This window comes from Numenius arquata, chromosome 12, assembly GCF_964106895.1.
Source record: "Numenius arquata chromosome 12, bNumArq3.hap1.1, whole genome shotgun sequence".
NCBI lineage: Eukaryota > Metazoa > Chordata > Aves > Charadriiformes > Scolopacidae > Numenius > Numenius arquata.
The window spans coordinates 5,705,779-5,835,535 of NC_133587.1; the positions used below are offsets into that span (position 1 = coordinate 5,705,779).

At 61.9% G+C, this 129,757-nt stretch overlaps 16 protein-coding genes across 23 annotated transcripts in view; 10 read left to right on the forward strand and 6 right to left on the reverse strand.

Annotated features, from left to right (window-relative positions):
* Nucleotides 1–17,716: 17,716 nt before the first annotated feature.
* DNTTIP1 (deoxynucleotidyltransferase terminal interacting protein 1) lies at nt 17,717–22,561 on the forward strand. 6 transcript variants are annotated; one of them, XM_074156819.1, is made up of 13 exons: nt 17,731–17,854; nt 17,930–18,000; nt 18,227–18,323; nt 18,499–18,597; nt 19,092–19,160; nt 19,514–19,570; nt 19,819–19,880; nt 20,343–20,388; nt 20,861–20,919; nt 21,106–21,166; nt 21,553–21,624; nt 21,960–22,015; nt 22,375–22,561. In XM_074156819.1, the coding sequence occupies exons 1-13, from the start codon at nt 17,768–17,770 to the stop codon at nt 22,511–22,513; spliced, it is 975 nt and encodes a 324-aa protein (XP_074012920.1). In that variant the 5' UTR covers nt 17,731–17,767; the 3' UTR covers nt 22,514–22,561. The 6 variants fall into 6 exon arrangements, with proteins under 6 accessions (XP_074012923.1, XP_074012920.1, XP_074012924.1 ...); XM_074156817.1 differs by having other exon boundaries at nt 17,735–17,854; nt 17,930–18,048; XM_074156818.1 differs by having other exon boundaries at nt 17,735–17,845; nt 17,930–18,048.
* Nucleotides 22,562–22,813: 252 nt separating this feature from the next.
* UBE2C (ubiquitin conjugating enzyme E2 C) lies at nt 22,814–24,499 on the forward strand. The gene is made up of 6 exons (XM_074156914.1): nt 22,814–23,286; nt 23,369–23,396; nt 23,506–23,592; nt 23,773–23,977; nt 24,097–24,156; nt 24,291–24,499. The coding sequence occupies exons 1-6, from the start codon at nt 23,186–23,188 to the stop codon at nt 24,347–24,349; spliced, it is 540 nt and encodes a 179-aa protein (XP_074013015.1). The 5' UTR covers nt 22,814–23,185; the 3' UTR covers nt 24,350–24,499.
* LOC141470715 (regulator of G-protein signaling 9-binding protein-like) lies at nt 24,468–25,729 on the reverse strand. The gene is made up of 2 exons (XM_074156913.1): nt 25,376–25,729; nt 24,468–25,254 (listed from the first exon to the last, which is right to left on the reverse strand). The coding sequence occupies exons 1-2, from the start codon at nt 25,566–25,568 to the stop codon at nt 24,821–24,823; spliced, it is 627 nt and encodes a 208-aa protein (XP_074013014.1). The 5' UTR covers nt 25,569–25,729; the 3' UTR covers nt 24,468–24,820.
* Nucleotides 25,730–26,321: 592 nt separating this feature from the next.
* Nucleotides 26,322–28,375, reverse strand: TNNC2 (troponin C2, fast skeletal type). The gene is made up of 6 exons (XM_074157067.1): nt 28,234–28,375; nt 27,369–27,420; nt 27,107–27,250; nt 26,912–27,026; nt 26,699–26,835; nt 26,322–26,596 (listed from the first exon to the last, which is right to left on the reverse strand). Exons 1-6 carry the CDS (start codon nt 28,243–28,245, stop codon nt 26,565–26,567), a joined length of 492 nt encoding a protein of 163 aa, XP_074013168.1. The 5' UTR covers nt 28,246–28,375; the 3' UTR covers nt 26,322–26,564.
* A 1,630-nt stretch (nt 28,376–30,005) lies between these two features.
* On the forward strand, nt 30,006–33,959 carry SNX21 (sorting nexin family member 21). Of its 2 annotated transcripts, XM_074157159.1 has the most exons (5): nt 30,006–30,092; nt 30,389–30,679; nt 30,831–30,985; nt 31,314–31,981; nt 33,108–33,959. In XM_074157159.1, exons 2-5 carry the CDS (start codon nt 30,403–30,405, stop codon nt 33,109–33,111), a joined length of 1,104 nt encoding a protein of 367 aa, XP_074013260.1. In that variant the 5' UTR covers nt 30,006–30,092; nt 30,389–30,402; the 3' UTR covers nt 33,112–33,959. The 2 variants fall into 2 exon arrangements, with proteins under 2 accessions (XP_074013260.1, XP_074013261.1); XM_074157160.1 differs by lacking the exon at nt 33,108–33,959 and having other exon boundaries at nt 30,022–30,092; nt 31,314–32,398.
* ACOT8 (acyl-CoA thioesterase 8) lies at nt 32,797–35,250 on the reverse strand. The gene is made up of 6 exons (XM_074157161.1): nt 35,094–35,250; nt 34,874–35,010; nt 34,265–34,490; nt 33,848–34,005; nt 33,267–33,458; nt 32,797–33,168 (listed from the first exon to the last, which is right to left on the reverse strand). The coding sequence occupies exons 1-6, from the start codon at nt 35,234–35,236 to the stop codon at nt 33,050–33,052; spliced, it is 975 nt and encodes a 324-aa protein (XP_074013262.1). The 5' UTR covers nt 35,237–35,250; the 3' UTR covers nt 32,797–33,049.
* Nucleotides 35,251–35,540: 290 nt separating this feature from the next.
* ZSWIM3 (zinc finger SWIM-type containing 3) lies at nt 35,541–39,424 on the forward strand. Its single transcript, XM_074157662.1, has 2 exons — nt 35,541–35,695; nt 37,567–39,424. The coding sequence occupies exons 1-2, from the start codon at nt 35,541–35,543 to the stop codon at nt 39,422–39,424; spliced, it is 2,013 nt and encodes a 670-aa protein (XP_074013763.1).
* A 311-nt stretch (nt 39,425–39,735) lies between these two features.
* Nucleotides 39,736–41,888, forward strand: ZSWIM1 (zinc finger SWIM-type containing 1). The gene is made up of 2 exons (XM_074157563.1): nt 39,736–41,309; nt 41,741–41,888. The coding sequence occupies exons 1-2, from the start codon at nt 39,736–39,738 to the stop codon at nt 41,886–41,888; spliced, it is 1,722 nt and encodes a 573-aa protein (XP_074013664.1).
* Nucleotides 41,889–43,739: 1,851 nt separating this feature from the next.
* NEURL2 (neuralized E3 ubiquitin protein ligase 2) lies at nt 43,740–46,996 on the reverse strand. Its single transcript, XM_074156965.1, has 2 exons — nt 46,315–46,996; nt 43,740–44,154 (listed from the first exon to the last, which is right to left on the reverse strand). The coding sequence occupies exons 1-2, from the start codon at nt 46,994–46,996 to the stop codon at nt 44,039–44,041; spliced, it is 798 nt and encodes a 265-aa protein (XP_074013066.1). The 3' UTR covers nt 43,740–44,038.
* Nucleotides 46,997–47,620: 624 nt separating this feature from the next.
* Nucleotides 47,621–52,262, forward strand: CTSA (cathepsin A). Its single transcript, XM_074156964.1, has 15 exons — nt 47,621–47,674; nt 47,911–48,074; nt 48,173–48,284; nt 48,397–48,447; nt 48,736–48,822; nt 48,927–49,082; nt 49,461–49,552; nt 49,879–49,963; nt 50,098–50,189; nt 50,396–50,474; nt 50,624–50,772; nt 50,846–50,921; nt 51,031–51,120; nt 51,264–51,365; nt 51,555–52,262. Exons 1-15 carry the CDS (start codon nt 47,621–47,623, stop codon nt 51,636–51,638), a joined length of 1,473 nt encoding a protein of 490 aa, XP_074013065.1. The 3' UTR covers nt 51,639–52,262.
* A 388-nt stretch (nt 52,263–52,650) lies between these two features.
* Nucleotides 52,651–56,324, reverse strand: PLTP (phospholipid transfer protein). The gene is made up of 15 exons (XM_074156962.1): nt 56,216–56,324; nt 55,893–55,992; nt 55,684–55,812; nt 55,386–55,541; nt 55,129–55,192; nt 54,938–55,001; nt 54,728–54,819; nt 54,413–54,589; nt 54,173–54,232; nt 53,910–54,071; nt 53,667–53,734; nt 53,542–53,584; nt 53,281–53,344; nt 53,117–53,193; nt 52,651–52,997 (listed from the first exon to the last, which is right to left on the reverse strand). Exons 1-15 carry the CDS (start codon nt 56,322–56,324, stop codon nt 52,857–52,859), a joined length of 1,506 nt encoding a protein of 501 aa, XP_074013063.1. The 3' UTR covers nt 52,651–52,856.
* A 6,417-nt stretch (nt 56,325–62,741) lies between these two features.
* PCIF1 (phosphorylated CTD interacting factor 1) lies at nt 62,742–72,135 on the forward strand. Its single transcript, XM_074157233.1, has 15 exons — nt 62,742–62,865; nt 63,054–63,178; nt 63,631–63,768; nt 64,174–64,304; nt 64,543–64,697; nt 64,889–65,036; nt 65,245–65,328; nt 66,082–66,181; nt 66,394–66,556; nt 67,766–67,938; nt 68,435–68,521; nt 69,027–69,211; nt 69,703–69,796; nt 70,014–70,189; nt 71,036–72,135. The coding sequence occupies exons 1-15, from the start codon at nt 62,742–62,744 to the stop codon at nt 71,286–71,288; spliced, it is 2,136 nt and encodes a 711-aa protein (XP_074013334.1). The 3' UTR covers nt 71,289–72,135.
* A 3,717-nt stretch (nt 72,136–75,852) lies between these two features.
* Nucleotides 75,853–76,578, forward strand: LOC141471251 (E3 ubiquitin-protein ligase RNF182-like). Its single transcript, XM_074157676.1, has one exon. The coding sequence runs from the start codon at nt 75,853–75,855 to the stop codon at nt 76,576–76,578; it is 726 nt and encodes a 241-aa protein (XP_074013777.1).
* A 5,494-nt stretch (nt 76,579–82,072) lies between these two features.
* On the reverse strand, nt 82,073–91,843 carry ZNF335 (zinc finger protein 335). The gene is made up of 27 exons (XM_074157601.1): nt 91,643–91,843; nt 91,043–91,316; nt 90,535–90,612; nt 89,960–90,289; nt 89,686–89,820; nt 89,447–89,605; nt 89,071–89,329; nt 88,787–88,964; nt 88,598–88,710; nt 88,373–88,391; nt 88,049–88,165; nt 87,884–87,960; nt 87,619–87,779; nt 87,252–87,481; nt 87,063–87,171; nt 86,887–86,981; nt 86,454–86,737; nt 86,210–86,348; nt 85,749–86,138; nt 85,517–85,659; nt 85,018–85,157; nt 84,392–84,495; nt 84,181–84,258; nt 83,912–83,995; nt 83,706–83,771; nt 83,432–83,513; nt 82,073–82,858 (listed from the first exon to the last, which is right to left on the reverse strand). Exons 1-27 carry the CDS (start codon nt 91,841–91,843, stop codon nt 82,740–82,742), a joined length of 4,164 nt encoding a protein of 1,387 aa, XP_074013702.1. The 3' UTR covers nt 82,073–82,739.
* Nucleotides 91,844–103,486: 11,643 nt separating this feature from the next.
* MMP9 (matrix metallopeptidase 9) lies at nt 103,487–108,004 on the forward strand. Its single transcript, XM_074157121.1, has 13 exons — nt 103,487–103,682; nt 103,904–104,142; nt 104,518–104,666; nt 104,927–105,055; nt 105,138–105,311; nt 105,391–105,564; nt 105,723–105,896; nt 106,020–106,175; nt 106,265–106,493; nt 106,599–106,738; nt 106,852–107,002; nt 107,108–107,211; nt 107,427–108,004. The coding sequence occupies exons 1-13, from the start codon at nt 103,536–103,538 to the stop codon at nt 107,534–107,536; spliced, it is 2,076 nt and encodes a 691-aa protein (XP_074013222.1). The 5' UTR covers nt 103,487–103,535; the 3' UTR covers nt 107,537–108,004.
* Nucleotides 108,005–108,925: 921 nt separating this feature from the next.
* Nucleotides 108,926–129,757, forward strand: part of SLC12A5 (solute carrier family 12 member 5) — a 27,282-nt gene continuing 6,450 nt past the window's right edge. The window contains exons 1-12 of one of the 2 annotated variants that reach the window (XM_074157713.1): nt 108,926–109,034; nt 122,474–122,568; nt 122,823–122,954; nt 123,123–123,269; nt 123,645–123,699; nt 124,742–124,872; nt 125,049–125,290; nt 125,367–125,578; nt 127,544–127,711; nt 128,614–128,712; nt 128,878–128,935; nt 129,732–129,757. The exon at nt 129,732–129,757 is cut by the window's right edge and continues 149 nt beyond it. In XM_074157713.1, coding sequence (XP_074013814.1) covers nt 108,926–109,034; nt 122,474–122,568; nt 122,823–122,954; nt 123,123–123,269; nt 123,645–123,699; nt 124,742–124,872; nt 125,049–125,290; nt 125,367–125,578; nt 127,544–127,711; nt 128,614–128,712; nt 128,878–128,935; nt 129,732–129,757 — 1,474 coding nt within the window. Of the gene's footprint in view, nt 109,035–115,632; nt 115,694–122,473; nt 122,569–122,822; nt 122,955–123,122; nt 123,270–123,644; nt 123,700–124,741; nt 124,873–125,048; nt 125,291–125,366; nt 125,579–127,543; nt 127,712–128,613; nt 128,713–128,877; nt 128,936–129,731 lie in introns of those variants that run through there. The other variant, XM_074157714.1, reaches the window with a different exon arrangement.

The following is a 129,757-nucleotide window of genomic DNA, read 5'->3' on the forward strand; positions in this document are numbered from 1 at the left end:
TGTGACCACCGGTCCCTCACCCCCACAGCCTCAGGGCTCCCTAAAAGCATGTCCTCTTTTTCAGACGCTGTGTGATGGGAGAGCAGCTTCTCCATGGCAGGAAAACACCCTCGTTAGGGGATATGGGGTGGTCATGAGCCCCAGCTGGCCTGTCCCTACCCCACCACCTCCAGCAATAAAGCCCGTGTGTGGCCACCTCCAGCTGCCCCCCAAGTCTTGGCAGTGCCAGGCTGGCCCCACCAAGCCCTGGGGCAGCCCCTCGTGCTCTGGCAGCAGCCCCAGCATCGCCCATGGCTTGTTGGGGAAGGGGTGGTCCTGCCAGGGCTGGGGTCAGTGCCACAGGGCCAGCAAAGAGGTGCAGACACAGACCCGTGGGGCCAGAGGCAGGCTGTGGGATGGACACCACCCCTGGCATCCATCAAGGTGGGGGCCATTCTTCCTTTAGCTCCCAAGCAGATCACGTTGGCAGCTTGAGGGCAGAGCAGGGGCTGGGAGCTCATCCAGAGGCAGTGGGAGCTGTAGGGCAGTGGCCAGGGCACCCATCGCCCCGTCCCAGCAAGGGGGAACCATCCCCGAGGGACGGGCACTGCCTGCTCCTGCCCGCACAGGCAGGAAGGACAAGACCCAGACGTGCTCATCCAAGGACCTGTCCTTGTATTGAAGTGTCACAGTCCCAGGGGACTGTTGGGCTCCTCTGGCTGGGCACCACAGCGCAGGAGGGCGCAGCCATGTCGCTGCAGGCGCACGTCCCTGCCCTCGGGCTGGCAAGCATCCCCAGGCGAGCCACAGCCCCCGGCACGGCCATTCCAGCAGCAGCACTTGTTGCCGCCAGCCCCATGAGGAACATCTCCCTGTGGGGACAGGGATGTGGCCACCGGGAGCAGCTTCCCCGGGCAGGGGCCATGCAGAGGCTGCCGCACTCCCCAGGTCGGTGCTACCGGGCACCTGGAACTGAGAGATGGGGGGTCAGGAGCAGGGTCGGGCTGAGCATCGCCGGAGGCGGCACATGGCACACGGCACATGGCTAGTTACCGACGTGGGAGCAGGCCTGGAAGCACTCGCCCTTGGTCTCGAAGTTGTTCCTGTTGCCGCCGCAGCCGCCGTAGATGAACTCCTCGCACTGCTGGCTGGAGGCGTTGAAGAAGAAGCGGCGGAAGAGTGCTTTGCAGCTGCCGCAGACGGAGGGCAGGTAGCAGAAATCTGTGTGGTCCAAGAGGAACTGGCTGAGCCAGGGACAGGATGGGGACATCGCCGGGCTCAGCACTCCCGGGGCCCTTGGAAAAGTCTGCACAACTCCGGTCCCCTCTCACCATTGAACCTGTCCCGCTGGCAGCTAGTTCTGTGCCCGCCTGCCCCACAGCCCCACGCTCCAGCAACCCAGGTGCTGCCCCGCTGCACCCAGGGTCTGCAGAACCTGGCAGAAGCTCAGGGGCACCCCAGGGAACCCCCTTCCTTTGGCTCACTCCTCCTCTCGCCCGCCCCTGCGCTCACCATGCCACCACCCCAGAGCCCTACCGCCGCAGCACCGAGCCCTTACCCAGCACTGGCTCCTGGCACGTGTAGCCGCATTTGCTGGGGCAGCACTTGGTGGCACCGGGGCAACTGGCATCACCGGTGCAGCGGGAGCAGGACATGTCCCTGCGGCAGGCGATGCAGTCGTTGTCCAGCGGGTTCTCCACCTCGGCGATGTGGTAGCAGTACCCGGGCTTCACTGCGGGAGACAGTGGCCAGGACGCTGGGGAGGGCTGTGGAGCAGGGGGCTGAGCAGCCCTGCAACTCCCCAGGGCTGGATCTCGATCACCCGCATCCCCATTCCCTCGTGGATGCCCGGCACCATTCAGAGCAGTGGGGAGCACGGGCCGGCACCGGGACCCAGAGCATCCCTGTTCCCGGGATGTGCCATGGGCACACTTACCCCTCCCCGGCTCGTCTCTTCCAGCTGTGTGTGGGGCCAGGCCAGACCGTGCGGCGAGGGGGAGCAGGGCTGCCAGGAGGAGGAGGAGGCGGCCGGGCAGCAGCTCCATGGTGCCCTGGGCAGCCGGGTCTGCACCCCGGGTGCGGCGGGCTGGGATTTAAGGTGCGCCGGTGGGGCGGAGGGAGCGGGGCTGGCGCCTGAGCCCAGATAATTCCTGCCATGCGGGTAACGAGCCACACCCAGGCAGGGCCTGGCCTCCCCAGCGGCATCCTGGCCAAAGCCCTCGAGCCGGGGGGACCGGTAGGACAGGACGGCTGTCCCAGTGCAACCCTTGATGAGCCCTGTCGGGTGGCAGCGGCATGCCCAGGCTGGGCTGGAGGCACCATCGGTGCCCACCTGCAGCCCCTTGGGGACAAATCAGTGATGGGGATGGGCAAGGGGAGGTCTGTGTTGGCCTCTCCGCTGACAGTGAACATGGCAGTGCCATGCCAGGCCATGGAAAGCCACCAGCTCTGGCACAGCCATCAGCCAGGGAAGGGTCTGGGGCACCACACAACATGGCACTGCTCTCCCTGTGGTGCAGGTCCTCCAGGAAAGGCTGCTCAAGGGTCATGCATGGGATGTGCCTCCTCTTCCCTTTCTCCCACACTCCCTCCCAGTTGATGGAGATCATCCCAGGCAGGATGGTCCCACACATGGGGCTGAGCCTGTGGGTACCACCTTGCCTGCTGAGGAAGGAAGGACCCGCAGGATGGTGATGCTCCTGTCCGTTCCCACCCTGCAGGCACCATTGACCCTTTGCCACCCACTTCATCACTCTCTCCCAGCTTGGGGCCATCCCTGTCACCCGCTCCCCTCCCGGGGGACTGCCTGCACAGAGCCATACCCTGTCCCCCCTGGCAGCCCCTTGCTCCTGGTAGCAGATTGGGGTCCGGTGGCTGCATTGTGCCGGTGCGTGGGGCATCCCCCAGGGACAGGACATGGCTCACAGCCTGCCCCGCTCACAGCCGGGGGTCGGACCCACAGCAGCGCAGGGCTCCCGGCACCGAGCCAGGCAGAAGGCAGGCTCCCGGCATCCCGCCGGCAGCCGTGGGCGGGCGTGGGGTGAAACCTGCCAAAAGGAGGGAGAAACAGATTAAGCTGTTCCAATTCAGCAGGAATAATTGTCTTCCTAATTACTGCTGTAATTACTGTCCCAAGGGGGAAGTGGAGGGCAAGGAAAGCTCTGCGGGGAGAGGCCAGGAAAGTTGGACCCGGGGTGGGGTTTGGAGGGAGATGCCATGACCCACCTGCGCCCCACTGTAGCTTCGCTGAAGCCCCAGGACGGAGACCCTGGCAGTGTCCCTGGCACGGGACATGGTGATGTGGCAAAGCCTGAGTGGGGCAGGAGCAGAGCCGGAGGGACGTGCTGGTGGCAATCGGGGGGCGCAAGGTCATGGTGGGCGCTGGGAAGAGGACCCCTCCATGGGCACTGTGGTGGTCCCGGAGCCATGCCCTCGGTGCATCTCCCACAACCTTGAGCTGTCTGGGACATTCTGGGTGTCCCAGAAACTCCCAGCCCTGCAGGAGGGAAGGGCCACGGCACCAAAATCCACCAGGGCTACATTTTTCCCCGTTATCTCTCCGCAGTATCTCAGCCACCCGGGTGATAACTGTAATGACTGACATCGTCTTCCAGAGCAGCCCCTGCTGTCCCTACACCGGCGGTAATGCCATGGGGAAGCCAGGAGGACACTGCAGTGGACACAGGAGCCAGTCCCAGGGGTGCTGGTGTTTGGGGTATCACGGGGGACCGGGGGGGGCTGCTTCCAGGCAGATGGTGGGTTGCACACAGCAGAAATCACACCCCATGGGGGACCTGTATTGGTGACCCCTGCCCTGCCCTGTCACCGTGTCCAGCGTGGAGGAAATAGTGACTGGGGCAGCCCGGCCCAGGGAGCAGCCAGGAATGTGGCACCTCCCAGGGCGGGCACCCAGCGGGGACAGGGACAGAGACAGCACTGTGCCACCAGGATGGTGCTCCTGCCCGGACCAGGGGGCACGGCAGGAGAGGTGCTGGGGGGCTAAGGGGCAGAGCAGGTCCCCCCAGTCCCAGCTGGCCCCACATGGAGCCCGCTGGTCTGTCGAGAACGATGCTCCTCGGGGGTGACACAAGCCAGGCACTGTCCCTTCTGCCCACCCAGGGACAGGGACAGGGACAGCTACTACATGGAGCAGGGATGCCCTGGTACAGTGGAGCCAGCTCTTCCCACTGCTTCTCTTCTCGCAGCTCCACGTGTTCCCGGTATGAGTCATCGCACCCGTGTGTCACCTCCGTCCCTCACATGGGGACACATTGGTGGGAGGGGGTCCCCACACAGCCAGCTGCCGGCACACACGGGCACGCAGGGTTTAGATGGCACATGCAGCGTGGACTGTACACACACCCACTCGTGCACGTACACACGGAGCATGGGCTGCACACGCGCACACGTGTCCACACCTGGCCAGCTTGGTTTGCACGTGCACACGCAGAGGCAGACGCAGGCAGCCTGCCTGGCCGAGCGTGCCAGAGCCCTCCTGCCTCTCGCAGGGACAGGCGCTCCCGGAAGGGAAACGGCAGGGAAAGCCCCGGCGGCTCCAGCGCTTCCATCCTTGTGACACGCTGCAGCAGCAGCCCCACTGCAGCCCCACGCGGTGATGGCATGATGTAGCCACGGGAACAAGGCAGCAGGTCCCAGGACAGTCCCTGCCACCGCTGCAGTCTGTGGCATGTCTGCAGATACCTCCAAGCAGTGCAGCGTTAGGGGTGGCTTCAGGACCCCCGGGAGAACCAGGGTCCAAGCAATAGCCATGGGGCTCCAGGCACAGGGTCAGCCATGGGTGGGAAGTGCAGCCAGACCCAGACCTGTCCCTCCAAGTGATGGTGCTGGTGCAGATCCATGACCCTGACCGGAGTCCCCGGCAGTGGGCAGCCACAGGGGACAGGGTGGCTGGTCCTGCCAGCCCCATGGAAGGGACCAGGAGGCAAAGGCAGCTCTGTCACTGCGTGACAGGGACCCAGGCACCCATCCCAGCTCTGGCGAGGACACAGGACCCAATGCTACGGCTCCACAGCCCTGGGGCCTGAGCAGAGCCCCTTTGCCCCATGCAGCCTCCAGCTCTATCCCCAGCACAGGGCCCTGTGCCCCCCGGCCAGCCCTGGTCCCCGGCTGCCACCCCAAGGCATGGGGTTGGGTGGGCACGTAGTGGCCAGGAGGTGTGGGGCTGAGGGGCTGGTGGCAGTGCAGGGCTGTGGACCGTGTCTGGTCACAGTACGTCCCTCAGGAGCCAGCGATTGTTCCTGGAGGAAGAACAATGCCCGGAGAGCTGCCAGGGCACCACGGGCTGCTCCACAGCACCCGACCGGGGAGCCACCTCCACTGCCTCAGCAGGGCCAGCCTCACACCGGGGTCCCCCGTCCCCTCACTGCCTCCCATCTGTCTCCCGTAGAGGAGAGCTGCGCTGGCTGCTCTTGGCTTGTGGCACGGCATGGCACAGCGTGGCATGGCACGGCACAGTGCAGCACAGCTCTGTGGGGGACTTCATGGAACCCAACGCCGAGCAGCGGCACCTTCATGCCTCCCTGAGCAGCTTGTCCAGTGGCAGCAGCCCATGAGAGGGAGGAGACGGGGGGGGTTCATGCTCAGATGGAGCATGCCGGGCACTGGGGCACAGATAGGGTCACTGGGACCAACCCCCAACCCCGGGAGGATTTAAACCCCTGCCCAGGCAGGCAGCCCTTACACTGCCTGTCCCTGCCATGCGGCTGCTGTCACTGCTCCTGCTTCTGGGGCTCTGCTGCCTCTGGGCCCGGCTGGTGTCCACAGGTGAGCACGGGGTGGGCACGGGGACACGGTGGGATGGGGCTGAGGGAGGATGTGCGGCCGCATGTAAAGGGACAAGCGTGGCCATGGTTGAGGTTCAGCTTCCCGCAGAGCAGTGCCATCTCCCCACACAGCACGCTGCAGAAGTGACCAGGAAATCCCCCAACAGCTCCCCCAGGAGGGGTGACCAGGGTGTTGGGGCCCCCTCGCCCCCAGGGCCCTGCTGTGGGGCCAACAGATGTGCCCCAGCGTGCTCAGAGGTGAGGGCTTGGGACATGGATGCTCCTGTCTCTCCCCCAGGATTCACCTAGCCCCTGCCTGGACCAGGGCTGAGGAACCCACATGTGCAGCCATCCCGCAGCACCCTGCACTGAACAGACAGACAGACGGACACCTGGACAGCTGGCCATGGATGGATCCATCAGCTACAGGATGAGCACCCGTCTCCTCCGGCCCACCTCCACCACCTCACGCTCCGCTCGGTGATGACCACAGGGGTCTCTGTGTCTCCCTCAGTTCCCAGTAAATCCAGTCTGTGATGAGCACTGGCTGGCTCTCACTGTGTCAGTCTCCTGTCGAGCCCCCACCGGTCTCCATGGGAGCACCTCAGCCCCTGTGGGAGGGTTGGGGTCCTGGGCAGGGACTGTGTCACTGCAGCCGGCAGGCAGGTCCTGGGAGACTTGCACACAAGTCCTGCCCAAACTCCATAGGAGGGCCATTCCTGCCAGGATTGGGCTTGTTCCTATTCCTGGAGACCCTCCTGAGAGCAGGTGCCTGGTGGGACCCCATCGTGTCCCCAGAGAGGGTCTGGGCTCACCCCAGGGCCATGGTGACACAGCCAGCCCGACCTCGCCTTGATGCAGCTCTGCAGTGGGAGCATGTTGGGGCTGCCCTGAGCCCTCGGGGGTCAGCTGGGGGTGCCCCTCTCATCTGGAATGGGCAGCGGTCCCCCAGCTCCTGACCCTGCTGCCAGCATGGCACAGCACAGCACGGCAGGCACAGGCGAGGCTCCAAGGGGCACACAACTTCCCAGCACACCAGCAGACCGCCAGAGCAAAACCACCAGATCTGTGACCCATGGGTGTCCATGCCCATGTGGCTCCTGGCCAAGCCCTGCCACAGTGGCTGCTTTTGGAGGATGTCAAGTGGCCTCGGTCATGGAGCAGCTCACCCCAGGAGCTCCAGGGAGCTGGGGACAGGACAGACCCCACAGGGAGTCTTCTCTTGGCCCAGAGATGCTCCTGGGCATCCGCCTGATTGGGGCCATCACTGTGGCTCTCCCACAGGATTAAAGTCATGCTGTTGTGCAAAGGGTCCTGCCAAGCCCACACTGGGCAGGAGCAGGCACAGGAGCTCCCTGTGCCCAGGACAGGACTGGGAAGCCCCGATGGCCTGGCAGTGCCAGGCACTTTAACCAGGGACAGCTTGCCACGCCAAGCTGGTGGCCCAATCTGGGGTTTATTAGGAAAGAGAAGGTCCTGCCCAAAATGCCATTGGTGCCTGGGACCAGCCCTGGCAAAGTGAGGCAGAGGAGGAGGCTGGGGGCAACCGCTCCTGTACCCACCCGCCACAGGCTCTTCTTGTCCCACACACTCCTCACACACCCTGTGGCATTGGTCACCAAGAGTTATAACCATCACCACCGCCATCATCATAACTGTCATCATCATTGTCGCCATCATCATCATATCTGTAGTCATCATAGTTGTCATTGTCATCACCATCATCATCGTTGCCACCATCGTCATCACCATCGTTGTCACCATCGTAGTCGCCATCATTGTCGCCGCCATCACCATCGTTGTCGCCATCATCGTCGCCGTCATCGTCGCCGTCATCGCCATGCTCATTTTTCTCATCGTCGTCATCATCGTCATCATCATCATCACTGTCATCATCCTCCCCACTGTCACCTTGGTCAGACTCAGGCTTCTCTCCTGCCTCAGGCTTCCCCTCACTCTCCGGCTTTCCTCCTGACTCCGGCTTTTCCCCCAGCACAGGTTTCTCCCCAGCCTCTGGCTTCTCCGCAGGTGCCGGCTTCCCCCCAGCCACTGGTTTCCCACCAGTCTCTGGCTTTCCTGCAGTCTCTGGCTTCACTCCGGTCTCTGGCTTCCTCCCGGTGTCTGGCTTCCCTCCGGGTTTTGCTGTGATCTCCGGCTTTGCTACGACCTCTGGCTTTTCCCTAGTCTCAGTCTTCCCCCCACATGCTGGCTTTTTCCCTGAAATAGGTTTCTTCCCAGTGTCCAGTTTCCCAGCCAGCATGGGCTTGTTCCCTGCCGCAGGCTCTCCCCCGGTCACTGGCTTCTTCCCCAGCGTGGGTGTCGCAGCAGCCACCGGCTCAGCCCCAGGTGGGCACTGGTTCTTACCCACCGGCTCCGCACCCGACTCCTCCTTCCCATCCAGGGTGATCCTGCCAGGCTGTGGACCGGGCACTGTGTTGCCAGGCCAAGGGCATTTACCTGGAAAAGCACTTCCAGGCTGTCCTGGCTGTGGCTGCCTGGCAGAGACTGATCCGGGGAGCCCTGGAAGGGAGCAGAAAGAAGCAGTGTCAGCCCCGGGGCACCAGCCCTGCGCTGCCCTCCCAGCCATGGCTCCCACCCACAGCTCCCACCCACCAGCGCCCTGCGTCACCATGCAGGGCTCCCAGACGGGCAAAGCCCACAGGGATCTGTCCTTTGATGGCTCAGGGTCTCAGGCTTGGCACTGTGATGCCGAGCCAGAGCATTGAGGGCAGGACGCTCGCCGTGCTCGCAGCAGCCAGGTTTGCAGCAGCGCTGTGCTGCTGCCTTCTCCCCTGTGGCTTTTTCCGGTGGGTTTTCAGGGCTCTGGCTGACTGCTGCTGCCCGCCCAGCCAGTGACACAGCCCTCCGGGGCCACACCAGTACCTCCCAGTGCACGGCAATGTCGTGGTGGGGCCAGTGCCCAAGGGGAGCTGGGGAGAGATGGCACCATGCCACAGCCCGCCCCGACACCCGCGGCGAACCCCGCATTGCCCAGGCTCGTCCCCACCCTGCTCCCCCCATGGCTTCCCCAACCCTCGCAGGCAGAGATGCCAGCAGCCACCAGCACCCCCAGAGCACCGGCCTCCCCCCCGCCAGCAGCACCCCAACTCCGGGCTGATTGTGGGCACAGAGCTGGGAGAGCTGGCTCAGAACTTGGAAAGGAAAAGCAAGAAAATGTGTGCGCGTGTGCGATTGCAGCAACTTCTTAGCAAAACAAATACAGCATGTGCTATTTAACCAGGGCATAAACACATCACTAAGCGCATTTAGGAAGTCTGCATGCTCTCCTGGTGAGCAGCAGCAAGCGATCCCGCTCAGCAGCAGAGCAGCACATCACAAGGCTCTCCACCGGCAGCACTGGACGTCGCTCTGAGACAGGGAAGGGGACCAGCACCTTAGCAATGGGGGCACCAGCACCGTGGTGGCCTTGATGGCTAAAGGCAAGTTTTATCATAAGGTTTAAAACCAGCCTGTAAACAGAGATCAAAAGAAACTCAAGTTTCTCCAACACATTTTCATCAGCGTGAGATGGCCCTAGCATCTTGGTACAGAGCAACAGCAAACTTGGCCGCTCTGCATCGGGGTTCAAGCTTTGGAATAGAGCAGCCTGGCTGGCAACATTCCAGATGGCTGGAATGCTCCGGGCAGGAGCATTCAGAAAGAAGGGGTTCTGTAAAATCTCAAACACTGCTCTCAGAACCACTTTACTGCTCATTCAAAAGAAATGCAATTTTCACTTCTTTGAAAGTTGGCCATTTTTCACAAGCAAACAAACAAAAAAAAAACCAACCCCCCCCCCCCAAAAAAAAACACGAAAAAAAAAAAAAGAAAAGAAAAGAAAAGAAAAGAAAAGAAAAGAAAAGAAAAGAAAAGAAAAGAAAAGAAAAGAAAAGAAAAGAAAAGAAAAGAAAAGAAAAGAAAAGAAAAGAAAAGAAAAGAAAAGAAGAGAAGAAATAATTCTTCCTTAAGAATTTCCTTTCTCCCAGAGCTGCACGTCCCCACTGGGGCTGGTGCTTTCGGAGGGCTGACTCGGGGGGAGATGCCCTGAACCTGCCACGAAACAAAGCACAGGGGCAACCACCAGCCGGGGTGAGGACCCTGCTGTGCTCTGGTCCGAGGCAGGCACAGAGGGTGGGCAGCAGAGCTCAGCCCGCTGGAGCTCCTCATTTTGGTTAGAGATGCTCTGAGTGGGGCTGTGAGGGGTGGGGATCCCCACTTGCCCCAGGGGGGTCCGAGCCCCATGGATGGAGGCTGCTCTGCCCAGCCAGGAGGGACCATCCCGGCCCCCCTGGGCAGCCCAGTCTGGGTCCTGTCCAGCCTGCCTCGGTCCCATCTGCGGGACCCCCAGGCTCTGGCCAAGCTGATGTTTCCACCGGTCCCTGCCCTTGTCACTGGTTCAACTGACAAACTGCCTCCCAAGCATCCCTACACTTGTCCACTGGTGCCACTGCTGTCTCCATTCTTGGCAGGAGTTTTGCAGAACTCGAAGATTATAAAATTTAAGCAAGGGCTAAACCTCACAAGGGCTACAGCTCATCACAGGAAGCTTTCATAAACACAAGGATGAAAACAGGCATTCAAACACACATCACTGAACACCACCAACACTGATCTAGTTGAAGATGCCCCTGCTCATTGCAGGGTGATTGCATTAGATGAACTTTAAAGTTCCACTGCAACCCAAACTATGATGCTATGAAAATACAGAAAATATTCTTAAAATCTAGAAAGGCTGGCTGTTTCCAGCACGCCCGTACTTGCCTGCGGTGGGTGCTGCCTGCAGCTCTGCCCACAGGGCGAGGAGCCCCAGCAGGAAGATGCCTCTCGCTGTCATGCTGCCAGATCCAGTGGCCAGGGCTGAGCTGGGTGGCAATTTAAAGTTCCTCCCAGGCAGCCCGGGTCGGGAATGGGAGGAAGCAGCTCACAGGTGACTTGTAGGAACCTCCCACGTTTTACTGCAATTCTGTTTTCTAAGGAGCCACTCCAGCTGCCTTTCTCCACCCACAACCAAGGCAGAAGCAGGATACAGAGTTGGCTGCACACCGCAGGGAGGACAGACAGGGTCAGGAAAGGGGGAACCGCAGCTGCAGAGAGGCAGATTCTTCACCGTTGCTCTTGACGGGACCCCCCACCACCTTGCTGAAGGTTGTGATGGACCCCTCCACCACTGCCACCCAGCAGCACCCAGGGGAAAAGCATCCTCCCTGAGCCCCAGCGTGCAGGACACTGCCGGTGCCTCCCTGCGATGCTGCGTGGGAGAAGGCAGGGCTGCCTGCGCCTGCTCCCGGTTGGCTTCGCTCTGGACAGTCCCTTCGGGCAAGTCCCCACCCTGGGGTCTGGGATCCTTCAGAAGGCACTGGTCCTGCCACCAGCCCCATCTCTCACTTCGCAAGAGCATTCTGTGCGAAGGAGTGGGCCCCCAGCACCGTTGCTTTATTAAACGGGATTTACAAAGGCAGCCCAAGTTAGCTGCAGGGAAAGAAAACGCCAGCCCAGGGGCAGCTCAGTTCGGAACGGCACCGTCTGCCACTGTCCCCCAGAAGCACAGCTCTCACTGCACAGGTCTTGTACTTGGGTGAAGTGCTGTATTTAAAAACCAGCAAGAATAAACATCTCTGGCAGCCAGACCCACTCCTGGTGCTGCAGCACCACCGGTTTCTTTTCTCCATGTCACTGCTGTGTGAAAGCCATGAGGGAGAGTATGATGGGAATTGCTCACGTACAAAACCTGGTGCAGTTTTTAAAGAGGAAAGCTCTCGACTGAGCCGGGGCATCTGCTGGCACACCACACCACCGCTCAGGAGACAGACATTTGGGAAAACTGTGAGTGAGCTTTATCAACAGCAGCAGCCACCCAGCCTACCCCTGCCCCGCAGTCCCAGCCGAAACGGGTGCAGGGGATGAGCACCCACCCTCGGCAGCAGCACTGGGGAGCTCCCTCCTTCCACATGCAAATTCCCTTCATTCCCAAAGGTTGCTGTTTCACGTATGAGATGCTATTTGCAGATTTCTGCAGGCCCAATATTCAAGGCTTCGTTTGAATATCTGTCCCTAAATCCAGTATCTCATTTGTTTGTTCTGTTCAGGAGCAGTGTGCTCCAGCTATTTCAACGTTACTAATGTAAATCCCCAGGTTTAGGCATTCAGATGAGCGAGCTCAAAGTCTCCTCAGCAAATTAATGCTGTCCCCCTGCCCCACATGCACCAAATGAGTTCAGGCAGGAGGACGCAGTTATCACATGCACAAAAAACCCCAATTAGTTCCCACAGGAGCCCCCCAACAGCACAGCACGAGAACCTGGGGGAGCACACAGCATCCGGAGGCAGCATCAGCACCCACCTAGTGCATGCACGAGCACCCTATCCATTCACACCTGAGGGCTGTTTTGGGCACGAATTGCCCTGTTTAGGTAATACCTCTGCGGGAGGAGGCCACGGGCTGCCCTGAGCCACAGCCAGTGGGAGCATCTGTTACCTCTAATCAGTCATTAGAAGTTTGTGTTAACTGGCAATAGATTAAATTAATTAAAAATTCCCTTGAGTTGAGACTGTTTTGCCCATGGCCAAGACTCTCCAGCCTAGGGACAAGGCTGAGCAGCCCGTCACCAGGCCGAGTGCCCACAGCCCCGGGAGAACCAAACGCAGAGGAACTGTTTCCCCTCGGCAGCTGGGGACCAGAGCTCAAGCTGTTCCCCCCACTGCAAATCCAGCAGAAGGGTCCTCTCCAGTGAAACAGAGCTCTCTGGAGGGAAAAATCTCGGGATTTCAAGGACAAGAGCTCACCCAAGGCAAGGAGAGCAAAGGAATCTGCATTCTGCCTTCAAATCCCAGGTCCAAACTGAGAGCCTTCACTGGAGACCCACATTAAGAGTAAATGAAAAATTAAATGCACTGCCGCATTTACTTCCCTTTTCTCTGCATGTGATTTTAGGGTAAAGACTAATTTAACATGTTTGAGATAACAGATTAAGCAGTGCCTTCAATTATGTGAGTGTCAACCCATTTAAATTAAGTTATTCTCAAGTCACAAAAGAGTGCTAGTCACAATCTGATTTTGCAATTTTGTCCTTCCCTATTTAATTATTTCTTCTTGAATTTCACACAAGCCGAAGTATAATCAAAATTATATGAGAACCTAAGGACTGGTCTGGCCAGGACACACCAGGCAAGAATGGGTCAATACTTGCTGGATCAAAAGACAAACGAAGTTTAAATCTGCAGCTGTGAGGCAAGTGAAATTAATTGGTTTGAGCTTGACATTAATTCTACAATTCCAAGTTTGTGCCACTGGACAAGAAAACCGAAAAGCAAAGTTCCTACTCAAAGAACTTTCCATCAAATTCACATTGGAGCAATGCAGGGGCATTGCAAGGGATGCGACTCAGGAGCGGGAAGGTGCAGGGCTCCGTGCTGCCAAACCTGTGTGGGAGAGGGTTCCTTGCAAGAAATATGCTTTAAATACAGGTTTTGTCTTCTCCTCGTGGCTGTGACTCAATTCGGGCGCAATTTCTACATGAACTGCCCGCGCCTGTTGAAGATCCGGTGTCTCACACCTCGCAGCTCCACGGCTTAACCCAAGGGCTCGGTGCTTATCGCACGTTGCTGTCGCTGTTAATCACTGTCGAACACGACAGCCCGCAGAGCAGCCTGTGCCGTTCTGCCGGTGTCGGTAGTGTCGACTCCCTTCCACTCATCCAGCAAAACATCTGGAACAACTTGCAGGGCTGCAGGGCTCCTTCTAACCCCCGGACTCCCTCAGAGGAGAGCTCTGCTTCTGCCCCCATGCTTGCCTGGTAAAGGAGTGTGCCTTACGAGCATATTTCTCTATTGAAATAAACACCTCAGAGAGAAGCAGGTCCTGTTCCAACGACACAACCCAGATTCTGCAGAGCAGGATCACACTTGCACCCATCACACATGGCAGCGAAGATCCACGGAGAGAGGGGTTTGCACCAGAGCCCTCCCGCTTGCTCTCGGGAGCAACTAGAGATCGCTGTGTGCCCAACAGGAACATTATTTGGGTCTCCAAATGCTTTTTGGTCGTGTTTCTCCTCTCCTCATCAGCCGTTTCCTGACTCTCATTGATTACCTGCAGTGCAGCACCAGTTTTATGAGAGGTCAGAGTGTAAATAAAGAAAAGTAAACCAAAAAAGCACATCTTCTTCTGTGGCAGGATGTGGCAGACATGCACAGTCCCTCACCAGGATCTTGCAGACACTGGTGCCACTGTCATTTGCAAAAGAAGCCAGAAGAAAGAGCAAATGTCCATGGTTATGAGCAGCACTGCTCCTGTATCTCCTGGGGACAGCTGGGCTGTGGCTGGGGCAGGTCACTGCTAAACTGACAGAGAGCTCACAGCACCTACAGAAATCCCACTTCCACAGGGTAGCAGGAGCTCGACCCAGACCCACCACATTCCAGCCCAGGTCCACAGACACGAAACAACCTGAGGCTGACACAGATCGATGTGAAAGGGGCTGTTGACGTTCAAACCGCTCGGTTTCCCTCCCCTTTCTGTTCCCCTTCCCACCCACCTCAGCCCACTGAAACACAGACTCCTCTGTGATGACCTGCCCGCTGTCTTTCAGTGAAGGCTGGCATAATTGTACAGCGTTTGATGCAAAAAATTAATGTTATGCAGGTAAAGTTTACAGGTTACAATCCCATTCCTCTTTCCTCACCCCCTGTGCTGCTCATCCTCCTGCACCACAGCACTGTGGTGAGCTCCAAGGGCAGACCCAACACCGTCATGAAGATCCAGTAGGATAACGAAGCTTTGCCTGCAAGAGTCTCGCTGCCAAACCAGGATGTGGGATTGGGTTCGACAATCTTTCCGCTGCCACCAAAAGCCTGCCAGCCCCGAGGACACTGGGGACAAACAGGACTTGTCCAAAGTCTGTCTGAGAATCAAAGAAGAGCTCAGGTAACCTCAGCTGTGAAACAGCTGTTCGTGCCTGGCAGGCATTGGCAGGCTGGCGTGTTTTGTCATGTGCACCTACCGCACAGATACATGGAAAAATTACCATTAAAACCGAAAGACTGGAGGAGACCCAAACAAGTCATCTCATCGGTTATATTTAGGTGATCCCTGACAGGCGTTGTTCTGACGTGCTTTTAAAAAGACATCCTTACCCCTCCAAAGACAGGAACTCCTTTATCGAGAATTTGCTCCAGTGTGTAAGTCATCTTGTTATTGGAAAGTTTTTCCAGAGATCAAATCCAGTCTCACTTGATTCAAACCAACACACGGACGACTTCTCTGCTCACGGTAGGTACAACTGATCACTGTCCTCTCTGCAGCACATGTACAAAGCTGAGCTCTCTCTCAGGTTAAACAAAACCATTCTTTTCACCTTTCACCATGAGATTCTATAGCCACAGTTATTTTTCCTCTTCTCTGAATGATGTCCAATTTTTGTTGCTAACAATTTGGAGCAACTATAATAAGCACATAAAAAGCCCAGTGCTGATGATAATCAAATTATGGCAACACTGATGATGACTTGATTAGCCCCACATCCGCAGGTCAGGTTTGTGTAACAGCGTGATCTCATCCCAGGCTGATGCAGCCCCAGCCAAAGCAGCAGGAAGGAGACAATGAAGGCAGGAGCCTCTTCCAACGCATGAGCCATGAGTCACCCTCCCGCAGCCAGCTCCGGTCTCCCATGGGTGCTGAGTGTGCAAAGAATCGCTGCAGGGACACAGCCACAGGCTGCAGAGACAAACACTGAGAGACACCAACAGACCATCCTCTGGAGGCACCACCACCGTACCTGCAATACAGATGCTGGTTTGGAGCATCCAGCAAAGCTGGCGGAGGAGAGTCCGCTTTCCCTCCTCATGGGACAGTGAAGCGCTTCCCCACTTGTACACAGAGCATGTGAGGAAACTGGAAATGACTGCTTGAGCACCTGAACGGCCTCAACATCATGTTTGTATCTTACAATCACCTTGGAGGTAACAAGGAAGAACATTACCAGCAAAAGAGTAAATGTTTTTTCAACCAAAGAAAATGTTGTTATCCAGCTGATCCAGCAGAAAAACCTCTTGTTGACCACAACGCAGAGTAAAAAGGTCTAGGAAAAAAACAAGTCGTATTGACTATTCTGCACATTAGACACAATGAGGAAATACTGGTTTCGAGTGTTTCCTCAGATAAACAATGAGATTCCAGAAAGACGGAAGATTTGCAGGAAAAAGTCAACTGGAACTACGATGAATTGTTCTGGTTTTGGCTGCAGTAAAGGTAACTTTCTTCATAGTAACTAGTATGGGGCTATGTTTTGGATTTGTGCTGAAAACAGTATTGATAACACAGGGATGTTTTAGTTACTGCTGAGCAGGGCTTACACAGCACCAAGGTCTTTTCTGCTCCTCGCACCAACACACCAGTGAGCAGGCCGGGGGGCACAAACAGTTGGGAGGGGACACAGCCGGGAGAGCTGAACCCAACTGACCAAGGGGATATTCCATACCCTGTAACATTGTGCTTAGTACATAAAGCTGGAGGAGGAAGGAGGAAAGAGGGAGACATTTGGAGTGATGGCGTTTGTCTTCCCAAGTAACCATTACACGTGGTGGAAGCCGGCTGTCCTGGGGATAGCTGAACACCCGCCTGACAGTGGGAAGCAGGGAATTAATTCCTCATTTTGCTCTGCTTGTGTGCAGCTTTTGCTCTACCTGTTAAAATGTCTCTCTCTGAACCCATGAGTTTTCTCACTTTTACTCTTCTGATTCTCTCCCCCATCCTACTGGGGTGGGGGGTAATTGTGTGGTACTTAGTTGCCAGCCAAGGTTAAATCACGAGTTTATTTTCCTATTTTCCTATTTCAGGCACAGAATATAATACAAGGAGGAACACAGAGATTGTGGAAGGACATTCACATTTCTGCAGCTGCAGTTACTTGGGTTTCATGGGCAGGGTCAACGTGCACCCAGTCTCATCTGAGACAGGTCCTGTTCCGAGGTGGAACAGAGTGGAACAGCATAATAGGAAGGACATGGACCTGTTGGAATGGGTCCAGCGGAGGGCCACGAAGATGATCAGAGGGCTGGAGCACCTCCCCTATGAAGACAGGCTGATAGAGCTGGGATTGTTCAGCCTGGAGAAGAGAAGGCTCCGGGGAGACCTCATAGCAGCCTTCCAATATCTGAAGGGAGACTACAGGAGAGCCGGAGAGGGATTCTGTCAGGAAATGTAGTGACAGGACAAGGGGTAATGGTTTTAAATTGGGTAATGCTTTTAAATTGGAAGAGGGGAGATTTAGATTAGGTGTCAGGAGGAAATTATTTACTGTGAGGGTGGTGAGGCACTGGAACAGGTTGCCCAGAGAAGCTGTGGATGCCCCATCCCTGGGAGTGATGATCCCTAAGGCCAGGCTGGATGGGGCTTTGACCAACCTGGTCTGGTGGGAGGTGTCCCCGCCCATGGCAGGGGGGTTGGAATTCGATGATCTTTAGGGTCCCTTCCAACTCTAACCATTCTATGATTCTATGATTTCTTAAGACTTTGGGACTCACGATTATTCTAGAGCGGACCATCCATCACTGCGTTCACCCATGAAGCTGTACTTCTTTAGAACTAAGGAAGTCTTTGGTGCTGTGTGTTGTCACATGTCCTCGCGCCCGCGTATGTATGAGAGGGCCTACACAGAGCAAGGGGTGAGGTTTACAACAAGCCATGAGGGAAAAACAATGGTGGAGGCCCGGCGGGGAGCATACGCGGGCGTGTTGAACCCGCAGCGGCCATGTCAGCCTGCCTCGCCCTCTCGGGCCGGTTGCGTTCGGCTCCCCGCTCTGCCCCATCGCCCCTCCTCGGGAACGGCCCCATTCCCAAATACCGTGTGTTTTTCCCGACCCGGGGCTCCCCGGCCCCCACCGCCACCGTCGCCATGGCAACCTTTCACTTCCGGCGCGCGACCGATGCGTCGCGGTACGATGACGTACGCGGCGCGGCGCTTCCGGTTGCGCCGGGCGGGAGCGGGGCAGCCGCCGCCGCCGCCGCCATGGGCGCCGCCCGCGATGCTGAGCAACAGCCGGGGCCGCCGGGCGAGGAAGGCCTGGGCGGCGCTGAGGAGCAGCTGGTCAGCACGGTGAGGCGGGGGTGGGCCGGGGGCGGGCGGGGAACGGGCAGCGGGCGGGCCGCGGCTGACGGCTGTGTCCCGCAGAGCCCCTGGAACATCATGATCAAGCACCGGCAGGTGCAGCGGCGCGGCCGGCGCTCACAGATGACCACCAGGTACGGCCGGGCCGGGCCGGAGGGACCGGTGGGGAGCCGGAGAGACAGGTGGGGAGCTGGGCTGGGGGGAGTCCGGGCCGGCCGGACTCGAGGCGGGGGGGTTGAACAGCGGGTCTGGGCTGGACTGGACCGGACTGGACCAAACTGGGCACCAGACCTGGGGGGAGGATCTGGGTTAGTCCAGACTGGGGGACACCCCCGCTCCACCTGACTCCACCACTTTCAGCTTCACGGACCCAGCCGTGTCCATGGACCTGCTGCGAGCTGTCCTGCAGCCCAGCATCAACGAGGAAATCCGGGCCGTCTTCAACAAGTACATGAAGGTGAGAGATCTGGGGACAGGCCCCACTGCCCCGTCCCATCACGGGCTGTGTAGAGAAGGCTCCGCTCCCAGCTGCCACGCGAGGCTGTCGTGCCAGGGTCATGTGGGCCCGCATGCCTGCCCTAACGTTGCCCGGCTGCTCAGGCTCTAACCCTCTCCTGCCACCTCCTCTCCAGTTTTTCCAGAAGGCAGCAATCAACGTGCGTGATAATGTTGGGGAGGAGGTGGACCCGGAGCAGCTCATCCAGGAGACGTGTCGGAGCTGCCTGGAGCAGGTGGGTGCTAAGAGAGGGGCTCTGCTCCCTCAGCAGAGCCTGGCACCTGGCCGAGCAGAGCAGCCCAGCTAGGACATATCTTTCTTAATGTCTTTGCTATTAGCCTGTGGGGGACATCCACTTCTGTGGTTGCTGTCCTTGACTTCATTCTCACTGGGGAGAGGAGAGCAGTCGGGGCCAGGGGCAGCTCATGCTGCTGCTTCCCACTGCTGCTGTCAGCACATGTCACGTGGCTGGAGCTTCCACAGAGACACCGGCTCCCTGGCACCTTTCAGAGAGTCCTGGGGAGCTGGGATTTTTTTCTTTCACATCTTGCTGTTGTCCCAGTTGACCAGATTGTGCTTTTGCATCTTGCCATTTGTAAAAGCACTGCATGACGGGACTCCGAAAGCTGAGCTGTTACAGGGCTTTCGGGCAGATACAAAAATGTGGGGGTTCCTGGCAGGTTCCCCTCTAGGCCCAGATTCAAGTAACCCTTCTTTCTCTTCCTGCAGGCCAAACTGCTGTTCTCCGATGGCAAAAAGGTTGTTCCCAGGTTGCCCCATGAGCAGGGAGTGCAAAAGGTAAAAGTGGTTGTTGTTCCCAGAAGCTTGAATGACTTGTAAGCTGGGAGAAGGGTTGGAATTGCTTTGTTCTCTGCCTTTTGTCCCTCAGTGCACTAGGGAGGAGGCAGAGCTGGGGGATGTTAGGCTCAGAGGGAGCTGTACCTAAAGGGCAATGAAAACCCCAGGTGCAGTCGCTGCTTCTTGGAGTTCAGTGCTTCTCACAGAGACAGGGTGGGGTTGGCATTTCCCTGGGCACTCGTGCTCTCTGCGTCGAGTGCGGCAGAGGAGAAAGCGGCCGGCTGGGTGCTTGGGGCACTGCCCACCTGGCAGGGGCAAGTGCCCTACTTATCCCATTGCCATTCCTCTTCAAGCGTGCCCGACAGATGGATGAGGAGCTGAATCGTCGAGGGAGCCCCATTCCCAAAAAGGTAGGAGGGTTTTCCACACAAGGGATTTTATGTTTTGGGAAGCCTTGTCCCTCGTTCCTGGCCATTCCAACAATATGAGCACATGCAAGTGCACAGGCAGCTTTTGGGGTGCTCAGAGGTGCTCGCTCTTGTGCCAGCCAGCATTTCTGTTTGTGACAAAAAGAGTAGCTTCCCTGGGAGGGGGTGTGTAACTGAGAGGCTTCTTTCCACCTGCACAGCTGAGTCACTGAAGGATTTCTTCCATGCAGAGAAAGGGGCGGCCTCCAGCACAGAGCCTGTCGAACGATCGTGGGGTCTCGGGCATGGCTGCGTGAGTATGGGTTCCGTGTTTCAGGAGGGCAGGGCTGCCTGATGCTTCTGTTCAGAGAGTACAGGAACCCCTCGGTCTCCTTCCCCTTCTGCAGAAAGGAGAGGTGCAGGGGGGGTGCCAGAGGCTGGGCAGGAGGGGTTTAGCTTGAGCTGTTCTCCCCGAGAGGCAAAGACCTTCAAGGAAACTGTTTTAAACAGGCCTGAACGGTGAAAAGGTCCAGATGGACTATTCAGAGTGAGAAGTAAGACATGGGTGATGGTGGGATCTTGGCATCCAGGGAGAGGAGAACGTGCAGCAAAGATGTGGGTCCGGAGCTGGGCACTGCAGGGGAATGGAGGGTGTGAACGAAGATGGATCTCGAGGGGCTGTGGCTTAGTCCCGCAGGGACTGCTGCTGGTGCTGTGGTGGTGGCTGCACTGGTCCTGCAGGGACTCATTCTTACTGCATTTTCCTTCCCCTCAGGTGGAAGCTCAAGGTCTCTGAGCCTGTGAGAAGGGATGGACCAAAGGTATTGGCTGGCCGACACTGCTGGGCTCACCCTCTCCTCCCCTTTGCTTCCACCAGCAGAGCCCTACTGCTGCGGGAGCGGAGGACAGCACCAAGCTGTGCTCTGCCCCGATGAGCCCCTGCAGTGCAGGAGAGGAGCAAGAAGAGGAGCGAAGTGCCTGGAGGCCTTTGCTTGTCTCCCCCAGGCACTGTAGCCTGTAGCTCTGCGGAGCGGTGCGGCTGTTAGGAGGCCTGGGGAGAGCAGTAATAGCCAGGAGGATCCCACAAGTGTTTCCCACAAGGGAAACTGCTTAGATCAGCCCAGAGGGAATGTAACTTCCCTCCTCTGTGGGAGTCCGGAGGTCTGTGGCCAGCTCCCTCCCCCCCAGGCCGGGGGCAGTTCCGAGGTTCCCCATTGGAGAGCTGAGGCTCGTGGAGCATGGGCCAGCACCAGCTTCATTTCTAATGTTGCCCCTTTTCCAATTGCTCTGTAGTGGGATCCATCCCGACTGACTGAAACCACAACCTTTGTGCTGGGATCTCGAGCAAACAAGTAAGGAATGGCCCTGTTGATGGAGGGTGGTGTCTCCAAGGCAGGAGCCCGTAAGACTCCTCCCGTCACTTCGCTTCTCTGCCTCGAAAGCAGTAGGAAGGGCTTGGGGAGGAGAGGAGGTGTCCCCGTACCACCGTGGCTGCCCTCCGTGTAGGTATAACACCCCCCCCCGTGTTCCTCTTTCAGAGCTCTCGGGATGGGAGGAACAAGAGGGCGACTCTACATCAAGCATCCCCACCTCTTTAAGGTCAGATGCCACAAGCAGGACGCTTCCTCCTTCGGGGTTTGCTCAGAAGTGGTTTCTGATGGGAATCGGGAGCGTGTGCTTCGGCTCGCTTGTTTTCTTCCTCCCCCACGCCCTTATTTATTGTCTTAGAGCCCGCACACAGTCTGGCTAGCATACTGGAACATGAATGAATGGCTTAGTCCAGCTTCTGAGGCAGTGGGTTTGGTTGGAGCCAGGGCCTGAGGCTGGAGAAACAGCAGGCAGAGCTGAGCTCCCCCTTGCCCCTTCCCTGGCAGCCCCCAGTGGGGGGAACGCGCTGGAGCGGGGCGCAGCATCCCAGCAGGAGGGTGGTCAGAGCGGAAGGTCTGTTGCCTGTGTTCAGCTAGGTCCTTGCTGCTTTATTGCAGTACGCAGCCGACCCGCAAGATAAGCACTGGCTGGCAGAGCAGCAGCACATGAGGGCCACTGGGGGCAAGATGGTGAGTACGCCCGGGCTGGCGGCTGCTGCAGCCGGCGGGGACCGCGCAGAGACCCACTGCAGGGCTAGGACGGGCGGAGGAGCGGCCTGCTGCGGGCAAGGCGGCTTTGGCAGGAGGCTAGGCAGGGCGCGCGGAGGCAGAGGTGCTCCCCGGGGGCGGCGGAGGTCCATCCGCTGCCCCTCGGGATGCGGGTGCAGGCCAGGAGGCAACCCCGGCTCCCGTGGGGAGCAGCGGGTCTGCGCTGGCCGGGGACGGGGAATGCGGCGCTTCCCTCGCTGCCACCAGAGTGGGTGCACGGCAGCCCTGAGGTGTGTGTCCCCCCCCTTGTGCTGCAGGCCTACCTCCTCATCGAAGAGGACATTCGGGATTTGGCTGCCAGTGACGATTACAGGTGAGGACCAGAGCAGAAGTGCTGTGCGTGCTGCCCCGGGGTGGGGGCTCTGCCATGGCCACCCCTGCTGCTCCACTGCAGGGGGTCCCTGTGCTGGAGGGGCCCTGCTGTATGCCGGCTGGGGGGGGGGGGGGGGCTCGATGCTGGGAGTTTGGGGCCTCAGTGCTGGTTGAGGGCTTGGTGCTGGTTGAGGGTTGGTGCCAGGGGTCCGTGGTTGGTGTCAGGGTCCATGGTGGATGCTGGGGGTTTGGGCTCAGTGCTGTCTGGGGGTCCGTGGTGGGTGCCGGGGGTCGGTCTCCGTGCTGGCTGGGTGTCTGGCGGGTGCCGGGATCCTGCCGTCTCACCCCACCTCTCCCCAGGGACTCCGTCGACCTGCGGCTGGAGGAGCTGAAGCCCTTCGTCCCGCCAGCATGGATGACGGAAAAGATGCAGAAGCACATGGAGACGCTTCGCCGCGGGGGGGATGTGCCGCCCCCCGAGGATCCCCCCGAACCCTGAGTCCCCCCCTCCGCCACGGGCCCCCAATAAAGTCGCTTCGCACTCGCCTCCGCCGCCTCCTGGGGCTGGGGAGGGGGGGGGGTGGTGGTGTCTGGCCCTTTAAGGGCCCTGCGGCTCCGCCCCTCGGGGCAGCAGCCAATCGCGGCGTTCCCCCGGCGGCGCCCAGCGGCCACCGGCCGTTACCGTGGCAGCCGCATCCCGGGCGAGCCGCCATTGGTCGGCTCGAAGGGAGCTGCGCGCTGATTGGCGGAGGGGCCGCACGTTGGAAACATTCAAACGGGGGCGCGGGAGGCGGGGCGGGACGGGACGGGGCGGCTGCACCGGGACTGCGACCGCCGCACCGGAGAGCGCTCTGCACCGCACTGGGACCGCCGTACCGGAGAGCCTACTGAGTCTCATCGGCATTGGGACCGCTGCACCGGAGAGGCCCCTGCGTGGCACTAGGACCGGGCCGCCGCACCGGAGAAAACCCTACATTGCCCCTCCGCACCGGGGAGCCTCGCTAGGAGAGCCCTGACCTTTGCTCGGCACCGGGAGAGCCCCGCTGCACTGGGACAACCGCAGCGGGGTCCACGGAAGGGAGGGCCGTGGTGCGGCGCCGCCCGGGAGTGGAGCAGCCTCCAGCGCCCGTGAACCGCCGAGTACCGTCGCCCAGCGCCGCCGGAAGCCGCCATGGCCTCGCAGAACGCCGATCCCGCCGCCGTGTCCAGCGCGGCCGCCCGTAAAGCGACTGAAGCGGGAGCAACGGCGGCCCGCGGCTCGGTGGGGAAGAGGTGAGCTGGGGCCGGGGCTGGGGGCTGCCGGCTGGGGGGCCGCCCCGCCGGACCGGCCCGGTAACGTGTGCTTTCCCCGCAGGCTGCAACAGGAGCTGATGGCGCTCATGGTGAGTCGGGTCCTGGGGTCGAGACGGGGGCTCCCAGGAGGGGTTCCCTGGGCTGAGATGGGGACGGGGAGGGGGTGTCCCAGGCCGCCCTGACCAGCTGTCCCCGCAGATGTCCGGTGACAAAGGCATCTCTGCCTTTCCCGAGTCCGACAACCTCTTCAAGTGGATCGGGACCATCGACGGCGCCGCCGGCACGGTGAGCAGCCCGGACCCTCGGTCCACCCTGGTCACCCCGGGGTGACAGTGGTCTCAGTCCTTCCCCCACCCCCTTCTTCAATCTGGGGTTCACCCTGTGCTCTGGGTCCGCTGGGGCTGGGGCTGCCCACCCCCCACCGGGATGTGCCCCCCCGCCCCTGTCGCTGACTCCTGCCCCCAGGCCTACGAGGAGCTGCGGTACAAGCTGTCACTGGAATTCCCCAGTGGGTACCCCTACACTGCACCCACGGTGCGGTTCCTGACGCCCTGCTACCACCCCAACGTCGACACCCAGGGCAACATCTGCCTCGACATCCTCAAGGACAAGTGGTCGGCTCTCTACGACGTCCGCACCATCCTGCTCTCCATCCAGAGCCTGCTGGCAGGTGGGTCCCACGGCAATGCCGCCGCAGTGGGGTGCTGGGGGCAGAGGGGAGGACAGTGGTGGGGTGCGGGACTTGGGGGTCCAAGCCACCCCACCCACTGATCCAGCCCCTGTCCCCAGAGCCAAACATTGAGAGCCCCCTGAACACACACGCTGCTGAGCTCTGGAGGAACCAAGCTGGTGAGTGCCTGGGGTGGAAGCCCCAACCTCATTCTCTCTGGGGTGGGCAGCGGTGCAGACCCCCGACGCCGCTGCCTGCCTGGTCCCACGGCTGCCCCGGGACCCCTAACCCCATGTCACCCCTCTCTCCTTAGCCTACAAGAAGTACGTGCGGGAGACATACGCCAAGCAGGCCAAGAGCCAGGAAACCTGACCTACGCCGCCTCTCCCCGTCATCCTTGGGTCTCTGCCTGCTCCCTGTCTGGCCGCTTCCCCCGGCTTTCTGTATCATAGGCTGTTTTTAAATTAATTTTGCAGTCCGAGCTACGGTTAATGTATAAATAAAAGCATGCTTATAACTTTTATTCCGGGGGTGTTGTTGCAGCCTGGCACCCCGTGAGTGTCCAGAGGTACCTTCTTCTCTTGGTCACCCCAGCCCTGGGGTCCTGCTGGCCCCTCTGGAAGCGTGGACAGGAAGGGAGGGACACTGACCCCCATGAGATAACAGGGGCTTTATTAACACTTAAGGTGCCAAGAGCTCATCCTGTTCCCTCTGCCAGGTGTGGGCAGCACCCCAGCCTCACCTGCCCAGGCCAGGGGCCACACAGGACTCTGTCCCCTGCTCCATGGTGCCTGAGTGGGCATGGGGGGTGACAGCCCTGCCACCTCCTTTCCTGCCCCCCAGTCAGAGGACCCTGCAGCAGTGCCCAGCGCGAGCGGTGCCAGCTGTGGGTGCTGCAGTGCCACCTGTCCCCCCTGGCTGCGTGGGCTCCACCGTCCACAGCGGGATGTTGGCTCTGCTCTCCATCTCTGCCAGCGTGGCCCTCACCTGCTCGATCTCCTCCTCCAGGCACAGGATTGTTGGGGGCTGCACAGGACCTCCCCCTCGCCGGCTCCCCTTGCGGCCGGGTGGCCCCCGGACCCCCAGTCCGGTGCGCAGTGGGGCTGTGCCACCTCCCTGCACGGAGAAGAGCTGGCAGAGGTGGTGGGCTCGGTGCAGGTCCTGCAGGAAGAGTTCCAGGGCGGAGAGGAAGAGCACCCACAGCCGCTCCAGCTCCTGCCGCTCCTCAGGGCTCACCGGTGCCTGCCGCAGCCCTACCAGCAGCGCCTGCCGCAGCCCTGTGGGATGGGGGACAACGAGCTGCGGTGGTCCTAGAACCCCTCCACCAACCCCGATGTGGGTGCAGGGGGGCCACTGTGGCCGCTACCCACTTCCCCAGGGCAGCAGCCCGCTCCTTACCGGTGCTGAGCTCACAGGCCTCTGCGCTCCTCCTGCGCCGCTCCTCCCGCAGCCGGGGGCCATCGGCGCTGCCCCCCAACTGCAGCACCAGCTGCCGGTGCCCGGCTGTGGCCTTGCAGAGAGCAGCCTGGGTGGCTGCACATGTCCCTGCTGCCCCTCGTGAGCGGCACACATCTGCTCTCCCAGGAGCCATCCTGTCCCCTGAGGGCAGAGCTGGGACCTTCTGTGTTGACCCCCCGAGCTCTCTGGGGGGCTCAGCTCCCCCGTGCCACAGCACTGAGTCTCAGGGATGCAATGGGCTCCGAGCCCTGTCCCTGTGTCCTGCTAGCTGCACAGCTCTGGTCCCACTGTCCCAATGTGTGCTGGGTGTGCCCCAGCCTGAGGAGTGTACCCCCCTTCTGTCCCGTCCCCCCCCAGCTGGAGAGGCTGCGCAGAGCCACCCAGGGAGGAGCAGGTCCCCGGGGAGCGGTGATGCAAGGGGGGGTTGGCACAGTCTGTCCCAGCACAGAGGCTCCAGCATCGCCTTGACTCTGCAGGGAGGGGGCTCCCCCCCTACCATATAGCCAGGTCCCCTGTACCCTTCTGGGTGGGACATGGGGGTCGTGGTGCAGGGCAGGTGGTGGTGGGTCCCCAAGATCCCCTGTGGTCCCACGGCCCTGCCCCGGCGAGGGCAGGAGCAGTCCCCCAGGGCTCCTGGAGCCTTGCTGCCTGCTGAGGCCGTGCTCCCTCGCCCACTGCCGTGTGAACCGGCTGCTCCGCATGGAAAATCTGAGCTCAGCGCTGGCGCCTGCCCAGCAGCCCGTGGGAACCGCTGCCCCCGCGCCCCCCCGGCACGGCATCGCGGGTGGGCCTGACCGGCACAAGGCACCCATCCAGACAAGCGCCCCTCCTTGGGGAGCAGTGCAGGGGGCACGGTGCTGCAGCCCCCTCCCCATGCAAACCTGGTGAAGTTCTGCACCAGCAGCTCAAGCCTTTCCCCGTTTATTGAGGCTCAGACTGAAACCACACGCGACAGGCTGAAGGAAAGGCTCGGCCGCCGGCAGCGGGGCGAGACCGGTGCCCCTGCGCAGGGCAGGGGGGTCCCAGCCGGCACGGACGGCCAGGGACCGGGCGCTACGGAGCTGCTGCTCCCTGGGCAGCGGTGGAGCAGGGCTGGGCGCAGCGGCCGGCCCGAGGAATGTCTGGTCCCTTACTGCACACCCTCCATCATCTTCAGGAACTCTGCAAGAGAGCGGCAGCCTCAGCCCCTGGCCATGCCCAGGGCAGGCAGCACAGGCACTTTGCCAGGGCATCTGCAGGGTGAGGTACAGGGCCATCGCTCACCATCAAAGTCAATGCGGCCATCATTGTTCTTGTCCGAGTCCTTCATCATGTCCTCTATGTCCTCATCTGTGACGGGCTCCCCGGTAGCCCTCAGGATCTCACCCAGCTCCTCAATGTCGATGAACCCATCTGCGTTCCTGCAGGAGGGTGAGGGCAGGATGCGGCCCCGCTCATCCCCACGGTCCGAACAGACAGGCATCGCCCCCCACTCACCGGTCGAAGATGCGGAAGCAGTTGGCCAACTCCTCCTCAGACTTGCCCTTGGCATCCTCTTTCATCTGGCGCACCATCATGACCAAGAACTCCTCAAAGTCGATGGTGCCGCTGCCTGCGGGTAGGAAGGCGACCGTGGGTCAGGCTGTCAGCCCGCTGCCCACCGCCTGCCGCCTGCTACCGAGGGCTGCTCACCATCTTCGTCCACCTCCTCTATGATGGCATCCAGCTCCTCCTTGGTGGGGTTCTGGCCCAGCATCCTCATCACCGTCCCCAACTCCTTGGTGCTGATGTCCCCGCCACCGTCCGCATCAAACATGTCGAAGGCGGCCTTGAACTCTGCAGGAAAGGGAGTCAGGGCCAGGCAGTGCACAGGATGGAGCCACGGCAGCAGGACAGAGCCTGGCCCCGAGCCTTGGCCAGGTCTGGCCCCTCTCCCAACCGCCCCCACGCTCACCCGCAATCATCTCCTCGCTGAGGAAGGCGCGGGCTTCAGCCTGCTGGTCCGTCTGCAAGGCAAGGGAGCGGGGTCACCGCGACCACCCACATCATGCCAGGGACCCCCTCACACAGTGCAGACATGATGGCATGGGGGTGCGGGGAGGTGCCTCTGCCCAGCAGGAGGATGATGCTGTGCCCAACCGAGCCACAGCCCCCAGCAATCCCTGCAGCTCTGGTGCCACCCCGGCACCTGCGAGGATGGTGGGCTGTGGGGACCAGCCTGCCTGAGGCCCCCCCACCAGCCGAGGGGTTCCATGACGCAGGGGCCATGGTCCCTGTGTACAGCCTTGGCATCCCAGGCATGCAGCGCTATTTTAGGGATCTCCTCAGCTCCCCTTATAGGGAGCAGAGGGGCCATGTCCACGGGCACCTGTTGGGCCCGATTGAGTTTCTCCTGGAGGCGCAGGCCACCAGTAGCGACGCCGTGTCGCATGACCCAGCGCTCGGCTTTCAGCCACTCCCTGCCACCACCGCCTCCATGCAGCCCCAAGCTCCGGCCAGGGCTGATCCAGTGTCCCCAGACGCCCGTGCACCTTGGGCACCAGCACAGTACCCCCCAGGCACGTCCTGCAGGGACCCTGCACCACCCCGACACCTCCCTGCCCTCTCCCACCATGGTCAGCCCGGCCCCGGGGACCATCTCCCCATCACCATCTGTGGAGGCACATCAGTAGCCCAGATCCCCCGGATGCATGCGGTTCCCCTGGGAGCGTGCAGTGCCCACCACCTCCTGCCCTGCCAGGTCTCGCCCCGGTACACAGCTCAAGGCACACAGCACACGATACACCACACGTGGCACACGGCAGCGTGGGGGTTCTTACCATTGAAGCCATTTCTGCTGCTTCCCTCCCCCAGGGAGTCACCACCTCCTGCAGCAGAAGCCCCCAGAAGCTCCCTGGAGACCCTGGCACTCCAATTTGTAGCGTCCCCACCTCCCGGTGTGCCCCCAGCCGCTGGCCCCCCGGCGCCGGCAGCCTATCAGCTCCCCGGTGGAAATCCTGCCCCACTCATTGGCAACAGGTGCATTTTACCTAATTTAGCCAAAGCGTTATTGGCCAAGAGCTGGGGATTAAACGTGGGTCTGAAGCCGGGATAGAAATTCAAGCCCTCTGGGGAAGGACACCGGAGCCTTGGCAGGAAGGCAGTTCTTCCCCCCCCTGCAGCAAGGAGGGGGTTAAAAATAGCCCCAGGGCCACCAGCGTCGCCCAGACATGGGGGCCAGGGCTTCCCCCTGCACCAAACCGTCTGCCCTAGTGCCTTGGGCACAGACCATCGCCAGCTCCCCTGCTGAACCCGCAGCCCTGCCTGGGGCTGGCTCTCAGCATGGGGATGGTCTCCCCTGGTATGGCATCCCCTCCCTCACCCCCACAAGACCCTGGGGGGCTTCAGCCTCACCCTGCCACCTCCAGCCCCCTCCCTTCACCCCCATTTTCTGCTCGGGTGGGCCAGGGCAGAGCCACATTTCAGCACCCCACCCCAGATGAGGAAGGAGCCCCCAGTGTGAAGCCCCTGAGGGGGCATGGAGCATCCCCACCCCTTCAGTACGGGGTCCCCGGCACCGTTGGCACCCGTCTCCTAGATCCGGAAAAGGCCCCGTCTCTCCGTGCTGTCGGGAGAGTGGGAAATCTGCCCAGGTGCCTCCTCGAAGGCTCTGCCCTCGCACACCTCAGCCCATGCCAGCCACATTTGCCAGGGTCCAGCCAGGGCTAGTGGCTTTGAGGATGTGCTGGCCAAGTGGACCATGGCCCACAATGCTCCGAGGGGGTTGCATGGGAGCTTGGGGCTGCAGCGGGGTCAGGCTGACAGCACCCTGTCCTGCAAGGTCCCAGCACCAGGAACATCCAGGAGGTTCCCTGACTCCTGTTTTTGCTGGGACCCCCATTCCCCAGGAGGGAGCTGGGGACAGGACCAGCCCCACCCAAGCTTCCCACCCTGCCCAGCAGCCGGGTGGGAAGTGGCTGGGGATGCTTTGGGAGCCCCGAACACTTGGGGCAGAAGCCCCCACAGACCCGCCTGCGCCCCGGGGAGTGCAGGGATCCCCATCCGAGCCCAGGCAGGGTGCAGGGTGCTGGAGCAGGGCGCAGCGGGCAAGCAAAGGCAGAGCGATGGCAGCAGCTGGGCTGGTTCCTCGATATTTATTAATAGACATTCCCAAGAAAGCGGCGAGAAGGGAGCGGGCACGGTGCTAAATAAGGCAGGACGAGCGCCGGGGGTGCAGCCCAGCTGCCCGGGACGCGTGGCGAGGCCAACTGGGGCAAGGGCGGCGGGGTGCCAGGGTAGCCCAGGGGACGTTCTGCAGGGATGGGGAGCCTGGGTGCGTGGTACTGGGATATTGGGGTACCGGGATATGGGGGCACTGGGGTATCAGGAGCTCGGGACCCTGCAGTGCCAGGCGCCGGGGTGCGGGGCTCCTGTGGCCCAAGGCGAGGGGACCAGGGGCCCTGCCAGGACAGCCCCGGAACTGGCAGCGGAGGGTAGGGACTGCGGGCAGACCTGCCATCACCCGTACCGGGCTGTGCCAGGCAGCGCCGGCCCCTACCGATCCCGGCCGTGCCATCCCCGCCACCGCGATCCGGGTTCCCGGCGGAGGCGGAGCCGCGCAGGGAGGATCCCGGGACGAGCCGCGGCGGAGCAGCCATCGCTCGGCACCGCCCGGCTCGGCACGGCCCGGGCCAGCACGGTACGGACCGGGCCGGCACCGCCTGCAGCGGGGACGGGGCCGCACCGGGCCGGGGCGGGCTGGGGGCGAGACGGGGGGGGGGGGGGGGCACCCGGGGCTGCACCGGGGTGGGGGTTGTCCCAAGGCCGGGGTGTCCCGGGGACGGGCTGTCCCAGCCCGGGCCCGTGCCGTGCCCTCGGTTGCCGGTGCTACACCGGTCCGTGGTGGGCAGCGCAGTGCGGCAACAGCGGGCAGCCCCTGGCCCCCTGCCCATCCCACCGTGTTGGGGCAACCGGGTTTGACCACCGCTTTGGCAGCTGGGCCGGACGGGATGGCCGCCCGCATCCTGCACCGCCTGCGGCACGCACTGGCCGGTGAAGGTGGCCGGGAGGAAAGGGTGCGTGGCGGCTCCGAGGCCGAGGAGTTCCCGGAGAGCTCGGAGCTGGAGGACGACACGGAGGGGCTATCAACACGCCTCAGCGGTACCCTGAGCTTCACCAGCCACGAGGAGGAGGAAGACGAGGAGAACGAGGAGGAGGAGGGTGTTGGAGAGGAGCTGGAGGAGCCACCGCAGGCGACAGGGGCGGCAGCGGGTGCGGAGGACGGAGGCAGGTGCTGGGGACGATGTGCTGGGGGGGCCAGGGCAGCAGCACCCTGGGGGGAGACCCAAGTAATGGTGGGTGCCAGCAGCCTGGAGATGGGGTGTTGGGAGAGCCCCATCCCTGTGGCAGGTGGGCTGACACCCCTCTCCCGGTGCAGAGTGGGGTCCCGCAGCAGAGCGCCCCGGCAGCAGCTTGCTGACCCGGCAGCTGCAGGAGCTGTGGAGGAAGTCGCGGGGCAGCCTGGCACCGCAGCGGCTGCTCTTCGAGGTCACCAGCGCCAGCGTGGTCAGCGATCGCTCCTCCAAGTACGTGGTGAGTGAGCCCGCCGGGGCTGGGGGGGGGCGCGAAGGGGGTGCAGGGGTGGGCGTGGGTCCTGCTCCCTCCCAGGGTAGGGGTCCCACAGGGCTGGCGCTTATTTCTCTCTGTCTTTCCCCGTGCTGCTCGGATGGTGCTGGCGGCTCAGATGAGCCTCAGGTAATTATCGCCAACGGGTGCTGTGGCTGCGGCAGCCCAACCTGCTCCCTCCTGCCTGGGCAAACCCCTCCCCGCAGCCCCTCCGCAGCCGTGTGCCCGGCTCTGCCCGGTCCCGCGGGAGCAGCGTGCCTGCAGCACCGCCCTGACGCTTGGGTTCCCCCCGCAGCTCTACACCATCTACCTGATCCGCTCCGGCCGGTTCGACAAGGCCCCCGCCGCCATCACCCGGCGCTACTCGGACTTCGAGCGGCTGAACCGCCGCCTGCGCTGCCGCTTCAGCTGCGACATGGCCGGCATCGCCTTCCCCAGGAAGAGACTGCGCCGGAATTTCACCGCCGAGACCATCGCCAAGCGAAGCCGAGCCTTCGAGCAGTTCCTGTCCCACCTGCACTCCATCGCCGAGATCCGCCGCTCCCCCGAGTTCCTCGAGTTCTTCTTCCTGCAGGACCTGCGAGTCGCGCAGCGCCTGACCTGCACCGGCATGTACCGCGAGGCCCTGGCCACCTGGGCCAATGCCTACCGCCTGCAGGACCGGCTGGGGGTCTGCAGCTCCGGCCGCTTCCTCCTGACGCTGGCCGGGCTGGCTGTCTGCCACCAGGAGCTGGACGAACTCGGGGAGGCCCACAGCTGCTGTGAGCAGGCGCTGCAGCTGCTGGAAGCCCAAGGTAGCCACCCTTTGCTGGGGCCCTTCCTACAGGCCCACGTCCACCTGGCCTGGAAGGTGGGCAAGGACAAGCGGCGCTCGGAAGCCCGACTGCAGGACCTGCGGGAGGCTGGGCCACCCCTGCATCAGCAGCCCACCCTGAAGGAGTGCTTGATCAAGGAGCCTCTGGAGTGAGTGTCCCCACCGCCGGTGCCCACGCTGGCAGGAGGGCAGGGGGTCCTGTGGGGCTCGTGGCCGGGGGTGGAGCGAGGGCGATGCTGCAGGTGGGGATGGGGCAGGGAGGCAGCGCTGGATCCCACCGGCAGCACGGCCCACACCCCAGAGCTGCCTTGAAAATGCACTTTTTTTGTGGTTAGTCTGTCCCACGGGGCCAGGTGTTCACGGGTGCTCATCACCCACACCAGCACTGCCAGGAGCCGGCTCCCCCGCTGCGGGGGGGCTTCCAGAGTGGACGAGACTTTAGCTGGGACATACTGGCACTACATAAGGGAACGGGAAGGCCGCTGGTAGGGTCCGGGGCTCTTGCCAGGATCTTCCCATAAAACTTATATAATAAAAATGACTTTATTTAATAAAGTCTTGGTAGGAAGAAGAGCGGGGCACCTGCTGTGTCTGTTCAGCTTCACTTCCCCCAGGGCACCATCAGCGGGAAGCATCAAGCCACCCACCAGGGGGCTGGGGCTGGCTGGTCCCTCAGCTCCCAGGGGCTGGGTCCCCTCACAAACCCATCCCTGGGGAGGAGACCAAGGTTGAGCAGAAGCAGCAACTGGAAGCGCTGGGGACACAAGGAGGGCAGGAGAAGTGAGAAAGGGAAGCCACATGTGCCGCAGTAGCACTTTCCCTTCCTGTGATCCAGCCTGCTGCGGAGGCAGAGATGTCCCCCCAGTGCCCCCGGCGCTGCCTGCCCTTGCCCTGCCAGGAGAGGTTCCCTCGGGTGAGCACAGTCACAGGGGCCAAGGGGACAAACTCCAGGGGACAGAGCCCAGCTGTTCACAAGATGGCTTTATTTAAGGCAGGTGGAGGGTGGCTGATTGTAGTGTGCAGTTACGTGCTGTGCAGCTGGCAGTCGGTCACAGCGGATGCCTCTGCGGGTCCCCATCCCTGCAGTGCTGGATCCAGCCCAGCCTCCTTCAAGGCTCCTTCCCACTGCTGCCTGGGATCCCGCCTTGCCCACATCTGTTTTGGTCCCAGGGTTCCTCCTTGGCGTGCTTCAGCCCCAGCCCATGGGGGTTCCTCAGCTAGAGCTTACTCTGGGTTGGCGTTTGTTCCACCCTGATGACTCCTTCCTGTGCACAGGTGACAGCCAGGACCCCGTCCCTGCGCCACAGCCGTCCCTGCACCAGTCCTCGGCACCCACCTGCAGAGAGGGCCTGTCAGACCATGGCTTGCCACCACCCGAGACATGCAGGGCTGGCCCTGCCACGCGGGTCCCCAGAGAATGCAGTGAGGACTCACCAGCCCAGGGGCTCTCGCACTCATACAGCATCCAGTGGTCTGCTCGGAAGGGCGCATGGAACCACATGGAATGGTCGAGGGACACCATGAACTTGATGCGGTACTGCCGGTGTGGGAGCAGGGCCGTGCCCAGGAAGGCATAGTCGGAGATGTAGGCAGCCACGCAGCAGTGCACCTTCATGTCAGTCTCTCCTGCAAAGCAACTGGCACTGCTGGGGATGGCTGTGGGACAAGCCTGGGCAGGTAGCATGAGGCAAAGCCCCAGGAGCTCTGCATTCCCGAGGGCCAGCTGCTGGCCAAGCAGAGCTGAGATGCTCTTCCAGACCCGCTCCCCTTGCCATGCCCCCCAGGGAAAGCCGGCCGTGGCTGAGCGCGGCACACAGGCATTGCTTCATGCTCTGGTACCCACACCTGTATTTCAGCTTTGAAAGCCCCAGGCTTCTCCACAGGCTTGGGGCACACACAGCCTCTGAATCACAACCCTCTCGGCCCACTCCATCACGAGCGTGCTCTACAGCGTGAGCTTGAGCCCGAGCCCTCAGCTCGTGAGGCAGCTGGACCACCCTCCTGGTGGGACCCACCTATGTAGCCTCGTGCTCGCACCCAGAAGAGCTGCTTCGGCTCCTGCGGCTCTGAGCAGAATATATCTGGCGGGTTCACAGGTTTGATATCAATCGGCACATCTTCGGCTTGAATCTTGTTGAGATGCTTTCTGTATCTCTCTGCCAAGTTAGGATTCCTGTAGACCAACACAGAGCAGAGAGGTTAATGCCAAGCAGGCCAGGAGCACGTTCTGCTGGCAGCAGCTTCAGCCCAGGGACCCAGGGCCACACAGAAAGGCAGGAGGGCGATGGCTCCTGCACTGTCTTGTCCTGCTTCTATACTTCCCTCTCATGCGTATTTGGGAACTCCTCAGGCAGTCTCCCCAGTCCCTGCGCTTCCCTAAGCCCCAGCCATAGAGAAGGGTGTCCCTGAGGTGACCCTTCCACCCCGCTCACTGCAAGAACTTCTGGATGAGCTCCTCTTGCGTCAGCAGCTCCTCAGGGGTTGGTACAGTAGGCATGGTGAACTGGTGCTGCACTGGGCTCCCCTGGGAGAGCTGGAATGAGGCCTGGCAGGTGAAGATCGGCTTTCCGTGCTGGATGGCCTTTACAGAACGAACAGAGAAGCTCTTCCCTGTACGGGTCCGCTCCACCTCGTACAGCACCGGCACCTTAGGGTCCCCTAGGACAGACAAGGGACGTTCTGCCATTGGGCTACCACGCACCTACAGAGGCTGAGCACTGGGGCCAGGCAGGCTGAGCCCACCGTGCTCTGAGCTAGCAGTGCCACACACCCTCTGCTGTGCCGGAGCCGGGAAGGCAGCACCCGCTAACCCCTGTGAGCCTCAGACCCAGCTTCCCCAGCCCCTCAACCACTGGATTCACCGCCAGGCCCCAGTCCCACCATAAGCCCCAGCCTCCCCGGCCCCCTGCACCCTGTCCCCCAACATCTCTCAGTCCTAGGTGCACCCCGACCCTGGGATCAGCAGCCCGCCTTCCCCCCGGTCCCTGACCTGCTCCTCTCACCCCGGCTCCCCAGCCCGGTTCCCCCCGGGCCCGACCCACCTGCCCTCACGAAGTAGCAGTGCAGCGAGTGCACCTGCTCGTCGCGGCTAACGGCGCGGGCGGCCGCCACCAGGGCTTGGCCCACGATCTGCCCGCCGAAGAGGCGCTGCGTAGCGGGCACCCAGTGGTGCCGTCCCCTGCAGGGGAGAAGGCGGCGGCAGTGAAGGTGGCGGTGGCGGTGAGCGCGGCCCGGTCCCGGCGGCCCGACGCCCCCGCGCACCTGAAGAGGTCGAGCTCCAGCCGCTCCAGGTTCAGCACGCTGGTGATCAGCACGCTCCGCAGGTCCCCGGGTGGCGACCGCCCCGCCACCGACCTCGGCCCCGTCCCTGCGCCGGCCCCGTTGCCGTCGCCCGGAGCCGCCATCTCCTCAGCGACCCCGAACCGGCGCCGCTGACAGCAGCAACATCCGGTGTGGGAAGTACCGCCCACCCGCGGGGCGAGGAGACGCCAGCTGATTGGTCTGTCAAGCAGTCAGTCATCCGGGCTGTGCAGAGCGCTCTGGGCTGGTTGGCTCTCCTCCTGCCAATCAGGAGGAAATGCCTCTGGTTGGCCACCTGAGTGAGGTGGGCGGTGCCCCAGCTGGTTTAATACAGGCGGCGGGGAGACGAGATCCTTTCCCACGGAGTGGCGGCCGGGCTGGGTGATGATGGCGGGTACTGGGCCCGCCATGGAGCTGGGGTCCAGCTTCAGGAGCTACGAGGACTTCAGGAAGCGCTTCCGCGCCTACGAGCTGGCGCAGCGGTGCCGCTACGGCCTGCAGAGCTGCGTCTCCGTCCGCTGCTACAACCGGCAGCACGGCACGGCCGTCCGCCAGGATGTCATGTAAGGCCCCCAGGCCGGGGTGGCTCGGTGCCTCGCAGCCCCAGTAGTCCCTGAGGCAGGGCTGTGTGCCCAGTGCGGTTCTCTGGGGGTGTCGGTGCTCCCGGAGGGGGCTCGGGGAAGGGACACAGGCAGGAACGTACTGCTGGTGGTGGAGCAGGCCGCAGGCAGAGCCATCAGCCAGCTCTCAAACCCAAAACCAGTGCTCTTCCACGGGGTGCAAGATGTGAACCTCATGAGGTTCAACCAGGCCAAAAGCAGGGTCCTGCATCTGGGTTGGGGCAGCCCCCTGTGTCAGCACAGGCTGGGGATGAAGGGGTGGAGAGCAGCCCTGCTGAGGAGGGCTTGGGGGTGTTGGTGGATGAAAAGCTGGACGTGAGCTACAATGTGCGCTTACAGCCCAGAAAGCCCCCCACATCCTGGGCTGCATCCCCAGGGGGGAGGGGATTCTGCCCCTCTGCCCTGGTGAGACCCCCCCCTGCAGTGCTGTCTCCAGCTCTGGGGCCACCAACATCAGAAGCAGGTAGACTTGTTGGAGTGAGCCCAGACGAGGCCACAAAAATGGGCAGAGGGCTGGAGCACCTCTGCTGTGAGGACAGGCTGAAGGAGTTCGGGTTGTTCAGCCTGGAGAAGAGAAGGCACTGGGGAGACCTCACTGCAGCTTTTCAATACTTAAGGGGGCCTATAGGAAAGGTAGGAACAAACTTTTACATGGGGCCTGTTGTGATAGGACAAGGGGTAATTTTTTAAACTAAAAGAGAAGATTTAGACTAGATACAAGGAAGAAATTTTTTACAATGAGGGTGATAAAACACTGGCCCAGGTTGCCCAGAGAGGTGGCAGATGCTCCATCTCTGGAAACATTTGAGGTCAGGTTGGACGTGGCTCTGAGCAACCTGATCTGGTTGAAGATGTTCCTGCTCATTGCAGAGGGGTTGGACTAGATGACCTTTAAAGGTCCTTCCAACCCCAACCATTCTATGATTCTATAAGCTCTTGTCTGTACATGGCTGAATGCTTTTATACCCAAGGTTATTGTGACTTCAGAAGGGATGATCCTGACAGTGTAATGCACCTGCAGAGAAGAATACTGTCGGTTATGTTATGCACTTGCCGTTTTCGTAGTCTTATAGCAAAGCCTGTAACTTTGATCTTTGGAAATGCTGGCAAACTATAGCTCCTGCCTTTTTCCGCTCAAGTAACAGAAGGCTAAATATTGTCATTTGTTAACATTCAGTAGCTGCCCTTTCCTCACTGCAGTGGAAAGGTGTTGTCAGGTTTCCCTCCCACAGTATTTGATCCCCAGCCTTTGCTTATCTGGATGGGTCTAGTGATGCTGTGAGGCTGTTTTGTTTCCATCCAAGTCAGTGGATCTGCTCATGTGCCCAAAGGCTGCAAGGTCGTTCTCCAGTTACACAACTGCTCCCCTTGCCGCCTTAAAATATAAACTAATCCCATGCCTTGAAGCCTTTCTTGCTGTGTTCTAGCCTGCTCCTCCAGATGCAGAGGAGTTGCAGAAATGGTATGTACTTTAAGAGAGTAAAACACAAACAGGCAGGTATCAAACTTTTCATCGATGGCTTTGTTTCTGGAGAGCAGAAATAGAGGCATGGTTGGGCACAAGAGCTGGGGCTTTCCGTAGTGTCTGGTTGTGGCTGTTGTAACTCATTCCTTAGTTTCTCTTGTGTTTGAGCTTTCTTACCCCCAGCTTTGCTGAGTAGAAAGCCAGCCCACTTGTCTGGCTGGCATATGTGAGGGGTTTTTTTGTGCTCACTAATTGAATATAGAGTTGGTGCACAAGAAAAGTGAAAACTAAATGCTGGCAGCCTACACCACCATAACTTCCCTCATTAACACTTTCCCAACGTTTGCAGGTTCATGCAGGTGAAGTTTGGTTGTGCCCGGACCCAAACATACAGCAAGAAGAGAAAGACGGAGCCCAACTTGTGCCCGGCTTATTTTGTGTTGCAATATAAAGAAGACATAGACCAGCTTGTGATCAGCGAACTGAACAGTCACCATGTCCACGCCAACCAGGTGCTTTCCCTGACCAGAGCTGCTGCTGCGACAGCAAATGCCGTGGCCTGCGATGGCCCCGCAGCGAAACTGCATGAGGATCAGGAGCTGGGTGGGACCGACAGCGTTGCTGTGGCAGATGAGGATTTGCAGGCAGTCGCGGGACAACCAGTGGACAGGGTGACTGCTCCGTACAAGGCTTTCATGATCCCTGAGGCAGCAAAGGAAAATCCCTCAGCGCTTGTCAGGGTGGCTGAGGTCATGAAAACCTTCCTGAGGGTGGACAGGGGCTCACTGGCCTCAGTTAGCGCAGATGGTGAACACGGCCTGGAGAGACTCAGCTTCCAGACCAGCAAGATGAAGAGCTCGTTCATGCAGTTCCCCGAGAGCCTCCTGTTGCACAGAGCACTGGGCAAGGAGGGATGTGTTCTCTACGCTTTCATTGCAGAGAGTAAGGAGCGAGTGGGGAAAGTGGTCCACTTGTCACTGCTGAAGGAGGACACGGGACACAGCATCAGGAAAATGCTGACTGTCTTCAAGGAGTTCAACCCTGAGTGGCAAAAGGTGCAGGCTGTTTTCGTGGATGTGTCCTTCTTTCACAAAGCCATCCTCCAGAAGCTCTTTCCCTCTGCCCAGGTGCTCCTTTCTGTCTATCACACAGTCCGACTGATCGAGAAGAATGTGAAGGAAGCGGAGATCTCCTCTTCCTTCAAGCAGAACTTGAGGCTGACCTTGCAGAAGGCTGTGTTTGCCCCTTCAGCTGCAAATCGGGATGCTCTGTCCCAGCTGGCAAAGCACGTGGTCAGCCCGGAGCTGTACGACTACCTGCGAGCCAGCTGGTTCTCCTGCGAGCCGCTGTGGTGCATGCACGCAGAGAAGGGTCTACAGTTCTGCAGCACACACATGGCCAGCCTGGACCTCATCACGCACCGAATATCCAGGCTCTTTGGCCAGCAGCCGTCCTTGGAGGCGAGCGTTCTTTGTTTTATGGAGTGTGCAGACTGCCTTGATTCCAGAGGCTTGGAAATCCCGAACTGGGGTTTCTTGAGCACCGAGGACGGTCAGAGTGGCCTCTGGGAGAATCCCGATGTGTGCACCAGTGCTGCAGCAGAACCAGGCCCCGTTTCTGGCTCCCTGACTCTTGCCAAGCCCACTGGGCAGACTGCCACGGCGGAGACGGGCTCCATGCTGGCCGTGCTCTGGAAGAACTGCATGGAGCTGGGCTGCTGGCTGTGCCTGAAGGAGTGGGAGGTGGTGCAGACATCGGCCCAGCTGCTCAGCCCGGTGCTGGGCGGCCTCACCGTTTGGCTGCTGGAAGACATCCAACGGGTGAGCCGGGACTGCCGGAGCTGCACCTGCAGCTTCCACCGCCGCTACCGCCTCCCCTGCCGGCACGTCCTGGCCGTGCTGCAGGCGCACCGGGGCTGTGTGGAGGAAAGCATGGTGTGCAGGCGCTGGCAGAGGAGGTACCAGCAGCTCCCGGTGCCCGGTGCCACCCCCCCGGGCTACGGTGGGGGCTTGGTGGGTGGCCAGCCGGAGGGCAGGGGGGAGAGAATCCGGTCCCTCAGCCTCGAGCTGGCCAACCTGCTGATGCAGTGCGACGGGGAGGAGCTGGAGGAGCGCGGCTCGGCGCTAGCCGCCATCCTGGCTGCCTGGGCTCGGTCACCGGGGGAAGCGGCCAAGAAGGAGCCGGTGTTCCCGCACAACTCCGGGTAACGGGGGCACCGAGATGTGTGATGGCGGAGGGTAGGTCCGGGCGGTTCCCTGCTCTCCGCGCTGTCCATAGGCCGCTCCGGGCAGTACAGGGTCCCGCCGCCCCGGCAGCCATCGGCCGGTTCCGGCGGTTGGTGGCGGGGTCCGCCCAGCCGCCAGGGGGCGTCAGCCGGCGCTGCCTGACGTCATGGCGCACCCCACGCTGATTGGTGGCGTCCCGGGGGGGGGGGGGAGCGGGGCATGGTGGGATATGTGACCCTGGTAGTGGCGGTGGTGGGTCCCCGGTGGTCTACGGGCTGGGGGTGGGCGGCGGCATGGCCTCCGTCGTCTTCCGGAGCGCCGCCATGGGGAACGTGTTTGCCCGCTTCCCTCGGGTGCTGCTGGTGCACCGGGCCGGTGGACTGGCGGGCCGGGCCCTCTACATCTTCCTGGTAGCCGGGCCGGCCCCGGCGCTGCGGTGCGGCATGGCCAGGGTGGTGCATCTCGCTGTCCCGCAGGACGAGTCAGCGGGAAGCCTGGCCCACATGTACGGGGCATTCAAGGCCTTCAACCCTGCCTGGGCTGAGACCCAGCTTCTCCTGGTGGGCCCTGACTTCCCCCATCCACCAGTGCTCGCCCAGGCCTTTCCTGCAGCAGAGATGCAGCTCTCCGTCTTCCACCTCTGCAAGTGCCTGCAGCAGCAGATCCAGCAGCTGGCCTTGGAGGGCCACGCTGAGCACCAGATCCTGGCTGCCCTGAGCGACACTACGTATGCAGCCACCAAAAGCAGCCGCAGGAAGACGCATGCCCTCCTGAGGGACCTTGTGACACCAGACTTGCTGCCTCGGCACCATATTGACTGGCTGCTTGATGATGAGATCTGGGCCACACACAGGGAGAGGACCTGGGGGGAGAGCAGTAACTACTTTAGGGACCTGGAGATGGTCATCCAGGGGTTAAGTCAGGTTTTCAGTGTTGAGTGCTCTCTGGAGAGCTGTATCATCTCCTTAGCTCAGCACTACCAAAGGTGTGTTTCTGAAGGCCCTCCTGATGTTGCGACGTTCTCCACTTCCCATCCTGATCACTGTGCTGCTCAGGCAGCTCCCCAGAGCCTGCCTGCTTCAGGTCTGCCTCTTGCTCCTCTGGCATGCCAGGGTAAGCCATATCAGAACCCTGTCCAGGCCTCCCTCACTACAGCAGAAGTTCAGCAGCAGCAGCCGGTGGCAGCGTCTCTCACAGCTGCTAAGAGTCCTGTGATTCTTCTCCAGAGCCCGCTGGCAGCTCCTCAGTTCCCTAGGGCTCTTCAGCATCAGCCAGAAACCCGCCAGGCTCTCCTCTTCCAGGGTGAGCCTGCAAGCCGTCAGTCCTCATTAGATCCTTCACCTCCTGCAGCTAAACTGCAGGCCACAGAAATCCGAGAGGGTGACAGCGAGGAGGAGATTAACCAAAGGACTGAAGAACGCATCAAGCAGTCTTTGAGAGAGATTTGCACGGAGCCCGCTGCCAGGCTGTGCCTGAGTGAGTTTGCAGTGGTTCAGAAGTCTGTGCAGCTGATAGGCACCAGGGAGGATGCCCTCAGCATACAGGTCCTCGAGGATGCCCACAGTGTGGACCTGAAAGGCCTGAGAGGCTGCACTTGCCACTTCAACCAGGTCTTCCAGCTGCCCTGCCGGCACATCCTGGCTGTGCTGAATTCGGACAGGAAGACCTTGCAGCCAGAGATGCTCAGCAGACAGTGGCAGAAGGGAAGTGATGCCCATCGGGCTGGGCGAGACAGTGCTGATGGCCTCTTGGAGGTCCTGAAGAGCTCCTGGGACGAGTCTTTGGATAAATCCCTGTTGGTGTCCTTCCTTACAGCGGAGATCAGCCGGCTTCTCACCCACTGCAGCGGGGAGGAGTTTGAGCGCAGGTACAGGACCCTCCGGGAGCTGGCTGACAGCTGGATTGGGCCCTACATCGAGGTAAAGCTCTAGCATTGAGCGGGAGCTGAGCTGGCTGCTCTGTGTGCAGGTCCTCGGGAGCAGCATATGTGCAGGAGGCCTGTTCATCACCCCACCGGTGTCCCAGCTTCCCCCTTTACTCCCCTCAGCTGGTCACTCCCTTGGGGCTCGGCATGGAAGGAGCAGTTTGGGTCCTTTATCTGCTGCGTGAGCGTCACCTCTTGCACGGGGCAGCTGAGGAACCGGATTGGGAATTCCAGATTGTGCTGGAATGGGTAACCAGCTGCTGACCTGGCTAACAGGAGATGTGGCTGGGAGCCAACCACGGGTGGTGGGGCGTGGGAGGTGATGGTATAATAACATGTGACAAAATTATTTGATCCGTGGCCAGTGCCTGGAGGTCCTTCCAGCATCCAGCTGCGATGTGTTGTGCAACAAAGCCAATAAATCGGCATTGTATTGCTCAGGAGCTGCGTCTGTCTCTGTTCCAGCTGCGGCCGCCCCTCCCTGCTGACAAGACGGGACAGTGGGCCTCGCTCAGCCTGTGAGATCAGGCAGGGCTTTGGATGGTGCTTCTTGGTGGTCTCATCTCATTGCAGTGCCCTCCAGTTAGTGGAGCGAGCCTGCTTGTTGGGAGGCAGCAGATCCGGAGGGTGGCAATCTCTGCTGCTGGCAGCGCAGCCCGCGGTCTGGAGCCAGAGTTGTTTGTCTGGTTACGGCAGCTGCTCTCAATTCCTCAGAAAGGGGAACCCGCCCTCAACAGCTCATGTGCTGGGGGAGGTGGGAGGGATGCTGGGGGTCACAGCAGTGCAAACAAAGCTGCGGTGAGGTGGAGAGCAAAGGCTTTAAACACATGGTGTGGGGGAGGAAAAGATATCGAGAGGAGCAAACAAGCTCCAGCCCTCAGGCGTTGCTCCCGGGCTGTCTGAGCTCCCCATCCCCCTTCGCCAGTGAGAACAACTCCAACCCCAGCAGCTCCAAAACCTATTGTGCTGGGACACAGCAGGCTGCATCCCGGGGGGGGGGTTGGGGACCTCACTCATCGCTGTGGTTCAGTTGTGATGCCCCAGTTGGCGCTTCATTTGTTATCACTTCAATTTCGGCAGTTGGCCTGTTGCAGGAGTGCGATTACTGTGTGGTTGGGGATTTCCTCTTGATCGAGGGTTTTGAAACATTATCTGATACTATCGAATCTTGCTGACTAAATATAGTGTAGTGTTTCCTAAAAGATCTTTCAGTGAACTTGGAGCTGCCTGTTTCACCCCTCAAACCCTGCTGCAGAGAGGCCTGGAAGGCTCTGCCTGCTGGCCCCCTTTGCCATCTCTTCCTGGTGCATGTGGGCACCCCTCTGATTTTTTGAGGACTCTTCCTGTGCAGCTTGCTCTGCACAGCTCTGATCCGGCCTCCCTTCCCAGCCCGCCACAGGGATGGCAGGAAAACCAGCTGCCATCCCCACTAATCAGAGGATGAGGGGGCTGGATGAGGGCCCAGTGCTGACTCCTGGAGCTGGGGAGCCTGGGCTGGGCTCCCCTCCGCAGCTGGCAAGGCAGGATAGCTGGACCCTGCGCCAGGTCACCATGACCAGCTCCGTGGTCACAGGCACGTGTCTGAGCAATGGCTGCTGCTAACGCGGCTCCCTGGGCGCTGCGGGTTTCCCTCCGGCGTCCGCCCCGTCCCCCTCCCCGCTGGGAGCACAGGAAATAACTCATCCCCACTCTCAAGGGTAAACATCTTTCCCAAGAGCGAAACTGCCTGGCCGGGACAAGCACCCGGCTGCAATTTATCCTCCACGTGAGCATCGTCCCGTCCCCTCCCCGCGCTCCACCCGGCCCAGCCCTCGCTCTGATCCACCTGGGCAATCCCAGCTTTGTTCACGGGCCAAGGACATGTCCTGAGCCCAGCAGGCCTGGGCTCACTCGAGGGGGATTTGCTCCCACCAGTGGGTGCTGAAGAGCAGGGAGGTCCCAAGCCCTCCTTTGACAGGACTCTTCCCTTCTTACTGGAAGGCAGCTCCCCTGAAGCCACACAAAATACCCTGACTTGGAAGGAGAAGAAAATCCCCTTAGCCGGGGAATAAAAAACCCAAAGCCATGGCTTCCTCCCCGAGATGGGAGCCGGGCAGCATGCCAGCCCCCAGAGCTGCCCCGTGCTGGCCTTGCCGTGCCAAGGACTGGCCTTGTGCCGTGGGGTGCTGATACCACTGGCGGGGCCGGGTGTCCTGGCTGCAGGGGCTCTGCCAGCTCCCACAGTGCCTGTCCCAGGCAGCCCGGCTCCTACCGGCACCCTGGTGCGTTGGAGTGCCGGCGGTTAGCACAGCCCCGGTGGCAGTGGGTCAGGCAGCACCCCTCACTCCCCCTGCATTGCTCCGTGTGCCGGCATCCCCACAGCGCGCTCGCTGTCTGGCTGGAAGCGCTTTATTGCTGGATCTGACCCGTCTACCCGCACACTGGCCCTGCCGCACTCGTCTGCATGGAGGAAAGTCCCTCTGATGGCTCTGCCACGCTGCCCCTGCTCTCATGGTCAGCCCCTCGGTGGCACACGCCATGCACACAGACACCGCGGGGGCGAGGGCACGGGGGGCAATGTGCCAGCAGGCCCTGGGAGGCCAAAAGGGCAGCTGGGGGCCCAGGCAGCCCACCGGCCGGTGCTGGTGGGGCTGTTGGTGTGGGGGGTGGCCCGGGGCAGCACCCTCGACACCTCACTCGTGTTTGCAGAAGTTCTTCAGCGGTGGGGGCAGGTCCAGGCCGTCGATGGCCAGGCGGTGGACAATGTGCTTCTGGATGACCAGCCGGCAGAGGGTCTGCAGGGAGGGAACTGGAAGAGAACAGAAAGAAGGAGTTGAGCTGGCCGAGTCGCTGGCAGATGCTGAGATGCTGAGAGCAGAGGGGTGTGGAGGAGAAGGGCCCCGAGGCTCCCAGAAGCACCATGTTTTAGGACAGGGGTGGGTGAGCTTGCTCTGGGGCAGGAGCAGGCATCGTCCTGCCCTGGGCTTGAGCCGGCCGCTCCGGCTGGGATGGGAACTCGAGGGCCCGAGGCAGTGAAGTTCTTCCCGTTACTGGGAGGAAGGTTGGGAGGACAGTTATGTGCCCAAGCTGTGTGTTATCGTGGCTGGTTTGCATTCGTTTTCTCTAGGGGCTGTTGAGCGGCTCCCTGGGGTCTCACATACCCACGATGTGCTTTCCTTTCATCCTTTCATGTCTGCTTCCACCAGCACTGGTGCCAGGCTGCCGGGTGGGCGCTGCCTGAGGAGACAGCTCCCGTGACACCTTTGGGACAACCATCTTCTGGGCCGTTCCCATGGCCGCCCGCACGGGCTCTGCCTGCTTCCTGCTACTGTGACACGCACCCCTATGGGATTCCTCTTTCCGGAGCCCTCGGTGGCTCAGCAGCATGGATGCAATTAGCTGCGGCCGGGGCTCTCCTCAGATTTTAAATGAGAGCTGACTCAAGCCTGTGGGGCCTTGGTTCATCCTCTGCCTCCCGGAGCCAAACCGGAGAAGAGCCACGGGTGAGACCCGGCCATTTCACCCGCACACGACTCAGCACCTCTCCAGCTGCAGGGGCTGCTGCCTCCGAGGGCTCGCACCGAGCACCACCACAGGGTGCCCAGCCTGCTCCCGACCTTGGGGCTGTTTTCGGATGGCTGGAGTGTTTATCTCTCCACCGGTGGCGCGGGGCTGCGCCGTGCCGAGTGCTGGGTGACGGGCGGCAGATGCCCTTTGCCTCTCCTGTCCCCGGCCCCCTGTGCTGCATCTTGTGTCACCAGCAGCTCAGCTGCTCACTTCTCATTTTCGCTTCACCAGCCGGACCCCAGCCAGGAGCAGAACTGCACCGAGACTGATTTTTACACCCTGCGGAAGTGTTGCAGGAGCGGGAGCTACTGAAGCCTTAGTGGAGGGGAGGAAGCCAGATTGTGCCTCTGCAGCAGTGCCTGTGCCGGCCGCAGCGTTTGCGGGGACGCAGGGCCCGTGGCTGCGGCAGGAGGGAGCAGCTTTCCTAGAGGTACGTGGTACCAGCGCGAGATCCTCAAGAGCGGCTGGGGACAGGTCCTCCAAGGTGGCTCAGTGGCCTCCTGCAGCGTGCTCCGGCTGGTCGCCCTCAGCACGCTCCCGGGGCAGGGGGGCCTGGGCGGGCGGGCATATTTAATCTTCCCGTTTGGATAATCCGTCTCACAGCCGTGGGTAGGGAGAATCCCCCATCTCAGCCTTGAGACAGAAGCAGCTGAACTTTGCACCAGCGGGAGAAGCGGTGGCTCCCGGCAGTCGGGGGCAGGAGTCACCCAGGCGCTGGCTCTCCTTCTGCCTCTCCTTCTGCCTCTTCTCTCACCTCATTCTCAGCATCTCCTCATTTTCCCAGTAAGGTGCTAATTAGCATTAATGAGCCTGACACCTCACAAGACCCAGCGACCAGGTGCTCCTCCCCAGCTGGCCGAGGGATGCTGGCTATTGCTCAATCTCTGATGGCATCACGGGGTGTCTGCCCAGGGCACCCCGCAGTGGGGGCACGCGGCAGGCGCGGGGGGGTGACGTGCGTGCCGGGGCGAGCAGCGGGGCGCAGCCGGATGTTTTGATGCCAAAGCAGGACGTTGCCAGGCTGCGGGCTGCCGCGTGCCCGTGGCCGAGGCTGGGCACAGCAGGGGCTCTCCAGTCCCTGAGACACAGCCCCGTCTGGGGCAGCTCCGAACACCCACCCCCCATCGCTCCGCTCGGGAAGGGCGACCAGGCTGGGCTCTTCTCTGACCACCACGGCAGAGATTTCGGGAGACACCACCCATCAGTGGAGTGTGGGGTCTTGCCCGTGCTCTGCAGGGTTGGGGGCTCTCCTGTGCCCTCTACCCCTTGTCCCTCAGCCCCATGGCACGCTCTGACACTCCCACTGTTGGCGACTATGGGGTGACCCCACCAGCGCCCCCCCTCGCAGGGTCCTGGCCCGTGCAGGATGTGCCCCAGGGAGGGTACATCCATAGGTACCTACAGCCATATTCCACCGGGATGACCCGGACGCTCTTGGTGGAGGCGAAGACGTCGACCACGGCGTAGAGCGGGCGGGTGGTGGGCAGGCGCCTGGCGCTCGGCCCCATGTCCTCTCCATTGATGACGATGTGCATGTCGGCGGTGCCGTCGGGCTGGGGGGCGTACAGCACGCCGATCCGGCTGCGCCGGGCGGTGGCGGGCAGCACGTTCATCTTATAGAGGTCATCCAAGATGTGGCTGTAGCGCCCGGGCCTGCTGCGCCCCACCAGCGTGTCACGAGGGATCCTCACCCGCTCGATCAGCAGGAAGGGCTCCCACGGGGAACCCTGCACCCGCACCCGCGCCTCCTCCCCGTCCTCCGTGACGCGGTTGTGGCTGCGGGTGATGGCGAACACCCAGGTGTCCCCCATGTTGACCAGGTCCGGCAGCGAGTACTCGGGGACCACCTCCAGGCTCTGGGGGTCGTGGGCCGTCAGCCCCACGCGCAGGTGCCCGCACCAGCCCAGCTCCTTCTCCTCGATCTCCACCAGGAAGATCTGCCCGGGCGCCAGCGGCTCCTGGCTGAAGCAGAGCCCGTTGGCGAAGCTCTCCACCCGGGTGGCCCGCGTGCGCGAGGCGTCCAGGCGGACGTTGGTGCCGTGGACGCGGTGGAAGCGCGCGGCGAGGCGGCACCGGGACGCCATCGCCGACGCACCGCTATTTTTAACCGTCCCCGTCACAGCTGTCGCCGGGCAGTGACGGCCTCTCCGGGCTTAGCTCGCAGGGGTCCTAGTGCCGCAGGGGAGGGCGGGAGGGGACAGTAGGGTGACAGGGGACCCCGCGACTGCTGGGTCACGGCCGGGCCCCACCGGGTTCTCCGGACCACGCAGCGCCTGCCCGGTGCTGCCTGCCGGTGCCCGGTGCTGCCTGTGGCAGTGCCCGGTGTCACCCAGCTGTAACCGGTGGTACACAGCCATCCCCGTTGTGACTAGTGGCACCTGGAAATGCCCGGCGGTGGCCATCGGTACCCACCGGGACACTGCACCCCCGCTGCCGTGTCTGAGGGCTCGTACCGGGGCCGGTTCCCCGCGCCGCGGGCACGGTGAGGGGATCCTGCGCGGTGTCCCGGGGCAGGGCACGGCGTGGACCGGGAAGGGGGACCGCCCCCGGCTGCGGCCCCCACCGGGGGTCCCGTCCCGTGAGCCGGGGCCGCTCCCACGTGCGCGCGCGGTACCGGGGAAAGCACCGGCCGCCCCCGGGGCGCTGATTGGCCACCTCCCGACCCCGCCCCGCTCACGTGAGCACCGGAGGTCATATGGGCGGGTGTCATGTGCCCGCCGGGAACGCCGCCGCCTGCGAGAGCCGCGCCGGGAGCGGCCGAGGTCAGCGGGCCGGGGTGGGGAGGGGGCGACACCGGGGGGCTGGGGAGGACCGCCGCCGCCAGAGGCACCGACCGGAACCGACCGCTCCGGGGCCGGCGTGGGGAACCGGTTCGGGACGGGGTCAGCAGGGACCAGCCCCTTGGATCGGGCCGGGCCCGGGGCAGCCGTGGGGCGCTGCTGGGGCCGGGGCCGTTACCGGCGAGCAGCGCCCTGACCTCCCCTCCCGCCCCCCGCAGATGGGGCCGGTGCTGCTGTGCGCGCTGCTGCTGCTGCTGGGGCTGAGCCGGGCCGCCCCCCCGGACCATGAAGTGACCTACCTGCCGGGGCTGGCCAAGCAGCCCTCCTTCCGGCACTTCTCGGGCTACCTCTGCGCTGGTCCGGGCAAGCACCTGCACTACTGGTACGTGAGGCTGTGCCGGTACCGGGGCTGGTGCCGGGCTACGCCCCGAGCAGCCGGGGTGGAGGCCTGGCCGGGCACTGACAACCGTGTGTCTACAGGTTTGTGGAGGCCCAGAGCAACCCCCAGAGCAGCCCTCTGGTGTTGTGGCTGAACGGTGGCCCCGGCTGCAGCTCCATGGAGGGCTTCCTGAAGGAGCATGGCCCCTTCCTGGTTAGTAGTCATGATCATCCCGTGGCTCGGGGCTGGCAGGCTGTGTGGCACGTGCCGTCCCGCTGGGGCCAGCCTGGTTGTGCCCATCGGTCACTGTCTTGTGCTTCCCCAGATCCAGCCTGATGGGGTCACGCTGAAGTATAACGACTACGCCTGGAACAAGGTACTTGCACAGGTGCTGCAGCCCACCATGGCTGTGGGGACAGGGTGGCCCTGAGCCAGTTCCTCCTGCCCTCTCCATGGAGCTGATCCTCCCACAGTCTCCCCTCCCCAACACACCCTCCCTTCAAGTCTGCTGTCAAGCAGGACAGGAATGTGGCCCCACCAGCACAGTCCTGGGGCAGGCCAGACACCCACGGGTGCCACCACCGGGAAGGCCAGCAGCCCTCTGCCTCGTTGAGCCAGGAGGGGAGGTGTCCCCTGATCTCCAGCTCCTCTGCTGTCCCTGCAGATTGCCAACATACTCTACCTGGAGTCCCCCGCTGGCGTCGGCTTCTCGTACTCCGATGACAAGAAGTACGCCACAAATGACACCGAGGCAAGTGACCCGGGCTGCTGAGAGGGACCTGCCTCCTGCCTGCCCCAGCCTGGGTGCTGGGGGTCCTCCCTTGCTGCCTGACCCCCGTCTCCTCCTGCCTGCAGGTTGCTCACAACAACTACCTGGCGCTGAAGGACTTCCTCCGGCTTTTCCCCGAGTACTCTAAGAACGATCTCTTCCTCACGGGGGAGAGCTATGGGGGGGTCTACATCCCCACGCTGGCGGAGTGGGTGATGCAGGACCCCAGCCTCAACCTGAAGGTGGGTCACTGGGCTCTACCACTGGCCTTGGGCTGAGTTGGGGAGCAGAGGGCTTGGCACGGCCTCTCCAGGGCTCTCGAGCGGATACCGGGGTGGGGACCGGCTGTGCAATCGGTGTGCGGGGCCTCCTCCAGAGTGCAGGGCGGGTCTGGCCCCGCAGCCTTTCATCTTCTCCTGGGGTGCTGGCAGCGGCTGCTGGTGGACGTGTCCATCCCTGCCACGAGGGACCAGGGGAGCGTTCTCAGGCACCCCCGACCCTTCCTGTTGCCTCCGTGGAGTAAACAGTGCCGCATCTGCTTCCTGCCTGCCACTGCTGCTGCTGTGGCTGCTCTGTGGGGAGCTGGAACACAACAGAGTTGTTTTCTTCTTGCGTTGCAGGGAATCGCTGTGGGAAATGGCCTCTCCTCCTATGAGATCAATGACAACTCCCTGGTTTACTTTGCCTATTACCATGGCCTGCTGGGGACTGAGTAAGAGGAGGGGGAGCGCTGCCACTAGATCCCTGTGCGAGCAGGACAGGGGCACGGCGTGGGATGGGGATGGCTGGGTTGGTGGTGTGCAGGACAAGGGAAGCTCCTGGCCTGACTTAGGCCAGCAGGCAGGCTGTGGCGAGGGTCCTTCGTCCTGGGCAGCTCCCATGGGCGCATTTGTTTGTGCGGTGCATGGGGCACCGAGCCACATGCTGTGTGGCCGCTGGGCAGGGAGCCTGTGGTGCGGCTGGGGCTGTGGCAATGGGCTTTGTGTCGGTGTTGCCATCTGGGCAGTGTGGTCCAAGTCCCCTGGTCTCTGCCCGCAGGTTGTGGAAGGATTTGCAGGCCTTCTGCTGCTCCCAAGGGAAGTGCAACTTCCATGACAACTCCAACCTGAACTGCACGCTCAAGGTGAGGGGAGCCAGAAACCCCAAGTGCCTGCCTGGTGCCGGTGTCTGTGAGCAGCACCCATCCACTTGGCTCTGGGTGGACCCACGGTCCCTCAAGCGTCCTGAGTCCCACACCCTTCTTGCGGCCTGTTGCAGATGCAGGAGATGATTCAGATCGTAGAGGAGTCCGGCCTCAACATCTACAACCTCTACGCCCCGTGCGATGGCGGTGTCCCTGGGAGCATGAGGTGAGAGTGGCCCCAGGGGAGACAGGTCTCCAGGCACTGGCTGGCTTTGGTTTGCAGCATGTGGGGTCCCTCCTGGCAGGGGGATGTGGTGGGCTGGGGGTCCCTCTGGGATAGATGGACCGTGTCTGGCTGCTGTCCAGGGAGGACCTTGAGCCCTTGTTCCTCCAGAGCTTTCAGTCTGTCCCCATGCTCTTTTCTGGCTGCAGCTATGAGGATGACTATCTTGTCACACATGACCTAGGCAACTCCTTCATCCGGATGCCGATGAGGTTCTCCTGGCGACAGGTGAGCCCGGGCGCCTGTGCCACCAGGCTGCGAGCATCCTCTGCCTGGCCAGTGGTGCTGCCTCTGGGCAGGAGGGGGCAGAGAGTGGTTGCTCCTATGGGGCAGCACCAGGTACTGCTGTGGCAGGGACTCTTCCAACTCTCTCCCAGAACCTGTTCCGGATGCCGGTAGCCCGTAAGAAGGTCCGGATGGACCCTCCTTGCACAAACTCCACGGCCCCCAGGACGTATCTAAACTGCCCGGAGGTGAGGAAGGCTCTCCACATCTCCCCTGATGCCCCGGAGTGGCAGGTGTGCAGGTGAGTGAGCTCTGGGCAGGGAGGGACTGCCCCAAGCACGAGCAGCCGCATGATGCCGATGCTTCTTCCACAGCTTTGAGGTGAACCGCAGCTACAAGCGCCTGTATATGCAGATGAACGACCAGTACTTGAAGCTGCTGGGAGCCACGGTGCGTGTAGGGGAGCCCAGTAGGTTCTGGGACTGGCTCTGCCAAACCGGCCTCCTCCCTGGCTGGGGCTGCTGCCCTGTGAAACGCTCACCCTCCTTCTCTTCTGCAGAAATACCGGATCCTGGTGTACAACGGGGACGTCGACATGGCCTGCAATTTCCTCGGGGACGAGTGGTTTGTGGACTCCCTGTGCCAGAAGGTAAATGGGTAGGGCAGAGCTTGGGCCAGGCTGGTCACCAGCTCCAGACAGTCCAATCGGCTGCGCAATGGGGCTAGCTGTGGCAAGAGTATGGCCACCTGCCTCGGGCACCCGGGGCATTGAGTTGCTGCTGCTGGTCCCAGGTGCAGGTGGCTCGCCGGCCCTGGCTCTACACTGAAGGAGGTGAGAACCAGATCGGTGGCTTCGTGAAGGAATTCACCAACATCGCCTTCCTCACCGTCAAGGTAGGGCTGAGGGGTTCTGGGGAGACGGGGACAGGGCTGGTGGCCATGGCGTAGGCGAGAGTGCCAGACACCAGTGCTGTAGTCAGAGTGGGGTGGTGCTAGCTGGGCTGTGGGCAGCCTGGGGCTGGAGACACAGGGCAGCGGCAGCCCCATGGCCAGCACTGACCTTCTGCTGCCTGTTTCCCACAGGGAGCCGGCCACATGGTGCCCACGGACCGGCCGCTGGCTGCCTTCACCATGTTCAGTCGCTTCATTAAGAACGAGCCTTACTAGGAGCTGGGGAGGTAGCACTTGGCGCCCCGGCTGCCCTCACCACCCGGCACCTCCCGCACAGCCCGTCCTCACTGCTGCTCAGCTGCGCCCGGGCTCCCTGTGCCATGAAACAAGCCACTCCTGCAGCTGGGGGCACTGCCTGCTCCAGCCCAGGGGCTCTGGTGTCCGGCTGGACAGGGTAGAGGATGGGGCTGCCTGCGGTGGGTGGGGGGTGAGGAGCCCCAGGGGCTCTGTCCTTGCTGGGTGAGGAGTCGTACCCCTGCTGCAGCTGTCTCCTCGCTTGTGGCTTCCTGTCTCGCCTCCTCCCTGTCTGGGGAGACAGCTGCTTCCCTCCTGGGAAGGGAGCAGTGCCCACCACTTCCCCTCTGCCCCCACGGCCCCTGCACACACACAGCCCTGGGCAGGCTCCGAGGCAGCTGCCCCCTGCTAGGAAGAGCACAGTTCACGTGGCGGCTGCGGGCAGCTGGGCATTGCTCCTGCAGGGACTTTCTGCTCCTCTCCAAACTGCTCCCACATCTGATCCTGGTGAAGGAGGCTTTGCCATGAAGAGAATCCCACCACCTGCTCACTGCCTGGGGCATGCAGTGCTCCTGGGAACTCGCAATAAACTCTCTGAACAAGGTGGTTCTGCTCCTCATTGCCCAGCTCCTTGCACCACTCTGCCACCCCCCTGCTTTGCTTTCCTTTGCTCTTTGAGGAGTGCCACCACACGCTGAGGATCCAGCAGAGGTGAGTGCCAACACACTGTGCTGGGGAGCCAGGACCTGTGGTCTGTGCCCCCCCTATCTCTGCAAGGGGGTCACTGAGGCCTGGAAAACAAGCCACCCACGAGAGCAGGGGACATGCAGTTGCTCTGAGCCATCTCTGCCACTGCTCTGAGCCTTGTCTGGCTCCCGAGTACCTGAGCTGGGAGAGCAGCGTTGTCTGCCTCCTTCCCCAGCTCTCCCCATGTGCTGGCAGCCGTGCGGTCCGGTGTGGGCACATCCTCCAAGCAACGAGGCCGGGCAGGTTAGAGTCGAGTGGTTTATTAGTGTAGTGAGAAGGGGTGCAGCAGGGGTTCCCAGAGCAGCTGTCTCCACCTTGCTGCTACCCAGCAGGGCACAGGTGCCCTGCAGGACACCCCAGTGGTACGGGGGAAGCTGCTTCCTACCTATAGTCTACGGGTCCAGCCCGGGATCTGCCCTTGGTCCGGGGTGAAGGAGCGAGTGGGGAGAAGAGCTAGAGCTGGTGGGGGTCCATGGTGGGCTCTGCAGGCCATGAGCTGGGGTAGGTGGGGGTGGTAGGGGCTGGGCGGTATTTCTCAATCACCTCCCGCAGCCCCTTGGAGAAGTGGAGATCAGCTCCCACCGTGAGGAATCCCTGCAGAGGAGAAGAGGATTAACACAAGGCTGGGTGGGACTGTGCCCTGTCCCAGCAAGAAAGGACGTGGTCCTTGTGCTGCTGGGGGGTTCCTGAGCTGTCCCCATCCCGCCACGTACCGCATGGTTGGTGACCACCTCCCTGGTGAAGTCCATGCCTTCTGGCAGTGGGATCTGCACCCCCTTTTTAGTCCTCTCTGCAGGGAGAGAGAGATGCAGTGAAGCCGAGTCCCACTGTGCCCCTGCCCCAAGCCCGGCTGTGTGTGGGCAGCGGTGGTGCCTACCGTTAATGATGGGCATGATCGTCAGCTGCAGCAGGGTCTTCAGTGGGGCCTGCAGCGAGAACAGCTGAGGAGAGAGGAGTGTGAGTGAGCACAGCAGCAGCAGCAGAGTGGCCTGCCTGGGCAGGGCATACCTGCACTCAGCGCTGGGTGGGCTACAAGGGGTGTCCTGCGATGCACAGCCCCTCCCCGAGCCTCCCCCATACTGTGGCTGGGGACAAGCAAGGGGGGCCAGACCCCCGGGCTGGCACAGGATCTGCTCACCGCTAGCGACTCCAGTGCAGACTGCTTTGAGTAGATGCGGAACCTGCAGAGGAGAAAGCAGCCGTGAGCGGGGCACGGAGGGGACCTTCCCCGCAGCCTCCGCAGGACCCCAGCGTGGGCCGTACCGTCGCAGGTCTAGCTGCACGCGCAGCGCCTTCCCTTGCAGAAACACCTTGGCGCTCAGCTTTGTTTCCTAAGGAGGGAGAAGGATGAATCGCAGCCCTGCTGTGACCACTGCAGGCAGGCAACTGGCCAGGCTGGCTGCTCCTCATGCTTCACAGGCCCAGCTGTCCCTCTGCTTTGAGACACTGGAGCTTTTCCATGCTGGGGTGGCTGTACGCACCCCTCCCAGCCAGTCCCCTACTCACCATGGCCATGCTGGAGAGCTGGACAGCAGGGCGGCCCAGGGGCACCAGCGAGATGTTGAGGAAGGCAGAGACGGAGACAGAGGTGCCCGTGGGCTTGATGATGCAGCGAGGGGGAGCCGACACTTGCAGCACCAGCCTCAGGGGAGCATCCACAGCCGGGCTCTGGGGAGGGCAAGCGAGCAGGACACACAGAGCTGAGCAGGGCTGGGCTCTGCCCCAGGGGCTCCCCTATGCCTCCCGCCCCAGCCGGGGGCTCCTCTCACCTGCATGAAGATGGCCCCAAAGAAGGTAGCTCTCAGCAAAACCTCCAGGTCCTTGGGCACCTGCAGGAAGGACAAACCACCAGAGGGTAAATGAGCAGTCAGTGTTGATCCCAGCAGAGCTGCTCTCTGGATGGCACTTCCTCTGCTCTGTGGGCAGAGCCCAGCCCTCCCTCCTGCCTGGCAGCAGCCCCCTGCCCGCAGAGCTGCCTGTGCATAGCCAGGTGACCCAGCTCTGCCTACCTTCTCTCCCTGGAGCTCTATGGCCAGCACACCCGCCTGGAAGTACGCGTGCATGGCCGAGTCAAAGAAATACTCGGAGAAGGCAACGTAGACCATGCGCTCGGTCTCCTTGATCACCGGCTCCACCGCGTGGTTCTCCAGCTCTTGGTCCTCTCTTGCACGAGGGAAGAACATGCCCTGGACCGAGAACAGGAGATATTTCTGCAGCCGTAGCACAGCCCACCCTGTTCACTCACTCATGCCCAGCGTGCAGGCTGGCACTGCCGCTCTTGTGGGGACTGTGGCAGGGTCGGCAGGGCAGGATCCAGTGTTCACCTTGAAGTCTAGGTCAAGGGTGTCTGTGGAGACGGCTGGATCCCGCAGAAGGGAGTAGTCAATCCCGATGTGCTCATCCACATAGTTCCTCACTACCAGGGAAGATGGCATGTCGTGACCAAGCCTGTGGGCCACCTGGCAACCTGATGCCCAGCTCTGCCCTCCCCATGGTGAGCAGGGTCTGGTCCCTTCCCTCAGGGCAACACTCACCAGGCACCGTGTCCAGCAAGGAGTTCAGCAGCACCAGGCTGGCGTGCTCCAGGGATGGGCAGATCTGAAAGGCAAGGGCTGCGTTACGAGAGGAATCACTCCACAATGGGATGAGGACCCAGACCCTCCTCCCGCTGTGGGGCAAGGCCAGGCTCCCCCAGGCTCCATCACCTGTCTCCACTCAGCTGTACCTGCTGGCTGAGGAGGAAGCGCATCCCTGTGACGATGAAGGTGCTCAGGAACTCGTAGACCTTTCTGCGGGACACAACAGCAGCTCTATGGATGCCTGCCTTCCCCTGCGGCTCCAGCCCTGCCCCTCCATTGCCATGCGAGCACACAGCCTGGGCTGGGGAAGTCCCAAGGGTGCAGAAAGGAGGTCTGGGGACCCTGGTGCAGGAGGAGCTGGCCCAGTGAGGGGACAGGGCTGCTGTGGTGGGGTTGGGTGTACCTGAGTGTGCCAGAGAAGCCTGCATGCATTCTGGCAATGGAGGCATTGCAGGTCATGTTAGAGATCTTCAGGCGCCCAGCCTCGTCCTTGGCCAGCTGCAGCACTGTGTGGATGTGGACACCATCCGCAGAGGCATTGATGGACCCAATGTCATAGCTGGAAGTGAGAGGAGCAGAAGAGAGGAGCACACAACTCCTACCAGCTGCAGGGCAGGGCAGCAAGGCACCCAGTGGGCACGGCTAGCTGTGGCCCAGCCATGGGGTAGGCTGGTCCCCACAGGAGCAGGGAGGTAGCTCACAAGAACCAGTAGAGCAGCTGTCTCCGGAAGCGCAGGCTGATGGAGGCGTTGCTGATGTTGAAGACAAGGTGCTGCTGAGGCTGAAAGTGCAGGTCAGAAGATGCCAGCTGCAGGTCCATCACCTTGACCCTGCAGGGGAGGGGACAGAGGTGGTCAGACAGACAGATGGACATGGGGAATTGCATGTGTGGGGAGTGGGCAGTACTCACTGGGTGATGTTGTAGTGGAACTGCCCCTCCTTCCCATGCAGGTCCGACATTGTGATATTCTGCAGCTCCTGTTCCACAAAGCGCAGCCCCTCCTGCTTCACTGCAAAGCAAAGTGAGCCTGAGCTGGCCACAGCCAGGTTGTGCCGCCCTCCTGGCAGCGTCGCCCCCCAGCCAGCCCCCCAGCTCCTCTCCAGCCACCCCACATGTGGGCAGTTCAGGCAGGGGTCCCGGCCGACAGCCTTACCCAGGTGCAGACCCAGGAGCGATGTCCCAACCTGCCTCTCACCCAGGCCCCAGGAGCAGGGTCCTGCCCAGCCCCTTACCCAGGTCCAGTCCCTTGGAGGTAATCCGGATCTTGCAGCCAGGTGGGCTATGCAAGGCTGTGACCAGCCAAGGCAGGAGGAGGAGGAGGAGGCAGCTGCCGGCAGCCATCTCACACCTGGAGGCAGAGAGCAGGGTCAGCATGAGCTGGCCCAGAGGTGGACGGAGAGGGAGGTGACCACTGCCCAAACTGCTTGCAGCCCCAGGGCAGGGGATGGCCCCAAGGAACACCCCATGGCTGCACTGCTCCCCACACCCCAAAACCCCCCAATGCTGCCCAGATCCTCATTGCCTGAACCCCCATGGACCAGCAGCCCACCAGTGGCATAGCTCCCACCCTTGTGTGCTGTGCACAAGCCCCCAGCACAGACCCTGTGGGGTCCACAGGGTGCCACATCCCCTGGGAACACTCTCTCCTGTTGGCTCCTGCCGGCCCCGGCAGCGTCCTACCCTGCCCTGAACACACCCAGCTCCCAAAACTGCATGGCAAAGTACGAGTCTCGCATGTGCTCCTGCAGCGGGGAACACCAGCACCCCACAGAGAAGGGAATCTCTCCTGTAGGGCCACCCCACAGCCCTCCCAGCCCCACGGGGCAGTCCCGGCTGCCCTCTGCCATGGAGATGTGCTGCCCACACACCCCACAGGCTCCGGGTGCTGGGCTGAGAAGGGAGCCAGAGCCTGCCCATGCAGCAGCAACAGGCAGAGCTCCCTGCAAGAATGTGGGGAGGGCCCACGGCTCCCCTCACTGCATTTTCCTCCAGTTCTCTGCAAGGTGAAGGAGAGGGGACCCTCCTGCCCAGAGCAGCCATCCTTCCCCCAGGCTGTGCACGGACCCGGGGTTTGCCTGCACAATGCCAGCTCAGTTTGGGTACTTACAGTGAGGCTTGTCCTCGGCTCCCCTTGGTGTGGGGAAGCTAAATCACGTGAAAGGAGGGAGGGAGAACACCAGCAGCTCCAGGAGTTTCTTTTGAGCTGGCTGAGGTTCCCCTGCCTTTATATATCCCCCCAGCTGCCACTCCTTGTGAGCCCACAGCTGGGAGGAGACAGCGGGACGGGGAGGATGCAGGTCTCCGGCACGCTAAGCCCCGGCTGCCTGCCAGCACAGGCAGAAAGACAGCGGGTTGCTCAGACACCCGGACTCCAGGCTGAGCACGCAGCCTTCCTCCCCCACCACAAACACAGCTCCTCGCGTGTCCCACACGCGCAGCCATGCACCATGTCCCTGGGCCTGCCCAGCATCCCAGCAGTGCTCAGCCTGGTGAGGGGCATGTGTGCAAATGGGGTCCAAGGGGTCCGTCGTGTCAGGGCAGCCCCCCATGGTCTGTGTAATGAAGCGTCTGCCGGTGCCAAGCTCCCCCAGCTGCCCTCTGCCAGCTCCAGCCCTGCCCGGCCATGTCCATGCCAGGGACAGAGCCCAACACAGGCCTCGTGGCCCCGATGGAGGCTGGTTTGTGCCCATCTGTGAGGTGAACCCCAAGTGGAGAAGGTGCTGAGGCTGCCAGATCCTCAGCGCTGCTCCCACAGCCTCTGCTCAGGTTGACACGAACTGGGCAGTTTGGGGTCTGCAGGACGTGCCTCTCTGCCTGGAGTTGCCCAGCTTGCTGCCAGCAGCTTGGCAGGCACTGTGGCTCGTGGAAACCGTGAGGGGCACTGCCGAAGTGGCCCCAGCAGCGCCCGCGCTGCCATCCCGCTCCATCCCACCCCTGCAAGCACCCACCACGGAGAGGATGGGCAGCTCTTCAGGCTGGGGGCTTCCCCCCCAGGCTCCCCAGGGCCCTGCCTCAGCAAGCTCTGAGGATTGAGGATTCACACTCTCCACTCTCCCCCCCTCCAGGCCCTGCAACAGGGGGTTTGTCTGAGCCAGCACTTTGTGCCCCAGGAGATTATCTGTGCTGTGGGGCAGCAGAGCTGGGCTGTGTGGGGCTTGAGCGGCAGAGGCAGGGAGACTTGGGAGACTTAGTGCTTACACAGCACTTATCCCTCCAGAACTGCTTGGCCAGCATTAACTCATTAAACTGACCCCGGTGCTCTCGGAGCAGAGGGCAGGACTTATGGGACAACGAGCAGGTCAGGCCACTGCCCGGGAAGACAGAAAACTCCTCGGGAAGCTGGGTAGCGGAGATGCTCCAGAGGCAAAGGGCAGGAAAGGGCTCTGTGGCTGGGTGTGACGGCCTCACGGCTATCCCTGCCTGTGTCCAGTCATGCAGGGAGTGTGGCTGGGAGCACATCCCAATGAGACACTCGGGAAGGCAGCCACACCAGAAGGAGCTACCATTCCCGAGGCAAGGGACCGATCCCAAGGGCTGGTGGAGGAGCATGGCCGCCCATCTCGGTGCCAGCACCCAGCTCCACCTGCAAAGCCCCACACCGGGCATGGGGCAGGCGCACGGCTTGGGCGCCCACCCGCACCCTAACAGTCCCCTCACACACAGCCACCACCCACCACCAGCAGCCGAGGTGTGCACGCTACCGCAGCCTTTCTGAAGCCCAACCTCATGGGCCAAATTAACAACTAAACAAGCAGCTGTTTGGGCAGGAACGTGTATTAAGCGGATGCTCCTAAATAGAGAGATTCCTGTCAGCAGGCACACGGGCACAAACAGCGCTTGCGGCTGCTGGCTGCCAGGGGCCAGCCCGCGGGCTGAGGTGTCGGCAGGGAGCGGCCGCTGGGCCCCGCCGGGCGGCGGAAACCCCGCTGCGGGCACCCAGCCGGGCCGTTGCCGCCGGCCGGCACATCAATGCACCGCCCCCGCCCTCGGGCCCGGCCGCCCTCTCCGCCCCGGCGCCGCCGCACTTCAAAGGCCCTTTGCTGGCGACCGCTTGCGGCCTCGCCCTGCCTATGACAGGAACCGCCCGCGGCGGGCGGGCAGGGCTGCTCCGCAGCGACCACCGCGGGGCCGCAATAACAGGCTGCACGGCCTGAAATAGCGACGGCGGGGCGGCCCGCCCGGGGATGGCGGCGCAGCCGTGCCCACAACGGGGCGGGCCGCCGCCGCGCCACACCAAAGATGGCGCCGAGGCAGGCGGGGGTTGGGGGCGGGGGGGGGCGCCGCCCGACCTCCGCGCATGCGCTTTCCCGCCCGCCAAAGCGCGGGCCCAGTTCCGCGCAGGCGCTTTGCCGCCGGGCCGGGGCGCGGGGGCGTAGTGCGCATGCGCCGCACCGTGGCCGGGCGGCGGCGCCTGCGCAGTGCCGAGGGCGGGGTGGCCCCGCGCCTGCGCACCGGCGGCCCGCGGTCCCGGCGCAAGATGGCGGCGGTGGGGCGGGCGAGGCGGAGGTGGGGCGGCGGCGGGAGACGCAGCGGTGCCCGGTGCCTACAGCCCCCGACCTCACGCCCAGGTAAGCGGCGCTCCCGCGCGGCCGGGGCCTGCCCTGGAGGAGGAGGAGGGGGCGGGCAGCGACGGGAGGGTGGCGGAGGGGTAGAGGGCGCAGGCCCGCGGCCGCCATCTTAGAGCGCGGCCGCTGCGCCTGCCCCGGGTGCGCTGGTCGCCGCGCTCCCGCCGCTGTCGCCGCGCCTGCGCGCGTTCCGGCGGCTCCTCCCCCGCGGCGCGCCGTAACGGCCTCCTGTCTCCGCAGCGGCCCCCGCGGGCCAGGCGCGGGACGCCCCGCTATGAGGATGCGGCCCCGTCACGCCAGCGGCGAGCACGGAGCGACGGCCACGCGTCTCGCCAGGCAGCTCGCCACCGTAAGTACTCGCCTGCCCGGTCGCGGGGCCGCCCGTGTCCCCGGACTCCTCCCGTCCAGCCTGCAGAGTTGTCGCCGCCGTCGTCTCCTCCGCTCCGCACTCGCTGGGCCCCGGCGCCCGTGGTTGCCCGCCGGTCCCGGCCCGCCGCGCTGAGGAGCTCCGTTCCGTCACCGCCTCCCGGAGGGTAGCAGCCTCCGTGCTGCCCGGCGGCATGCTTTCCCTCGGCAGACACGGTCCCTCGGTCCCCAGCGCACTTGCCACACGTGTGCGTGCTGCCTCGGGAGCTCTGTGCTCCGCGCAGCCCCTGTCCCGCCTGGCCAGGCGCAAGGGCTGGCTCTCAGGAAAGGGAGAAGCACTGATAGCACAAATATTATCTGGCTTCCAGCCTCCTGAAGCAGCCGTGGATCTGGGATGAGGGAGAACCTTGCTGTGTCCCAAGGGGCTGTCACTGCTCTCCTTTGTCTGCATTTGCTGTTGTCTTGTGTAAAAATCCTACCTCGGTGAAATGGAAACAAATAATGATCCTGTTTGCTGTACTTCTTTACTTTGTGTCTTCTTCCACCTTCTCTGGTTGTGCTGCTGCTCCTAGGTTGTAAGCTCTCTGGGCAGGGACAGCATTCTACTGTGTCTGTGAAGTACTGTATGCATTGCCATGGTGTATAAAAACAATACCATAATCACCATAAAATGCTTACTCTGGGTCCCTTTCACTGTCTAAGTCCCAATATTAGTTACATAAAAGTAGAGTTGCTTCTGTCAGGATTCCTGTTAGTTGGCTTTTTTTCCTTTTCCCAGACCTTAAGGGTACTTGCATTTAGTACTCATCAACACTGATTGAGTGGTAAAGCTTCTTGTCTACTTCCCCCATTCTAGTTTATCTATAAATGGGAGAAGGCAAAAAGAATGAACCCTATTTGACAGCTGTTTTGAGCAATCAGTGGTGAAAAACACTGGCAAGTTGCTGCAGCTGGTGTGTGTTCTCCAGACTAGAAAGATGTTGATACCCAGCACTTGCTGTAACTTCTTGAAAGACATCCTTGGCTCGCTTTGGGAGGTCTGGTTCCGTTAGTACATACCAGCTCATTATAAAGTGTTGTATGTGTAATGTGCAGGACACATCAGCAACTGCATGTCCAAATGTGTTTTTAGGTTGAGGAGGAGGGGCTCTAAACACATCCTTCCAAAGTGACTGCACCTGCAGTACTGCCTGATGAGACTTGTGCCTTATGGCCCTTGGTCTCCGGTGGGCTTCCTTGCACTGACAGCCCCGATGCCAGTCTGAGCTGCTGCCCTGTCTCTCCGAGGTGGCTAGGTTAAACTTTGCTGCCTTTCTGGCAACTGGCTGAAGTGACTGTAGAGGGCATGGCGGGGTTGGAGTTCAGGAGGAAGTGCGAGTAAACAAATATTGCACAACACTCACCTGCTGAGGCAATTAAATGGCCATGATTGCATTGGCACGCTCTGTAACAGACACTTTCGCCCGTGGGCTTGGTTATTGCTATCTGCCTAGTTCTAAGTGGAGACCGAAACTCCAGGTTTCTGCCGTGTCCCACAACTTTCCTTGCTTACCCTTGCTAGAAGGATGGAAACATCTTCCAAGATGCTGGAAGGGTCAAGTGTTCCTCAGCCCTGACCAGTATCACACTGATTCCACAACTGGTGCTATAGACAACGTAGTTAGTGCCTGCTAATTCTTTATCGTTGTTGGCTCCTACTGTTCTGCCCTTCTGAAACAGCAGCAGAGTTTTTATGGACAGGGATGGGAACAAGGGTGAATAAATCCCAAGTAACTCGGCACTCAAACCGAACCAGAGTTTTTACTAAGAGATGATACATAAGGGAGCCTATTGCTAGGGCTTCTGTGGTGTTTGGTTAAAAACACACTTGTGTATACAATTGTGCTATTGCGGCCCTGACTTTGTTGTGGTGTAGGGTGTCTCCGAAGGCCTGAATAGAGTTAAGTAACTGAGGTAGATGGTAATTATTTAAAATGCCTTGTTTCCCCTCAGTTCATTGCCACTGTATTTAGAGCTGCCAGAGAGGAGCAATCTGCAGTGCTGTTTCAGAAACTTCCCTGGGGGGAAGAATGGTGACTAAGAGAGGAAAAGCCTGGCTGTTTCTCTCCAGCTGGCAACATTAAATTATGATTAAGATGAGCTTTATTGTTTCAACAGACCTTCTTTTGCATACCTGTTAGGAAGATGAAGAATTACCAAAAGCTAAAACGGCCTGGCTGAGGCTTTGCAGCCAGTCTGGGCCTGGAACGTACTGAGGAAAGTAACTCGGGAGTTTCCGACTCCCAGCCTGCGGTTCTCTGAACCACAAAAGTTATTAGTGAAGCGCTAGGGCTATTTTGTATAGCATATTTTTTTTAATAAAAGTCTTTTGTTTAAATTATATGCAGTTACGTGTGTATAAATGTTGATTTAAACTGTCTCTGAGGATAACAGATCAGATATGGCTAGTAGTATTAGTGTGGCAGAAGGTGGCATGTGTTCACAGAGGAGTGTATTTTATCTTTTATGCTCTCAGTCCTGATGTATGGGACCAGACGCTGCACTGTTAGGAGAGATCTAGCTGAAAAGTGAGTATTTTCAAATGCTGGCCTTAAGAGCTCCCTGGTTGATGCCATTTAAAGCTCAGCATTCCTCATAGCTAGTTGTATGTAGGATAACAGGTATTTTTCAGGGCTTAGGTCCTGTTTTGTGTGTACTGGCTCAAATCCTGCTTTATTGTCAGAATGGACTTGTAGTGCTGCAGTTGAGTGGGGCCAAGTGGATCTGGGATCTTTCCTGCTGTAACACGGATTTTGTGTGTATTTTTTTTTAGTGCGGTTGCTGAGAAATGGCCAATGAGAATCACGGAAGCCCTGCGGAGGAAGCGTCTCTCATGAGTCACTCACCTGGCACCTCCAACCAGAACCAGCCCAGCTCCCCCAAACCGATGCGACTGGTACAGGACCTGCCAGGTACTGACTCTGCTTTTCGGAGGACTCAGCACGGAGTTCTGCAGGGCCCTATAGCAGGGGAGAGAAGGTGAAGCGGGGCTGCCGGGGGGGGCTAGGAATAATGCGTGTTTCAGAGTGGGCTGTGACAGTAACGGGGAGCTGATGGGTTCAGGACTGCTTTTATTCTGACTCTTTCTCTGCATCCGCAGATGAGCTGGTGCAGGCTGGCTGGGAGAAGTGCTGGAGCAAGCGGGAGAACCGCCCTTATTACTTCAATCGCTTCACTAACCAGTCTCTGTGGGAAATGCCTGTTCTGGGACAACACGATGTCATTGTAAGTAAGCACTTGTCTTGTGGGGGCTGTGCCAATCCTGGGATATTCTGCAGGGGCAGGTGCCATCATCTTGTGGACTTCAGATTGCACGTGTGGGAGGGTCTTCTCTACCTTCAGAACTCCTTGCTGAGTCTGGTGTCTGGCTTGGTTCTGATGAAATCATTCAGGTGGACGCTCGGGCACTGCTATTCCAGTGTAGAGCACTGCTCAAAGAACACTCAGCCTGGTGGAGCTGTGTTAAGGTTTTCTGATTTAAGTCTTAAAAGCATAGACAGAGGTCTAGAAGAGAATTTTTTAGCTTTTTGTAGGTGTGAATATTGGTGTCCTTATTTCCATCCATGTGGGAGCCTGGGACAGTTAAAGGGGAAATTAAGAGGGCTTATTACCTTTGTTTGGGACTCTGCAGTGGCAGCTGATGAACTAACGTGTGCTCTTGTTGTTTGGACACATAGTCAGACCCTCTGGGACTGAATGCGGCTCCTATGCCACTGGAAGGTGGGATGATAGATACCTCTGTGGAGAGCAAGCAAAGGAAGAGGAGATTCTCTGAGGAGGTTCCACCGAGTGGCAACAGTGTGAAAAAGCCCAAGGTGGGTCTGGTGCTGTGAGATAAATAGGCTTCAGAATGTTGTTCAAACTGAAAGCTAGAGCTTGGACCTGTGGGGTTTTTTTGAACTGTACAAGGTCATACCACCCTAGTACAACTCAAGCTGTGACAGCTGACACTCAAAGTACAAAAGTGGAAGCAGAGTCAGGTCCTGCTAAGTTGCTGTTTCTATCTTACAGCCTGAGGTGGAGTCTGGGAGTTGGGAGACAATGTTATGCCTGAGAAACATGGCAGCTCACATGTTGATGTTAACATGCCAGCAGCAGGCAGAATGTGCTTCATGGGGATATCCTGAGTGGTGTACTGGTGCAGGATTGTTAGGTGTACTGGGCTGCTTCCCTTTTACCTGTCTCTCTGTGGGGCAGTAATTCATCTTCTGTACCCCCAGGCGGATGTCCCAGGGAACCCAGCTGCTCAGCCAGTCCCCAGCTCTCCCAGTATTCCAGGAACCTCTGTCCTGAAGGCATGGTGTGTTTCACCTGAAGATAAACAGCAGGCAGCTCTTCTACGACCAACTGAGTGAGTTGTCTCCATTTATCTTCTGTTCTTTTCTCAATGGTAGATTAGAGACACCTGGTTTTCCAGACATCTTTGAAGAAGAATCTGAGGAACATAACACCCCCCTATATCTTTGCAAAGAGTCTTGATAGGTTCAGTTTCCTGGCTGGTGAAATAGCCCAAGGAAGCACCTTTAGAAGTAATATTTAATAATTAGCCAATGATCTGTCCATCCTGATGACATTTGCTTCTGCCATAGAGTATATTGGGACCTGGATATTCAGACAAATGCAGTGATTAAGCAGAGAGCACCATCTGAAGTGCTTTCTCCACACCCTGAGGTGGAGCTGCTTCGATCCCAGCTCATTCTCAAGCTGCGGCAACATTATCGTGAGCTCTGCCAGCAGCGAGAAGGTAAGTTTCTGGTGGGTTCCCCTTATTTGTCTCCTCAATCCTGTGTGTCATTTCCTTGTGATTTCTTGGTGATCTCTGTGGCATTGTTGGTTGTGAACTCATTAGGCAGAATTCCAGTGTCATGATCCTTATCAGAGCTTCTGGGCATCTCTTTATTGTACTGATTAGACCCTTTTTCTTTGCTTCTCCAGGGATTGACCCCCCAAGGGAGTCCTTTAATCGCTGGATGTTGGAGAGGAAGGTGGTTGATAAAGGGACAGATCCTCTTCTCCCGAGTGACTGTGAGCCAGTAGTGTCTCCCTCCATGTTCAGAGAGATCATGAATGACATTCCCATCAGGTACCGTTCAAAGACAGGGCACCTTGCTGGCATGTTTTTGTCTTGGGCTAGTCCAGTGATTTACCTGCTGTGGTTCTGTGCTTTTGTGTTCTACTGTCGCTGGTGAAGTGGTAGGGTGCTGGTGATGTAAAGCTTGGGAACTGGACCTGGCCTCCATACCTTCGTGGCAGCTGTGGAACTGATGCATGTGAATTTATACTTACCTCAGGTTATCCAGAATCAAATTCCGGGAGGAAGCCAAGAGACTGCTCTTCAAGTATGCTGAGGCTGCAAAACGGCTCATTGAATCCAGGTGGGAGTTCCTGTTACAGGGCTGTCGTGTTCAGAAAAGAGAAAAGATTATAGGGACTTGTAGAAAAAGCTGTTGGATCCCACCTTATTCAGTGTTGGTCATCATCTTAGTGAGGAAAAGCGAGGTTAGGAACATACAGAAGAAAAACAATCACACAAGAGGCATCTTTGGATAGTAATTTTACAGTAAAATCTAATGTTGGGAAGCTGAACGTATGCAGAGACAAGTGAGAATCTGTAAAATACTGGACATGGAATGCCTTCTGTCATTTATCCCTGAGGAAAAAAACCAAGAGTACTTGGGCACTCACTGCTATTAAAGACCAACAAGCTTGGAGTGGTATTTTATTATACCAAGTCTGATTTTTCTGACAACTTCTGCCACAGGACAGAACTGAGGAAGATAGCCTTGTGGGGAGAATAAAAAGCTTGTTAATGGGGTAGCTTTCTGAGTCACAAGCTCCTAGCAGTGGCTGCGTTTGAAAATGAGAGGCAAGATCACAGCGGACCATTTCCATGATAGATAAATGCTTTCATCCGCCTCTCCTGTTGCAGGGAGGACAGCAGACAGCTGCACTGTGTTTTGGAGAAAGCGTGGCAGTCCCTAGTCATACAAATGTCTGGAAGCACTTTCCAGAGGAGGCCTGGAGGGGAGTGACAGGGAGAAGGTGTCAGAACAGACAGAAGACCGTTGTGGGATGGAATATATTGCTGTGCAGCCATGGGTTAAAGTTTGCTTTTCTGTTTTGTGCAGGAGTGCTTCACCAGACAGCAGGAAGGTGGTGAAGTGGAACGTGGAGGACACCTTCAGCTGGCTGCGACGGGACCATTCTGCCTCTAAGGAGGACTACATGGTCGGTATCCCTCTGCTCGTGCAGCTGAGTGCAGGGAGCCTGGGAAAGGATGGGGAGGGGGTGTGTTGGGGCCAGATAAAGGTTCTTCTGGAGAAGGCTGCCGTTGCTTTCCTTTGCTCTGTGAAATGGGAGCGATAGTGGCATGGAGAGTCTCCCCAGTCTGCCCCTGGGGAGTCCAGTGGCAGGTTGTGTAAGGGACTCTGGTTCTGCAGGACCGCCTGGAGCACTTACGCAAACAGTGTGGGCCCCATGTGTCTGCCGCAGCAAAGGACTCCGTTGAAGGCATCTGCAGTAAGATTTACTACATATCCCTTGAATACGTCAAGCGGATCCGGGAGAAGCATCTTGCCATCCTCAAAGAGAACAATATATCTGGTACGTGGTCAGCTCTGAAAAGCTATAGGGCTACAGCACTGCAACATAAAGGCAGTGCCCTCTGGCCTGTCCCCATTCAAATGGTGTTATCTGTTGGGAGAGATTCTCTGAGCCTGTGGGGTTGAATTTAATAGAGTAGAGAAATAGCCAGTGCAGCATAGGTCTTAGCTGAGAGAGTCACGCAGTGCCTATGCAGTGGCAAGGGATCTTTCCATTGGGTACTTGTTACTGCCTGTAATATAAAATATCATAAAGGTATGATTTGTCAGTATTAAGTAGTTGGGAGCTGACCACACTGAACAGAGTGTTAGTTCATTCCCTGGACCATGCTTTTTTGCTCTGCTTCTTCACGAATTCCTGGGGACAGCTGAGACTCCCTAAGTTCTCTTTCCTTCTTGTTTTCTTCTTTGCCACATTTCTTGGGTTCTAAGCACCTTCTGCACTCCACTGCCTCCCAGCACGTCACTGGGCACCCTTCTTCCTTTCCCAGCAGAGAATTCACATTCCTTGATCTTTTCTCTGTTTTGTTCCTAGTTTATGTCTGTACTTCTGCCTCTAGTCACCTTTTTCCATGGTCCCTGCTTCTTTCGTCACCACCATTCTGTTAGTCCTTTTCCTTTTCAGGTCCTAGTTCTTCTCAGACTCCCTTCAGTGTCTGCCTTTTGCTGCTTGTTTTTGCTGCTTTTCTTCCCACCGTATTGAATACGTGGTTCCTCCCGATTGTTTTTTTCCTGTGAGCTCTCTTTTTTCCTGCTGAGGCTGAGCTGCTGTCCCCGATGGGTAGCCACAAGGTGGCAGGAAGATTCCTTTGCCTCCTGCACTTGGCAGCCTGGGAATACTGTGCTTTGATGAGTTTGGTGCAAACTGAAATAACTGTTAGGAACGACTAGGAAAGTGTTTTACTTGTCTGGAACATGCCTTGTGATGCTGGAATGGTTGTGTAGAGTCTACAGGTCTGCAGTGTTAGAGATGGAAAAATACTGTGAAATTCGTCTTCTCTAGGCTCTGGCAGTGGGGGAAGGAACTAATTTGGAGAACCAGCTCTGAACCTAGGTAGCTGCCTACAAGATCTGTGAAGTATCACCATGGTGTTTTTGGGGTGACCAGTCTGCTCTTTATTCATGTCACTGCATGTTTTGAGGTGGAAGGAAGATCTGTCCCAGATGTCCTTGGATTCTAACAGGCTGCCTTTCTCTCTGTTCTCCATAGCTGAGATAGAAGCTCCTGAAGTTCAGGACAGGCTCGTGTACTGTTACCCAGTGAGACTGGCCATCCCCTCCCCACCACTCCCCAGTGTGGAAATGCACATGGAGAACAATGTGGCATGTGTGCGGTACAAAGGGGAGATGGTGAAAGTGAGCCGCAACTACTTCAGCAAGCTGGTAAGGGCTGAGTGCCAGTCCTGCGGGACTTGTCACAAACTGCTCTTGGGTGAGAGGTTTCATTTCTCCTTCTCCTCTGCAAGGAGGGACTGTGCAGGGGGATGGAGCGCTCACCTGGCGGAGCCTGTCACACACTGCCCTAACAGTAGCAGAAATAAGGGCAGCTGCTTTCACCTTAGTCGGGGTCAGGCTTCTGCTGGGAATACTTAGAAGATGTTGTGTGTGCGCTTTGGATACGTACTGTGCTGCCAGAATGGTCGTACTCCCAGCAAGTTGGCCCTTGCTGAGAGTCACTCGCTGATGGGGTACATTCATTCATGGTAGTAAAGAGCTTGTGGTTCACTCACATGGTAAAAGCAGATGTGCTTTTACCTCCATGCAGAGCCCCACCTGCTCCTGTTTTCATCAGTGTCCCTCTCCGTGTCACAGTATATTTGTGTACTGTTTTATCTTTGTTGATTCTGTCCATGTCTAATGGCTGGGCTTTCTCTTTCAGTGGCTTCTCTATCGGTACAGTTGCATTGACGACTCTGGCTTTGAAAAGTTTCTGCCCAGGGTTTGGTGCCTTCTCCGTCGATACCAGGTACTGTCTCATCACAGCTGTACATCAGAAAGCCTTAGTAATAGTGGGGAACAGAACTTGTCTTTGCTCTGGGGGAGGTTCACAGCTCTGAGAGCCTGGTGCAAAATAGGGCTTAGAGTGGGTCCGTTGTCTTCTCCTGGTGTTTTGAGATAGGAATGTGGTCTGGGAAGCAATTGTGATCTTGACAGGAGACCTCAGCAGTGGAAAAGATAAATTTTCATGAAAAAAACCTTCAGGAGTTCTTGACTCCGAGTGCCAGCTGAAGGTTCATGGGGGATATATGTGAAAATTGACCGTTCATTTGTGGGGCCTGAGTTGGATGAAATATCTAAAGAGCGTTCTTGGGTACATGCAGGGGACCTACACGAATTTGTGAAAGGACGAGGGGGCCCTGCATACCTAGAGGAGTGGGTGCATGGACGTGTGGCCCTGGGTCCGTGGTCAGTGAAGGGAGCAGCAGGAACAGCAAGTACAGGCACGGCTCACCGGGGTTTGCTCTCCTCAGATGATGTTCGGTGTGGGTCTGTACGAAGGAACTGGTCTGCAGGGGGCACTTCCCGTGCACGTCTTTGAAGCCCTTCACAAACTCTTTGGAGTGAGTTTCGAATGCTTTGCCTCGCCCCTGAATTGCTATTTTAAACAGTACTGTTCGGCCTTCTTGGATACAGACGGGTATTTTGGATCCAGGGGGTGAGTCTTACGTTCCAGTGCCCTTGCCGTGTTTCTGCGTGGGTGTGTGCACGTGTGATGACTCAAGATGGGCTGACGTGTCTGCGTGTTCGGTGTGGTAGCTGGTTGTGTAGTGTCTGCTCAGAAGGATGTGTGCTTCAGGCCTGCCTAAAGGCAATGAGCGGACACTGACTGGCTGTGAAACCGTCAGGAGCGTGCTGTTGGTCTCGACAGAGGGCTCTGGTCCCTGGAGTAATGCAGTTTATAGGTCTGCCAGCGCTTGCCCTTCTGAAGAATGGGAGACCTGGGCCCTCAAGCAGTCACCTCCCGTGACTACAGATGGAGTGTGTCCCCAGTGACCAGTCCTGCTGTTAGAAGCAGCAGGCCTGGTACTGCTGGGGATTCAGGCTTTCTGAGAGTATGACTGCCTTTTCTGAGGAAGTGATGCTTTTTAAGGTGTGAAAATGAGAATTCTGCCCTCTCTGATAGGGATCTTTCCCTTTTTCCTCCAGCCCGTGCCTGGATTTCTTCCCTATAAGTGGCTCTTTTGAGGCGAATCCTCCGTTCTGTGAGGAGCTGATGGATGCCATGGTCTCTCACTTTGAGGTACGTTTGCTCACCTGTGGAGCTGTTCTGAATGGAGCTTTGCAGTCTCCTCCCCACCGCTCCCACGTCCCCACAGCAGGGCTGCAATGCCAAAGGCAAAGGCCAGTGACGGTTGCGGCACCGCTCTAGAAGCAGGAACGTTTCATTTCAATAGAACTCATTAGACACGTCATTGCTCGGCCAGTGCTGAGATTGTTCGTTGTTATTCTTGATCTAGAAACTGCTGGAGAACTCCAGTGAGCCTCTCTCCTTTATCGTCTTCATCCCCGAGTGGCGGGACCCTCCTACGCCAGCCCTGACCCGCATGGAGCAGAGCAAGTTCAAGCGGCACCAGCTCATCCTGCCAGCCTTTGATCACGAATACCGCAGCGGGTCTCAGCATGTCTGCAAAAAGTAGGCCTTTTTCTCAGGTCCTTCTGGGAACGAGTTTCTGAAGCCGTATGACAGAAATAGCCCATTCCAAGTTGAAATCAATGGGAAATAGGGAGCAGACAAGGAAAAAAGCAGTGTATAATCAGCCTGGATTTTTAAGATAGCCATACAGTATTGTGAATTTCATGTTCATTTAACAACTGCTGAAGTACTTCACTAAGAAAAAGCTTGTGAGTGGATATTCCTTGGGTACAGGTCCAGTCTGAACAGGTTACACCTGTGGTGCTGTGGTGATCATCTGTGCTCCTCTGCCAGCCCTTGGATCTGGTGCGGTAACTGAGCAGCATTTCCTGGGCTGCCAAATGCAGCAGCCATTCGGTGTTACTCAGGGGGAGGCAGAAGCAAAGGGACAGTCAGGATCTTGGTCCTCAGTGGAGCAAGCTGGCCCTTGGTCTGCTGTTTAAGCAACAAGTTCAAGCAACAACTTGTTTAAGCAACAGATGCTTAAACATATAAGTTCTCTGTACCTGGTTACAATTGATGCCTTACTGTGACGGAGTCTCCTTTGAGGACAGCAGAGTCCCAGTGCACATGCTGGTAGGGAGCTGCATGGCTGTGCAGTGTCAGTGCTTCTCCTCTGAAAGTTCGCAAGCCTCTACCTTTACTCAGAATTGCCTGACACTGCACTCTGCCTGCTCTGTTCCTCAGAATGATGAGAGAAAAGGACAGAGATGAATACTTGTCCTAAACACGACCCGCAGGAAGAGGGGGGGCGGGTGCTAGGGAGTGTGTCTGGTGGCACAGGTTGTGTGACTTGCAGGCAGGTGGGCCAGGGGAGGTGCTGAGTGCCTGTATCTTCCCTTGCAGAGAGGAGATGTACTACAAGGCCGTGCACAACACAGCCGTCATCTTCCTGCAGAACAGCGCGGGCTTTGCCAAGTGGGAGCCCACGCCGGAGCGGCTGCAGGAGCTTGTTGCAGCCTACAAGCATTCAGGCCGGACCCTCAGCTCCTCCTCCTCTTCCTCCTCATCATCCTCCTCCTCCTCGTCCTCCACAGCAGACAAAGAGCGGGAGCTGGGCCGAGAGCAGAGCAGCAGCAGGGAGACTAATCCCAACTAAGGCGCATAGGTGCGAGGCAGCAGGGGAGGTGCCGGCGGCCCCGAGGAGGCTTTGCCGGGGCAAGTGGAGAGACTGCTGGCTGCATAGCACCAGCCCGGGGGACTCCTGCGCAGCAGCTCCACGGCACCTGCTTTCCTCTGCGAACTGCATGCCCCCACCCTGGCCCAGGAGCGCCGGGGAGCGCCCGACCGCCGGCGGGGAGAGGAGGCTCGGCCGCGGCCCTCACCAGAGGGCGAGGGAAAACCCAGCGTGGCGCGGCAGGAAGAGCAGGCAGCCCCCGAGGGAAGGGGCAGCCAGAGCTGGGACACATGCACGGGTGGAAGGACGGCGGGGACAGATGGAGGGACGGATAGCAAACGCGAGTGCTCGGTGCCTGGCGCCGCGGCTGGAGGGGCCCCGGCCGCTGTCCGCAGCCCGGCGCCAGCAGGAGAAGGACGGGCAGAGCCCGGGGGCTCCTGTGGCCACACTGGCACCAGCACAGCTCCGTGTCCATAGTGTAAATAGTTCTGTCCGTGGCGCCCATGCTCCTCACAGGGCGGCTCCCATCGCATCCGTGTTTCTTTCCCACATGTGTGAGTCCCGTGTTCGCTGACGCTGTGTACCGTAGAGGGGAGGAGCGGAGAAGAGGAGTTTCTTTGGTGTGTAAAGACGTCTTTGCAGCTGTTTTGTAGTCGTTGTGGTTTTTATGCGGAGCCTCCGGGCTTTATTTAACCTCCTTGGGTTTTGTTTTGTAAGAATTAATTTAACACCGCTAACCATTTTATTACTTTTATCAAAAAGAGCAAAGTCTATTTTTGATTTCTGTTTCCTAGTTCTTAGGAACATTAAAAACCAGCATACAGCTCTGCCCCGTGTCCGTGCCTTTTCTTCTCTGTTGGCCAAGGGTCTTTGGTCACCTTCTGCCCTCGCCTCTGTCTCACTCTGGCTGAAAAGTTGAAAAATGTTGGCTTTTTTTTTTTTTTCTTTTCCAGAACAATCTCTTATCTGACCCGTTCCATGCTGCAGTGCCCTCCTGGTGAAGTTTTTTTCCTAATGACCTCTCTGAATGCTTCAAAACAACCTGACCACTCTCCTCTTGGTTCATTGTCTGCCGCTACACTCAAGAGTTTGGCTTTCTCTTCCCTGTAACGGCCCTCCAAGGAGAGCAGGCAGCTGTGGTCACCCTCAACCTCGTCAGGGCAGCAGAAACCAGCTCCTCCTGGCGTGGTCTCTGCTCCGGGGCTTTCGCACTTTAGTAGCCCTTTGCCTCCTGGTTGGGGAGGCCCAGGCTGAGCCGTGTTGCAGGTCCAGCTTCATCGGCACTGAGCAGTGACCGACATGGTGGTGACAGAGTTTGGCAGGGCTTTCTTGCAGTCAGTCCCTAAAGCGGGGTGTCTGTGGTGAGGGGGTGTCTTTCCTGGGTACAGCTGGGGCTCAATGCACTGCCCTCTCCAAGCCCAGACCTTCCCTGGCTGGACTGGTCTCGCTTCAGCTTCCAGCCATCGATCTCGCCCTGGCCCTGGCTGCTGGGTTAAAGATTTGTTCACTACCACCCGTCTCTTCTGGCCTAACGAGGTGAGGGGCGGCTCTGGGGGTTACAAGCGGTGGTTGTCTGACCCAGCTTTGGGAATTTCCCAGCTTGACGGGCTGCAGGCACCCTGGAAGCCTCTCCTCCTCCCCAGCTGGGTTTTGCTGTCCCAAAGGAAAATGGCTCTGGAATGGGTTAGCGTTGCCTGGAAGCCTGTGATCCCGGGGCTGTGTTTCTTGGCACAGATCAAAGAGGTTATGAATTTTATTAATTAAAAGCTGGGAGCAGAGGAAGCACAGCGAGTCCTGGGTCCGTGTCGCACACATGGCTCAGCACCGGTGCTGCTCTGGGGTGGGCAGGAACGACCCAGCCCCACGTGCTGCCGGCTCCCAGTATCTGCACTGTCTGCTCCCGGTATCTCCGCAGCTTTCAAGAACAGAGACAAGATCATTGACCTCCTTTAATGTCACTGAGGACAGCTGGGAGCTCTGGCAGTGAAAGCAGCAGTTTGTAAAGCCTTTTTTTTCCCCTTTTATTCATTATTTTGAGCCAAGGCAGCCTGAAGTGCAGGTGACCAGAGACACGCCTTGATGACTCGAACTGTCAGCAGACTCACTCCTTGGTCACTCTGTCCTCACCGTGTCCTTTCTTTTGCTCCCTTGGGTGGTGGCCAATTACCTTGGTATGTTTTTAATTGCCAGAGCACACCAGGAGCTGAGCTCCAGGGAGCAGAGGTCAGTGGGCTCTGGCTCTGGAGGAGCTAGGGACAAGGTGACAGCTGGTGGAGGATCCAGTGAGGGTGGTGGGACTGGAGGTGGGTGGCCAGGACAAGGAGCAGATTCTTGCAGGGCTGAGGTGCCCGATCCTTGAGACAACAAGACCATGCAGCACGGGGCACCCCCGTCAGCCCGGTGCCAAGATGGAATGTGACACTTCCCACCGAGACACTCAGCAGTGGCTGTCCCACAGCGCCGGGACTGCTCCCTGCCCAGCCTGCGCCAACGGTGAAGCCAAGGGCGGGTGACCGAGATGGGGCCAAGCTGTGGCAAAGGGCTGCGGTGGTGGGGACAGCTGGGGACACAGCTGGGAACAGTGGGGGGTACAAGCAGGACTGGGGGGGACGAGGTCAGCTGTCACACTGGGAGTTGGATGTTGCCTGGTCCCCTGGAATAAAAGCTCTTTTTCAGCCTCTGCCAAACCTTGGTGATTTGAACCAAAGGACCTGTCACTACCGCTGCTCCAGGCAGCTCCAGCTCAAGTGGCTGCTCTGGTGCAGCCCAGCCCTGCGCTCGTCAGGGTGTGGACGATAATTACCCGGGCAGCTCCCAGAGCTCAGCAAACAGGGTAGAGTCCTGCGTGGAGGAAGAAAACATAATTGTTAACCGGCAGAGAAAGCCCGTCCTGCAGCCGGAGGGGTCTGAGAGCAGCAAGGTGTAATCCTGTCACTGTCCTGTCACCGGCAAGGGGATGGAAACCCCCGGCAGCACTGGGGCTCAGGCATGTCCCCTGGTCAGCCATTGCTGTGTGGGGTCCCCACCATCACCCCCACAAGTGCTGCTGCCCGTGGTGGGTGGTCACTGCTGCTCTGCTGGCCGGCAGCGCAGCGGGAGGGAGGTTTGCCCTGTCCGTGCTGGGGAGGAATCAGCGCTGCCTTCAGCCCTGGGCAGCGAGGGGGTTTCTGGCGGCTGCTGCCCCTCGGGGCTGCTGGAAACACCCCTGCAAGGCCTGCAGGAGTTGCGGGGGGGGTTCGCATGGGCCGGGGGGGAGACCCAGCCATGGAGAGGGCTGTGACAAGGGCTCAGCCTGGCTCTGGCAAGTGCTGTGGCCCCTCAGTGCCCCCGGCCCTGGCTCCCCGGGGTGCAGGAGTGGGGTGACGCAGCCAGGCATGCGCTGGCAGCATTAAGTGTTTCTGGGTGCCCCGGGATCCCCATCCTGCGGGTGACATGGGCTCCATGATGGATGTGTAGAGCCCTCCCCACTGGGTGCTTCACGCCTGAAGCAGCTTCTCTCCCTGGGGCCATGCAGGAGCTGCCCCTTCCCAGGCTTGGGAAGGGGAGAGGGTCTGCCCGTGCTGTGGGGGCCCTCAGAACCCCACTCTGTGGCCACCCTCTCCCCCCCGCCAGGGGCTGCAGATCCCCAGGGGCCACTGCCTGCAGCCCCCAGGCCAGGAAGGAGCATCCTCAGGACTGCCGCTGAGTAAAGGGTCTGCCGGGAGCCGCACCGACGCTCCCCCCCCGCTCCCCGCACCGACCCCTCTGCAAGCCCGGTGGGGGGGGGGGGTCCGGGAGGACCTGGCTGTGCCCCGCGGCGTGGGTGGGCCTGACCCACCGGCACCCTCCGCACGGCGACGGCACCGGCAGCGGCACCGGCCGAGCATCCTCCTCCCGCTCCGCGTTGCCAGGCCAACGCCGCGGGGGATGCTGCCAGCCCCTGCGCCGGGGCTGCCTCCGCAGCGTGGCGGGCAGCCTGCCCCACGCCTCTTCCATGGGGGGCACGCCGCCACCCTGCCTGCCTCCCCGGACAGGGCCGCAGGGCCGGGGACCGACCCACGGCCGCGTCCCACCCGGGAACCCCAGCACAGACTGCAGGTAGGGGGAAAGGCGGGGGGGGGGGGGGGGCGGGCAGGGAGAGGGGGACTGCAGGGCAGGGGGTCCCTGCAGCCAGCAGAGCCCTGTGTCCGGAGCACCGGGGAGCCTGGATGCACGGGGAGGGACAAGCTCCACGCGGGACCTTGCCCCCCGCCCCTGCAGCACGGAGAGGCCCCGGAGCCAGTCCCGTCCCCTGGGAAAGATGTCTCCCTCCTTCCCAGACACGGGGGAGGGGATGAGTCCCATGGTGGTTAGAGCTGGGATGTACTGGCCCTGGGAGGAGGCTGCTGCCAGTGCCCCACTCCTCCGTCCCCGCTCCCCCATCCCTGCTCTGTCACGGACCCCAAGGGGCAGACCAGGACCCAGCACGTGGGGTGCAGCAGGGCCCAGAATCTGCCCCCCGAGCCCTTGCTCACAGCGGTTTCCCTCTCCCCCAGCCCAGACAGCCCCCGGCCAGCCCTCTGGCAGCATGGCCCACCAGGACAGCGAGCGGGGGCTGCAGCCACCAGTACATGTAGCCCCCGAAATGGAGTGCAAGATCTGCTACAGCCGCTACGACGCCCGCGCCCGCAGACCCAAGCTGCTCCGCTGCGGCCATCGCCTCTGCGCCAAGTGCCTGCGCAAGATGGTGGTGCTGGGGAACGCGTCACCCCGCCAGCTCCGCTGCCCCTTCTGCCGCCAGCACAGCCCGGTGCCTGGTGGGGACGTGCAGCAGCTGGAGGATGATGGCGAGGCGCTGGCACTGCTGACAGGCCATGACCGGGCCAAGAAGCAGGGTCCCCCCCGGTCCCCCGAGGTCCTCCTCTGCCCCAGCGTACTGGAGCCTACGGCTGGCCCCGACTGCCTGGTGGTCACCATCCTGGAGGTGCCAGAGGACGTGGCACCACCGGAGGGCCTGGGCGGGCTGGAGGTGGTGCGGCTGTACCGCCCTTCCAGCCTGGGCACGCTGCCCTGCCATGGTCCTGGGCAGAAGTGCCGCTCCTGGGGGTGGCGAGCCGTCCCCCGCTTCATCCTGGGCGTCCTCTGCCTGCTCTACTTCAGCTCCCTGCCCTTTGGCATCTACCTCCTGCTCATCGAGCACCACAGCCTGGGCATTGTCCTGGTCAGCCTTGTGCCCTCCACCCTCCTCCTCTGCATCGTCTACAGCCTCTGCCAGTGTTTGTGCCGGGAAGTCTTTGGGTTCCCCCACTCCTGACCCTGCGTGGCTGAGCCCTGTGTCCACGCTGGGGAGGCTTCGGGTACCTTGGAGCATTGCCCCTTGGGGTACAGGTTTTCCCCGACCCACGGCTGACCCACAGCGTGGAGGTCTGCCTGGACCACTGGGAGATGCTCAGTGCCTGTTGCCTGAGGGATGAAGGGATGGAGAGCAGCCCTGCAGAGAAGGATTTGGGGATACTTGGTGGATGAAAAGCTGGACATGAGCCCAGAAAGCCAACTGCATCCTGGGCTGCATCAAAAGCAGCGTGGCCAGCAGGGCGAGGGAGGTGATGCTGCTCCTCTGCTCTGCTCTTGTGAGACCCCCCTGCCATGCTGCCTCCAGCTCTGGGGTCCTCGGCACAGGAAAGACATGGACCTGTTGGAGCAAGTCCAGAGGAGGCTTCAAAAATGACCTAAGGGCTGGAGCCCCTCTGCTGTGAGGACAGGCTGAGAGAGCCGGGGTTGTTCAGCCTGGAGAAGAGAAGGCTCCAAGGAGACCTTATTGCAGCCTTTCAATACTTAACAGGGGCTTATGAGAAAGACGGGGACAAACATTTAAGTAGGGCCTGTAGCGATAGGACAAGGGGTAGTGGTTTTAATCTAAAAGAGTATAGATTTAGACTAGATATAAGGAAGAAATTTTCTACAATAAGGGCAGTAAGACACTAGCCCAGGTTGCCCAGAGAGGTGGTAGATGCCCCCATCCTTGGAAACATTAAAGGTCAGGTTGGATGGGGCTCTGAACAACCCGATCTGTTTGAAGATGTCCCTGGTCACTGCAGGGGGGTTGGACCAGATGACCTTTAAAGGTCCCTTCCCACCCAAACCATTCTATGATTCCCTTGCAGAACAGCACAGGCTTTGCCAAGTGGGAGCCCAGGCTGGAGCAGCTGCAGCCTACAAGCATTCAGGCTGGACACTGAGCTCCTCGTCCTCCTCGTCCTCCTCCACAGCAGCAGCTGAGCTGAGAGCAAAGCAGCAGCCCCGAGACTAATCCCAACTCCGTGTCCATAGTGTAAATAGTTCTGTCCGTGGCGCCCGTGCTCCTCACAGGGCGGCTCCCATCGCATCCGTGTTTCTTTCCCACATGTGTGAGTCCCGTGTTCGCTGACGCTGTGTACCGTAGAGGGGAGGAGCGGAGAAGAGGAGTTTCTTTGGTGTGTAAAGACGTCTTTGCAGCTGTTTTGTAGTCGTTGTGGTTTTTATGCAGAGCCTCCGGGCTTTATTTAACCTCCTTGGGTTTTGTTTTGTAAAGATTAATTTAACACAAAGGCTAACCATTTTATTACTTTTATCAAAAAGAGCAAAGTCTATTTTTGATTTCTGTTTCCTAGTTCTCAGGCACATTAAAAGCCCGCATACAGCTCTGACCTGTGTCCTTGCCTTTCCGGGGCTCATGGTCCCCTCTCCCCCACCCTACTTGTCACCGTGGGGCTGTGCGGACCTGTTGCCAGACCCCAGCCCTGGGAATGGGGGGAGCCTGGTGGGTCTGAGCGTGTTCCCGGCAGCCGATGTGCCGTTCGGCGAGAGGATGGGTGCTGCCGCTCCCTCCCACTCCTCTCATGTGCGGTGCCTCCCGTGTGTCCCTGTGTGTCCCTCCCTCTGCTGCCCCACGGCTCAGGGCTGTGCTGGCAGTGACGGCCACCCCAGCCCTGTGTCCCACATGTGAGCCCACCCCACGGGTGACATGCAGGGAAGGGAAAGGGGAAGAGGCATCAGAAAGGTGCCTAGAAAAGCTGCGTGCCTTCCTCTGCCAAATGGGGGGAGCCCCCACAGGGACCCCAGCCTGTGGTGATGGCAAACCCCTGGCAGCGTGGCCAGGTTTGGGCAGCCTGAGGGGCTTGGGGCAGGACCTTGCCTGCTCCCTGGGGGCGGTGGAGCCAACCACAGCAGCGCTGGCAGTGGAGATGCCCACATCCCCGCCAGCATCCCCGTCGGCATGCCCACCAGCATTCCCACTGGCATCCCCTCCACTGACAGGTAACACCAGGAGGTCCAAGACAGAGTCGCATTTATTAATGTCCCACGTCCCTCCCTGCCCACACCTCCCACTCTCCTTGTCTGAGCAGCCACAGGGTCCCGTGGTCCTGCTCTGCCCAGCCATGGGGCTGTCCCCACCCCACAGCCCCGGCCCCCACCTGGCCCTTGGGGACAGGGCACAGCTGTCCCCGGACTACCCCTGCTCTGGCACTGCTGGCACTCCCGGGGGGCACCCAGTCTCATTGGGAGGAGCTGCCAGCATCGCCGCCACGCTCCAGATCTTGGGTTTCTGGGGCTGCTTGCCCTGCCCAGGGTCTGGCCCCTCCTCAGGGCTGCCCCCACACCCATCCTGCGTGGGACTGGGGTCAGGGCCGGGGGGGGCAGCTGGTGTGGCCCCCTCACCCTCACTGTCCTCGCTGTCTGAGGCACCCCGTGGTGCCCAGCCCGCCTTGTTCTCCTTCTTGAGGCGCCGGCGAGCATTGGCGAACCAGGTGGAGACCTGAGTGAGGCTCATCCGGCTGACCACGGCCAGCATCACCTTCTCCCCCTTGCTGGGGTAGGGGTTCCTGGGGTGCCGTGCCAGCCAGGCCTTCAGCGCCCCGGTGCTCTCCCGTGCCGCTGCTGCCTTCGCCCGCCCCGGCTCCATGGGAAGGGGCTGCCGGCAGCAGGGTGGGCAGAGCCCGGTGCTGGGCAGCAGCCCCAGTGGCACCTCGTAGGCTGGTGAGACCTGGAGGGGGCACAGGGGTGTCAGGGGAGGATGGGTCGGGGGGCAGACACGGTTAGGGGAGAGAGGCTGGGGGATGTGGGGGCTCAGCCCTTCGCACACAGGAAGGAGCAGAGCTGGGTCCCGCTCGTCCTCACCCTCGCCTGTGCCCGGCATTGCACACCCCAGGGTGCCAGGAGGGTGCAGGCGGTGCAAGGAACCCAGAACAGCAGCTCCCAGCCCCAACCCCAACCACCCCACACAGCCCCAGTCTGGTCCTGGGAGGGGTCCCACGTCCCACCCCACCGGGAGCTGCCGTGTGGCACTTACCGAGGGCGCCAGGAAGCTCAGGGGGGGTGGCAGCAGGCTGTAGCCAGCCAGCATGGGGCAGGGGCAGGGCAGCAGGGCTTGGGGGGGACCCCATAGGGCTCCCCAGGGGCCCCCGCAGCCCCCCGGCTCTCGGCCTGGGCTCCCCTCACCCCGAGGAGCTGCCATGCTGCAGGGAGAGGAGCCGGGGAGCTGCTCCCAGGGGTTTTATAGCTGCCGGGGTCCACGGTGACTGACAGCTGATTAGGGGGTATTAGCACCCACGAGAGTGGCAGCAGGGATCTGGGGCAGCCGGTACCGACCCCTCCCCGGGTAGTGTTGGGCAGGGACTGGCAACGCGCATCCTCCCTGCCTGCCACCAGCCAGGATGTGGCCAGGACTCCAGCCCCCCCGGCCTCCCGACCCTGCCGAAGCCCCAGCACACCCCGCACAGCCCCCAGGGATGGGGTGCAACGGCACTGGGGGCTGGCGCACGGGGCCCACCTGAGCCCCATGGACACTCACAGCTGTGGGGGATGAATCAGGCACCATCGGTCCCCATCCTTGACCCCAGCACTGACCTGGCCCTGAGGCAGGGGTCGGCAGAGCCCCCCACCCTGTGGTGGGCCAGGTTGGAGGGCTGGGGGCTGGAGAAATTGTGCACAGCCCAGTAGGATGTGGGCAGCGTGAGGTGCTGCCCTGGTGCCCCCTCCAAGGACCTCCTCAGGTCCTTGCCCCAGCCCCCAGCGCCTGCAGCTGGACTCCCGGCTGCAGAGGGGCGAAGGGGAAGGGGTCCCGCAGCTTTGGGGACCCTCTGCCGGGTGGGGACCCGGCCCCATAGGCACTGGGGTGTTCCTGCCTGCTGCCAGGGCAGCGGTGGGCAGCTGGGAGAGGGGCCCCCGAGAGTCCGCGACCCCCCGAGCTGCCCGTCTCCTGCCGCTGCGTCTCCCCGCTCAGACTGGGATTATCCCACAGGTTGTATCCATCATTAAATACCGACTAATAACGCTCTCAGGATATTAAATATGTAACAAACCCGCTTAGCGCTGGCCGGGGACGGGAAGGGGAAGGTCACCGGTGCTAACGAGCCCTGCTGCATCACGGGGCTCCCTGCAGGCCCCCGGTGACAGCAGGAGCTCGCAGGGCCAAGGTGCCAGCGCTGAGGGGCCCTGAGCCCCCACGGTCCCACTGTGCCCCATGGCCACAGCCCCAGCAGCACCCAGAGCTCCCCATGCGTAGTGTCCGGTAGCCCTGGTCCCATCTGTCCCAGCACCGTCCCCACCGTCCCAGCACCGTCCCCACCTCGGGCTGGTCCCGTACTCTCAGCAGCCCCAGGCATGGAAGCCACGGGGCAACCAGGAGCCCGTGCCACCAGCCAGGAGGGGGACACCCAGGCCCAGCCCTGGCCACAGCCCCACAGCAGCCCCGTAACCTTGTCCCCACGGGACTTCTCCAGCCCTAATCAGTGACGCCGGCAGCGCCGCGGATCCGCTTTATTAGATAATGGGGCTGTAATCTAGGAAAGCGCCTGTGGATTGCTGCAGCGTCCAGCTGTGTCCGTCCACCACGGTGGTGGCTGGCTGTGGCCTGCCCTCTCCAGCTGTGCCGTGGCCACGGGGAGGGCCACACACAACCTCCGACATGGCAAACAGCTGGACACTGACCGAGCCATGGCTGGATGGGCACAGCCACGCACTGGCACGGACAGGTGAAGGCAACAGGACACAGCCACAGCCAGGACAGAGCCACAACCCACGGTGGCTGAGGCTGCTGACCCAGGGGAGGTACGGGGCCACCGACACCCCCCGGCTGGGCAGTAAGGTCAGGGAGTTCAGCCTGGTGGAGAAGGGATGAGCGGTGGGCTCTCTGTTGACAGTGGGCACCCCCTGCAGCCAGGGAGGGAGGGTGCCGCTGTCACTTTGGGCAGAGCACAGGCTCTGTGGTCACAGCACAAGCCCCCGTGCTGTCCCCGTCCCCTGCAAGAGCTGGACTGGGAGCCCAGCTGAAAGCCCGTTGGTCACACCCTACCAGTCTCACAACCACGGGCCTCTGGCCTCAGGGAAGCTCTTGCTTAAGTTGGGTGGGTCCAGGCCTTTTTCCCCTCAGCGGATAATCAGTCTAATGCAAAAGCATAGAACTAAAACTCCGAGATTAGCTGTTATAATCACATGTAAATACTTCCAGACAATCCGCTCAGGGAGGGGCGGCGCGTGTAGTTTGGGACAGAGTTACACGGGATTTAGGCTGTTTACCACTCGATTAATTTCATGACTCCAGCCCCAAACCCACCCTTGTAGCAGATGCCTGGGACTCGCTTCCCACAAGTCAAGGTCACTCGGGTGGGAGGAAGCTGATAGCGCAGGGCAGCCACATCTGCCAGGCTCTGGGACCCCTGTGTCCCAGTGGGACACGGTGGAGGAGGCAGCAGGAAGGCTGGGCTTGCCTGTCCCTGCTGGGCAGGGGCTGGCATAGGACCACAGACCCCTCCAGGCAAGCACACGGGCAGGTTTCAATCCCTTTTTATTCATAAGCATAGTCAAAGCTTGAGAATGTCAGAATCGAACCCCTCCCGCAACCACCTACAAACCACCTCCAGAGTCCATCCCTCTTCAGAAGAAAAATAGAACATCTTCCACCTCTGATTCTTCCTACTCTGGGTTCCTCCAGTCCAAAGCCCTACTGCTGCCTGCCCGCAGGCTGGAGAAGCCAAGGGAGGGACGGCTGCCATCACACCAGGACCGCAGGCCCCACAGGTGGGGAGTGCAGGGCTGTGGCTGCACACCCCTCTCACACCGTACCGTGCAGCCGCGCTCGGCCCCACGGCTCTCCCCCTGGATCCTTGCGTGCCAGGCAGACGTCGATCCCAGTTCGGCCCACACAGACATGATTCAGGAAAAGGGATTTCACACCATCAAGTGCAACAGGCAAAGAGACCGGCCACACGAGAGCGCTGCCACCACTCAGCCTGCCCTCGGCTGCGGAGCAGTCTCTGCTGGAGGCAGCTGCCCGTGCCAGGGAGGATGCGCAGGACCTGCATGCCATGGCATGTTCAGGCACATCCCTTGTAGCCCCAAAGCAATAAGGCAACTGCTGGCTGAGGAGGCTCCTGCCTGGTGCGGCTGTCCCGCTTCGTAGGGGTGTCCCGGCGCTGGCCGGGCCTGGCCCCGGTGCTACTCTGCCAGCGTGATGACGTCGTAGTGGATCCCCTGCTGCAGCTGCTGGATCTGCTCCGCTGTGGCCTCGGCAGTGAACACTCCCTGCGCCTGCACCATCGCAGCATCGGCCACTGCTGCAAACAGAGAGGGGTCAGCGTCTCCTCCTGCCCGAGGCGGCTGCCCAGGGCCCCCTCCATGTTCTCCACCTGCCTCCATGAGAACCGGCAGGCGCAAGCGAGCACAAGGGCCACCGTGCCTCACGCAGAGCTCCAGAGGGGAGCCCGGCTCGAGTTAACTCTGCAAAGACACGTCACGGTGTCTCCACCCTGTGGGAGCTGGTGCACCTCCCAGCGCGCTACTCATCTCCAGGGGACAGGACCCGATACCGTTCCAGGACTGACACGCTGAGACCAGCAAAGATGTCCCCTCAGACACCAAGGCTGGCCATGGCCCAGAATTACCAGGATGCAGGCAGCAAGGTGGCAATCTGGCCTCGCCTACCCCAGCCCTTCTGCCATGGGCCACTGCATGGCTGCCTGTCACCCCTGCCAGCTACAGCCACCGAGCAGCCTCTGCAGACAGAGAGGGGCTGAGACCATGGTGGGTCTCAGGGGCTGCTACCAGGCGTCATCACAAACTGCCTGGCAGGACTGGCACACTGAGACCCGGAGGGAGGTGGGACTGTCAGAGCTTGGCCCTGGTCCTACCTGAGACTGCTGAGTGTGCAGCTGCTTCCAGCTGCGCCTGGGTGACAAGCTGCTGCTCAGGCGAGACAGGCATGTACTGGATCTGCAGGGAGGAGAGAACAGGGGAGTCTGGGAGTGGGGAAGGACCCTCCTGGAGTGCCGCTCAGGCCACCAGCAGCCAGCGAGTCACCAACCCATGTGCACCATCTATTTCACATCCCTCCCTCTCCAGCTCTGCTCAGAGCCCATCTCAGGGCAGCTCCCTCAGCTCCAGCCACCGTGCCTGGCCCCTCACCTGCGGCTCCTGGAGGAACTGGCTGCCCTGCTCGTACTGGATGTGGGTGATCTGACCATCCTGTACCTGGGGACAAGAGCCACAGTGAGGCTTCATTAGGGCAAGTGGGCATTCCTGCCACAGGGAGCAGGAGAAGGCCCAGCCCCACACAGGGAACCCTCATGAGCCCCATCCACTGCGCAAAGGTAGCACAGCCTGAAGCTTACCTGGATGTGATGTCCCTCTGGGACAACAACATACTCATGGGGAAGCAAGTGCTGTACACCATCCTGGGCAATGATGTACTGAACCTGCAAACACAGGGATTCAGACCCAAAGAAGATCACCACTGCCCACCCTCCACACCATAACAAGGCTGGTTCTTGTCTGTCTTCTGTGTCTGCTTCCATCTCACCTCTCCCCACCCCCCTCAGCTCTCCCCATTCCAGCTGCACAGAATCTTCTGGTTCCTAGGATGTGCATACTCCTCCCTTACCTGGTTGTCAGAGGTCACTAAGTGCTGTACTGTCTGTCCATCGGCAGTTGTGATCTCCTGGATGTACGTAGCCTCCTCCTGCAGATCAGGGAGAGCCCAGTGCCGTCAGTGGGGGTGGGCCTGACCGCAAGCCCTCCGAGGAGGGAACCTGCACAGCTTGTGGGGAGCAGCCACACGGTGTGGCAGGATGAGACTGATGGCCCTGACTCACCTGGCTTGTGACACTCTGCTCCTGCGCGACGATGATGTGCTCCTGCCCCAGGGCCTGCTGCAGCCGCTCAGGAGCCAGCACAGCCTGGCCAGACTGCAGAGCCGCTGGAATGAGGAGAAAGTCAGTGTGGACACTGCCAGGGCTGCTGGCCCCACTCCCCAGTGCCCCTGCCAGGTGCCCACCCCAACGAGGAGCACAGGACGGTCTCTTAGCTCTGCTCACAGAAGGTCAGAAGCTAAACCAAACTCTCCCAACATGAAACTAGAGGTCACTGTGGGCAAAACACAGCCTCCACATCAGACCGCAAACTCTGCTTCCCGTTTCAGCCATGAGCTGCTCCCAGCACCACTGCTCCCGCAGCGCACTCATCTATTGGGAGCTGCCTGGAGGAAACACTATATGCCCAGTTCTGCAGAGAACAAGTCAGTGCCTCACCAGGGGAGCTCCCTGCACCCAGCCCCTTCGTCTTTGCACCCATTGAGTCCTGCCATTGCTGACAATCCTAGCCTTCTGCAGGATGTCCTGGCCCTAACCCATCTCAGCCCACAAGTTGGGTGAATCCCTCGCCTGCGGTTCTGGCCACAGGAAACCTGTAGGTCACCCCTGGTCACAGGGACACATCTTACTCTGCAGGGTGGCCAGCGTGTCCTCGTCGCTGTTGAGTATGATGGTCTGCTGGGTAGCAGCTGCAGGCGCCCCCGGTCTCTTCCCCTCTGAGCTGTGCAAACGCTGCATGTGGAATTTGAGGTGCCCGTTACGGTTGAACCTATGGGAGGAACAAGAGTGAGGTGGAGTGTGCCATGGGCAGCACAGGGCCTCTGTGCCCTCTGCAGAGACCCAGGCCATGGGCACCACAAACACATCCTACAACATGGCCTGTCCCAGCTCCCAAAATGCCTCCATCACGCCCAAATGCTGAGCCCCCCACGCAGAAGTTCCTTGGAGAAGAAGCTGGGTCCACCTGCAGCAGGAACCATTCTCAAGGCAGAGTCCCCTCTAACAGGGACTGCTCCCAGGGGTAGGGTCAGGGCAGCCAGCTCTTTGCCAATATCCTATCTCCTCTTAGGCCTTGGAGAGCTCTAGCTGATCTCCTGAAGCAGCAACACACTAGCAACCTTCACTCACCTCTGCCCACAGATCTGGCAGGCAAAGGGCTTCTCGTTGGTGTGCGTCAGCATGTGCCTGCGCAGGTCCTTTTTGTTCTTGGAGGCGAAGCTGCAGTGGGTGCACTTGTGTGGCCGAAGGCTGGCATGCTGGACCATGTGGCTCTGGGGACAGAAAGACAAATGCAGGGTCAGAAAGTCCCTGTTTCTCCAAACCTCTTGTGTTCAGGACTGCTCTGTGCCAGCGAACCTACCCGAACCTCCGGCCAGAGGGCTGCAGTGAATGGACAGTCAGGACACTTGAAGGTGCTGGGCCCAATGTGGGCTCTCTTGTGACTCTCCATTTCTGCTCTCCCTGTGAACATGGCTGTGCAAATCTTGCATGAAAACTTTTTGGCTGTGGAAATCTTGCACGAGAGCTTCTTGGCTGTGGAAACCTTGCACGAGAGCTTCTTGGCCACGCCTTGAAGCGCAGGCCACTTGACCTTTGGGGATGAGATTTCCTGCCCCTCGGATGCTGGGGATAAAGACGAGTCCTTCTGGAGCTGCCTGGTGACACACTGCACCAGGGGCCACTTGACGCCGGCGGGCTGTGCCTCCTGGCCCTCCGCAGGCGAGGGAAAGGCAGCGTCCCCGCTGAGGGGCTGAGAGAGAAACACCCAGTCACACCTGCTCATACTGCTGCCCGAGACGGGGAGGAAGCTCAGCTCCTTACCTCAATGTGATGGAATTGGCTCCCTGGAACACCGGATGACATGATATAGTGATTGTTATGGTCCTTCAGAGCCTCCTCTGTCATCACAGCTTCGCTCACCACGACTGCATGGGAGGTCTCTGCAGGGCTCTCCTCCTCACTGCTGGAATGGACAGGGTCAGGGAGGATCTGCCCTGTCCTCACCACTAAAGCCTCCTCGTTTGAGGTCAGAGGTGCCCCTCCCCACTCCTCCCATATAGCTGACCTGTACAGCGTGCCTGAAGCCTGAATCTCCTCACTGATGGGTGTGATGATGCTGTACTCCGTCGTTCCGCCAAAGGGGATGGTGATCTGCTGCAGCTCTGAGCCACCCAGGGTCGCCTCTTCATAAGCTTCCTGCACCAATGTCTCCCCAGGCTCTGCCATGTGCAGTGTCACCAACTTCTGCTGCTGCTGCTCCTCAGAGTCCATCTCTGTCCCCTCCTCCTGTGTCTGCGGCTCACAGGGGGCCTGTGCTTCTCCTGAATCACCTGGCTTCACCACTGCCACCTGCATGAGGGGAACAGCAGCTCAGCTGGAGGAAGTCAAGGCTCTTGCAAGACAGCCCCTGAAGCAGAACAGCCCTGGGGACTGTGGAAGGCCGGGAAGCGCTCCCCACCACCCTCCAGCAGGCGCAGCCCTGTCTCAGCCTTCCTCACCTGCAGCGAGCCCGTGGCCAACTCTCGCTGAGTGCTCATGTTCAGCAGGAGATCCAGGGCAGTCTGCGTGGCCAGTTCTGCTGATCCAGCCACATCTGTTGGGGTCAGGAGAACGTCAGGCACACACTCACCCACCTCCTCCCCATCCTCACCCCCTACCCTGGGAGCTCACTTGCCTTGTTCGTAAATGATGGTGGCCCCTCCCAGGGAATCCTGTGAGAGGATGGGGGGCTCTGCTCCTGGGATGGCCTGGACCATGTGGTAGGTGACGGGGCCAAGAGGCGCCTGCGTGAGAGAGAGAACTGACAGCGTGGCCAGGGCCAGTGAGCACCAGGAGGAGCTGGGACACGGGCAACGGCACTCACCGGCGGACTGGCCTCTGGCTCAGCCGGGGCCTGCACCTGGCTGTGCTGCTGCTTCAGCTCCTCGATCTGCTGCAAGGTGAAGAAGGGGCGGCGGCGGCATGGCGGCTCCTCGGGGTGCCTCTGTGCCCACTCCTCGAAGGAGTTGGGGTGGCGGCAGTGCACGTGGAGGCGCAGGTTCTTCTTGTGCTTGGTGGTGAAGTGACAGAACTCGCAAGCAAACGGTTTCCCTCCTGTGGGACACGGGAGGTGGGAGTCAAGCAGGGGGTCCCCGAGGGATGGCAGGGAGAGCAGACAGGCTCTGACCGCCTCCTGGAAAAGTGGGGATGTATAACATCCGGGCAGTGGGCAGGCAAGCAGTTCCTCTCACCCGTGTGCTTGACAGCCATGTGCGAGACCAGGAAATCCTCCCGGAAGGTGGAGTACTTGCAGAAGCTGCACTTGTAGGGCTTGTCGTTCATGTGCGACAGCTGGTGGTTCAGCAGGACCTTTTTGTCCTCGCAGACGTAGTCACAGAACTCACACTTGAACCTGCCAGGACAACACCGCCTGTCACACGGGCAGTGGGGACCTTCTGCCCTCCCCTCTGAGGGGACACAGGTTCTACCAGGGCATGCCTGTTGCCAGGTTCCTACCTGCGGTTGGCAATGGCCTGGATGTGTGTCAGTAGGTGCATCTTGAAGGTGTAGCGCTTCTTAAAGGACTTCCCGCACTGCAGGGGAGCAAAGAAAAGCAGCGTTCACCTCCCGTCCAGCCTCACTCACTGCCAGCCCTTCCCCAGGCCATGTCCCCAGCCTCACCTTGTCACACATGTGTGGCTTCTCAGTGCTGTGTGTCTTCATGTGCTGCGTAAGCCTCTTCTGCATGGGGTAGATACGGTTGCATACAGGGCACGGGAAGGAGTTCAGCTTTGGGGGCTGGAGGGAAAGCACAAAGATGAGCTCACCTGGCAGGGGCTCACCAGTTTCCTTACCCTCTCCCCACTGCAGGACCTGGGCTGCCTTTCCTCAGATGATCCAGAAACACTGCCTTCAAGCAGGCACCAAGAATTTGTGGAAGACCCAGACATGCCTCTTCCCACATAACAGTGCTGAGAGACAAGCCATCAGGCTACTCAAACTCACCGGATCAGCTCTCTTCTTCCTGAAAAAGAAAGAAAAAAAATCCTTTGTGTCAGCCACATCCCAAGTCCAAGCTCCCTTGTACCCAGACACCAAAACTACCCGTTTTGGAAAGGGCCAAAGGTCAGGAGAAGGGGCAGCCATGGCTGCCCTCCCAGGGCAGGAGGAACAGTGTTAGTGCCGTTCGGCCAAGCTGCAAGACAGTCTCCAGAACTGCACTTCCCTTACCTGTCCCGGCTGTGCACTGTGGAGTGCCGGATGACGTCCTTCTTGTACACGCTGGTGTAATTGCACTCCTCACACTTGTAGGGTTTGCTGCCCACGTGGTTGAACATGTGTTCCTGCAAGAAGCAGAATGAAGGCCATGAGACCTGGGGCTACCAGTCACCCTACCTGAGCAAGACAGATGGTGCTCACCTTGAGGGAGGACCAGCGCCGGGAGCGGTAGCTGCACTGAAGACACTTGAAGAGCTGCGGGTCATTGGCCTCGTGTGAGTTGACATGGAAACGCAGATCATCGTGTGTGAGGAAACGTGAGCCGCAGATCCGACACAGGTATGGCCTCATCAGGGGCTTGGGTGATTTGTAGTAGTACCTGTGGAAACAGGACCGGGACTCAGAGCTGTGGTGGCAAAGAGGGGCTGGACCGGCCCTGGGCAACGGCCAGAGGGCCCAGCGCCGGCTCGACACACACCCCTCACCTGCGCCCCATGTACTTGCGGTATTTCTTGCCCAGGAAGCGGCGGGAGGGCCGCCCTCGCCTCCTGGGGATGACATCTGCCTCCTCGGGGCCAGTGTTGGAGGAAGGGTCCTTGTTTTCGGAGTCGGACTGGCTAATGCTGGGCTCCGCCAGGCTCTCGCTGGTCCCGTTCTCCAGGCCAGAGGAACTGGCTGCTTCAGAGTTCTGCAGCTCATGGCTGGGTGTGCTTTGGGATGTCACCAAGGGCTCCACCTCCCCTCCTGCTCGACAGAACACAGCACAGCTCCGTCACACACCTTCCGCGTGGGCTCCCAGGAGCTCATGTACTGTTCCCTGCTCCAGCCCAGCACGGGCCTGCTGCCCCCCGCTTCCCTCACCTTCAGGCACATCCTGGGGGATGTCCTCCATACGAGGAAACTTGCGGGGTCTCCCTGGGCGTCGACGCGGCCTCTCCTCACTGGATGTGGGGACAGTGCGGCTGTACTTGGGTTGTCGCCCACGGGGCTCATCCTCAGCTGGGTTATAGTCACTGTCCTCTGCAGGTAAGAGGCCCAAAACATCAGACAGAGATTGGGAAAAGACTAAACTACATAAGATGCGGGAGGATGAGTCCTACCTTCAGGGTCATCAATAGCACCAGCATCCATGATATCGTCATCTTCTTCTTCTTCTTGGACCTCCTCTTCTGCAGTCTTTGGAGCCGATCCCCCCTTTCGTGGACGTCCTTTCTTTAAAGCCAGAGCTGAACCCACTGCCACACACAACAGAATGAAAACTCTTTACCAGACTTACGCTCAGGTCCTTACACTCATACTCCTCCCCGTTTCTTCCCTGGTGAGAGCAGAGCCTGTCTGCAGTAAGATAAATTTTCCACAGCCCTTAGCACACACCTGGCTGGAAGTGCCGTTCCTTCATGTGGTTAATTAGCGTTTTCTTGGAGACACTCTTGTACTGACACATCTTGCACTTGAACTGCTGCACCACCACCACCTCCATCATCTCTTCCAGGGTCTCCATATCCGGCTGGTCCAGTTCCTCCCCACCATCTGCCTCTCGGACCTGATCTGGCTGTGCGGGCAGCTCCAGCACTTCCAACTGCTCAGAAGGGTCTGAAGGGCCGGGCTGGTCAAGGCATGTGGAGGTAGGTCCATCAGCAACAGCTTCTATCGCCAAGCTATTCGCCAGAGCAGAGGTGGCCATCTGGGACACCATGGGCGCGCCTGAAACACCAAAACCAGCTCAGCCAAGGAGCAGACCTTCACCTGCATGCAGGCTGCACCCACACCTGGGGTACAGGGCTGAACATGAGCTCAGTGACAAGCTCCCAAGAGTCAGCACATCCACACGGACTCTGGTACAGGTGCTGTGGCCGATGTAACTGGGATACCCGCTCCAGGCCCCACTCTTACTGAACAGACTCAAGAGACAGACAGCCACCACCAGACGCCCCAGGGCACGCCCTTACCATCATCGGGGCCTTGCAGAATGAGGTACTGTGTGGTCTCTGCCCCACCATCCTCCGCACTGGTCACGGCAATGCAGCCTGGGAGGAAGAGGACAGCAGAGTGTTAACCGCCAGACGCAGGGGCTGTAGAATCACTGGGACTAACTGGGGCTCTCCCAGATTCAGTCACAAGCAGGAAGGGATGAGGAAGATCCAGCTCCAGGGATGGAGCCTGCCCTGGGCTATTGGTATCGTAGCTGAAGGAGCAGCCAGACAGAGGGAAGGCTGTCTGGCAGCCGCAGCAGCCACAAGCTCCCCGTCAAACCCTCCAGCTACTGCAGCAAGGCAAGAAGAGAAACCCCCACTGATCAAGGTGCACATATGTATTTCCCGCTCATCTCCCAAGGTCTGGCACAGCAGCAACTCCCTTCCCCAGTCCCAGCCCCCTGAGCCGATTGCACATGGAGCACTCCACAGGGAAAGCAGGCAGGTCTGCTGGATGCGCGAGCAACTGGGAGCACACACTCACTCTGGATGATGTCAGGCCCAATTGTGGACTCGATGATTTTGTCGATGGCAGAACCTAGGTCGGAGGAAGTGGATGTGGTGGAGTCTGACACGATTGTGGCTCCATCAGTGATGACACTGGAGTGGACCAGGACTTGTGGGGACTCTGACACCATGATGGACTGGCTCACGGTGGAGACACTGGAGACCAAGGTGGACTGGGCGATGGAGGATGAATCTGGCAGGTAAATTCGGGGAATGGCATCTGTGCTGGAGCTGCTCTCCGACACCTCTTCCTGGTGGAACAAAGAAGAGGCCAGAAAAGCTTAGATGAGAGACCTTTGCCAGGTCAGGCCCTCAGAGGAGCCAGTGTATCACTGCAGAACTGCTAGGAAAGGCATCAGAGCAACTGTTTTGGCATTGCCAAGGACCCTGGACTGCTGCTCTTGCTACCAAGGAGAGTTCTCCTCAGATGGGCAAGCAGGCACCCAACTGGTGTAGCAGAGTTGGCTCCTAAGCTCAGCTTGCCAGAAACATCTACAGAAATTCTCGTGAACCAGAACCGCAGTGGCTCTCCCTTCCCCAAGCTGACTGCCGCCCCATCTTTCCCGTCAGCTCCTACCAAGGAGACCCCGCTGCTGTCGGAGCTCTGGCCCACGCCGGAGTCATCGGCTCGGGAGACAGGGCCGGGGGTCGAGGCGGCGTCGCTGCTGTCCGCCGACACGGCCTCCGAGGTCCCGACGCCCAGGCCGCTCTCGGAAGGCTCCTCCCGCGCCGCCTGCGGGGCCGCGTCGCTGCTGCTCTCCACCGCATTCTCCTCCATGCCCGCCCTGCCGGGGCCGCCTAGGCTCGACCTGAAGGGGGGAGGCCGCCGCCGTCAGGGCCGCAGCCCGCCGCCCACTCCCCGCCACCCCCGGCCGCTGCAAGGATCCCGGGCCGGGGTCCCGGGCCGCCCCTCAGGGCACCCGTGGAGGGATCGGAGCCGCCACGGCGCCATGCCCGGTGGTCCCGGCCGCCCTCACGGGGGGCCTCGGCGCCGCCCGGCGCCCCCGGTCCCGTCATGCCCCGCGGCCCTGCCCGGCCCCCGGCCGCCATCTTGCCGCGGGGTCCCCCCCGCCGCCTCCGCGCGCGCGCACACGGCGGGGCGGCCCCGGTGCGCCGGGGTGGGGGAGCCGCCGTCCGCGCCGGGGCGAGGGATCCCGCCGCCGCCGCCCGCCCGCCGGCCCGCGCCCTCACCCGACCCGCCGCGGCCCCGCCGCGCCTCCGCCGGAGCCGGCATCACGGCGGCCGCCATGCCCCCCCGCCCTCGCGCCGCGCAGCGGTACGGCCGCGCGGGCCCCGCGCCGGGACTACTTACCGCGCCCCCCAGCCCCGCGCGGGGCGCTCGCCGCCGCAGGGAAGCGCTCCTCGCTCCGGCGGCCGCCGCCGCCTCCCGGCACCGAGCGGCGCCGCCCGCCGCCCGCGGGCTGGGGGAGGTCTTGGCGCCCCGTCGGGGGACTACTTTCTCCGCGGAGGGATCATGGAGAAGATATGGAACCGTGCGTCATGGCGTCACGAAGCGGCGCCCGGGCCCTGAGCGTCGGCGTCGCGCCGGGTTGCGCCCGTCATGTGACGAGAAGGCGGAAGTGGCCGCGGCAGCGGCGGGCCGGGGCCGCGGCCGGGATCTGGATCGGGATCGGGATCTGGGCCCGGCCGCGTTAGCTGTGCCCCGTGGCCCTCTCGTAGCTCCCAGTCGGAGTCCCATTCCGCCGCAGAGGCTCTGTGGTACCGACTGGCTCCGCGGCCCGCGCCCAGCCCGTCCTGTTCCTGTCCCTGTCCCTGTCCCTGTCCCTGTCCTGTCCCGGCGGCCGCATCTCGGGCGGTGCCGTGAAGCCCCGGCCCTCTGGCTCTCTTTGGTCGCTCTTCCCTGGAGCGGCCTTGGCCGAGCTGCGGAGGCCTCTGCTCTGCACTTCCCCGCAGGGCCTGGGTGCCATGCCATCTCAGACTGTTAAGCACTTTTCCCCTCGTTCGTGGGTGTGGGAGTGGTGCCTGGCGGGTGCTGTAGGTTTGCTCTGTCTTAGAGAAGCCAAATTTGCCTCTTTTGATGGCAGTTCGGCAGCTGAACAACGGCCATCTTCCTCTGTTCTCTTGCCAACCAAACTGTCATCCGAGTTGGTTCACGCCCCACCACAGATGGCGATGGATGCCTGGGTTGGCAGGCCCAGGTTGGCTGCTGGCAGCACCTCCAGTGCCTGCGCTTAAGATGCACAAGCTGGGGGGCTGCTCTGGCCTGGCTGGGGTCTTCCAGCTCACCGCGGGTGGTGGGGCTTTGCCAGCACCTCCTGTCACCACAGCCTCCCAGCAGGGATACACTCAGGAGCCTGTCGCTGCCCCAGCTCTCTGGCAGCACAGTGTCCTGCCATTTCCTCCAGCGGAGTTCAGCTGTGGGTGGAGAGCCTGGACTTGGCTGCTTCTGGCCCAGCAGGGCCCTGCTCCACACTGATACCTTTAATGAACCCCTGGCTTGGGTTGCTCCTTGCTCTCACCGATGTTTTCTCATGTTGCAGTGCCCTACCAAGAACACCTCTCCTGTGTTTTTCCTGGAAGAGGGGCAGCCATGTTGTGCCTGCGCTTTTCCAAGGCCGGGACATATCTGGGCTGAACCTGGCTGTCAAGTCCCTACGGAAGGGACATGCTGGCTGAGTGAAGGGACCAAGGCTCTGCATCCCTGTTGCGTCTCAGGGCCACTAGGACTGAGTCAGCCCGCAGTGCGGCTCTGTCCAGAGCAGGTCTGGGCGGGCAGTTGCATTGTCTCACTGGCCAGAACGGCCAGTACAGAGCTGGTGCTGACATGGTGCCAGCTGCAGAAGGACAGACAGTATCTCATCTGGCACAGTCTGAGTGCAGAGTTAGGCTGCCAGAAATCAGAGTGGATGGGTGATGGACGAGTAGGGTGGGCTGGATCAGCACTCTGTCGTTTGGTGGTGGTGCATCTGGTCCAGGGTGAGGAGGGTGGTGGCTGGATTCATCCCCTCTCAGCCCAGGGCTCCTCCATGGGGCTGTGTGGGTCCCTTACATCCGTCCGGCGCCTCCTGCCTCGGGCGAGGCTTCCCGGAGACGCCGTCGGTAGAGGCAGCAGAGGAGCTGCTGCTGAGCCGCTGGTGTGGTGCGCCTGCATCTTCCGGCTCTTTTTCAAGCTAATTAAATACATCCTTGAAAGGTTTATGCCCTCGTCTATCACAGGGCGACAGCATCAGTGGAATCCATCCCCGGGCTGGCTGCATGAGCACTCCTGCTGCAGCAGCACTGCCTGCCAGTGGCTCAGGTGCCGAGTCCCTTTCTGCAGCCGGCTGCTGCCATCACCATCGTGCCAGAGGCCAAGAGACACCAAGGAGTTGGGCTTTTTCCCCCATTACTCCTTTTTAAAGCAGTCCTGCATAGCTCCGCAGTTGCTGGGGGTGAAGTGGAGCTGGGGAGAATGCAGGGGCCTCTGTGAACAGTGTCCCCTCTCTGATGTCCTCTCTCCATAGCTCATGCCGGGGGAGCCTGGTACTGTCTGTGACTGGCCGTGGAGCTGGCCTTGTCTGTGGGCTTGGGGTGTCCCTGTGCTCCCTGTTGGGGGAAGCTCCGTATTTCTGTTGGGGGGTGGTGGTCGGAGGAACCCCTGGCAAAAGCTGCCTCCCAGGTAGAGGAAACAGGATAGATTTGTGTTGGACTGGCAGGTTTCCTCTCTTTTTGCCTTCAGTCAGCTGCTGTCAGAGACAGGTGAAGGATTTTCCCAACAGATGATGATTCCAGGGCAAAGCAGCGTGACCTCTGGGAGCCTCAGGGGGGCTAGTACGGACCCTCCTGATGCTGGCTCAACTGATGGAAAGTTTCTTAAATTTTCCCTGTTACCCTGCAGAGATACCCCATGTCCTCTGTCTCAAAGGATTGTACCAGCAGGAGCTTTGCTGAGATGGGTAACCTGCTATTTTTGAAAACGCTGCGTGCCCCCGAGCAGGGGTGAGTGGGGAATTTCCAAGCCAGGCAAAGCACTGCTCCTCTCTGATAATGCTCTGCCATTGCAGCTCCCGTGCCTGAAATCATTTCAGGGCCAAAGAAAACAGAAAGAAATCTTGTCAAGAGGCTTAAGAGAATCCAAAAATGGATGCGGCGTAGGTTGGATGCGTGTCCAAATACCTTAGCAGGGGGAGTGCCAGGTTAAAGGCCTTTTGGGAACATGCTGAGAAGACAACACAAACGCTTGTGCCTGGGGAATAAAGTGATAAGACTCGAGTGGGATACGGAACTGATTTTTAACAGGCCGGTTGATCAGCTGCACTGACAGGCTGTCCCAGGAGGTGGATGTTTTCCCAGCTCCATGCTTTCCAGCCTGGATATGGCACTCGGAAGGAGCTACAGCCAGACAAGCTGCCGCTTGGGGCAGGGCGAGAACACACCGACTGAGTGACTCTGGTTGGGGTCCTGTTCCCTCTGGCCCCCTCGGCCACACTGGTCTGCCCCCTCCCCAGCAGCAGTTTGTTTGCCATGATGACCCACGTCGGAGGCTTGCTCTGCTCCCACAATAGCTTCTCCATGAGCTAATGGCTTCGGTCAGTGTCCCAGAATAGGTGGTGGCTTGTGCTGAGCACCGTGCCCAGGGCTGTACCCCTCCAGCCTCCCTGCAACCCGAGCCCCCAGACTTCCACCGTCAGTGATTTTGTCGTCCCTGCTGTTTGTTCCTCCTTGTTTCCTTTTTTCTTTTCAAAGCAAACATTGCTGGTGATGTTTGTGTAGCTGCAGGGCATTAATCCACATCAACCAGGCTCATATTTATATCCCACCTGGGAAGGGCAGTTGCATCAGCACATTTTGTAAAACGTTGAGCAAAACAGCCCTTGCTGCAGGAAATGGGTTTTTCTTCACACCAGATTGCTTCACCACTCAGCTCCTTCCCAGCAACGGCGGCTCCTGAAGAAGGCGCCTGGGGCTCTCCCAGGGGATTGCTGTGTGCTGGGATGGAAGCAAGCCGGGATAGCTTCCCGCCTGGCACAGTTCCGGCCCCTCTGCCATGTGCCCAGGGCTTGCTGGGCCACCAGCACTTCTGTGGGGAGCAGCCTCCCTCCGGTGCCAGCTGATCCTGCTGGGATTGCCGCTTCCTAGGGCGCTGGCACGGGTGGGAATGTCATGGGATAATGCTCTGTCTTCTGTGGCCACCGAGGCTGCGGCTGAACCCGTGGCCTCAGCCGTAATGCCACCCTTGGGCTCAGGCAGGGCGCTCCCGAGACAGGCAGGAGCCGCTCCCAGCTGCTCCCCAGGGACTCGGAGAAGCTGATGAAAGCCAGTGGCGAGGCCACTTATATCCTCACGAGGTCCCCTTGGCAGGAGGTGGCTTGCTGGCCCTGGCTCTGCCAAGCCCGACCGGGCTGGGAGGTGCTGCCGGTAGCTGCGCTGTGGGCACGGAGGGACTCTCCTCGGGGCGAGGCGGTGCTGGGCAGCCAGGCTGGCTCCGGATGGAGCGTGCAGCCCCACTCCCTGTCAGCATCCCTGCCACCGCTCTACTGGGTGCTCCCACCTGCCTGAGGGGGCCATGGTGCCTTCCTTGTGTCCTGCTGCCTCCTGGTCCATCAGCGCCTGCCGCAGGTTGAAGCGATGGTGGCGCTGAGCCGTGCCATATGCTGCCTGTCCCCTATGTCTCGTCCTGCACCCGGGTCGGAGCCATGGCTGCTGTTCCCGTAGGGCTTCAGAACCATCGATGGCCTTTCCAGGATGTGTTTGGAGCTGCTGAAATGCAAACAGCCGCGGCTGCAGCCCTGCCCGGCCCCTTCTCGCCTGCCAGAAGAGCTGCTGCTGCTGGTTGTTTTTTTTCCCCTTCTGGAGGGATCCTGTGGCTTCCTTCCCAGAACCTGAGACCTCGGAGCCATGGTCCAAGGCCGCCGGCTTCCACCCTCTCCTGTGCTGCTGATTCATCACTGCTGGTTAGTTAAAAAATGGTAATCAGCAAATTACTGAAATATAAGTAAAATAAACAAGGTGGGCAGGAGAACTGTGTGTGTAGCAGAGTCCCAGAGGCCTTAAACACGTGCTGTGCCGGGTCATTCCCATCGCCTGTGCTCATCGCCTGTGTAGGGCTTCGCCCTGCCGAGCACCCATGGAATGGGGGAGCTCGGTACCCCGATGCTGCTGTGGGGGGTCCCAGCCTTTGCCAGCCCTGCAGCCCTGCCTGTGGCCGGACCCCCTTGGAGGCTGGAGGGACCCCTCAGCTATCACATGGCAGTGGTTCTGAGCCCCACCGAGCGTGGTGTTGGTCTGGTTGGTCCCCCCAACCCCTGCCACATGGAAGGGGGTTGCCAGACCCCAGGGCTGAGTGGGTGGACTCCAGGGCTGCTTTCTGCTGCATGGTGTTCACAAGTACCTGTGGTGCTTGGGGCTTGGCAGTTCCCGAAGGGTTGGTGGCTCTCGCTCCGGTGTTCTCCAGCCCTTCTCCTCCCCTGGCAGCATGGCAGCTCTCTCCATCCCCAGTGCTCCCACAGCCCGGCGGCTGCCTTCCTCCCCTCCCGTGGCACCGATGTCTGCAGAAGAGGTTGTAAAAGGTCCCAAGGGTCGTGCAGCCCTGGCAGCTCCCCGGCTGACGGCCAGGCCATTTGCTGTTCCCCGGGCTGCCTGGGTTTTGTCCATATGCCTGTGTTGACAACTGAGCCACTCTGAATTAATTTGGCAGCAAGCGTTAGAACAGTTGTCAAATGTTTTACTGAAATCCGAGCATGTTGCATCTACCACTCTTCCTTCTGCTTCTTGTAGTTTACAATTAAATACAACCAGTTTTGCCCATATTTCACCTTCTACAAACCCCCGCTTCTTATTCCTGAGCCGCTTTGTCGCTGACAGCCAGCGGGTTCCTGGCGCAGCATTGTCCCCTTCGCATGCCGGACAGGTTCATCGTCATTGTCACAATTGCTGCTCTTCCCGTTTTAGCAGGCAGCTGCCGTGCCTGTCTCACCACCGGGGAACAAAGCACGGCTCACCCATGCCGTGCCGTGCCGGCTGACAGTCTCATGCAGCAGCTGTGACTCCAGGAGCCCATGGCCACCCAGCCCCATCCTGCCCTGCTCCCTTCCCAGCCCCTGCCTTACCCCTGTGGGGCGCAGGAGGTGGCCTCAGTGGGCCTGATCCTGCAGATCATCCTAGATCCTGCAGATCACCCAGACAGCAGCAGGGCTGCCTGCGGGCACCCCTTCCCAAAGCCACCATGGGTGACAAAGTCTTGCTGCTGCCCCATGCAGCCCATGGGAGCCAGGGCAGTCCCAGTCCCTGTGCCCCTCTCACGTGCCTGAAGACACTGCTGTCCCGCTGCGGGCAGGTGGGGAAAGTTTGGTAAAACAAAAGTTGGTTAAAGCCAGAGGCAAAAGCTGAGATGGGACGAGGTTCAAGGGATGGGGAGTGAGTTAACAGCAAAGCAAGTCATGAAACACAAGAGCCCCATGCCATTTGGAGCTCTTGCCCTCCTTTCCTACAGTCCCAGAGCAACCTTGAGCTGCTGGGCTGTTGATGCCACTCTCCAGCAGATGGGATGGTCTGGGCTGTTTTCCCTCTGGATCAAATACCAAGGTGCTTTCGGAGGCCTCTGCCAGAGGTTGACTCGTTTCTTCAAACCCTTTCTGGATTTCCCACCTTGAGGGCTTCCCAACAGACGGGAGCAAGGTTCCCTCTCCATCCATGGCACCAGTGAGCGCAGGGGTTGTGCTGCACGGTGACAGCTCTTTGCCGGGGTCTGGGAGGGCCCTGGTGCCTGGATGGAAGATTCCTACCCCAGCATCCCTGGTGGGATGGGAACAGAGGATGTGAAGGGGCTGGGGAAGGCATGGAAGGGGGATGTCCCAGTCTGATGCAGGGAGGTGACTGTGCCACCCACCTGGGTGCCTGCAGCTGGTGTGACAGCCGGGGTGGGGGATCCGTCATGTGTGGTTTGCAGCTGGGATCGGTGCTGCTGCGTGACGAAACTGCAGCGCTGCTGGTTTCAGCGCCTGCAGGGTGGAGGTGACCCGCCCGGCTGACACCCGCTGCGTCATCCTCACCCAGACGAGAGGCAGCAACACTGGGGCTGGGGGGGGAAGCAGGGCTAGGAGGCAGGATGCCGCCTCCTGCCTGGGCAAACAAGGGCAAAGGATTGATAAGAAACTGGTGTTGAGAGGCTGGGGAGTTCCCCAGTTGAGGCAAGGGACAGGCAGGGTCTGGCAGGGATGGGCAGGGGGATAAGCAGGTGCATCCACAGAGCATCGGGGAGATGGGGAAGGCGTGTGGGGCTGGGGACCAGCGGTGCTGGGGCTGGGAGCACTGTGGGGCCATGGCATGCAGGGTGGTTTGCCAAGAAGGGTTCCTGGGCCCAGCTGGAGGATGCGATCCCGGCCCACGCACGTCCCGGTGTCGGGGCAGCAGATACGGGAAGCGTGTGCAGGAATGTTGTTTCTGTCTGGAGCCCTTGAGCAGGAGCAATGGGGCTTCCAAGCCTCTGACGCAGAGCTGCTCCTGCTGCCTTTGGTCTGGCTCCCGTGCCAAGTGTCCCTGTGCCCAGGACACCATGCCATACAGTGGGTTGGTGCTGGCCAGGGCAGCTGGGGCACGGGTGACAGCTCTGCTCCCAGGGCACGGGGTGCTGCCAAGCCCATGGGGTGGGAGCAGGGCTGGACTCGGGGTGCTGCAGCTTGGGGTGGTGGGGCTGGCAGCTGCGGCTGCACGGTTTGGCTAGGGGCACATGATGATGCCCTGCCTGCTGGCCAGGGAATCTGGCTGTGCCGCGGTGGCCGTGGCACTGGCACTGTGTGTGGTGGCTGAGAGGTCTGGGCAGTTCCCTGCCCTCTGCACGGGCCGTGCTTTTGCGCGGCAGCCGGCGCTGTGCTCTCCCCGACCTGGCGCTGTCTCACCCGCACAAGATGTTGACTCCCTCCGGCCCTGCTTCCCCTCTGCCGCGCTCCTACCCAGCCTCTCATGCCAGGAGGGCGTCTGATGCCGTCCACATGCCTGGACCTGCCCTTCACTCCCGTGTTCCTCCTGTCCCCTGCCTGGATCTTTGGGCTCCCAGGTGTGAGGCAGCGACTGTGGCAGTCAGGTGTCACCTTGTCCCATGGCTCCTTGGCTCTCCTGCCACCTTTGCTGCTCCGGTGCACCCCATGGCTGTGGCTGTTGGACCTCTTCCCTGGCTGACTGGTGCTGTAGTCCCTCCCCAGCTGGCCCCCACCCCATTTGCCTGTGCTGGGGGAATGGAGCTGGGGAGGATCTGGCTCCGGTTCCATGCAGCACCCTCAAAACCTTGCTGCTGGCCCAGCCAGCACCTCCCAGCTGGAGACCTACATGTCCCGTCAGCCTCTGCCACGGGCCAGGCTGCTGCCTCCCTGCTGGCAGGGATCCAGGCAGGTATCTGGCTCCAGCTGATGTCCTGGACCTGTTTCCCACGGGGGTCTCCCCATGGTGCTCGTGTGTACAAGGATGGCCACGAGTAAGGGCGTGGGAAGGGGCTGTGGTGGCTGTTCCTTCCCCTTTTGGCTGTGGCAGTGGTGACAGGCAGCCTCGTGGCTCAGGCAGCCGGCTGGGATGGAGGATGTCCACGTGTTTTTTTCCATATCCTTTGTTCTTACAGGATCTCTGGGTGTAAACGGTGCCCCTGGGCAGACACAGGCTGGGCACGGCATCCAGATGCTCTTGGAGTCCCTGGCAGCCAAAAGCCCTCTCCAGCCTGCTGTGCTGCCCATGGTCCCCACTGCCCTCCTCTCCCACCAGCGACAGCAGCTGCCCTGAGCATCCCTCTGCATGTGCCCGTGCCGAGGGACCTGTGCCTTGCCCCAGCTCCCTGGCCTGTCCCCACATGGGGCCGGGGCTGCCTGCGGGGTTCGTGCTGGCAGCACCGAGCCCATCCCCATGGAGTTCCCCTGCCCAGCTCTGAGGCTGCTTGTGCTGCCAGACACGGGGGATTCCCTGCTGCCCTGGCCCTGCCCCTGCTCCCTGCGGAGCCTCCAGAGAGTCACCAGAAAATCCCCCAGGCTGGTGCCAGGAGGAAGCTGGCGAGCGGGACGGTGAGTCAGTGGGAGAGGCTGGGCTGGGCGGCAGGGCCACAGCCATCAGCCCCCCGCCAGGACCTCGGCTGACCAGCTCGAGGATGCTCAGGACCATTGGCCACGGACCCACCAGCGCACCCCAAAGCCAGCTGGGGCTGGGCAAGCGTGGGCTTTGCCGGGACGGGGTGTGCGGTGTGTAGGGTCCTGGCTCTTGGCTCCTCCTGCCATTGCTTGCTCCAAGCCCCTGCTCTTCTCCAAGCCCTGTCCCTGCCAGTGCTGCTCTGCTGTGCCATGGCTCTGCCCTCAGGGGTGCCGCAGGTGATGTGCTGCGGTACTGTGGTGGTGCGGGTGGTGCCATGGCGGTGTGCCCAGGCTGTGGGAGCTGCGGCTCCTGCATGCGGCGGAAACGAGGGATGGGAATAGCATGGGAAAGGCCCGGGGATCTGCCACAGCGCCAGGGAGGCCAGAGCCAGATTTCCCCCCCCCCGGCTGAACTCTGGAGCCAGTGTCAGATGTCCCTTTGACCCGGCTGTCCCAGGGGTGCATCCTCCCAGGGATGCTTTTGCATCCAGCTCTGGCACCAGCTCTGTGTGCTGTGATCTGAGGTCCTGGCATCCTGGAGAGCAGAGGACGTGGAGCAGTGCCTGCTCCCTGTGCACCCCAGGAGCGGTCAGCTGCAGTGGGGGCCTCAGGGCACCTCACCAGAGCCCTGTCCTCACCCTGGCTACTGGCCAGGCAGGGAGCACTGGGAACCACTGCCTTCTGCCTTGCAAAGAGCTGGGCCATGCACAGGGGTGAGGGGTGGCAGGCTGGACCCTGCGGGGAGGGGAGGTAGTGGGGATGGCCTGGCTGTGGGGCTGCCTGGCCTGCATCCTGCTGGGACGGGGCTACGTGGGGGCACCGTGGGCTGGATGTGTGTGTCACGCCGGGGAAGCAGGATGGGGGCTGCTTGTGGAGCAACTTCCTCCGCCCGGGAACTGGGGCTGCTCTTGCAGGTCTGTGGTGGGGAGTGAGGCAACCCTGTGATTTCTCACCGCTGCTTCCTCCCAGTGGGGCTTCTGCTGCCTGTGAGCCCCCCGCTCCCTGGCCCTGCGCTGCATTCCACTGGCACCAGGCACCGGCCACTTGGCAGCTCCTCTGCATACAGCTGGGCTGGGAGTTGGGCAGCAGGGCCCTGGCTGGGTCTGGGGCAGAGCCTGCACCCGGGGTGAACCCCCTTAGTGAGCCCATCTGTCCTGTGCAGGTGATGTTCCCCCAGGGATGAGCCCTCCCTCTTCTGCAAGGGCACAGGGAAGTGTGGCCCCTCTCCTCTCGCCATCCCCCAGCCTTGCTGGACTCCAACGTAACTCAGCCAGAGCCCGGGGTGATGCAGAGCCGGGGGTGGCTGCAGGGGTGCAGCCTCGTCTTAGCGAGAGCTTGGGAAGGGGGACCCATCCTGGGACATGTGTCTCGGGCAGTGTCGCTGGGCTGCACTTTCCCTCCCACCTCCCCCAGCTGACGCTGCGCCTTTCTCTCTGCTCTGCCATCTGTTTTCCTCTTGCTTCTCATCCCTGTTTGCTTTCCTCTTCAGCATTCCCATTCCCACAAGCGTCGGCACTTTGGGAGAAGCCGGAAAACACCGTCCCATAGTGAGGTTTATGCTGTGCTGGTTGGGAATCTGAGTCAGCAGCACCCTGCAAGGCAGCAGACAGCAAGGATGGGGCACTCTCCTGTCCCACAGCACCAGCTGGAACATCCCTGGGCACAGAACTGCTCCTGGGAAGGTGCTGCCCCTGGTCCCGTGGGGCTCTGCCAGCCAGCTGCTGGCGAGTGAGATTAGAGGCACCTGTAGGGTGATGAGCCATGGGGATCTCCTGTGCCAGGAACGCCCTGCCCCACGGGGGTGACACAACCGAGGTGGAGGACATGGGGATGGATGCTGTGTCCCAGTGAGGGTCTGAGCTCTGGCGTCTGGCTCCCAGGCAGGTGGGCTGCAGACACCAGCTCTGCCCGTGCAGCCCTGGTGCCCACCGAGGCTTCTACAGGTCTGGCTCTGGTGGCATCACCCTCGGCCAGCCGAGCTCAGCATCAGCCGGTGCAGCAACATGGCTGCAGGGTCCTGAGCACCCGGCTGGCCCCCTAGCCTCCGCAACCTTCTGCTGTCCCCGCTGCCACCATGGCCCTGGGGACAGCAGGGCAATGCCCCTCATTACTGGCCACCTCGCTGCGGGGCAGCCCCAGGACAGCCGTGCTGTGCCCAAGTGCAGCCACACCACCACTCTCCCTCACACCTGTCCTCACGCCTTGCGTGGCCGTGGGACCGAGTGTGTTTAGTAAACAAGGTGATGAAACAGTTAAAGCAGAGGAGCCTGAGTGTGCGTTTCGTCACTCTGAGTCGGCGGCTGAGGGGTCTGAGAGTGACTCACTGCCCTCCCCGAGCCATAAATAGGAGCGGGAGCCCGGCGGCACCTAGAGCAGAGCAGCGGGGACTTGGCACAGCAACAGCCCTCCTGCCACCGCCGCACCATGCCACTCATCCTCCTGGCCCCGCTTGCCGTGGGGCTGCTAGCCCTCTCCTGCTGTGCGGCCCCTCTCCAGAGCAAGCCGCAGGCGGTTGTCACCTTCCCCGGGGAGCTGGTCAGCAGCACCCTGTCGGACCTGGAGCTGGCGGAGGTGAGAGGAGCATGGCCCCACGGCCCCCTCCCGGCTCCCAGGACCCCAAGGGGCTCCAGGGGTGGCAGCGTGGGGCTGCGGGCAGAGCTCAGGGGCTGCCTGTCTCCTTGAGCCCTGCGAGGTGCCCAGGCTGCAGTCGGGCACCAGGGGTCTGTGGTGCCCAGGACTACCCAAGCCCCCTCCTGCCTCGCTCATCCCCTCCATCTGCCCTTCCTCCTCAGAGCTACCTGCTGCGGTTTGGCTACACCACGGAGCCAGAGGAGAAGACGGGCAACAAGCATGTGTCCCTGGCCAAGGCGCTGCGCAAGATGCAGAAGCAGCTGGGCTTGCAGGAGACGGGGGAGCTGGATGCCAGCACGCTGGAGGCCATGCGAGCCCCCCGCTGCGGCGTGCCTGATGTGGGAACCTTCCTCACCTTCGAGGGGGACCTCAAGTGGGACCACATGGACCTGACGTACCGGTGAGTCTCTGCGCCAGGAGACGGAGCCTTGTGCCCACAGGGTGATAGTCCCCAGGGCATGGAGACGGGGACGAGGGCCCAGGTGGGGTGACAGCCTCAGACCAGCCCACCGGCCATGCCTCGGTGTTGCTGGCACAGCTGGATGTCAGCACAGCCATGGCCAAGCTGGCACAGCGGCATCATCTGCTCCTTGGCATCCAGAAGAGCATCTGAGCCCTGGCCTGAGGGTGGTGGCCGGCTGCTCTGCCCTGCCATGCCAGTACTGCTGTCCCCTCACAGGGTGGGGGCATGTCCCCACCATGCATTCAGAGCAGGGTCACTTCTGCAGCACGAGCTGGGACCTGGCAGTGATGACCTCCGGCTTCCCCCCAACAGGGTGATGAACTACTCCCCCGATCTGGACCGTGCCGTGATCGATGACGCCTTCAAGCGGGCATTTAAAGTGTGGAGCGACGTGACCCCCCTCACCTTCACCCAGATATACAGCGGCGAGGCAGACATCATGATCATGTTCGGCAGCCAAGGTGACATCCCGCGGGCAGGCAGGGAGCTGGGAGCTGGCTCAGCCGTGGGGAGAGGGTTGGTGATGTGCCCTGCCCGTGGGACCATCACACCACATCTCCCCAGGCTGTGTCCCCATGTGCCGGGGGTCTCTCCACCCCTGCACATGCTGAGAGACATATGAGGGTATGCAGGGGGTGTGCAGGGCTCACCTGGTCGAGGTCCGTGTGCATGCCAGGGATTCCTCTGGTGGGGCTGGCGCTGAGGATGCTTGTTCCCACAGAGCACGGGGATGGGTACCCCTTCGACGGCAAGGATGGGCTCTTGGCCCATGCCTTTCCCCCGGGCCAGGGGATCCAGGGTGATGCCCACTTCGACGACGATGAGTTCTGGACACTGGGAACTGGCATAGGTAAGGGCAGGGTCTGGCAGGTCAGGGGAGACTGACAGTGCCCACCCCAGCCCCATCACTAAGCCACCCCTCTCCCGAGCAGTGGTGAAGACCCGCCATGGGAATGCCAACGGGGCCGACTGCCACTTCCCCTTCATCTTTGAGGGCCAGTCATACTCCCGGTGCATCACGGAGGGGCGCACAGATGGGCTGCCCTGGTGTGCCACCACCGCCAGCTACGACCGGGACAAGAAATATGGCTTCTGCCCCAGCGAACGTGAGTAGCAGCGGCTGCTGAAGCCCCTGCCCAGCCCTGCGGGTGCCCAGGGCTGTGCTCACCCCTCCTCACCCCACAGTCCTCTACACCAATGGCGGCAACAGTGATGGGTCCCCCTGCGTCTTCCCCTTCATCTTCGGTGGCACCTCCTACAACACCTGCACCACGGATGGGCGCTCCGACGGCTACCGCTGGTGTGCTACCACCTCCAACTTTGACCAGGACAAGAAATATGGCTTCTGCCCCAACCGAGGTGCGAGCAGGGAGGGGGCATGCAGGGAGGGGGTGTGTGAGGTGGCCGGTCCCCAGCTGTGGTGCACAGAGTGGGCATCCAAGGGGTCTTGGGGCTGTCCCAGGGTCTGGCCGATGTGGCCAGGGACTGGGGCCAGCCCCACTGACACTGCTCTGCAGACACAGCGGTGATCGGTGGCAACTCCCAGGGGGACCCATGCGTCTTCCCCTTCACCTTCCTGGGGCAGTCCTACAGCTCCTGCACCAGCCAGGGCCGGCAGGACGGCAAGCTCTGGTGTGCCACCACCAGCAACTATGACACTGACAAGAAGTGGGGCTTCTGCCCAGACAGAGGTAACAGCCCCCCTGCACACACCCTCTGGCCCCACGCCATGCTGCTGTGGTCCCCATGGGGGTCACAATCCCTGGCTGGTGTGTCCCATCCCACTGGGCACTGAGGTCAATGCTTTCCTCCAGGTTATAGCATCTTCCTGGTGGCTGCCCACGAGTTCGGGCACTCGCTGGGACTGGACCACTCCAGTGTGCGTGAGGCCCTGATGTACCCCATGTACAGCTACGTCCAGGACTTCCAGCTGGACCCAGATGATGTCCAGGGCATCCAGTACCTCTACGGTGAGCATCTGTGCAGTGGCCAGGCACGTCAGGGGTCTCACAGTGCCAGGCCAGCCCCCAGCCTCATGCCCTCCCCTGTACTCCCCCAGGTCGTGGCTCCGGCCCTGAGCCCACCGCTCCTGCGCCCATGCCCACCGAGGAGCCCCAGCCCATGCCCACTGAGGCTGGCAGCACCTCCACCACTGAGGAGGAGGAGGAGCAGATGCCAGAGCCCACAACTGTGCCCATTCCCGTGGACCCCAGCCGGGACGCCTGCATGGAGAAGAACTTTGATGCCATCACAGAGATCAACGGGGAGCTGCATTTCTTCAAGGATGGGTGAGAGCAGCACCTGGCACCTCCTGCCCTGGTGATGAGGGGGCGTGGGGGGACAGGGGCCTGCGCCAGGCTGAGGTTACCAGGACGGCTGACCTTCCCCACCAGGAAATACTGGACCCACTCAACCTTCTGGAAGTCAGGCATCCAGGGCGCCTTCTCCATCACCGACACCTGGCCTGGTCTCCCAGCTGTCATCGACGCCGCTTTCCAGGACGTGCTCACCAAGAGGGTCTTCTTCTTCGCAGGTGAGCTCTGCCCCTGCCACCCTCGGCCCTGGTGCTGCTGGCATCATGAGGAGCCCGCTTCTGCCCTGTCACCCTCATGGCTGGCTGATGCCTGTTCTCTCTCCTGGCTGCAGGTCGGCAGTTCTGGGTGTTTTCTGGCAAGAACGTGCTGGGCCCCCGGGGCATCGAGAAGCTGGGCATCGGGAAAGAAGCTGGCCGCATCTCAGGGGCCCTGCAGCGGGGCCGTGGCAAAGTGCTGCTCTTCAGTGGGGAGAGCTACTGGAGGTGAGTGGGTCTGGATGTCTGTGGTGGTGCCTGCTGGCTACCCCGGCAAGGGACTGGGATGGAGGGCTCCTGGCAGCCCTCAGCACCACTCTGCTCTCCCCGCAGGCTGGATGTGAAGGTCCAGAGGGTAGACAAGGGCTACCCCCGCGCCACCGACGACGTCTTCACTGGTGTCCCCCTCGATGCACGCAATGTATTCCTCTACCAAGGTGAGCTTGGACCTGGAGGGTGGGGGCCGTGCTGTCACCCCCAGGCTGCACCGTAGGGAATGGCATTGGTACAGGGCATGCCATCAGTCCTGGAAGGTCCCTGCAGTGGGGCTGGCCAGGCCAGATCCCCATGTGCCTGCACGGCTTGAGCAGCCACTGGGACGGGTCTTTGTCCCTCCTGACCCTCCGTTCCTTCCACTTCCCTCCTCGTGCAGACAAGTACCACTTCTGTCGGGGCAGCTTCTACTGGAGAATGACGCCACGCTACCAGGTGGACCGGGTAGGCTACGTCAAGTACGATATCCTGCAGTGTCCCCAGCACTGAGGACTGGACCGGCGTGCTGCTCCCTGCCCATCGCTGCCAATCCCCAGGCTCCTGTCTTGCAGCCTGATCCCTCAGGACACTGGGGTCCGTATAGCCTCACTGCCATGGGGCAGCCCCCACAGAGACGGGGGCTTTGCTGGTTCCCTGGCAGGAAGGGGCAGGGAGTCCTGGGGTTGCCCCTCGGGAGCTGCCTGGCCTGGGGAGCCCCAGCTGGGGAGCAGGACTCTCACCCTGCCAGCACCGGCTCTGCCGTGCAGAGGCGTTTGCCTGGTACAAACCACACATGGATTTATAACGACTTTGTCTTTCTGCTGAGCCACCTGGGCTGGGCCAGGCTGGGCTCCGCTGGGAGCTGGTGCCCGGGGACTTGGCCGGGGCAGGAACGTGGGGCTCTGCCTTGCTCCTGCCCACTGCCTGCTCTGCCAACCTCCATCTGCCCATTTTTAATAAAGACAATCCTTTGGACACAACCTCTGAGTGCTCCATCAACTGGCCAGGGCCCCAGCACAGCGAGTCCCCGAGATGCTGGGCCAGGGGCATTGTTCTCCCATGGGGTTTGGGGTGCCAGCATCGGTGGGGAAGGGGGCAGTGGGCAGGGGAGCTGCTGCCAAACCCCCCCTTGTGCTGAGGGCTCCGAGATCCCTAAGGGACACTAAGGAGGATGTCCCTTTGTCCCAACATCCCTTGCTACCAGCCCCACAAGAGTCCCTCCTGCCCCCTGCCTCCCCACCAGGCCCTAGCCCTCCCCTGTGTCCCCAGCTCTCCACCGGCGGTGAGGGAGAGGCGTTTGTCGCAGGCTGGGACACAGTGTGTGGCCGGGCCCCGCTGCAACACCCACCCCCCACCCCCCCCCGCTGCGGGCTGGTCCCCGCAGAGCCGCCCTGTCCCGGCCCGCCCCAGCCTGTCCCAACGCGGCCCGCGGAGCCCAGAGCGGGTCCGGGGCCTCCTCCGGGGGCTGCCCGGGGCCATGGCAGGGTGGGGCAGCCGCAGCCCCGGGGCTGTAATTAGCTGTAATTAGCGGCCGCGGCTCCGCGAAGGGCGGGGGCAGAGTACGGCCCCGTCCCGCCGGGGTCCGGTTCCAGCACCTCCCGTGCGGCGGCGGCTGCGGGGCGGCGTGGGGTCGGGCGGGGCGGAGCGACCCGCGGTCCGTCCCGTCGAGCTGAGCCGTTCCATTCCGTTCCGTGCCGTGGCGAGCTGTGCCGAGCCGAACCGTGCCAAGCCGAACCGAGCCGGGCCAGCCGTGCCCGCCGAGCCGAGCCGGGCCAGCCCTGCAGCCGCGGGGGCGGCGCGGCGGGCGGTGCCGCGGGCACTAGGACCCCGGTCAGCGCCCGGCGGGGCCGCGCTCGGCGGCCGCCGGGGCCCGGAGCCACTTGTGGAGGCGGCGGGGCCATGAGCCGGCGGTTCACCGTCACCGCGCTGCCCCGCCACGGCCCCACGGCCACCCGCGAACCCGACCGCGACGCGGGGGGGGACCGCCTGCCCGGCCGCGACGGCAGAGGTGAGCGCCCGGGCACGGCCGGCGGGGCGGGCGGTGGCGGCGGCGGGGGATGGGGGTGGCACCGTGGGGCAGGGTCCCTGGAAGGCTCCGTGGGGCAGGGTCCCTGGGGCAAGGTCCGTAGGCAGGGTCCAGCGGGGCAGGGTCGGTGGGGAGGGTTCTGTGGGGCAGAGCCGGTAGGGCAGAACCGGTGGAGCAGTCCGTGGGGAGAGTATGCGGGGCAGGGGCGGGGGGGGGGGGGAGACACAACACAGAGTTCCCGGGGCAGGGTCCGTGGGGCAGGGCAGGGCCGTCGGGGTACGGTGCGAGTGTGTGGAGTCACCTCGGGACGGTGGTCGTTCGGCCAGGCCCCTCGGAGGCAGAGAGAACCGCCAGAGCGGGACTGGCACGGAGCTGCGGGGCTCAGGGGACAGGGGGTGCGGAGCAGGGGGTGGTGCTTGGCTGCCCAGGCAGGACCCCTCATCTACGGGCTCTCCCCTGGGGTTGCCCCCACTCTCTGAGGAGCTCCCCTGCCCTGTCCCCACCCCGGGGTCTGTGGGAACAAGGCCTTGCTCCTGCGGGACCGCAGTGGGATGGAGCTGGGGTCATGGCTGGCTGTGGGGTGCGAGGCTGCACGCTGCTCCTTGGGGAGCTGTGGAGGAGGGTGGGCTGCGGGCATGGGAGGGCATGGGGAGAGCAGGCTGCAGCCGGCCCACAGCTGTGGCAGCTCCCCGGGCTGCGGTGAGTGCGGGTGCCGGGGCTGGCAGGCCCTGTCGCCTTGCAGTGCCCCGGGGGACATGGTGGCAGGGCTGCGCTGTCACCGGAGCCGTATCGATCCCAGAAACCCGGCCGACGGCAGCACTGTGCTGCGCGGAGCTGTGACCTTGCACCCTCAGCGAAGGGCGCTGGTGGGAGGTGGCGAGCAGCCGGACGGGCGCCGCGATGGCCAGGCCGGGCTGTGCCCCCGCAAGTGGGCTTTGGCCCCCGGAGCCCTCTGCCCAAAATTCCAGCCATGGTGGGGCAGTGGGGTGCTGGAACTGGCAGTTGGTGGGTACAGGGCCCCTTGTCACCCCATGGCATCCCGGGACGGCTGGGCCTGGCCCATGGGCTGTGCCAGGGGCAGAGCAACCAGTGCTGAGCCGGAGCCATGGCTGGAGCCTGTGGCCCTCCAGGAATGGCTTATCAGCTTGGCGGCTGATCTACTCACAGGGGGCCAGGCGAGGAGCAGGCCTGGCCAGGGGGGAGCTGGGGTGGGCATGCCACAGGGGCCGCAGCAGGGGAGGCGCAGGGATGGCGTCCCTCCCCGGCTGAGCTGTGACCTTGCGCCCTCGCAGAGGACAGCCAGTGGTCTGGCCCTGCTGGCAGGCACCCCAAGACAGACCCTGCACCGTGGGTCAGCCGCAGCCGTGGCAGGGTGCGTGCTGAGGAGTCAGGGCTGGAGACCCCCTGGGCTGCCCCAATGTTGCTCTGTGGCCCTGGGGCTGTAGATGCAGCCTCCTGGGGGGGATGGATGGGAGGGGGTGCATTGGGTTTGGGTGCCCATGGGGCTGACATGGGACTGTGGACAGCAGAGCTGCCTGTGCAGTGGTGGGGAAGGATGGGGTCCCAGGTGGGTGCTCTGTGCTGCCTGGCCCTTCTCAGCATCACATGCGGGGCTGGCAGCAGTACAGGGGTGAATGGAGGCCCAGGGATTTTGGAGCGGGTCCTTGGGTGGGAGCAGGTGGGGGCTGCAGCCGGCCATGCTGCTTGGTGCTCTGGCAACATGGGGGTCACCAAGCAGCACGGCACAGACCCCGGTGCTTGCGGGACCACCCGATCCCCGCGGGGCCTCACTCCCAGCTGCCCGGCGGGCTGGTGCCGCGCTCCCTGCGCCGAGCCGGGGCGGTGGGGCCGCCTCGCTGCCGCCTCCCCCGGCCGGTTCTGCAGTCCCGGGAAGGGACTTCCAGGTGGCGGGCAGGGTTGCGGGAAGACGGCCGCAGCGGGGGCCGCGGGGACGGGCGCAGGTTGCTGCTTGTGGCACGGCCGGAGCCGGGGCTGGGCCCGGGGAGGCGTCGGGACGGGACGGCCGCGGCCGGTGCGGGGTCTATGCGGAGCCCGGGGGGGCTACCGGGGCTGCCGGAGACCTCACCGCCGCCAGGGGGCGCTGCCGGGACGGGACGGGCTCCCACGGGGGGGTGTGTCCGGCCCGGCCCCGCCCGGCCCCGCCTCACCGGATGGGGGACCCGGCCTCTGCGGCCGCCCCCACGGGGGTCTCCCCCAGCACCGGTGGCGTGAGGCGCCGGGGATCGTCCCCTGGAACCCAACGTGCAGGGCTGGCCCCCCCGCCCCGGGGCGCTGGCCCTGGGGCAGGCTGCCCTGGCTCGAGGGGCTACCGGGGCATCCCTGGAGCAGAGCCCCCCCCCCCACCTCCCTCCACCGTGTCCCGAGGCAGCCGGGCACGGCGGCAGTCACCATGGCAACCAACTGGTTAAGGAGCCTCTCTCGTTGCCATGGAAACCGGGCCCGGTGTCATCCCTGCCGGCGGCTCCCGATGCTGGGGGGGTGGTTCAGCCGCTCGCCTAAACCCAACGGGGGATGGTGGGGGCCGTGGGCCGTGGGGCCACGGGTAGGGCTGTGTGGGGCAGCCGTGGTGGGGGGTTGCCCCGAGTGGGGGGTGAGCACCCGGGATTAGGTGGGCTTGGGCAGTGAGGGAGAGCCCATCAGTCCTGGCTGCATCCTGGACCTGCGGCTGCTGCCCACAGTGGCACCCTGCAGTGGGGCCGCATCCCTGGGGGCCCTAGGGTACAAGGATAGGGCAGAGCCCTCTGCGGGGTGCCGGAGCATGGATCCCGCAGCCCCCACTGGAGGCACCAGGTGCGGGGCATGGAAGGGTGCATGGGGGGCCCAGCCTCCCCTGCCCACCGTCCCCTGCTGCTGCAGCCCCCCAGCACCCTCACAGACCCCTCAGCTCCTCCAGCCCGAGGCTGGGCAGGGGGGCCATGTGGGACAGATGCAGGACACCCCAGAGCCTTGGCCAACCGTGCTCCTGTGCCAAATCCTTTTGGGAGCAGCCGGTGATGGCTGTGCAGCCGCTCCTTGGCCATCATCGTGCCCTCCGGCCCTTGCTCAGTTGTGGCAGCCCAGCATCCTCGAGGCGCTGCAGCCGGCATGAAGCTGTTCGGGGACTCCTCAGCTGCGCTGCCCGGGAGTGGGGCCCAGTGGGAGAAGGTTGATTCAGTGGCTGATCCCTCTGCCGGGCTGCCCGGCCGCCCGATGTCACAGCCCTGCTGCCGGCAAGACATCTGGGCAGGGCAGCCAGGGACACCGCGGCAGCTGCGTGTGGTGCAGAGCTGTCGTGACGCAGGAGTTCACGTCCTCCTGCCCTGTCCCACTGCCTCCTGCCATGCCCCACTGCCGCCCTAACGCTCTTGGCCTTGGGCACCTGCACCGGCTCCCGACTCCCTGTGGTTCCACTTCCAGTCCCATGGGACACTGACCCTCCCTCCATGGTGCTAGAGCTGGTGGCAGGTCTGAGCTGGTACCCGTGTCACCTCCAGGCTCTGTTTTTGCTGTGGTGCTACTGGCAGGGCCCTGACCTGTCTGGATAGGCATGAGCAAGACTCCTCCGTCCCACTGAAGTGTTGTGGGATATGCTGCCCCCAGGCTTATGGGGCCAGCAGGACAGAGTGGTGCAGGGCACACCGTGATGCAAATCCTCCACCAAATCCTGACTATGTGTGTGCATCACTGCCTTCTGCACCCCACTGCGCCATGGGGCTACACCCCTATTCCCCTGTGTGGGCCAGGGCAGGCTGCTGATGGTGCCGAGGGATAGCTGCAGGTGCCCACCGGCATCTCCACAGCATGGCCACCCTTGCCTCCAGGGCGGGCTGCTGCCAGACAGCCTGCTCCGTGCCCTCAGGAGGTTTCCCAGTGCCTCCAGCACGAGTCTGACTCCTGGGAGGTTTGACCGCTGCTGGTGACAGGACAGACAAGGGCTGTGCAGCCGGCTGCGGGGACACCTGCCCTGGGAAAGGCCGCAGGTTCAGGGGGGTCTGGGAATTGGGCCATGCTCAGGGGGCTCTGGAGGGTCTGCAGTGGCACAGGGTGGTTTGCAGGGATGCTGCACGTCCTGGACTGGCTCTGGCTCTCGGGGGTCTCGCACAGCTCAGCAGTCTCCGTCCTAGGGAGAGGTGCAGAGGCGACATGGGGGAAAGGTACAGGGGAATGGTCCAGCTGTGCTGTGCCATTCCCTTGTCCTGGCAGAGGAGCTGCGCAGCTCTCCCTCGTCATTCCTGGGCAGCTCTTGCAGTTAAGTGGGGCACTGATGCCATGCCTGGCCCCATGCCAGGATCCTGCCTGCGCCCGGGCTCGGGGGCCACTTGCAGCTGATCCCTCCCTCCATGCTCAGGGAAAGCCGTCTGCCTCTCTCCATCCCCAGCTCCTCTGCCCATGCCCTTGTGCTCGCCTGCAGCACAAGGGCATAGGTGCTGCCCAAGCCATGCCAAGCCTCTCTGCTCCCGGCATGTTGGGGCCATGTACCCCAGCCCCAGGCCATCACACTCTCAGGCCAGGGTTAGGTCAGTGCTGTGCTGGAGGGTCAAGCCCCCTTGGTCTGGCTCTGTCCCAGGGACACCCCGAATGTGCCCCTCCATGCTGGTGGGACACTGTGTATGGCCCTGTGTATGGCCTTAGCATAGCCCCTCTGTGCTGCTGGCAAATCCCAGCCCCTGAAATGGAGCCATAATCCAGGGATTAGGGGATTAGTGTTTTTTCACGTGCTCCCTCCCCCCCATCTGTTTTAGCAGGAAAATCCCTCTTGTGCCGAGCCCACGCGCTGCGGCCTCATGCGCAAAACCATCATCTTGGCACTCGCTGTGGCTGGCTGGCCCCCACGCAGCCCCCGGCCCGCTGCCCCTCTGCCTGGCCACAGCCTCCACACATGGCGGGGGCGGGGGGGGCAGGGGGGGGCAGGGGGGCTCTGCAAATCCCCCAGGACCTGTCAGGGAGAGCGGCTCTGCCCACTGCGTCCTGCCTGCAGCCCTGGCTGTGCAGGCAGCGTGCGGGGGCCTGTCCCATCCCTTGGGAGCGGGCCAGCCCCTTGCTCCAGCACTGACTCCTGCTCAAGGCCAAGGGACACAGGGGCAAGGGGATGGAGCTGCTGTGGCCAGCTTGTGGGGTCCTGGGCAGGGCCAGGGGGTGAGCGAGGTTGGGGTGGCAGCGCTCTGCCCGCGCTGGGGCAGCCCCTGAGCTGCCCACCCTGCCTGTGGGCTGTCCTGCACCGTTTGCTGCGGAGCCGGGGCTGTGCCGGTGTGGCTCCCGGGGGACAGCGGGCCCCGGGGGTCCTGGCTGCAACAGGCAGGGCAGGGGCTGGGGCTGGTGCTTTGGTGGGTGCGAGGGGTCCGAGCCCTCCCGGCTCACAAGGTGAGGGCTGGGGAGTCTCCACGCTGCAGAGCAGCTGGCCCCGTACCAGGAGAAAGTAAACAATTAATTACAGCCGTCAAGAAGTAACTAACGCCAGCGGGCTGTCATGATCTCAGCCTGCTCCGGAGGAGATGCCGGGAGCTGCAGCCAGCTCCGGCTCTGGGATCCTCCCGGATTAAGTGGATGAGAGAAGGGGGGGGCTGCGAGCTGCCCTGCAGGGTCAGCAAAGGGTCCTGTCACAAGCCCCCAGCCCGAAGGCAGCCCTAAGCCCCACGGCCCTTCTCCAGGGTCAGCCCCCGCGCTGTGGGTCTGGAAGGGGCTGTGCCGGGGTGTTCCTGGGTATGGTGTGACCCCAGACCCCCTGGAGACCCGGGCTGGGGGGAGGTCAGGCCGAGCCCTCTCCTGTCTGCAGGCAGTGTTCCCCGCTCCGCAGCCTCTGCCAGACCCCTGGCCCCACTGCTGGGTGGTCTGGCCATCCCTGTCTTCCCTGGGTGGGCTTGGATGATGGTGGCTGCAGGCTCATCCTGTTGCTAGGGTGGGGTGGCTTCGCCCCCGGCCAGGGCCCTGCTGCCTGCAGAGGGGTCCTCGGCATGGCTGGCACTGCCCGACCTGAGAGCTGCCCCCCCCCCCCGGGAGCTGCCCCCCGCTGGTCTCACTGCGGGCAGGGGCCAGGGCTGCCCGGACGGGGGGGGTGCCCTGACCCCAGGCCTCAGCACCCCTTGGGGATGCATAGGCTCCTCAGGCGCAGGATCTGCACCACTGCACACCCCGAGCCGGGTGCCCGGTCCCGGGGCTGCACCGGGGGCCGGCGCGGGGGCCGGTGTGGGATGCGGATGCCGGTGCGGTGTGCGGGGGCCGATGCGGGGTGCGGGGCCGTCCCGCCCGCGCCAGCCGGGTCCCGCAGCGCTGCCGTGCCCTAGTTCCTCCCCCCGCCTGGCTCAGCCGGGAGGCGGCGTGTGCTCCGCTCCGCGCCCTCCCCCGCCTCGCCCCTGCCTTGCCGCTGCTCCCCTCCCCACAGCGGCGGGGGCAATGCCTCCTGCATACGTGATGAAGTGAGAGCGGCCGGGCTGGGCTCCGCCGGCAGCAGCGAGCCGAGAGCCCGGGCGCCTCCGCACTGCAGCCCCCTCCCACCGGCGGCGGCGGGGGGCGGCGCGGGGACGCGGCTGGCTGCGGAGCGCGGCGCTCGCAGCTCCCGGGCAGCAGCGTGCGGCCGCGGGCAGCCGGCGCCATGCTGAACAACCTGGCCGACTGCGAGGACGGCGACGGCGGCGCCAGCCAAGGTGAGGGACCGGGACCGGTGCCTGGGGACCGGGGACCGGGAGAGCCTGGGGCGGCAGCCCCTGCCGGGCTAGGGTCTGGGGCTCGGCGCCGAGCCGGGTGGCAGAGGCGGCGCGCAGCCGGGGGTGCCGCGGTCGCCGGACCTCGCCACGGGGCAGACGGACAGCACCGGCTCCGGCACCGGCACCGGCCGCGACGGCGGCTCTTGGTCTGCGGCCCCGCGGGGCTGCGGCGGGCGGTGCGGGGCCGCTCCCGGCCCGCGGCTGCGGCTTCCCGCGGCGGTCGCCTCCGCTCAGCCCCGGCCCTGCTCCCGCCGCTGCGGCAGCCCCGGGAAACGGCGGTGCGGCTGGAGCCGCGGCGGGGCCGAGCCGTGCCCGGGGCTTGCCGGGGAGCCTCCTCCCGGGCGGGGGATGAGGGCTGCGCTCCGGGCGATCCCGCCGGGCGCCGGCCCCTACCCTCTTCTGGGCAGCCCCCGGCGGCCGCTGCACCGTCCCGCTCCTTCCCGCCTGGGACCCCCGCAGGGACCCCCGCGCCCGGCTGCCGCCCCCCCTACCCCAGCTACCTCCTACTCATCCATCCCCACCGCCTCCCCCCTCCGGCTGCCGCCCACCCATCCCTGCCTACCTCCTCCCCAACCCTCCCTACCGCCACCCCCATCCCCGCTGCCGCCCCCCCAGCTCTCCCTACCGCCGCCCCCCATCTCCGGCTGCCGCCCCCCCGTCCCTCCCTACCGCCTTCCTCATCCCCGCTGCCGCTCCCCCCCAAACCATTCCTCCCCGCTGCCGCCCCCCCGATCCCCGGCAGCCGCCCCCCCACATCCCTGCTCGCTGCCGCCCCCCCATCCCCACGCCCCCCCCCCCCCCCAGCATCCGCCGCCCCCCGGGGCCGCGCGGGGGCTCTTTCCGCCCCGTGCCGCTGCCGCTGTCCGCGGTGCTGAAGCGGCCGCCCGGGCCCTGCACCGGGGCCGGCGGGAGCCGCTCGGCCCGGGGCCGCTGCCCTCCGCAGTGCCGGGCTGTGCCGGGCTGTGTCCGGGCTGTGCCGGGCTGTTCCAAGCCAAACCAAGCCGTGCCGAGCCGTGCCGTACCGAGCCGGTCCGCTCGGTCTAGCCTGTGCCGTGCCCTGCCAGTCCGGTCCAAGCTGTGCCGTTCCCTACCCGCCGGTGCCATGCCGGGCATGCTGCAGCCCCGGCGCACTGCAGGCGGGCAGGGCCGCTGCGGGCGAGGGGACGGGGCTGCAGCCCCGCGGGTAGAGGGGGGACGCCAGGCCTTGGCAGCGGCCACACGTCTGCTGGCACTTTGGCCTGAGCTCTTCCCGGGGCACTCGCCAACAGCCGAGCTGCTGCAAAGGGTCCTCAGGCCCCTGTGGGGCCATGTCCAGCCCCAGGCAGCTGGGCCAGTGCAGCACCCTCTCCTGCAGGTGTTTTTTTCGGGTACAGGGATGTGTTGGAGCCAGGGAAATGCAGTTATGTGCCCGAGGGGACCTGCAGTGCCTCTCTGATTCCCTGCAGCCCCCCACCAGATCCTCTCGCCAGGTGCTCTCACGGGGTCTGCTTAAAGCCCGAGCCAGGAGGGGACAGCCAGCTCTGGCAGTTGCTGCAGAAGTCCCTGGCTGCCTGCAGTGAGGCTCTGGGCACAGCCGTGATGAGGCTTTTGGTGTTCGCTCCGCTCTGCCGACCTGAGCCTGTTTATTTGCTTGTTTATTCATGGCTCCACTCAAGGTCAGGGCTGGCAGCAGTCTTCTGGGGGCACCTTAGTGGGCTGGGGGGAGCCATGCTGGCCCCCGGCCCTGCCCTTCCCTTCCCTGGGTTCTCGCCCTCCCCTTGCCCTCTGCAGCACTAGGATCTATCCCACTTGCTGTGTTTCCATCACAGCAGTGCCGGCGGCGCGGTGGCAGGCGTTTCTGCCTTACTGGGATCTGGCAGGAGGGATGGACACCGTGCCACTACAGATGGACCAGGCAGACTGTCCCTGGAGCTTGGCCTGGCGAGATGGTGTCCTGTGGGCCGGTGGGCACAAGGCTGGAGGCGGTGGGGACCCTGGGGGGCTTGGAAGGGCAGGGGAGCGTCTGCGGGAAGGGTCACGGTAGGGCCCTCCACACCCGTGCTGAGGGTGGCTGCTATGGAGGGGTGGGTCTGCCTCCCCCCCGCCAAGGCTGGCACTGAGCTTCCTGCACAGGATCTGTCTGTGGGGACCGTGGACGACCCTGGGGGGTGGCAGAGCTGTTGCATGCCGGTGTAGCTTCCCCTGTGCATCCCGGCTGCTCTGCTGCTGGCCAGCCCGTGACTTGCCGAGCCCAGCAGAGCTGCTGAAACCCTGGGTGGCACTTAGGCCATTTCTGTTGGAAAGGTCGGGCAGCGTCTCTGCTCTGGACAGCCTGCAAGAACCCCATGACAAGGGCTGGAAGGGCTCCAGCCCTGGCAGCCCAGTGAGGGCTGGGCTGGTGGCAGACCCGCTGGGGAGGTGATGGGGAGCAGGGGAGCAGGCAAGACTGCTGCCTGCAGTGACCAGGCTGGCAGCTTGCACCGCTCTGTTTGGGCTGTGGAAATGTCAGACTCAGCCTCGCTGCAGGCTTCTCTGCCAGTGCTCCAGCCTGGAACCACCGGGCTGTCCAAGGAGGGGAGACCCGGGGCTGGGAGTTTTACTGGAGCTTGTGTCCACAGCCATTTCCAAGACAGGGCTGGGGCTGTCGGAGAATCTGGGAAGCTGTTTAAATGCAGCCAGCCAAAGCGCCTGTGCTGGAAATCCTGCGCCTGCAGGGCCGGCTGATCAAAGGGAGGATAATCCTGGGTTTAGGAAGGAAGAGGATAGGTCTGAAGTAGCAGTTGGTCCAATTTGGGTCAGGCAGTGAGAGAATCCAGCCCAAAAGTCCACTTGGTGTGCCTGACGGCTAGAGGGGCAAAGCGCAGCCCCAGAGTGGGGGGAGCACCCCCACACCCCACCCCACAGCCACGCTGCAGCTGGGAGCCGGCACTGCTGTGCACGCTGCCAGTATGAGCCAGTGCTGCTCTGGCCACTGGTGGTCTCTGCCTCGGCAGGGGCCCCAGTGGCTCCATGGCTTCTCCAAGGGTTACCCTACTCAGGGCAGCTGGCAGATACCCTTGCTCAGGGGAGAAGGAAGCCTGGGTGGGAGCAGAGGTGCCAGCCGCCATAAGGGGCCCTTGGCCATCCCCGTCTACCTTAGGCACCCCCAGACCAGCAGCCCAGGGCCAGGCCAGGGGACACACGGCCCAATCCCCTTCATGGCCGGGGGGACAGAACAGCACTGTGGCCTCCACAGCCAGCAGCCCCTGCAAAACGGCAGCAGCTGGGGACATCAGCCAGGGCCACGTGCTTACCCGTGTGCTCACTGGGCTGCTGTGGGGTCACCCTGGGGTGCTCCTTGCTGCTGGCTGTGGGCAGAGCCCCGGGGAGCGGGAGGAGGCTGCTTGCCAGCCAGTGCCGTCAAATGCTCTGGCAGAAGTCAAGGTGCCCTGTGCACCTTCAGGGGAGCCCCGGGGTGTCCCTGGGTGCTGTGAGCAGCCACCGCACTGCTGCTGCCCCTGGGACTGGTGGGACTGCTGCAGGGGAGGACAGTGCAGGATGGGCCAGTGGCCAGGCCTGTGCAGGGGGTCCCTGAGCTGTCAGCACCCCTGTGCCAGCACCCAGTGGGCCCTGGGGTGCTGTGGTGTGCCGTGGAGGGGATGGGCTGGCTGTGGGTCCTGCAGGAGCAGGCAGCATCCCCAGCAGCAGCTCTGGTTAATTAGCCTGTAGGGTTTGGCTGCCTGGGCTCCCCCCAGGCAGTGCTCGGCTCCCTGCACCGTGTAAAGCGATTAGGGAGGATTTGGGATAAGGGACATGACGCTTCCCAACCCAATTTAGGGATGAGTAAAAAGCCATTAGGAGATCACATTGTGGCTGGTGCTGCAGCCCGAGCGCTGCCCTGTGGGGCAGGTGAGCTCCTGGGGGCACAGGGATGGTCCCTTGGCTCAAGGGACCCCGGGATGCCAGGGTGGGCAGCGGGGTCAGCTTTGGGATGCCCTGGGCAGGCAGGGTGGGTGGTAACCCCTGCCGTGAGTGGGACTGCGCAGTGCCCACAGCGGGGCTGTGGGTTCCTGCCAGCAATCCCCGCCGCCAGCCCTTCCAGCCGCCGCAGCAAATTAAAAGGCCGATTCATGTTGAGTGATCCCTGGGGAGGGGGGCGGCTGAGCGCCGGGATCGAAGCCTGGCACGGCTCGGCTCTGCTCCACTCACGCTGCCTCTCCGGATGCCCAGCCCCGTCCTGTGCTCCTGCCCCAGTGCCACTTGTCCTGTGCTAGGGGAGTGGGGCACGGGCAGGCCTGGCAGGCACTGGGGGGACCTGGAAGTGTCCCTTTGTGTCCCCACGGCCGGGAGATGTCACCCCCGTCCATGCCACCGCGCAGGGGTGGGGGACAGGGTGGGCACTGCCTGCCTCTGCCTGCACAGAGCACAAATCCTATGGCAGCTGCCGGGGAGAGGCTGCACCAGCCCCTCTGCGGCAAAATGGTCTCCGGCAGGAGTGGGGAGCGTCACCTGGGACCCCGCAGCCCTTAACTCCTTCCAGCCTGCAGGGCCGGGGCTGAGGTGGGTGGTTAGGGGTCCGCAGGGATGCCGGAGCTGTGCCGTGTGCGTGTCCCCATGTCCCCACCTCTTGCCAGCCCAGGGTTTCTCCCAATGCCGATCCTCCCAGCAGCACCACCAGGCCAAGGGGCTTCTGTGCCCTGGGCCAGCCCTGGTAGCCTGCTTGATGCCAGCACAGGGCTGTGGTCCCTGCCATGCCAGGGCCAGGAGGTGGAGGGACTGACAGGTTTGTGGGTGCTGTTATGGTGCCGGTGGGTTGCAGCGTGGGCACCCTGGGGTACTGCTGGCATCTGTTGTGCGGAGCCAGGCAGTGCCAGTCCTGTGGGGTCGAGGAGGGATGGGGGAGCACTGGTGGGTGCTGGGGGGCCATGGGCATGGGTGCTGTGCGGGGCCGGAGTCCGGTTGCCTGCGCCGTTACATAAGAGCGGGAGCCGAGGCGGCCGTGGCTCGCCGTTGCCATGGAAACCAGCACGGTGATGTCGTCGGCCGGGTACCAGGCGGTGAGGCGAGGCCCCCGCGGGCTCTGCTCTCCCGATGGGGTCCCAAGGCCTTGTCATGCTGCGAGCATGTCCCCCCATGCCCCCAAGGAGCCTCCCAGCACCGCTCGGTCCCAGGGGGGTGAGAAGGTCGGCTATGGACACCCCCGGTCCTGCACCCAAGGGAGCCCCGGAGTGAGATCCATGGGCTGGGGTGTCCCAGTCCTGCTGCCATGGCCGTTCTTGCTCAGGAGGAGCCTGCAGGCTCTGCCCCCCAGTTTGGCTGCACCATCAGGGACACTACTGCCCCACTGCCCCACACCGGGGGAGCCCGGGGACTGACAGGAGGTGGGGGGCCAGCCTGTAGGTTGGCATCACCTGTGGCGCTGGGGGCCTCACCTTCCGGTCAGCCAGGAGCCCCACGTCTGCCAGGGAAATTGCAGGTGGTGAATCACCACCGCACACAGGCAGACTGGCTCCCAGGATCCCGAATATGAGTCAACGGGCAGGAGGCAGGTGTTCTTCAAAGGACCGGACTGCCCAAACGGTCACGGGGTCTGTCCTGGGGCCACCGTGGTGCATGGGTGGCTGCACCACCCTTGCCCAGGGGTGGCCCCTGCACTGTTCCTGCGCCCCTGGGTGCTCCTGGGCTCCACGCTCAAGGCCGGTGGAGGGTATGGATCTTGCCCCTGCATGTGCAGGCAGCCTGCCCCACAGTGCTGCTGCCACAGGCAGCGTGATTGCCCTGGCTGCGGGGCCATGGTGTGGAGGATGGGTGCATGGCGGGGAGCCCCTCTCCTCCCACCCAGGGTTGGGGACCAGGCCTGGCTCCCCGGGTTTCCCTGTGCCATGGGAACTGTCACCCACTGAGCAGCCCTGCCCAGCACCACGTCCTTTGGCTCCCTGTCCCTGTGCAGCCCCTGTCCCCCCTCCCTTCTGGGCCTCCGCTCAGGGATGCGCCGCTCTGGCAGCACCATCCTCGCTGCCGCTCCATTTCCAGCCTGATTTATTTCTGCTGCTCTGCAGCTCGGCTGTTTTCCTTGCTATTAAGCCGACTCTGGGTTTCTTCTGCATGAGGTTGTTAATGCAGTGAGCAGCCATGGTCCTTGTCCCAGCAGCTCTGCCCTCGGTGGTGGCACCGCTCGATGCCACCCCACCTTGCGGTGCAGCCGGCAAGGCTGCAGCCCCTGCTCCTGTGGTGCATGTCAGGGAGCAGGAGCAGACATCCAGCCACTCGCCCCGCTCCCAGGCACAGTGCGGGACTGTCCCCCTCCATGGTGGCATGCTGAGCAGCCGGCCGGATCCTGCCCCTGCAGACACTGCGCTGCGGGCAGCCCCCGGCACGCTTACCCGCGGGCGCCCCGTGCTGTGAGTTATGGCTGCCAACCGTCCCGCCAGGAGGGTTCCCTCTGGATCCACACCGCTCACCTCACTGCCTGGATGCACTCCGGCGGGTCTGTGCGCCGGCCCGGCCGGGAAGGGCAGCGCGTGGCTCCTGGGGATGGGCAGCCCCTGCCCGTGCATGGTGTGGGAGGTGCTGATGGCAGCTGGGACGCTGCCATCATCTGGCCTGGGATCGGGTGCGAGCATGGTGCCCATGGCCCTAGCAGCCCTCCTGTGGGAGCTGGTGTGCTGGGGACCCCTCACAGAGGCAGCCTCGTGGGGTGAATGCTCTCCCAGTGTGGGCTGAGGAGGGGGATGGCTGGCTGACCCGGTGGCATCTCTGCAGGCGATGGCAATCCCAAGGAGAGCAGCCCCTTCATCAACAGCACGGACATGGAGAAGGGCAAGGAGTATGATGGCAAGAACATGGCCCTCTTTGAGGTAGGGCACGTGGGCGGCGGGGCAGGGAGGGTCCCTGGGGAGGTGGCCAAGCTGGGCTGCTGTCCCACAGCACCCCAACCTGTGCCCTGGGCACTGGGACATGCCAGAGCCCTGGGCCAGGGTCCCCCAGCTGCCCCAGCCATGTCTGGTGGGGGGGGGGCAGTGGGGTGGCATCTGGCGAAGTCCCCTGGGTCCCAGGGCTGGCCAGGGTCCTGAGGGACTGTCCTTATGGCTTGGGACTCGGCTCTCCACAGGAGGAGATGGACACCAGCCCTATGGTCTCATCCTTGCTGAGTGGGCTGGCCAACTACACCAACCTGCCACAGGGCAGCCGGGAGCACGAGGAGGCTGAGAACAACGATGGGGGCAAGAAGAAGCCAGTGCAGGTGAGGGATGCAGGAGGGACACAGCCCCTTCTCCCGGCCCCTGCCTGTGCACTGCCAGGAGGGACAGGTTCAACCAGGGTTCCTGGCTGCATTGGAGGAGGAGCGGGACCCCTCACTCCTCTGCCAACCAGGCCCATGAGCCCTGATGGCTGCCCGCTCTCTTGGCAGGCCCCACGGATGGGCACCTTCATGGGTGTCTACCTGCCCTGCCTCCAGAACATCTTTGGGGTCATCCTCTTCCTGCGCCTCACCTGGGTGGTGGGGATTGCCGGCATCATGGAGTCCTTCTGCATGGTCTTCCTCTGCTGTTCCTGTGTAAGTGATGGAACTGGCCGGGCCCCTGCCTGGCTTCTGGAGGTCTGGGGGTCACCATCCAGGCTGGCTGGGCTGTGGAGAGGTGTACTACCTGCTGGCCCACTCTGCCCTGCTCCTGCCCCACTTACAGCAAGGAGATTCCTGGCTTCCCAAAGGAATCAGCAGCAGAACAGTGCTCAAATAGTGACCCAGATTGTAGCTGCTGTGGTTGGGGGGGATGTGATGGGGGTCCCCTACCTTGTTGGCACATCTCAGCATGGCCCCAGGGAGTCCATGCCCCAGCGTGGCCCCAGCTCTCCCTTCCTGCTCCCCTGTCCCTCTGTCCCAGTGAGGAGGGAGCTCTGACAGGTGCCAACACTGTGTTTTTTCCTGCAGACAATGCTGACGGCCATTTCCATGAGTGCGATTGCCACCAACGGTGTGGTACCAGGTAGAGCCGAGCCTGTGTCCGTGTGTGTCCTGGGGGTGAGGGGAGCCGACTCCCTGCCGGGTCGGGCACCTGCGGGGGTCCCTGTGCCCCAGAAGGGCTGGGATGAGGGTGGCAAAGGGCTTTTCCCAGAGGGCATTCCCCAAGGCCATCCTGCTCCCTGGGCTGTGCTGGCCGAGCTCTGGGGCTGCACACGGGAGGGCAGATGTCACCACCAGCCGCTGCCTGGCCTTCTGCCACCAGCCCGCGCAGGTTCCCCATGGCCCCGGGAGGGGAGCGTGGAGCTGGAGCCGTCACCCGTCCCCAGAGCCGTGAGGTGCAGATGGCAGTGAGAGCCGCCAGCCACGGCTCCTCCCTCTGCCAGACTGGTGAGGCCACGGAGGAGCTGGGGAGATATGCCGGCAGGAGGATGGGGAGCTGGGCATGCCGGGCATCGCGGGCTGGGCAGTGGGGTGGCCTCTCTTGCTGGCCCCCCCGAGCCATGCCAGGAGCAAAGATGCTGCTGTGTGCGGTCTGTATGCCTGGGGCGGCACATGCGGGGTCTGGCTGTGCGGGTGCCCCTGGGCTGCCTCCCCCAGAGCATCCCCAGCCCCTCAGAGCCCCAGGGAGCCATGATCGGGTGAACTGTACTGGTCCAGCTGGTCTGCTGGGCTGGGCACAGCACTGGCAGCCCCAGCACAGGGTGTAATTAAAACTATTTATCATCCTGCTGCCGTGGCGGGACCATCAATCCTGGCAGCCTGGCTCTAAGGGCTCCTCTGGGAGGATGGAGCAGGGCATGGCCCATGTCCCTGGGCTATAGCGTCTGTCTGGTGTCCCAGGGGACATATGTCCCTGCAGCCATCACACCTGGCTGCTGGGCTCCCAGGAAATAGCCCTGCCAGCACGGTCGCTCCCGCTGCTCCAGGGCCCTGGGGACTGCATCCTGCCTTGTGCTGGAGTGGGGTCCAGGGCTGCCCTGGCTCCATCCTGCCCCTTGGGATGCCTGGCAGGGTCCGGGTGCTGTTGGGGTCTGGCTGGGACTCACTTTTGCTCTCTCCGGCAGCGGGTGGCTCCTACTACATGATCTCACGCTCCCTGGGACCTGAGTTTGGAGGGGCTGTGGGGCTCTGCTTCTACCTAGGCACCACCTTTGCCGGCGCCATGTACATCCTGGGCACCATCGAAATCCTGCTGGTATGTGCCTGGTTCTTCTCCCCATGCAGCACCAAGGGCTCAGGTCCTGGCAGGGCAGCTCTGCCCTCATCTGCCTGTGCTCCCCGCTCCTCGTGGCCCATCAGGGACCTGAGGCTTCCCTGGGGACTCCTCTGTGGGGCCATTAGCTGGGTGGTGATGCCATGACTCTCTCCCAGGCCTACATCTTCCCGGCCATGGCCATCTTCAAGGCAGAGGATGCCAGTGGGGAGGCAGCTGCGATGCTCAACAACATGCGTGTGTACGGCACCTGCGTGCTGACCTGCATGGCCACCGTGGTGTTTGTGGGGGTCAAGTACGTCAACAAGTTTGCCCTGGTCTTCCTGGGCTGTGTCATCCTCTCCATCCTTGCCATCTATGCTGGTGTCATCAAGTCGGCCTTTGACCCACCAAGCTTCCCGTGAGTACAGCATCCCATGGGGCTGTGGGGCGATGTGGCATGCAGACATATGGCTGAATGATTGTCCTCCCTCCAGGATCTGCCTCCTGGGCAACAGGACCCTCTCACGCCACGGCTTTGACCTCTGCACCAAGATGGTGGTAGAGGGGAACGAGACAGTGGGCTCCAAGCTCTGGGAGCTCTTCTGCACCTCCCGCTTCCTTAACGCCACCTGTGATGAGTACTTCACCATGAACAACGTGACCGAGATTGAGGGCATTCCCGGTGCCGCCAGCGGCCTCATTCAAGGTGGGCAAGGCATGGGGATGGAGGAACGGGGATGGAAGCGTGGGAGTGGAGGAGTGCAGTCGGAGGCATGGGGATGCATTGCATGACTGAGCTGGGTGCTGAGGCCGCCCGTGTGTGGTCTGTGCCAGCCAGACCGCAGCAGGACAGCTGTGAGGATGCCCAAAGGCTGGGGAGGAATAAATCCTCCCTCTGCTTCCTCTTTGGTATTGATCTGAGGTTTCACGAGGAGCAATCGCCCCTCGGGGACACTTTGCTGCTGCGGCCGCAGCCACACCGGGAGAGTGGCCAGGGCCGCAGAAAAACTTGTGAATTTGCTGGGAGGAGCCACTTTTGACCTGTTTTTCTGGAGCTGCTGGTACATTTGCCAGGTGCTTACACTCCGCAGTGGGTGGTGGAGGCTGATGCTCAGTGCCACGCTCAGAGGGCATTTGCAGACCCCTGCTCTGCGGGGTCATGCTGGAGGGACTTGCTCTGGGGCGGGTGTTGGGGCTCAGGAGGGCAGCACCCCGTTGGGCTTCCCTGCCCACAGAGCCGAGAGCAGGATCAGCCCTTCCCCGGAGCAGCAGCAAGGCTGGGTGCTCCTGTGGTGCCAGGCTGGGTGTCACGGTGGTGGCTGTGCCAGCTGTGCCAAGTGAACGTGGTGAGCTTGTGGTGGCTCCATCTCCGTGGGTCCCAGGGAGCAGGGCAGGGGCTGGGGTGCCTGGGCATGGCTGGTGCTTGCCGTGGGGCAGCTCCGGCCGTGTTTGCACCAGATGCCGAGGCTGAGACTGCTCTGGGGCAGCTGTGGGGCTGCTCCAGGCCATTCCTGCCATGGTGGCTGCATGGAAACAGGTGCGGGACCTCGGACTTCGCTAAGCGCATGGTGCCTGGGGGTACGGCTGCCAGGCTGTGTCATGGCGATGTGGTTGAGTGCGTTCGCTGGGTGTTTGGGAGGCTCCCGATGGCATCGCACGCTGAGGTCTTGTGGGGCAGATAAGGACTCCCTGGCTGCTGGCGATGATTGTGCTGGGGTTGGGATGCAGAACCCCCATATGGCTCATCCAGTCTTTGTCAGTGCAGGAGACAGCAAATGCTTCTACATCTGGGGTGCACAAGGCAGAGCCAGGACCTGGCTCTGGGGCACCTGGTGGCGATGGTGATGGGGCTGTCAGTGTCTGGAGACAGGATGTCACCGCACAGCCCTGACAGAGGTGTCTGGGGCTGGCTTTGCCCTAGACACAGGGTCTCCCTGAGGGAGAAATGTGCCTTTCTGGGAGGACGAGCCAGGCAGGGCTGTGTCGGTGGGGGCTGCCAGCCCCATCTGTCACCCGAGAGCTGTCAGGGGAGGTGACACAGCTGGGGAGGGGTGTTCAGCGCCGGCTGCTGAAGGCTGGTCCCTGTGGTGCCCCTTTGGACCTGCTCTGCAGCCCCATTGCAATGCTGTGCGGAGGGCTGTCGGCCTCTCCCTGCCATGCCCCAGTGTTGGCTGCTCTTTGCTGCTCCAGTTTCTCACCGTGATCCACAGCCAAGGCAGCACGTGGAGGGACGCTAAGTCTGTTACATCAGCTCCGCACTCGTAATCCCATCAAAAACATTATCAAGTTACTTTGACACGATCCACTTTCCTTAAACCTGTGTTGATCAGCATTAATTATATTACCCTCTTAATTATTTGCTACTTCAATCCCATGTCAGCTGCTCCAGTATCTTGCAGGGACGATGCCAGCAGCAGGATGGACCTGCTCTGGTCGCCCACCCATGCTGCCGGGCTTGTCCCCAGGCTGGGTGTTTCGGCACATCCGTGACAGGCTGGGGATGCCCCATCCCTTGCCCGCCAGATGCTGTCAGCCCAGGGGGAGGCAGGGCTGGACACCCCCATGCTCCATCCCTTTGGGCTGTGCAGGAGAGGGTGCTGTGCCAGGTGCGGGCAGCTCTTCGGCACCTCCTGACACTGGCCACGCTGCCTGTCCTCCTGCCTCCTCGCAGAGAACCTCTGGAGCTCATATCTGACCAAGGGTGTGATCGTGGAGAAGCGGGGGCTGCCCTCCGTGAGCCCCCCCGACACGCCGGTGGACATGGACCAGCCCTACGTCTTCAGCGACATGACCTCCTACTTCACCCTGCTCGTCGGCATCTACTTCCCCTCAGTCACAGGTGGGAGCCGCTGCCGGTGGCCCCATTCGCGTGCCGTGGGGCAACCGCAGGCCCACGTGCCCCACGTGTGCTTGCCCCCCGTGCTGGGTGCGGGGGTGGATCGCAGCCTGCGCCTCCCACGCAGCCGCCCGCACTCCAGATCTGACGATGCCGCTCGGCGCGGCGCTGACGTCCCCGCGGCTCCGGTATTTATAGCTCCCTGGGGGCGGAGGAGCCCCCTCCCCCCCACCCGCCCTAGTCCCACTGCGGAGCCTCCACAGCCACCGGATCCTACAGCTCTGCCAGTGCCCCGGAGCCAGTGGGACCCCCAGGGCTGTCCCAGGCACGATGATCACTGGTGGGGTCCGGCACCGGACTGGCCCTGCGATGCCACTTGTCACAGGGCTCCTGGCACCCTTCCACCCGGTGCCCACTTACCGGCAGGTCCCGGTTTTGGTGTGGTGCGTGTCCCCTCAGTGACATGGGCAGAGTTATAGGTGGCCATGTCCTGTCTGCGGGGTCCCGGTGGGACAGCCACCCTGGCTATTGCCACAGCAGGAGCACAGGTTGTCCCTCGGGCTGTGCCGGATCTGCCGGCGTCAGCCATGTCCCAGCCTGACCTCCTGCCTTCCCAGAGCAGCGCCGGGGCTGGACTCTGTCACTGCTGTAGTCACAGTCCCTGCTTGAGCTAATTAAGGGCTAATGAGACAAGTCACTTAAGAGCGTTTTGAGCCTAATCCTTGAATGGCGTCAGACTGCGGCTCTGGGGGGGGATGTGCTGGGGGGACTCAGGGAGCGGGATGGGTGCCCACTCCCCATCCTGGCATGCCACCAAGCTGGTGCCTGGTGCGAGCTGTCCTGCCAGCTGGGATGGGCGAGGGCTGTGGCTCTGCCCACCGTGGCACCGTCCCCTCTTTCCCCAGGTATCATGGCTGGCTCCAACCGCTCCGGAGACCTGCGGGACGCCCAGAAGTCCATCCCCACGGGCACCATCCTGGCCATTGCCACCACCTCTGCGGTCTGTATCCTTCAGGGCTCACCTGAGCCTGGGCCGTGGGGCAGAGAGGGATGGTGGTCTTGCTGTGTGGGGCAGAGCCACTCGGGTGACCCACTGTGGGGACTAGGGGTCCTGGGGGGCAGGTGAGTGGGACTCCATGTCTTCCTGTCTCTCCTTGACCACCCGGCAGATATCAGCTCCGTTGTCCTCTTTGGGGCATGTATTGAGGGGGTCGTCTTGCGCGACAAGTGAGTGTCCCAGGGATGTGTGGGGCAGGTGTGGGGTGAGGCCGGCAGCCCCCCAAGAGCAGCCCCCAGGAACAGGCTGGGGCAGGGGCAGCCCAGAGGGAGGCAGGGGCATGGCGGGGAGGCTGCAGCTGGGACATACTGGGCGGACGGGGTGGCACTGAAGGGTCCGCAGGGGTCCCAGGGTGAGAGTGCTGGGGTGGGGGGCAGACTCTTGGGTGGGGGCCAAGCTTGTAACAGGCGTTGGGGGCTCGTGTGTGCCCTGTTTCCCACTCCCCCCCCCCCCCCCCCCCCCCCCCCAGCATGTTTTGCTGCACATCCGCAGTCCTTCCTCCCGCTCCAGGGCTGCAGGCAGCGAGCTTGTTTGTCAACAGGCAGGGCTGCCTGCGCTGCCTGCGTTATCTGGGGCAGCCCAGCTCGCTGCACGAGGCAGGTGACACTTCTGGGTCGCCAGCACCAACACAAATGGGTTCCAACCTCATGCAGCCTTCATCAGCCTCCTCCCAGCACAGGGGATGGGGAGCCCCCGTCCCACACCTCCCCCTAGACCCCCCTCAGCCATGGGTGGGGGGATGGGGACAGACTCCAGCTACCTGAGACCCTGCTCCCTTGCTCGCCCCCCACGGTGGGTGGGGGACATCAGCAGCCAAGACAGGGCCCGCCTACAGTCCCGTCCCCCCTCCCAGCGATGTCCCTTGGTGGCTGACCTGCCCAGGGGGCTGTCTTGTGCCACCATGGTGCTGGCACTCTTGGGGCTCAGCCACGGGATGAAACTGTGGGTGATGCTGGTGCCCCACAGGTTTGGTGAAGCTGTCAATGGGAACC

Excerpts from the sequence above, each read along its gene's own strand:
- DNTTIP1 (XM_074156817.1), top strand. The coding sequence starts at position 17,768 with ATGGGCGCCGCCCGCGATGCTGAGCAACAGCCGGGGCCGCCGGGCGAG. Across the intron at positions 20,920-21,105 it reads CTGGGATCTCGAGCAAACAA|AGCTCTCGGGATGGGAGGAA; the intron begins GTAAGGAATGGC and ends TTCCTCTTTCAG. Across the intron at positions 22,016-22,374 it reads GCTGCCAGTGACGATTACAG|GGACTCCGTCGACCTGCGGC; the intron begins GTGAGGACCAGA and ends ACCTCTCCCCAG.
- UBE2C (XM_074156914.1), top strand. The coding sequence starts at position 23,186 with ATGGCCTCGCAGAACGCCGATCCCGCCGCCGTGTCCAGCGCGGCCGCC. Across the intron at positions 23,287-23,368 it reads CGCGGCTCGGTGGGGAAGAG|GCTGCAACAGGAGCTGATGG; the intron begins GTGAGCTGGGGC and ends CTTTCCCCGCAG. Across the intron at positions 24,157-24,290 it reads GCTCTGGAGGAACCAAGCTG|CCTACAAGAAGTACGTGCGG; the intron begins GTGAGTGCCTGG and ends CTCTCTCCTTAG.
- LOC141470715 (XM_074156913.1), bottom strand. The coding sequence starts at position 25,568 with ATGGCTCCTGGGAGAGCAGATGTGTGCCGCTCACGAGGGGCAGCAGGG. Across the intron at positions 25,255-25,375 it reads GGCCTGTGAGCTCAGCACCG|GGCTGCGGCAGGCGCTGCTG; the intron begins GTAAGGAGCGGG and ends CCCATCCCACAG.
- TNNC2 (XM_074157067.1), bottom strand. Across the intron at positions 27,251-27,368 it reads CAGCGAGGAGATGATTGCGG|AGTTCAAGGCCGCCTTCGAC; the intron begins GTGAGCGTGGGG and ends CCTTTCCTGCAG. Across the intron at positions 27,027-27,106 it reads AGAGGAGGTGGACGAAGATG|GCAGCGGCACCATCGACTTT; the intron begins GTGAGCAGCCCT and ends TCCTACCCGCAG.
- SNX21 (XM_074157159.1), top strand. The coding sequence starts at position 30,403 with ATGGCCGCCCGCATCCTGCACCGCCTGCGGCACGCACTGGCCGGTGAA. Across the intron at positions 30,680-30,830 it reads AGCGGGTGCGGAGGACGGAG|AGTGGGGTCCCGCAGCAGAG; the intron begins GCAGGTGCTGGG and ends CTCCCGGTGCAG. Across the intron at positions 30,986-31,313 it reads ATCGCTCCTCCAAGTACGTG|CTCTACACCATCTACCTGAT; the intron begins GTGAGTGAGCCC and ends TTCCCCCCGCAG.
- ACOT8 (XM_074157161.1), bottom strand. The coding sequence starts at position 35,236 with ATGGCGGCTCCGGGCGACGGCAACGGGGCCGGCGCAGGGACGGGGCCG. Across the intron at positions 34,491-34,873 it reads CTGCTACTTCGTGAGGGCAG|GGGACCCTAAGGTGCCGGTG; the intron begins GTGGGTCGGGCC and ends TGTCTGTCCTAG. Across the intron at positions 33,459-33,847 it reads GCGAGCACGAGGCTACATAG|GAGAGACTGACATGAAGGTG; the intron begins GTGGGTCCCACC and ends GTTGCTTTGCAG.
- ZSWIM3 (XM_074157662.1), top strand. The coding sequence starts at position 35,541 with ATGGAGCTGGGGTCCAGCTTCAGGAGCTACGAGGACTTCAGGAAGCGC. Across the intron at positions 35,696-37,566 it reads GCCGTCCGCCAGGATGTCAT|GTTCATGCAGGTGAAGTTTG; the intron begins GTAAGGCCCCCA and ends CAACGTTTGCAG.
- ZSWIM1 (XM_074157563.1), top strand. The coding sequence starts at position 39,736 with ATGGCCTCCGTCGTCTTCCGGAGCGCCGCCATGGGGAACGTGTTTGCC. Across the intron at positions 41,310-41,740 it reads GGGGAGGAGTTTGAGCGCAG|GTCCTTCCAGCATCCAGCTG; the intron begins GTACAGGACCCT and ends CAGTGCCTGGAG.
- NEURL2 (XM_074156965.1), bottom strand. The coding sequence starts at position 46,996 with ATGGCGTCCCGGTGCCGCCTCGCCGCGCGCTTCCACCGCGTCCACGGC. Across the intron at positions 44,155-46,314 it reads CATCCCGGTGGAATATGGCT|TTCCCTCCCTGCAGACCCTC; the intron begins GTAGGTACCTAT and ends GTTCTCTTCCAG.
- CTSA (XM_074156964.1), top strand. The coding sequence starts at position 47,621 with ATGTGCCCGCCGGGAACGCCGCCGCCTGCGAGAGCCGCGCCGGGAGCG. Across the intron at positions 50,773-50,845 it reads CCGGAGTGGCAGGTGTGCAG|CTTTGAGGTGAACCGCAGCT; the intron begins GTGAGTGAGCTC and ends CTTCTTCCACAG. Across the intron at positions 50,922-51,030 it reads TGAAGCTGCTGGGAGCCACG|AAATACCGGATCCTGGTGTA; the intron begins GTGCGTGTAGGG and ends TCTCTTCTGCAG.
- PLTP (XM_074156962.1), bottom strand. The coding sequence starts at position 56,324 with ATGGCTGCCGGCAGCTGCCTCCTCCTCCTCCTCCTGCCTTGGCTGGTC. Across the intron at positions 54,233-54,412 it reads TAGAGCTCCAGGGAGAGAAG|GTGCCCAAGGACCTGGAGGT; the intron begins GTAGGCAGAGCT and ends TCCTTCCTGCAG. Across the intron at positions 53,194-53,280 it reads GATCATGCCCATCATTAACG|AGAGGACTAAAAAGGGGGTG; the intron begins GTAGGCACCACC and ends CTCTCCCTGCAG.
- PCIF1 (XM_074157233.1), top strand. The coding sequence starts at position 62,742 with ATGGCCAATGAGAATCACGGAAGCCCTGCGGAGGAAGCGTCTCTCATG. Across the intron at positions 62,866-63,053 it reads ACTGGTACAGGACCTGCCAG|ATGAGCTGGTGCAGGCTGGC; the intron begins GTACTGACTCTG and ends CTGCATCCGCAG. Across the intron at positions 67,939-68,434 it reads GCAACTACTTCAGCAAGCTG|TGGCTTCTCTATCGGTACAG; the intron begins GTAAGGGCTGAG and ends TTTCTCTTTCAG.
- LOC141471251 (XM_074157676.1), top strand. The coding sequence starts at position 75,853 with ATGGCCCACCAGGACAGCGAGCGGGGGCTGCAGCCACCAGTACATGTA.
- ZNF335 (XM_074157601.1), bottom strand. The coding sequence starts at position 91,843 with ATGGAGGAGAATGCGGTGGAGAGCAGCAGCGACGCGGCCCCGCAGGCG. Across the intron at positions 85,660-85,748 it reads CCCTCTGGCCGGAGGTTCGG|AGCCACATGGTCCAGCATGC; the intron begins GTAGGTTCGCTG and ends TTCTGTCCCCAG. Across the intron at positions 85,158-85,516 it reads TGCCAGATCTGTGGGCAGAG|GTTCAACCGTAACGGGCACC; the intron begins GTGAGTGAAGGT and ends TTCCTCCCATAG.
- MMP9 (XM_074157121.1), top strand. The coding sequence starts at position 103,536 with ATGCCACTCATCCTCCTGGCCCCGCTTGCCGTGGGGCTGCTAGCCCTC. Across the intron at positions 106,494-106,598 it reads CTGCATTTCTTCAAGGATGG|GAAATACTGGACCCACTCAA; the intron begins GTGAGAGCAGCA and ends CTTCCCCACCAG. Across the intron at positions 107,003-107,107 it reads AGTGGGGAGAGCTACTGGAG|GCTGGATGTGAAGGTCCAGA; the intron begins GTGAGTGGGTCT and ends CTCTCCCCGCAG.